This window comes from Zosterops lateralis (genome assembly GCF_965231275.1).
Source record: "Zosterops lateralis genome assembly, chromosome: Z".
NCBI lineage: Eukaryota > Metazoa > Chordata > Aves > Passeriformes > Zosteropidae > Zosterops > Zosterops lateralis.
In genome coordinates this window covers 46694687-46838865 of record NC_139800.1, presented here as the reverse complement: position 1 = coordinate 46838865, position 144179 = coordinate 46694687, and the positions used below count along the sequence as shown (strand labels likewise).

The window sequence follows — 144179 nt, the reverse complement described above, 5'->3', positions numbered from 1 at the left end:
CGGTGATCTTGGGATTGCCTGCCTTGCCGGGTGCGACTCCTCCTGGAGCCCACTGCCGCATAGAATGATTAGAATAAATTGCCATTCTGGTTTGCTAGAGCTTCAGCCTGAACGAGGGTCAGCTGTTAAAAGCTGTAGTCCCATGGTGTAAGAGCTTTGGCACCAAGAAGGGTGGAGAAGGAGACCTTACTCTTGGCACAGTCTTCATGTGAACACCCATGGTGCTCTGAGAGGGAGGAGCAGCAAGATGGAGTGAGCTCCTTCCTATACTAGCACTGAGCTTGTGGGGATCCCTGGGTATCAGCAGTCCACGCAGGAAAACTGCTCTGTTCAGGAAAGGCTGAGATCCCTTGCTGCAGCTGGCAACTTGCTTCTCCAAAAGGGCAACAAAGCAGTGGTCTGTGCAGTGTAGGGCTGGTTTTGAAGAGGCTGTTGCTGCCTGCTCTTTAAATGGAAATGGGAGTGCTACTAGTGTGAGACAAAGCACCTATATCAGGTCCAGTTGCTCCTGCCAAGACCTCTTGAGTGCAGGTCTCTACAGAGCTGATATGGAGACAAGAGTTCATTTTTTTGTCATGGGTTCTGAGTGGCCTGGAAGAACTGTAATTCTCAACATTTCCCCTATTCACAATCCTGTAGAATGCAAACATATTGATATTGTGTTTGACTTTCTAAAGAAATTGTTCAAATGACCCAACTATGCACTTCAATACACTCTTAAATCCACTTACTTAGTCACAGCATATAAGTACCTTTTGAATATCATTTTGTTTTCCATATTTGAACCAAGTCCATACAGAGTAATGAACACTAATCAGGTGATGTAAAATTGTTTTTGGTTCCACATGCTTAGTATCTCAGTCTTCTCCAAGGTGTTGATGGTCCTAAAGGATGGGATGCCATCCAGGGGGACCTGGTCATGATCCGCTAATGCAAGTGGGGGCTGTGATGGTTCGTTAACTGATCTCAGAGTGCAAAAAAACAACAGAGGGGATTTCAGTATTAATCAAAACAAATGCACTTTCATTGAGTGCCAATCAGCAAATGTGATAGAAGGATTTGAAAGGAAATGAAGGATAGAGAGAAAAGAGAATGAGAGGGTGGGTAATAGCTACTGACGGAGAGATGAAATCCTTGTGGCCTGGCCAGTAGATCCGTCCTCTTCTGTGGGGATACCTCAAAGTCTTTGGTTAACTCAGGGGTCTTTGTAGTCCTTTCCAAAACAACAGGCAGTTGGCCAGAAGGTGGGGAAATCGTTGCGATGTGTTCATTTTGAGAGAGTGAGAACAGGTACAGTCATCAGCAAGTGCAGTCAATTCACTGTGACTTGCCCATTGTTTCTGCTCAGGTTCCGATGCAAATGCGTGCTCGTTTTTTCATTTGAATACACCTATAGGCAACACTTGGCAGATGTCCTACCTCAGCCAGGCCAGAACTCCTGTGCTGGGTTTTAGAGTTCTTTAGGGGCTTCACTCTCTGTCCTTGACGATGGTCATGAGGCAGATGAGGGCTCTTCAAACCATCTCTTACAGACCTAGAGAAGCTCAAGAAGTGGGCATGTGACAATCCCATCAGGTTTAACAAAAACTGCATGGTGCTGCATTTGGGTCAGGGTACCAACACAGGCACCAGCACAGGCTGAGGCTGCACAGATGGAGAGCAGCCCAGTCAGAAGGACTTGGGGGTGCTGGTGGGTGAGAGGCTGGACATGACCCAGCCATGGGCACTCCCAGCCCAGAAAGCCAAACGTGTCCTGGGCTGCACCCAGAGCAGCGTGGGCAGCAGGGGAGGGAAGGGATTCTGCCCCTCTGGTCTGCTCTAGTGACACTCCACCTGGAACCCTGCACCCAGCTCTGGGGTGTCAGCATAGGAAGGATACGACCTGTTGGAGTGAGTCCAGAGGAGGGACACCAAGATGATCAGTGGAATGGAGCACTTCTCCTATGAGGAAAAGCTGAGAGAACTGGCATTGTTCAGTCTGGAAAAAAGAAGGCTACTTGTGGCCTTTCACTACCCAAAGAGAAACCTAATAAAAAAGATGGAGAGGGACTATTAACAAGGTCACATACTGACAGGACAAGGTGGAACGGTTTCAAACAGGAAGTGACCAAGTTTAGATTAGGTATTAGGAAGTAATTCTTTACTGTGAGGGTGGTGAGGAACATGTTGTCCAGGGAAGTTGTGGATACCCTACCCCTGGAGGTGTTCAAGGCCAGGTCAGTTGGGTCTCTGAGCAACCTGGTCTAATTTAAGATGTCCTAGCAGCGGTTTGTGACTAGATGATCTTCAAGGTCCCCTTTTGAACACCAAACCATTCTGTGATTCTATGAATCCAGGCTCTAATCTGGAACATACTCTGAAGCATGAGGCTGTCTCCTCACAGTCCTTCATCCACACCAATGAACTGCTTTAGAGAGCCACTGAACATCCCTGTCTGGGGAAGAATTCAAAATGCACTGCAATTGTTTATGAAGGGGAAGAAGGGATTAGTCCTTATTTATAAGAGAATGTTTGAATACTATTTTTTGTCTTTGTGTAACATGACCGAACGAGGTAGGAAACACTTCTGTGTCCAGCCCTGTCCATCCAATAACACAACAGAAGCATACACATGGATAAAACTGTCAGGGACAAAACACTGTATTTAGGAATGTAGAATTTCTGCAGAGTGTTGCATACAGAGGGGATTATCTGTGTCAGGTTCTTTCTCATGCAGTGGTGTTTACGCCATTGTAAATTGGTTTGTTGTGACTAGCAAACACCTACCTGGTAAGTGCTGAACTTAAAAGCTTCAACACGATTTGAGCCTCTTACTGTGCTTGGTGAGTTGGAGATTAATAGGGAAGCAGAATAGTTTGTCATTGTCAGAAGAAGGGGACAAGGATGAATTCTCTGTCCTCGCAGCCTACCTGTGTAATGCAAGGTGTTGGAGAATTGAGGGAATTGAGGGCAGTAATGTGGACACTGGGAATGGAGAAGTGGTCAAATGAGACTTTTGACTTCTGTCACACCTCTTAGGAATACAGATACTCATACCCAATTGCCTACAGTGTCCTACTGCCCATGGACAGCTCCTCCAGTGCAGTCCAGCTGTCTTCCTAGATGTACACTATAGCATGACAAAAAGCAATGGTAATTGAGAAAGTCAATTTCTGTCCTGGAAACAAGCTCTTCCATTTCTTGATAAAACCCTGTATTGTGGATTAACCCCACAACTGCTTGCTTGCTCACTCTTCTCCCGGGAGGATAGGAAAGAGAATCTGAAGGATAAAAGTGATAAAACTCATGGGTTGAGTTAAAGACAGTTTAATAGGAAAAGCAGAAGGTGCCTGATCAAGCAAAGCAAAGCAAAGCAAAGCAAAGCAAAGCAAAGCAAAGCAAAGCAAAGCAAAGCAAAGCAAAGCAAAACCAAGCAAGAAAAGAAATTATTTTCATTAGAAATTACTCAGCCATTTCCAGGTCTTTAGCAGGTCTTTAGCATTTTAACAGTTAATTGGGATGACAAGTGCTGTTACTCTGAAATTAACACTTTCTTCCTTTTTTTCCCCTTGATTTTTTTGCTGTATGTAGTGCCATAGGGTATGGAATATCCCTTTGGTCTCTGAGATCAGCTGTTCCAACTCCTTGTGCAATCCCAGCCTGCTTGCTTGTGGGGTGGTGTCACAAATTGAAAAGTCTTTGAAGGTTGTTGTCAATGGGTGGTTAAGATTGCTTAAAGAACCTCTGTCAAAAATATCAGCAAAAGAAATTTTTAAACAAATTTGTGAAAGCATTTGTAAAATTTGCTCTGTTAGCACATAGATAAAGCACACAAAGGAGAACTAGATTAGAATCAATCTGGAGTGACACACAACAGAGACTGGGGATGCAAAAGGGTGAGGATGGAGAATATAAGGGTGCAGAGGGGGAAGGGAGACACTCCCACTCATTCCCACAAGGTTCACAATGGACCCCTTGCCAAATATACCCTTGGAATTGCTCAGTGATTTACGTCTAAAGGATTTGGCAGCACTTAATCATTGAGTGATGTAACTCTTACAGAATGATTCTGTAAGATTTGCCACAACATTAACTTAATTTTGCATCTAAGATGGCAACATTGATGTAACACTTGCTGTAAAGTGCTGAAGTCAGTTTTCACACATTCACACAGACACAGGCATGTATATGTTCAAATATTCATGTGTGTGTATGTACAAAGCACCTGTTTAAAGCTCCCTGGAGTTTGGTGAAACATTGGATACCTAAGCATCTCTCAGTGGGCAAAGGCTTCAGCCTCAAGGAGGGGGGACCAGCCCCAGGCCCCACTGTCAGTTTTTGATGAGGCTTCTTTGAGTTCTCAAACGTGTGGGTTGGTGAGCACTGAGAGGCACATCCTGCTCCAAGGGAGGTGCTGGCACAGCCACTGGGGCCATGGAACCTCAAAGAGCCTTGTGTAGGACCCTGTTCATAGGCTTGTGAGATGCTTGGCTTTAGTCTTAAATCAGTTTCCATCCTGGAATCAATCCAGGTCAGTAATTTTTCTTAAAAGTCTAGTAACTATAATATTATTTTACTCTAGCTGTGATTCAGTCAAAAATAAGTTTCCAAGGCTATTCATTAGAAAATAAGTTTTTTAGGCAACAGAAGGTCTGAGGAACAGACAGGGCTATTGATAGGCTCAAGGGGAGCTTTATGATCCACAGCCATTAACTCAGGACCAAGGCCTAACAAAAATTCCTGAGATCATAGAGCAGCCTGAGGAGATGGGGGGTGCCCCGATTCCCTCGCCCCTGCAGTGCCACCCAGGCTAGCTATGGACCACAGAGGGAAATCTGGGCTAGGATGAAGACAAAAGACAAAAAGGTGCTCTTAATCCTCACGGGAAACAGTCCTACAGCTTTAATACAGAACCTACACCCTATGGTCCAGGAAGAAAAAGAGGGTGCAACCCCCATGCGGGGAGTTTTAAGCCGCATGGAAGAGGGGAAGGGGCCTGTTGACCAATGGGGATGGACCCAGGGGGAGGGGAGAGATAGGGGGTATCAGGTGAAGGAGGTGCAAAGGTACATGGGAAGGTATGACCAAAAACACCCAGTGCAAAATTGGGTGTTTGCTAATGTTGTGGTTTGAAAGCAAAACGAATGAGAGGCTCCAAGTCAGAGACATAATTTAATAAGAAGAAAGGTAAAAAGGTAAAAATAAAATAAAATAAATGCAATAACACAAAGGATCACTGACAGAGTCAGAATACAACCTGAGCAGGATGGTGGAAGCAGTCCAGGTGAAGTGCTCTTCCTGAAGCAGTGATCCTGTAGAAAGGTGTGGTAGCTCTGGTCCTCTGGGAATCCAGTGGGTAAGTGCTCCTTGCACTGTCCCACATACCAGCTTATATCCAGGTGAGAATGCTTGGCTCCTCCCCCTGGGCAGAGCATCTCACAATGGGATGAGGAATGTGAAGTGGGTCCTTGATGGCCCATTAACAGAGATAACCCCTGGAGGGAGTTACCTGTGACTCATGGGCCAGGCGTTAATGGGCCATTAGCAGAAGACACCCCAAAGGTCATTAGCAGAAGACACTCCAAAGGCCATTAGCAGAAGAGGCAGGGGGCTTGGGAAAACACTAGCCCACCTGGTTTCAACAGTTCATGAAGATGGTGATAGAATAAATAATTTGTGTACATCCTACACTGCAACCCAGGACAGCTAACTAACTATTTAGTGCAATACAACAGGAGGGGAATGATCACAATACTTTGCAAGCACTGCTCAGCAATAACAAAAACATTCTTATCCGACTAACAGTCTTTTGATTACAAATCTAAAACATAGCACCACATGAGCTCCTATAAGGAAAATTAACTCCACAGCCAAAACTAGTACTCCCTACTTGCTTTCTTGCCCATCTCTGCTGGCGCTACAGATGGCTAGCACCACAACTCACCATGGTGAGAGCGTCTTTGACAAATGAAGGGGTCCATTGTCTGTGTTGCTTGGAAAGGATGTTTACTCTTGTGTTTTCTTAATAAGCACCAGTGGTAATTCCAACAGAGTTTGCATGGTCTGTATTCAATTGGAAAGTGCCCTTGATAATACTTTATTTTCCTGTGCTTTTAGTTGGCTTTTATGCTTTCAGGCAGGGATGTGAACATATATTCTGTCTTCTTTCTTGTACAGTGGCTTGTGGAACTTTTTATACTGCCATTTATGATGCTAGACATTAAAAAGAATTAGATTTAACTTGAAGATCAGTTATATTTGTGAGTTAGTGTTTGTACATCTGTGTGCAGAAGACCACTTCCTTGGCCCTCAGTGATCTCTGCAAACTGCTCAATTCCTTTGTCTTGTCAGCCCTGTCCAGAAGTAAATCTCCTGGGTGTAATTCTCCAAACTCACATTTTCTGGCTATCTTGGGACTGTTTGCATTATACCTAATTGATTCCCAACTTGTATGAACCCTCTACACATACACTTAGCTCTTCCAGCACTTTACAGAGCAACCTGTGAAGACGCTGGTTGATCCACTCATGCAGATGCCATCTATCTCCAATATTAAAATTAGATGACAGCAGTTCCCTGCCTATGCAGAGATGAAGCCGCAGATAAACTCAGGCAAAGTACATGCTCATGTAGAGACATTTTCTCTTAATGAATAGCTGTGGCTTTTACAAGTAAAAGAAACAACGCAGGTGGAACTTGTAGCCTCACTTGTAGACACAGAATATCTCAATTTGGAAGAGACCCATAAGAAATATTGAGTCCAACTTCCTCTTCCTTACAAGTCCTAAAACTAAACCATGTCATGACTAAGAGGATTGTCCAGATGCTCCTTGAACTCTGAACACTCTCCTGGGGAACACAGCTCCTGTGGTGGTCTGGTGCTTCTCGGGACCCCGTCTGCGTTGCCTGGCCAGCCCTAGCACCAGACCAGCAGTGAAAATATGGTTCTGTGTGCTGCGATACATCCCTGATCCTGTGAGTTCTCACCTTTGGCAGAAGCATAAGCAGTGGCAAAGAGTAAGGGAGGACTCTTGTGAGAAATTGAGCTGGTGTTTATTAAGCCTATGAGGGACTTGTACACACCCAGGAAGACAGCCCACGAAAAAGTGAGTTTTCTCCCTTGTACTGCATCTTAAGTATGGGGATGGGGAAATGGGAAGGGGACAGCTTGGAACCAATCCAGTGTGTGAGTGGAGTGGCTCAGAACATAAATGACAGTCAATAGAACAAATCAATAAATCCAGGGGAGGGAAGAACAGGCACCCTGCCAATCACTTGACGTCCTCACTAGAATTTTCCAGACTTCAGGTCAAGGCTGTAAAGTGATGGACAGGACCCATAATTGTGGTTTACACTGGACAATCACTTGGGAGTAACCAAGAAGGGTTTAACGTGGGGTATATGGGACAAACTATTGTAAAACAAGGAACAGATGGATGCAGAAACTGGTAAAGCACTAAAACACACCGCAACAGGCTCCCTAGCTTCTCGGTAAGGAACCATTTCTTAGCAGCAAGCTGTTTATATATTGCAGCCTTGGAAAGACAAAACAGACTCTCTTACTAAAGATGATGGATGGAACAGTGTCATCAATCCAAAAGAGCAAGTATCTCCCACTAGAAGTTACATGAACACATTATAAAAGCTGTTTCATACTGACTGACAAAAACCATTAATGGAATATCACCTGCTTTATCTGAGCCACATTCCTATAGCTTCAAAGGTTACTCTACCCACTTTGCCATTTGCTTAAAACAGAAATTGTACAAGGCAAGGTCAGGATCCTTGAACAAGCCACCAGCTGTGTAAAGTCCTAGTCCTAACTTCCCAGATCCAAGAAGTAAAGAAATCCTGAGCTTGCTGCTAACTTTGAAATACAGTAGAGAAAAAAAAATCACACAGGATTTTTCTTTCTAGCAATAAGATTATCTAGAAAAGTATCATAATTATTTGTATATATTTTCATGAAATACATGTGGCTATGAATGGATATTGTCCTGGTTTATCCTGTTTACTCATTTTCCACAATGAATTTATGCCAAGGGAAAAGAGAAAGATTTCTCGCTCTTCACATGCTAGCTTGGTGTTACAGAAAGAAAGTTTTAGAAATGTGTGTTGAGTTCATATGTCTGCATTTTGGCAGGGATGGGAGAGGCTTCAGGGGTGGCATCTGTGAGGAGGCTCAGGGCTGCTGTGTGCTAAACTCACTGCAGGGCAGAGCCAAGTCCCACAGCTGAGCCCCACAGCTAAACAATGACATCTTTGGAAAGGCAGTTAGGAAAGGCCAGAAAATGCTGCACAGGAGTTTTAAGAGCAAAGAGTTGGAAAAATATGTAAGAAACAGCTGTGTAAACACCAAAGGGAGAGAAGGAGGAAGGGCACTAAAGCAGATGAGTAGCTCCAGAGGACCACAGTGGATCAGGCTTCCACAGTGCAGCCCACTGAGAACCCCACACTGTGGGAGGTGGAGATATCGTGAAAGAGCCTCCAGCTGTGAAGAGCTCACATTTACAGCAGAATCTTGGTAGGAGCTGCAGCCCACGGGGAGGAGCCCAAGGAGGAAGAGGTTTTTTGGAGCCTGTGGGGAATCCACACAGGAGCAGTTTATGAAGACTGTATCTTGTGGGGAGGGACTCCATACTGAAGGAGAGGGAAGGTGTGAGTAGCAGAAAGGAGCAGAGAGGATCCATCGTGGACTGGTTGTAACTCCCCTCTGTGCCATTTTAATGGGAGGGAATTGAGAGTGAAGAAGAGAACTTGATCATGAGAAGAGGAGGTAGGATTGGGGAAGGTATTTTAGTTTTGTCTTTGTTTCTTACCATCATGGTCTATTTCTAATCAGCAATAAAATTTTCTCTGAGTTGAGTCTGTTTTGCCCGTGGTAGTAATTGGTGGGTGATCTCCTTACCCTTATTTTGACTCAGGAGCTTTTAAATCTAATTTTCTCCCCCTGTCCTGTTGAGGGAGGCAGCATGAGACACTAGCTGAATGGGAGTCTGGAAATCATCCAAGGCTAAGGTGCCACAAAAAGAAATAGAAATACTTGGTTAGATTTCCAGTATTGATCTGTTGTTTATCTGCTTGATAAAATCCTCTTCCAAACATTTTCAGTGAGCCAGTACTTTCTAATTATTATGAGCGCATGTTCATAAAACCCTCTATTGGTGCTTCCAGTAATATTTAGAAAAACCTGAAGGTTCCAGGAAGAGGCTTGGGAGATGCTTGTTTTGTGTCTACCAAACTGATACAAGTAGGACTTGGGACTTTCTGTCATTTACAGAATACAGATAGATCGCTGTTAATTTTCACTTTTGTAGCTGTAGGCAAAATAGCCTCAAATTTTAGGCAAGAGGAGACAATAGTAACAAGTTAAAATTACTCAATACCATATGTTTTGGTCAGTATTTTAAATGAAATTCAAGATGCAGGAAAGCTCTCATCTGTTTCCATATTTCACTTGGCATGAAATCACCACATAAACTTTAATAAATAAGCATTTCTGGAAAAAATAAACTGTTTTAAGGAGGTTACCAATCTCAGGGAAGAAACTCTACAAATAAGTTATCATTAGTGTTTCAACTCATATGATTTGTGAATTATTTGAATTCATAACAGATTTTAGACTTATCAAAGCTGTGAGCTATTTCTGAGAAAGGACAGGAGCAGTTCACAAGTGTTACCTGGGATTCCAATTTTGTGTCAGCCTTTCACCTGGCTTTTCATTATGGAAGAATTTTGGAAGTTGAATAGTCATAAAATTAAAAGTGTGGGCATATGGGTCTGATTTTCAGAGCAAGACCTTTCCTTTCTCCTTGGAGGCAGCACTGACTCCTCTTTGTCAAGCACAGATGTGGATTTCTGTGTTCTGTAGGCGTTGTCTTGGTGTTGATTGGTCTGTATGGTGTGATGGTAGTGCCTCTCTGCTGCTTTTTTTTCATCAAGTCAAGTATTCATCTCAGTTTTAGGAATCTCTTAACACGGCTGTGATACATGCCTGGGATGAAGAAACATCTCTCTGTAAAACCAGTAATGCCATCAGAGCAATGCAAAGAAGCTTTCTTGAAAGAAGAAAGTAGAAGAAGCTGTTTTTGGGAACTCTTGTGAGCAACTCTTTTGTAGGCTGGACTTCAGCTCTGGTTGTCAGCTTTTGAATGAGGTCTAGTGCCCTGTGACACTTAATGCACTGCCCTTAACCCCCAGATCCCAGAAATAGCCCATATTAAATTATTTTTCATTTCAATTCCTTTCCATACCAGAGGAACAATAGTGTCTCTCTGCTTTTATAGATAACAATGGAAAATAAGCCTATAAACCTCACAAGGAATACAGCCTGCATTTATAGAATATAAATGCAATAGGCTAGAGCCTTTGTAGGACTCCAGCTAATTTAGAGACAGTCACTGGTTACTATTACAGGTGATGTGGATGCTGTTTTGCCATTGCTTTTATCAAGAAACTCTCAGGCACTAATAGAAAATTTAAGTAAAGGTGAATCTCCTCCTGTCCTTGAAATGGAGCACAGATATAACTTATTGCTGTAGTAGCCGTACCTGCTGTTCAAATTAAGATCTTGTCAGCTTTCCCATTATAAAGCCAAATTAAAAAAAAAAAAAAAAAAGAAAGAAAGAAAGAAGCCAATTGTAAGTGTGAACACAGTAAACACTTGATTCATCTAATGTGGTTTCTGTCTCAAATCTCAGGTTGTACATCCCACAATGAGCTTCCTTTAATGCACGCATGTTCATGACCTGTTAACAGGCCTGCCAGGGGTTTTATGATGACTCCACCTGCAATCCTCATATCCCTGCTTGGTCCCTACTCTTGTTGCCTCAACTAACACTTCCCAAGTTTAAATGGATCTCAGCTGCAGCTGGAGACACAGAATTTCCCATGAGAGTGTGTGTGGTCACCATTTAACTGGAGAGACATTTGAGTCACAAAACAAAAGTATAGAGACAAGGCTGGCTTAGAGGAGATGTTCTTGCCTGCACAAAGCAAAACTGACAAGTTTTTATGCATTTACTGAGAAGTTTGCTTTCTCTCTATTTCTCCTTCACATACCTTCTATTCTTAGAAATTAAAACATTTTTATTTAAGATTTAAAAAAAGGCATTTGATTGCTTAGAATCTCCAGATTTACAGCCATTTAGGAGACACTATTTCTAAGCCAGCTTTGTGAAAGACCTTCGAAAAGAAGTACAAAAATTGTATAATCTTTCTACTGCTCTGAAAGTACAATATTTAATATTTTAACACAGTCAACAACTGTGGACAGTTAGGTATGCTGTAACAAATACCTCATTTTTTAGTGTGATTTCCTCTCTCTTTTGGCCAAGCATGGTTTGCCACAGATAACATTTCTGGCTCACTTCAATGTGTGTGTAGAATTTGTCATAAAACTGGTCAAAATATCTCGACTGGATTTTTAAAGAGAAAGATAAGTTACTATTTTTTTCCTCCTTTATATCTGAGTGTTATATTTTACCCTGATTTGTGTGGAAAAAATCTCTTGCATGGAAAACAGCTGTCTTTGTAATAGTTAAAATCATACTTCATTAGAATTGCTTAAGTTTTAGACTATGTGATATTCTATGGCATACAAATGTCTTTGGAGAGATAACATTATTATGTGTGCTAGTTCTCATTTCTGTTTGTGTTCATGCATGATGGAGGAAAGAAATATTATTGCTGTCTGTGGCTAGAATTCAAAACTAGTTGGGCTTGATTTTATTACAGTCTATAATTAAGATGGTCTTATTCTTCTTTGTTCAATTTGAATTAGTTTAGGCAGACACCACTACTGATTTAAAGACAGTAGACAGATACTTTTTGTCTAAATATTTTAAGGGCAAGTACATGTATACCAATTTTTTTCACAAAACGCTATCAGCTAGTTTACATGTGAAAATGGAAAGCTTTAAATACAAACAGATGATAAAAGTCTTAAGAGTGACTTGGCTGTGCTGACCAAGCCTTGCTCAAGCATGGAATATATAGTTAGCATGTACTTGTATGAGAGGTGCAGCACTAATTTATTCCTTATAGGATGTGATATTTCTCAGATGCAAATGTATATTTTAAAATGTTTTATCTCATGAAAATGTTTATTTTCACCAGGCACTCTGTAAGAACTTTTAAGAGCCAAATTGCAGAGATTATTCTCTGTTATTCTGTGTTATTTCTGTTATACTGGCATAGGGAGAAAATGGAAAAAGAAAACATTAAATTTGAAAGCTGGTGAAGGAGGTTTTCTGAGCAATTGCACCTGGCAGTCCACAGAAAGTATTGAGTCCTTCTACTACTTGTATGTTCTCTGCTTCCAGCCATCTCTCATCAGGCAACCATAGAAGCACTTAGGTTGGAAGGAGCCTCTTGAGGTTATCTGCTTCCTTCTTCTTTCCCTTTTTGAAATGCAAGTAGCATTTACTTTCTTTCAGTCTTCAGGGACTTCCCCAATCTCTGTGAACTTTCCAAAATAACTGAGCGGCCTTGCAGTGGCCCCAGTTCAGCTCCTCAGCACCTGTGTGTGCATCCTGTCAGGCCTCATGGGCTTGCAGATCCAGTTTAACTGCTCCCTAACCTGCTTCTCCTCACCGAGTATGAGTTTTCCTTGCTCAAGATTTTTGTCCTCAAGGGCCTGAAGCTCCTGGATGTTGGTTCTACAAGTAACGATTGAGGCAAGGAAGGCAGTGAATACCTCAGCTTTTTCTATGAACTTGGTCACCACAATCCCTCTCCAGTTAGTGAAGGAGACATTTTCCCATGTCTTACTTTTTTATGTTGGTATACTTGTAGAAGGTTTTCATGTTGTACCTCATTAGATTCAATTTTGGTGGGTTTTAACCTTCTTTACCGCGCCCCCCCCCACACACACACAACCTGAGACTGTCTCTGTGTTCCTCCTCACCTGCACCCACTTCCACCTCCTGTATATCTCCTTTTTATGTTTTAGTTCAGTCCCGTGACTGAACTTGTGCATGTAGGTTTCCTTACTTGTCCATGTAGGCTTTCTGACGCCTGGCTTTGCTTTTCTGCTTTACAGGATGGCTCTTTATAAAATTTTAGGATGGATCCTTGAATACACATCAGCTATTATGGATCCCTCTTCTCACCAGAATGGTATATTTAGAGATTTTTCCTGAAGAGATTAAAGTTTGCCTTCCTGAAGTCCATGTTGCTGGCCCTGCTTTTTACTTTGTTCCTTCCTCTTAGAATCCTGAAATCCATGATGTCATTGTTTCTCCAGCCAGGATTGCCTCCAACTTTTACAAATTCACAAGCAATTCTTCCTTGTTTATGAGAATCAGGTTCAGCAGAAACGAACACCTTTCTTTTCTGGTTCCTCAAATACCTGTATCAAGAAGTTATAATCAATATGCTCTTTGTTTTCTCCTAGGTATCCTGAATTTGGGCCTTCAACAAGCAGCAAGCCTTCCTTAATGGAAAGTCATCTTGGGGGCTGTCTTATGTTGCAATGCAAGATGTAAGCAAAAGTATGTATTCTATTACCATCTGTTAAAACCAGGTGGGGCAGTGTTTTTTATCTCTTTCACAACCCAGCCTCCCTCCTCGGGAGGGAGGATATCCAGGGGATATCTGCTGTTGATGGGCCATTGAGTCTCACTGCATGACTGATAAAATTACATCATCCCATTGTGAGATGCTCCACTCAGTGGGAGGAGCCAAGAATTCCTGCCTCGATAAAAATCTGAGATTTGGAACACCAGAGCAGCTGGTTTTCCACTGGATTCCTAGAGGAAGACTGGATCCTTATATACCACTAGTGGACCTTCTGAGGAAAACTACATCCTTCTACAAGATCATTGCTTCAACAGAACCACATCTGTCACTCCAGGAGGACTGGAGCCACCATTTAATTGGACTGCTACCGACACCCTGACAAACAGGGTGTACTGTGTCAGTGTGGGTTTTTTTTTTTTCATTACTGTGTTTTTATTTTAATTTTCCTAATAAAGAACTGTTATTCTTATTCCTGTATCTTTGCCTGAGAGCCCCTTAATTCCAAAATTATAATAATTTAGAGGGAGGAAGTTTACATTTTCCATTTCAAGGGAGGTTCTTGCCTGCCTTAGCAGACACCTGTCTTTTCAAACAAAGAGAGGAGTCTTCATCACCAGTAAGAGTTGCCTACCAGTTCCACTACCACTCACACCATTGGTCTAGAGGTCAAAAGAAGCTCTGACTCATCTGCAAGAAAAGATCATTTGGCATCACTTCATCATCAGCAAAGAACAGTGAAGAGATGCAAGCCTTTGAGTGGGGCAGGACCTTCCTCCTAAAGTGAGTCATCATCAGCTTCCAGCCTTCATCCTTATCAAGGTTTTCACTTTCGCTTCACAGGCACAGTCTCTTCCTGCTACAGCTGAAGGTTCAGACTCTTGAAGCTGCAGTGTCTTAGATATGATGTGGCTCATGTCTTTCTTGTCCTTTCTGATGTATGATATGCTGACCTTTTCTGACAGTGCTTTCAGGGAGCTAGAGTTGAGCAGTCAGATGCTCTTGTGTAGCTGAATGAAGTACTGTTGCTGCAAAGAAACACTGATGTCAGATCCCAGGCTGGTGGGAAGTGTTTATTTTCTATTGATAAAATGCAGAAGTTAGCATCTTCATGGTGCCATTTGGAAGGCTGGTTAACCAAAGTGCTGAGCTGCAGTTGGAACTATTATTATGTGAACAGAAATTGTATCTCCTCTTTTAGCTGTTACTAGGTTTATTTACTTCAGGCCCTTGGATTTCTCAAAGTTAGTGATACATTTTTCTATAAAGAAAAGTCCTTTATTTTTTTTTTTGCTCTTATGACAGGGATGTGACACAGTTGGGCACCTCTTCAGAAAGAAAGATTGCAAAACATGTCTGTGCTTTACCTTCTCGATTGATTCAGCAGGGCCAGATGAAGCCCAGAAGCAATGTCAAATTACTGGGGGTAGTACTTGCTCACCTGAAAACATATAAGAAGTAAATCCAAGGAAAGACAGTAGAATGCATGGAGGCTACATGGAATGCAAGGGGACACCTACATGGAAGGCATCAAGGATGTCTGTTTCTAACACACAAAAGACAAGCAGGCAGCAGCAGGTCAAGCAGCGAAAGTTCTAATTTAATTTCTGACTCTATCAACTTATATACACTTTGTACAGAAGGCCAAAGATTTGCTAAAAAGGTTACCACCTCATGAATATCATTGGTGAACATCATCATCAGTCACATTCCTCATCCTAGGGAAGAAATATGTAAACACATAGATAAATTCTAGAAATACATATAGTTTACATGAAGCTGCGTGAGAAACTTGCTGTAAAGGTTCAAAGACTCAAAAGCAAGAAAATTCAGGGTGACAGATGTCCAGTGAGGAATTGTCCAGCTCTGATGTGCTCTTTCAAATCAAGATGGGGCTCATTTAAGCTGAAGATTGCGACCATGGTGTCCCAAATGTTGCCTAATTTCTCTAAGCATTTTGAAATATCTGTCATCTCTGTTTAGGGTTTGGGTTTGTCTGGTAATTTATATTGGAAATGAGACCATGGTATTTCAACAAAGGGTTTCTTGCTAAAACCCACTACATCATTCAGTAAGTGCTTTCTTTTGTTCTGTAAATCACTTGCAAGAAAGCAGATTTTTTATGCTGGTTTTTTTTTGGTTTTTTTTTTTTTTTTTTTCCTCAGTGTATTAGCATCATTGCTTTCCTGTGTCATGATTGAATCCACAGACCCGTGGTAACAACTTTACTTTCCCCATGCAGCAGTGAATTGAAACTTTCATGAAAATGTGAATGCATTTCTGATGTGCACCAGTCACATCATTAAAATGTGTGTAGTTTAGGCAGATTCAGACCTGTTTTCACTAGTAAATGGACTGGAATCTCACTACTGAGGGGCAACAAGAAATTTAACAAGGCTTAGGAGGGAAAATAATTTTCTGTACTGCTGGAATAAGTGCTAGATAGATCACAGATGCAGTATAAGAATCCTTTTCATTTCTATGAATCTCAGATAAAATTCTAAGTGGAATTGGACTCCTAACATAGTGAAGAGAAATGTAAAACTCACAAGTTAAAAGCAAGTGTGCTCATGATCAGATTTACATTGAACACCCCAAAAGAAGGGGATTCAGTGTGAGTAGGACACATCATTCATGCTACTGCAGTACTCACAGCACTTAGTACAGCAATAGGCATTTCAACTACTTTGAGTTACAAATACATTTATTGCCAGTGTCAAATTATATTAATTAATTAACTTTTTTAATCTGAGTTCACCCAAAGGTTGGTTGATATATTTGGTCTCCTTTGAAGATGATTTCTTAGTTTGCAATTTCCTTTTCAAGAAGTAGAAAATACTTTTGGAAAATATAGAAATAGACATGTAAGCATAGGAATATATGTCATGAATTTTAAGTTCTATAGGTGAGGTGGGACCCCTAAATGTTTCAAAAACCACGTGGTAGATGTGGTCAACTCGTAAAACAAGTAGAATAACTCCTGCTTCTGTCACTGTGAGTGACCTTGAAAAGCTACTTCTGTGGTTTTTGCCTCCTTGAAATGTTGTGCCCAAGGAGCCTATGCCAGTCCTTGTTCAATTCTTTACCCTGCTATACTGGCTTTCTACCATGCTTAGGAAAAACCACATTCATAGCTTTTGGTATGGGTATAAGAGACAACTTCTGCAATGGAGCTGTTGAATATGATCATTCTCAAGCACTTATTGAATCCTTCCTACCTCCTGGAAATGCTGCTGGAAGAAAGTACGTTAGCAGCATGCTGATGGGTCAGAAAAATGCTCCTTGGAAATGAGCGTTCTGACCAACTGTTAAAGGCAAAGGCAAATGCACCTGTTTTTAATGTACATTGCACAGAGCTGCTCGTCTTTTTGCATCAAAAACTAATATTGATGCATCTTTTTGTATCAAAAACTAATATTTATGTTCCCAAATGATTGTGATGGAGACAGTTTTGAAAATGCAATGGAAGAAGTATTCAGAGCCTTTGCCAGCTTTGTCTCCAAGGTGCGGAGTCTCTATCCATATGAAACCAAGGTTTGTCTGACAATCTTCAGTACATCAGCACATTTAAGTCTGGAAGAACTGGCTTAGTGGCCCAACATAATGTGAGAACATCCCCCTTCTAGTTTAGCTGGGTTAGTTAAAAAGGTCTGATTGAGACCATGAACAGGTCCTTCACTGGTAAGAGTTCTGTTGAGCAAAGGTAGAAACAAGAGCATGCTCCTCTTTTGCCTTGGGAACTACTTTTACCTGGAGATTTACTGGAGTGCCTTTCCTGCCACCCACACAACTGTGCAGCAGCGACATCGGTGCCAGACCTATACTTTATCTGTCCTGACCCTGACACAGATCCAACAGTTTGGCTTCCTGATTTGGGCTCAAACCTGCCTCATCATTACAGAAGTGCTGGTTGATTAGTGGATTGTATTTGATCTTCAGCAATGTCTCTGGCCCTGATCCTGACTGGGACCTGCTGCTCTGCATCCTGGCTCCCTGTAGGTGAGGTACCTGCTCATGTCTGCCTTGCCTGAATCTCAGCTCACTTTTCCTTAGAAGAGTTGCCTTTTTGTTGCTTTGTAACACAAAGTTGCCAATTAACATCAAATATAAAGATAAAATAGAATGTTATGGGGGACATACTGCATGTAATAGGTTTAAAATATAAATTCATGCATAAAATTGTTGTATTGAAAAGTACAGACTATTAAAAAAACTACCAGGGACATCCCCAAAGTTCCTAGACTGATTTTGCAACTGTAAAAGTACCTCATTTGCAACAGAAACAGCAGGAGCTAGCGGAAGATGGCCCAGACATCTAGAAGGAATGTCTACTTTACATCTACTTAAGAGCCTGATGTCAATCTCGAAGGACACCTGCACCCTGAGAAAGAACTCAGGGAGACCCTCTGGACTCACCAGAAACAAAATTCAGAACCGCATGAATAATTCGGATTTTCATCTACACCCCAAAAAAAGGAGTCTGGGAAGCTTTTAGGACTTACAGGAAATTCTTTCAAACCAAGCCCAGGAATACAAGAAATACATGAATATTTGGACTTTCTCAATAATCATAGCCTCCGGACAAAAAAAACCTGTATAAAACTGTACATCACAAACCCAGCATTCGTGGGCATGGTCAGATTAGCACCATTGTTGCTGCTGGCCTGTCCACCTGACATCGATGTTGTTTTTTATTGTGGTTTTTGCAATCCAATCTTGGTAAATTGTTAAATAAATTCTTTTATTTTGAATTGGCTCTTAATCATTTATAATACTGCATTTAATAATTCGTGCTGAAATAAAATATAAACAAAAGTAATGGACAAGCACCACTCCTGAGAAAACTAGGTTTGCATTCCAGGATAGGTGTCTCCAGCAAAAGGATAATGGAAATCAACACTTGAAAAGAAGATCCCGGCCCTGGAGATGGGCCATTGACGGTGATTAATCAAGGATAAGCAAAACTAGATAAGACTCAACCACTCCACCCACCCGATGCAACCTTCCCAGAAGACTAATCAATTCAAAAAACCTATTCAGAAGGGAGACTGCCTCAAAAGAAAACTCAAGAATACATCATCCCAAAAAAGTGGACAAAGGATCTAGCCTTGGAGGAAATAAAGTGTATAAAAACTGGGATCTTGGTGGTGGGATTCGTGAACAGGGAAGGACAGAGGTCTGTCCCTACGTTCACCCAGTCTTGATCCTGGGGTCGGAGCTGTCTTTTTGTCGTGGCTTTCCAAATTTATTGTTACTCAAAAATAAACTTTGTTTTTTATTTTATTTTTCAAATATGTCTGTTTCATTTATAACATAGATCATATGTTTTCTTTTCTGCTGTGAATCAAGGGATGTTAAGTGTGACCTTGCTGAATATGGAGCACTTATGCAGTTCTCCCAGAGGCACCCCCTCTCACAGGTACCCCAAATCTCAGCATGGACTGTCCACTCACCCGATACCCCAGCTCAGAATTGAGTTTCCCTGCTCATCAGCTGGTATCAGCCTGTTAAAAATGGGTGGAGATAATATTTTTCTCCTTAAAATGCCTTTATTAATCAGCTCTTACAAGGGTGTCTCAAGGGACTTTGCAGCCAGGTTTGCCCTTGAGGAGGAGGGTCCTGGTCAGCTTTGCAGCCGGATGTTCCTGCAGAGCTGGAGAACTCTTTCCTCGCCGGGGGTCTCCAAGGAGTTCTGATTTCTGTTTGTTTGCCTTGGGGTCTTGCCTTTTTTTGGGTATTTTTAGGTTACAGTGAGTTACAAAAAATTGTCTATTAATTCTCTAGGGTATACACGGTTTAGTACTGTTTTTTGTGGGTCTAAATCTTACATGGATTTATTTTTATAGGGTTTTTTGGTGTCAAAAGGGGTCCCAGAGTACACTGGGATTCTTAATTTGCATGTACTATGGGGTTGCCCCGGGGAGGGGTTATTTCGCAATCGGCGCTGCAGCAGCCTCATGGTGGGAGCGGGTCGGGGTTTGGCAGCAGCGAGATGGCCGCACTACACGGGGAGCGGGTGCCTCGGGGGTCTCGCGGTTTCGATGGGGGTGTGTGTGTATGCTTCTGGCCGCTCTGCGGCGGGAGCGGTGTGGGAGTGGGATGGCTGCGCGGGCCGGGAGCAGCGGGCTGCCCCGTCGGCAGAGCCACGCCGGGGTGGTGGCAGTGGTGGGAAGGCGCGGGCACGGGACGTTCTGGCTGTGCTGCAGTGTGGGAGCAGTCTTTGGGAGCGCAGGGGTTCTCTGCACCGGGCTCGGGCTGGCTCGGCAGCTCATGCCTTGCGGCAGCGGTTTGCAGGCTCTGGGAGCCGGGCCACGCCGGCCCGAGGTGAGTGGATGCTCGGGGGGGAGGCAGCACACCGCTAACTTTTGTTTTTGGTTTCTTCAGCAGTGCGAGGGCTGGGAGCAGCGAGCCGCCCTGTCGGCAGAGCCATGCCGGGGCGGTGGCAGTGGCGGGAAGGCGCGGGAAGCCGGCATTTCACGGGGGTCGGGGCCGGGGCGGCCCGCTCCAGTGTCTGTGCAGGCTCTCTGACGGCGGGCAGCCCGCTCCGGGGTCGGGGGGGTGCAGGCTTTTCTGACGGCGGGCAGCCCACTGTAGTGTTGGTGGGGGGGCTGCGGGCGGCCTCCAGCGACCAAGCAGCCCCCCCCACTGCCCCCCCAGGGGGACCACGGAGGTGGCTCCTTACTGTTACATTACAATTCAAAATTATTAATATTTAAAATATTAATACACTTATTACATGACAATCAAGGGTTTCAACTCTTCAAATCTCCAACATATATTTAGGAACTTTCTAATTTTCACTCCTTTCAAGCCTGAAGATTGTCAGTGAACACCCCCCCCCCCACACACACACATACACAACACTCTCTCTCTGTCCCTCTCTCTGTGCACAGCAGATTTTGGGGAGGGTGCAAACTCTCAGCCCTTCCAGCAGCTGGCACCAAGCACAAGGGCTGTGTGTGAGCTGTGCTCCTACTCCAGCTGACAGTGCTGAGACTTGCACTCACACTGGTCACCTCAGGAGCTGTTTTTCAGGCACAAACTGTTCCTGCCCCAATGGTTGGAGGTTAAAGACCCCCTCGTTCCAGCTGCCGGCACTGATTCCCCCCTCACTCGCTCTGAAGCCACAGCCCCGGCCAGAGGCGCTCACGGCCCCATCGGGACTCCAGCAGCTGCTCCTCACATGCTGCTCCCCCAGCAGTTGGCACTGAGTCCTTACATGGCTGGGATAGGGAATGAGGTGAGGTGGATGAGAGCAGGCAGGACACGCTGTGGTGATCAGATGCAGGCTCCACCACTGAGCAGCCACAGCTCAGATGCAACAGGCCCCTTCTGTACCCTTCTCTGCCCACCCCACCTCTCTGTTTATCCCTGCTCTCTCTTCCCTGCACATTTCCTCCTTGGCTGGTGCAGTCCCACTGACCCACTCCAACATCCTGGATCCTCGGCTTTACATCTTTATTCTTTGCAAATTTCCAAGGTTTTCTACAGGCTGTTTATAGCTGACCAGCTGGTGTGGCTGACCAGGTTTGTTTGTATAGGGACCTCCCTTATAACTTCTCAGTCTGGTTTCTGTCCCTGTATGTTCTTATTTATAGCTCCTTTGATTAGATATCCTAAAGGAGCAGGGATTCTACTTCTGCATACCCTTAGTTAAATATTCAATATTTAGTTGAATGTCATGGGAAATACCCCAAGAAAATTTATTGAGATAAACCTACAGAGCATAGTGTTAACTACTAGGAGGAAAAAAAAAAGGGAAAAGTAAAAAAAATTGTAAAGTAATTGGACGTGAGCCATGGGACAAGTTTTTTCTACTGTGTTAAAAAACTTATATTTGTCATTTTGTATGGCAAAGCCAGATGTCTTCACTTCTACAAGTAATTTTATTTTAATTAGCTTTAAATTCACAGCTACCAAAACCTTGCTTTAATATAGACTTTTAGAAACTAAAATTGAGGTGAGAGGTCAGCTTTATAAAACCCTGAGTAATTCTGTAGTAATCAAAGCTTCATCTATTTATCCTCTACTGGCTTCATTTTTATAATAAATGGTTCTTTTTAGATTGTCAAGCTTTTTAAAAGAGGAAAAATTCCCAGGAATTTTTGCTTGTTTTGTAAAAGTTGATATTTTAAATATAAAAAATCATTTTTAGCTCTAGCTATTTGGATGCTAAAGCTCCCAGTGGAATAACTCATACAGAATTTTTTAAAAAGTGTGGTATTAAAGAATAAGCAGAAATCAGCCTTTTGTTTTGCCTATCCTCCAGATCAAAAAAACCCAAACGAACAAACAAAAAAAAATCCCACCACAAATAATAAACTCCCAAAACCAAATCAAATCAAATCAAACCAACAATCCATCAATGAAAACTAAAACCAAAACTCAAAAAACCCCAAACCAACAAAATAACTGACCAGAATATTCACATGATCTTAGCTGACCCATCTAGACAGCTGTATAATGATCTTTGATTTTTTTCAATCTGCATTCAGATGGAAGAAAATATCACTTTCCATGCACAATCCTTGAAGTGAAGAGTGTAATCTTAGTGATACACCCACTTCAAGCAGTTTGTCAGAAGGGAGTTAATGGGAGTGGGATCTATGCAGAGGATATGGTGTTGCAAGAAAGGGCAATTAAAATGGAATCAGTTGAAGTTTAGAAAAGGTTAGAAACAAAGGGAATTTCACCTATTCTATCACAAGTTTTTGTCTGTCAGAAACATTTGGTTAAGCAAATTTCTCTTCAGTCTTTGTGAATCAAATGAGTATCTCATGCTTCCCACTGCCATGTTAAGAGTAGAAGTGTACAGAAACACCTTACTTCTCAGTCTTCTCAGTCCTGTTTTGCTGGGAAGAGAGCCTTTGTGAAAGAAACAATGTGTTGACATAACCATTCATCCCAAAAAAATGTTCAGTAATTTTGTCTCAATACAAGCATTTGAAAAGTTTTCTATACCTTTAGGAGGGGGCACAAGAAAAGCTCTGAAACGAGCCATTGTTTCTGGTTACTCTGCTCTTCTGTCAAAGTAATTGGCAAGATTTGACCTGATGGTTGCATGCAGGAGAAGATCTGCATTATCCTAGTGCATGGGGAGAACCAGTTTTCAGTTGATCATTAAACAGCACTAACCTGGACACCTCTGCAAAACCAGTCCAGGGTCTTGAACACCAGGATTCAGCAGGAAAGAGAATATAGCAAAGTTTAGTGATATTCCTGAGAATTGTGTGCCTAGAAAATGTCATCAGCCTGAATGTATTTATATCTCTGTATCTCAGCAAAGTCCTAGGCAGGTGGGCCAAAGGGTGGGAATAGCTGGCTTAGAATAGCTCAATTGTCCTGGTGACTATGAAACTGCTTTACTTTAAATACTCTTAGATGTCTTACTGAGACTCATACTGACTGAGGCTCATAGGCTAAATGAATCCTCAGCAGTTTTCAGATGAAACAATATCTGGGAGGAGTGACTGAACACCAAATTGATGTGCAGCCATTCAGAGGAACCTTGACTTCCATAGCTACTGTCACAAATGTGGCTTGTGCAGGCCCTGTCCAAGCAACACAACACATCTAAGTAGTAAACTGGCAATTTTTATATCAAGGCATAGGGTCAAACCTCTTGCTGCCATTGCTTATTCTCATCAGCACTGAAAAGCTCAGAAGTAAACGGAGCTCAACTCAGCGAGTGCTAGGAGAGGACTCTACTCTTGCGACTGCAGCTCTTAGTTCAGGGCAGAAAATACCAATCTTCTCTTGATCAACTCTGTCAGGAGATGTGTGACCTTGCGTCATGTGGCACATAAGAGCTTTCCTTTGGCTACACAAAAAAGTTTTCTGAAGAAACAGAGGAGACAGACAAGGGGGATGTTTGCAGCAGCAAGTTATTTTGCAGCTGTGGAGAGGCACAGGTCTGAAACTGCAGTGAGCTTCCAGCACAAGACTACTTTCATGCATGCAGGTGATACACAGCCTGTACAAATGGCACTGTGGGTAGTAAAAGCAGAGACTTGGTCACAGGCCTCACAACATCGGGGTTAGATGATTTATCCATGTTTGCAATACCAGCTATAGTGGGTTAGCCTCAGTCTGACACAGCCACTCATTCATTCACTCTCCACGAAGTAGAATGTGAAAGGGTGTCAAAAGGGTAAACATGTGAAAACTTGAACACTTTAACAGATAAAACAAAGTTATCTGGGCTACCAATTAAAGCAAAACAAGGAATTCTTTCACTGCTTTTTAAAGGCCAGCAGGTGTTCAGTCTCCCCTAGGAGATCAGGGATGTTCTCTGTCCATTACATGCAACTGCTGTTCAAAAGGCCAACATTATAATCCTGGACAACCTCACTTTCCTTCTTCTTTCCCACAGTTTTTATTGCTCAGCATCGTGTATGGAATATTCCTTTAGCCAGTTAGGGTTCGCTGTGTTGGCTGGGTCACCTCAACTTCTTGTGCACTCCCACTCTGCTTTCTGTGGTATGGTATGACAGAGAAGTTCTGACTCTGTGCAACCATTGCTTAGAAATAACTAAAGCACCACTATGTTACCAATAATTTTTGATTACAAATCCAAAATATTTCACCATACTAACTGTAATGAGGAAAATTAACTTCATCCCACCCAAAACCAGTACACCAGTAGTGGCAGCCTAGAATTTGGCCTAGTTACTCAGAATCCAAGAACAGACATTATTATTCATAAAGTATGAACAGGCCTCCTTCCCTTTGACACATTTCCACACAAGCTTTAATGTGTGCCTTGCACACCTTGCAGCAAGGTCTACCTAGTTCAACAAGGGCAGTTTTCCCTGCGACACATAACTGCACTGTTCTTGCTTCCCTATTAATGGCTGGTGTGCTCTCATGACAGAGTATGGACTAAGTGACTAACTGGTCAACCTACTAATAGATAGCTTTATCTGAAAAACATTCAGAGTTGTACTCTGCCAGAAATAATCCACCCTGACAACCCACCATTTTTTGGATGGATGGCAGATCTAAAGGAGGATTCATTAAACAAGACTCTGCTTGTAGTAAGTGTTATTTGATTTTTTGTTCCCTTCTCTGCTGACATTATTTCTTGTTTTGAGAAATGGGGTCTACTGGGGGTTGAGGGGTCCATCTGTCCAAGAAGGGGAAGAGCACCTTAGGCCATAGGCTTGCCAGACTGGTGAAGAGGGCTTTATACTCAAGGTGCCAGGAGATGGGAACTTCCACCCATTCCACTCCAACCAGTTTGATGTCAGTGTCACAGAGCTTGGAGTGAGGTCAGGAGGAAAACACATGAAAATCCACACAGGAATTCCTGGCACTCCAGCCACTAAGTTGGCTTCATTGGGGACCAAATTTAGATGCCTTTGTGCAAACACACAGAACATGAGGAATGAACATGAGGAGTCAGGGATGCATGCCCACTTACAGGGCCATAATCTTACCGGCGTCACTGAGATGTGAGGGGATGCCTCCATGAATGGAGACTTGGAATGGAAGATACGGTCCTTCAGGGAGGACAGGAAGGGGACACAAGGGCATGAAGTGACAGGACTAGAAGTAATGGCTTCAAGCTAAAGGAGAGTAGTTTTAGGTTAGAGGTTAGGAAGAAATTTTTTACTGTGAGGGTGATGAACACTAAACAGGTTGCCCAGAGAAGCTGTAGATGCCCCATGCCTGGAGAGGCTCAGGGTCAGGTTGGGTGTGGCTCTGAGCAACCTGGTTAGTGGCCCATGGCAGGAGGGTTGAAAGTAGATGATTTTGAAGATCCCCTCCAACCCAAACCATTCTATGATGAACATATAATAAATTTTATTTGCCCTTTTTTTTTTTTTTTTTAAAAATTTTGTTGTTCCTTCTACCTGCTGCAGTTTTGAACCTGATCTAAATGCTTCTGGCAAATTAGATGAAGCAGACCTGGATGTGGGAGACAGGAAGTTTCCAGAGAATTACTGAAACAGGTAATATATTTCCATTTCAGTGATATCAAATAATTCAGCAATTCTTTTCCTACTTCTCCTGCTGTTACTTCCTTCCCCAGTAAGGGCCAGGATCTAATCCTGAGATTGGAATTAGCCTTGGATGTGACAATACAGAAGCCTGTCCACCATAACCCAAGTGTGTTACATCACATATGGCCTTAGTTGTAACTTAATCTTCAGTGTTCTTGGGCCAAATTCTTTCCAAGCTATGCTCCAGACTCCCTTTAAAGCCCTCAAAAGGGAACAAGAGAACTTCCTGTTTGGAATTTTTATGGTAAATCCTCTTTTATAAATTATTTCTTCTTATCTTCTTCTATGGTTACAGGAATGTACAGGTGAAAATATCACTGTAAATTCCTTTGAGGAGGGCTGGTAATGTGACAATCTGGGCATGCTGCCATCCTCCACCCATTCCTGACAAACTGACAGCAATGTCAGGCTTGTTTGATTTCAGCTGACAGCTGAGGGATGTTATTCACCTCTGTTGCTTTATGCACCATAAAGAATGAGCTCACACAATCCATCCAGAGCAAATAATCAATGTGCGATTTTATACTTAGGAAGAAGCACAAGGCTTAAAAATGAAAAGGGTAAAGTAAAAAAAACCCACAATCATAAAAATCCACAAGGGAAAACATAGTCTACTCACTGCAGGAGTTCAATTCTCCAAACTTCTGGTAATGATATTTTTTGAGCATAATTGCTTTTGTGAATAAGGCAATCACATGATGCAATAAGCAAAACAGTAAATCAGTTCAAGCAGTGATGTACCTTATAATTAAGCAATGCAAGTAATCAACCTAAAATGGGACCCACATGAAATTGTAGTGTCATCAAGCAATAACTCAATCACAGCTCTGTATCCAATGTGGTAATCATGTGGAAAAGGTTGTTTAATTATTAAGCCCCTCAATTTTTAAATTCATAGTAAGACCCAGGAAATGTTTAAATGCCCTGTCAGAAAACAGAACTACTTTCCAGTTAGAAGTTTCCCTTACTGTTGAACCTGTAGAAAATGCTTTTATCTTTCCTGAAGCCCCAGGAGAAATGGCTTTCTAAGAGTGTCACTGTCTTTGCTCTGAAAGCCTTTATTTTAAAAGGAGGAACACTGTGTTCCCATCCTTTTTATTCCTCTCCAAAAGCTCATCTAATCTCCTGACAAAGGGATCCTACCATGGTATTTTGCAATCTTTCCTAGGAAAAAAAAAAAAATCAAAACTTTACCTTTTGCTCTGTGGAATCCTTTTCCACAAACAGAGCTCTTTTAGACTCCTTTGTGATCAAAGTAACTCCTTGTAAAATTAAAATAAAAGCTTTTGTGAAGCAAAACTTCTTTTGTGATTGAAAACATTTCTTTTCTAGAAACTGGAAGCAGAAATGAGCAATAACTTTTTAAGTCATTAGGTTTTATCTGTAGCATTTTCTATTGAAGATTTTGATTTTCAGGTAGTTTTGAGAGAAATGTGTGAGGTTTAATTTTTTTAGTTCAACATTTCTTGAACTCTGTGAAAACTGAATCAAAAATAATTTGAGAAAAAAAGGCACAACTAAACTAAAGTAAGGAATTCCTTTTATAGAAACTGTCATGAAAGATAATATCATCATGTGAGTTTTATTTCAATTCTCTTTTCTGGAGCTGAAGTTTAACGCCATTCTCACAAGCTGCATTTATTTCCTTGGGAGTTGAGTTATCATTAGTGTTTCCTTGGTAGATGATGCTTCATTTATTTCAGTTTCTGCCTTCTGTGATATTTTGAGCTGTAGCCTCCATGAAGTCAGAACTCTCATCTCAGCTGCATCACAGGGAGTGTCCTTTATAGACAGCTAAATATATCACCATGACTTGAATTTTCTTCAGGGATTTGTGAATTGAATAGATGGGGGTCTCCATTCCCTCTGGACTGACATACAATTGAGAAAGCTTGACCTTTACCTGCTGAATACCCATTTCATTCTAGCCTGGCAATTATTCAGTCCCAGAACAGTAACGAGATTTCCCAAACTTGTTTGTCTGCTAATTGCATAGTTTTATCCTATGCTCGGAGTCAAAGAGGGAAGTGGTCACCAATTAAATATGACATTTCTCCTGTTTTTCTATCCCAAAGTGACCTGACATGTCCAACTAATCTTCTCCTTGGGCCTTTAGGAAGCCTACACAATATTATTCTGTACTTTTCCACTAATATATGCTGTAGGAGACAAATGTAATGAAACTCAGTGCAAGACCTTATGGGAGGGTGAGATACTATTTTTAAATTGTCTGTAAGTAGGTTAGAGCTTGGCACTTAGACTTTCACATCCAGTCACCAGCACCAAGATGAGTGTGCCCAGCTGCTCCAACTAAGATCAGTGATGTATGACACAGAGGACAATGGGTGCTTCCTCCTGAGTCTCCACTGCATCTCTTGGGTTTGTCATGGTAGGTTCTTCCATTAACTGGTTTTCATACACTTCAGGAATCCTCAGCTATTTACATTGACACTTACTTGAACCTTCATGAACAAGATAAGCCTATTGTCCTCATTTCCTGATTTTTAGATAATTTTAAAAGTGCAGTGTGTTTTCTTGTGGAGATAGGAGGAAAATAACCAGCATAGGATATGCTATAACTGTGCTGCCATCTTTCCTTAAGAAAGGTGTCAGTGACAGATGATGCATGGGCTGCGACCTTATGAGAGCAGTCATTTTCTGGGGTCAATTAAAAAAACCACCAGTTTGCCAGTGTTCAGCAGTTTGCCGATTGTTTCCTATGTCCCTGGTTACCAATACAATCTGTTCAGGTAAAACCTCCTCTGCTATTTCCTGGGTGCATGCACACATACACAGGTATACACTTTTTTAATAGTTCATCTTTCAAGCCAATTGTTCTCTTTCTGTTAAAAATCTTTTTAAAACGACCTCAAAAACCAGTACTTCACCATTGAAGCCAGAAATTTCTTCAGACCTTCAACCTTATTCATCTCCAAAAATACAGGATACTGCCAGGATCTGAGAGTCAGAGGACTCCCTTTATAAGACACTGGTAGCACAGAAAATAATTACTTCTATTCTTTTGACTAGGAAAATCTAAGCTTTTGTAAGGATGAAGCTATCTGAGAAGGAGCTACTTCTGATCTGAAAATCATTTCCACTATCATGTCACCATTCTTCACCTTAACAAATATTGACTCTATTAGCATCCTTTTCTGCAGTAGCTGGGAATAGAGATCAGCTCTTTAGGAACTCTTTAGTGCTCCTCCCTGGGTATCCACACACTTCTGACTGACAGGAGAGATATCTAGCCATATCAGTTGTACTAGCCAATGGATGAACATGGTTCAGTCTAGGCAAGATTTCCCTTGGGCTGCAAGTCAAAATCCAGTGTCTGGCTCTGGTCTGGCCTTACATGGGAAATTGACTTGTTCCTTGAAGTTTCTGTTCAAGGAAATAATCCATCCATGCATGATCAGTATTTTGGTGTCACCTCTGCGTAAACAAACTCTTAAGAGGATCATATGGGATCGACACCTTGTCTAGTGCTGGGACATTAAAAATCACATTTGAAAGTGAAAGGGCACTTCCGGAGAAGCCTGGCCATGTGCTTGAAAACATGGCTTTGATTATTCCTGCCTCCACCACTTAGTCACTTGGGATAGATCTTCCTCTGGATACACTACTGTTCTTCTCATGGGTCAATCTTCTTTCATGGCCTCCTGTACTAATGATGTCAACACTTCTACTTGACCTTGCTGATGAACTGCAGGTATCTGTATGTGAAGTATGAGGCAGTATTGTTAATATTGGACCTGCTGGTTTGTATTAGGAGGAAGAGTTCACTCTACACTAATTTCCAGACACTTGTGCTCAAATTCTGCTCCTGAAGAAAGGTGATGACTTCCTTGTTTTGCTTACCTTTTCTCTGCAGGTGTAGGACTGTTTTCATGAGTATGTCTTTATAAGGAGTGAAAGAAATACATGTCCAATAAATTTTCAATAAATGAATAGGGCACTTTGAAATCCATGCACACAACAGGCACCAGACTTTTAGTGCCTCCCAGAGTTCAATTTCTAGTTTTTATTTAATTTTCTAGCAATAGTGCAATCTCATATGGCATGGAGCAAAGGGAAAATCTCATATCCACAAGTGTATGTTCATTTAAAGTGAGCTTATAAAGTAATTTTGTGACAGAGGTAGCTCCAAGTGGAAAAAAAAAGGGGTGGAGAAGATTAATTCAGTTGAGTCTCTATCCATTTCAAATTGAAGGGGAAAGAAACCCAAACATGCACCAATTTAATATAATGTCAATTCCTTGAAAACTCTTCTGAGTAGATTCTTTATTTCCTAGTAGAGATTCTTACTACAATTAGTCTCTCATGAAGACTTAATAAAATTTAATTCTCCTCTAACAAGCCAACAGTTTCCATGAAATTAATCAAAACTAACAACATGAGATTTCTACTCCTGTGTTACTTGAGGTTGAAATTTGCTGATGGATTAGAAAGTCATGGAATGGATAGACAATACGAAATAAATGTGCAGGTGGGTTATATATGCCTTATTTCCACATTTAATAACTGACATTCTCCTATTCCTTTAGGGTCTAAATCTGGTTTTGGGCAGGTTGCTTAAATATGTGCTTAAACACAGAGCCCTAACCCAATTTTTGCGTGTTTTTCACTATGCTGCTGTGATACCTGAACAGGGAACTCTCTGAAGTGAGTGGTTTAGTCCAAAGTATAATTGTGGTAGAGATGGAGTGGGAGCAAAAGAAATGACATTTTTTAGAGGAAAGCCCAGTAGGGAATTTGCCACCATTCCCAGGAAGCTTGGAAACCTGAGAAATAACACGAATGGAATAGAAAAAACAAAGTTTTCTATGTGGTTGCTTAAGCTGACTTTGAACACACAAATGGGCGAAACTCGAAGCAATATCAACCAGACCTGCCCAACTCAGGTCCCCCAACCCAGGCACCCTGTGCCAGACAGTCTCAGAGAGTGGGCAAATGACCTCACTCTTACTGTTACTCGCACATCGTGGGGGAGTTTGGACAGAGGCATCCATGGTTATCTGCAAGAACAGTGACCTCCTTTGTGTGCATCATCTGGCTGATAAATTGTGTCATTTGAAGATTAAATATTACAAAAGGAGATTAGGTGAGAAATGGCATGCAGCTAATTAGCAAAAAAAATGTGAAATTAAGAGGCAGATGAGCATATATGAAACAATGTATTTCACAGAGATTTACATATGTTAATGATTAAGTATTCAAGTTACTGAATCCTGAAATGCTTTGGCTGTAAACACAGGACATTTAGATTTGCATTTCCCAGAGATTCTCTAAACACAGTGAATTTTCTCATTTTCTTTATTACTAATTTTTGGCAAAGACTGATTATACAGGAAGGCCTTGTGTAAGAGCTAAATTGACAGATCATGTATACAATCACATAATTTCTATTCAGGGAAACTCATTATATGAGATGTTCAGGCTTAGAAGAATTAATTTGGATTCAGCACACATGCACTAATAGAAGTGTCGAAGCCCAGTTATTTCACTCTATTAAGCTTAACTCTCTAGTGCTTTAGCTTAAATCCAGATTTGTGTTTTGGCCACACTTGTCTAATACTCATCATATTTAGTTGTAGGAACTTTATTAAGGCTACTATTAAGGCTACTCATTTCTACTAGCCTGTAGTCAGTCACCCATTTAGTGACAGTTTAATACGGTCACAGCTGATGTGTTCCACTGACATTTTACAGCACAATTAACTCTTCTCCTTTTTTTAAGGGTTTCACTTGCATGAACTGGACACGGGGAGGATATGAAAACTAAAAGAAGAAAATAATAAACTATTTTTTAAATCAGTTCTAGATATAAGAATTATTACAGGGTTGGATTAAATCCTTGGGGTCAGACTAGTTGTCATAGCCCCTGAAGACAGTGGGATAATAGTGCAGGTCCAAGAGATGTGTAATAAAAAATGCCAGTGGGGGAAGAATCAATAAAAGATGCAACATTTTTTCTCCATTGCATTGATTTGTGCACAAAAAGAGAGTACTTGCAGCCAGAGAGATGAAATGCAAAGCTACAGTGTGGTCAGAAAGCCGTGCCAGTTGCTGGAGAGAGGAAGTCTTAAAAAAATACCAGAAGGAGAAAAGTTTATGGGGACTATGACATATATGATCATCTAGCAATACAAGGATGAAGCAGAAAAGGGCATGGTAATGTAAGTCTGTGAAGCCCCATGGAGAGAAGCTGATGAAAGAAAAATGTGATGTATTAGGCTGGGGATGCCCTGTTAGATGGGTTTCCTCACTGCATTGTATTCCTTGTGTTTGGTTGTGCAGCACAAGGGTGTAGAATCTCGAACATTGCTACCTACATGCAACCTTGTTCCCACAACACTGTGGTGCTGTTGATCCGCTGACACTGAATGGATCAATAGAAGAAATGTCGTGCCAGTAAAGGCTGGGAACAAGCTGGCTGGATACTTTTATTTATATGACATTATGAGTTACTTCTTACAGTTCTGCTGAGGTTAAAAAAACAAACAACAAACACATTCTAAGGTGACATGTATGTCTATTTCTTGTGGATTACATAGATTTATTTTCAGATACTGCTATTCTGCTCACCTCATTCAGCAAATGCACTCTACCTAGAAAATTACTTCATCACATGTTTAGGTTTGTTATCAAAGTGAGGCAGTGGAGATCAAGTTCAAAACTAAAATAGGAAGTTATGAGGATTCCTGAGCTTTCAGATTGCATCTAACTACCATGGTGTCTTCAGACATATCTGAGTGTAAACAGCATAACATGGTAACAGCCTATTTTGACAGCATCTGCATCACACCTAAGAGAAATTGCCCTACAAGTATCTGAAGTATCTAAAGATAAACACTGTAATGTTTTGACATTGGCCAAAGCCAGGCATCCAAGAAAAAAACCTATTTACTCATTCTCCTTTGCTCAACTATAACAGAGGAGAATGAGTAAATAGGGGTTTTTTTTGTGGGTGCCTGGCGTTGGCCAAAGTCAAACCATGACAATTTTGGTAGAGAATGGAGGCAGTTGGTTCCAGGTGTACTGCACATCCCTCCAGGTGAAAGCAAACTGAAGCCTGCATTCTGCAGCCAGAGGAATGGAGAAAAATGCATTAGCAATGTCAATAGTGGCATACCATCTCGCTGCCTTGGACTCCAGCTCATACTGGAGTTCCAGCAGGTCCGGCACAACAGCGCTCAGCAGTGGAGTCACTTCATTCAATGCACAGCAGTCTACAGTTAGTCTCCATTCTCTGTCAGACTTGAGCACAGGCCAGAAGGGTGAGTGGGTTTTTCTGACCACCCATTGGCTCTCCAACTCACAGATCATCTTGTGGATGGGTATCATGGCATCTCAATTCATCCGATACTGCTGGTGGCGCACTGTCAAGGGGGCAATTGGTACCCCTTGCTCTTCCCCCTTCAGAAGTCCAGCTGCAGAAGGATTGTGAGATAGCCCAGGCAAGGTGATCAATTACCTATTGACCTCTATTTCCACAGTGGCTATTCCAAAAGCCCACCTAAATTCCTCTGGGTCTTAGCCATTCCAGAGAAAGTCTATGCCCAGAATACATGGGCTGGTCACAACTGGATGTTTCTGCCACTCCTTCCCATTCAAGCTCACCTTGGCTTCCAACGAGGTCAATTGCTGCAATCCCCCTGTCCAGAAATAGAAAAATGGTTCTGTCCCCACATGTCCTGAAGGGATCAAGGTGCATTGTGTGCCAGTGTCAACCACAGGTTTGTAGTTTCGTGGTTCTGGCATGCCAGGCCATCAGATCCACACCATCCAAAAGACCCGATTCTTCTGTGCCTCTCCCTGGCTAGAGGCAGAGCCCCTCTAGCCTTGGATATCATTCCCTTCTGGTTGAACTCTCTCTCTCTGTTTGGGTTTCCCACAAGATTACAGATTTTCAGCATCCTGTGATACTTCTGTGTGAGCACCTTTTCTCATGGGCTGCAAGTGGATCTCTGCATCCCCCCATGCACTTAATAAATTACAAGGAAACAGTTTGTTATATTATAGTCCTCACCACCGTTTGCAGAAGAATCCCAGCTCCGATGCCCAGAGCACCTCCCCCTCCCTCCTTTTCACCGCCCTTAGTGTCACCATGTTGTTCTCATTACTCTTCACCTTTCCCTTTTCTCTGATTCGGGAGATAATTGCTATTTGTAGGTTTATTTCTTCTCAAGTTCTATCAGTTGAAAAGTTCCTATAGAGTTTCACAGTGCTGAAAGGTTGATCCCATCCAGGCTCTGCATCGGGAAATTGCTCGTTGTGCCCCTCGCTGCAGGCATATTGTCCCTCCTGCAGCTGCACGGGTGGTGTCAGGCACAACATCGGCTCCATTTAGTGCCTCTCTTTGTGTGGGGCTTTGAAAAGGAGAAGCTGCTGCTGCCGCTTCTGCCCTTCTGTTTGCAGCATGCCTGGATAAAAGTGGCCATGTGGGCACAGTTCACTGTGGACTGGGCTGAGATGGCCCCTGATGCATGGGTGCTCCCAGTGCCGGCCCTGGTGGCACGGTCCTGGCTGCATGGCTGCTCATGGCTCAGGATGGCTCCAGTGGCATGGCCGCACCAGGATGGGGCCGTTGGCTGCCTCCCCACCACTCAGAAGAAGAACAAGAGCATGCGTGCAGTTTTTTTCCTTCTTAAATATGTCATCAGAGAGGCGTTACCAACTTCTCTAGCTGGGCTAGTAACATGTTCATTTTCAGAGCCTTCAGGGATTGGCTGTGCTAGACATAGCAGAAGCTTTGAGCAGTTGCTTGGTTGTTTTATTTTTTCCAGAAGCTGCCTCCATGGCTTCTCCCACCCTCCACTAAATACCAGTCTGTTTTAAACTAACACAAGCACACATTCCCTTCATGCTTAATGAAAAGTTTAAAATGTAAAATAATTAAATTTGTTGTTATGGCTCAGAGATTGACATTTTGAGGTGAGGACCCTTCTTCCAAGTCGAGGTCAGAACTTGAGACTACTCTTTTAACACAGAAAAAGAAATACAGGCCATAGCATCTGACACCAAGCTATAATCTCAGCCAAGTATGCTGTTTCCCTGTGATCATTTTCTTTTCCAAGACATAGAGTAATAAAAGAAGGCAAGGCACAGAATTACCTGGGAAAATGGAAATTCTGTTGTAAAGTGTGTTTGACATTTTGAATCTTGCTTGCAGTTTAAATTGCAACAAAAAGGAAAAGTGTGACCCCTTTTCCCCTCTCCATGCCAAAAGAATTCTGAAAAACCCCCAATTTACTCTGCTATGATTTTTTTATTTTTCATACAGACATATATTGCTTGAAGCAGAATCAAGACAAAGTCATTTGGTCATGGAAAGGGTGCAGCACTTTTGATACATCAAAGTAGAATGGTTCAACAGCATCAAATATAGAACAGTAAAAATATTTTTTACCTTCTTTGCTTCTAAACTCCTGTATAAGCTGACACATCACAGAATGCTCTGGTTTGGATGACTTATTCACTGGTGGAAAAATTCCTGCCAAAAGTACTTGAAATAATAATCTCATGACAAAACTTGATATGCTTTGGATAGAGGCATCTTTACTTAATCACTTCAGTGATAAAGATGGATTCTTGGCTTTATGGACAATTTCTGTCTGCCAAATAAGCCTTGTAATGTAGAGCTGTAAATCCTGGAGATAAGAGCTACAGGATATTTACCTGATCATGCCTATCCACAGGAATCAGAGTCCTGCTGACAAGGGACTCTCAATCAGTCTGGTAAGGCAAGAGCTTGTCCAGAGAACAGGAAACAAAGAAAGGAATGGAGATACAGTGACTAGGGGAGTAGAAAAGGTAGAATACAAACAAGAAGAAATGACAGCCTACCAAGGGGCTTATTCATAAAATAGGCTGGGGCATCTGTGTTCATTAAAAAGAAAAAAAAAATTAATTTGCATTCTTGTGTTCACAGGTCATTGAGACAGAATAACCAATACACGTTTGTTCCAGTTTTTCTAAGGGTGGGCAGCTAAAATTTGGTCTTGTGATAGCTGAAGCCAATGCTTAAATAGAATGTTAATCTTCAAGAAATCTTAAGAGACTAGAGCTTCAGAGCTATCATAAATGGCTGAAAAATCCTTTTATGGTTTTGGCTTAAGAGAAGCACACCTCTTAATTTTTTTTTTCTATTTAGTTTGAAAATAAAAACCTTACTCAAAGTCTGTTGTAATTTGAATGGAAGAACAAGAAACAAAGCAATACTTCTGAAGAGGCAAAAATTGCTTGAATTCTGAAATGTTTTGACAGTCAGGATTGACAACTGAAGAGAAAATGAAATATACAGTAGATTTGTGTTCAGTGAACTAAACCACTGAAGAGATTGCAACTGATATACACAAACTACCCTTACCAGGTACCTGACTCCTCAGTCTCAGTAGCAGTATTGATAAAACGCTAACCATTTTGCTCCTGTCGGTCTTGCCAGCAGTCCACTGAACAATGCAGCAGTTACAATAGTGAGAGCTGTTAAGATGGGGGTGGGGGAAAGGAAAGGGAAAAAGAAACAAAGCATGTTCATTTTGGGCAGCTGCTTAAGTGTTTTCTATAACCTTTACTCTTTGTTTGTGAGCTTTCTTATTAGTATCATTTTACATGGCATTGATTTCAGTTTAGTAGTCAAACACCATATGGAATTGAGTAATCAAACATTGCGCTTTAAGATGTTGAAATGAAACATTCTGACTAATCTAATTTTTTTCTTCTGAAAACAGACCTTTCCTTCTTTTTGGAGATCCAAATATACTTTTTTTTTCTATGGAAAATGTCACCAAACCCAATTATTGGCTTATTCCACTTCTTACATGGATATCAATATTAACACAGATTCCCAGCTGGTGGCCAAGGAAGGAATCTGAGTTCCATGCACAAAACTTCATGGAGGAGATCTTTGCTCAGTTTTCTGTGCTTTTCGTATGTACCAAATAAGGTCGCAAAGTGCATTCCTAGTGTTCTGGTTCTGCATGGAAGAACAAGCCTATTCTCACAATCAGGAGCAGGCATAAGTGCAAGCCAGACTAAGAACTGGCTTTGGTATTTGAGGAAGTTTTGGAGGTGTCGGCGTACGTGTGGCTGTTCTCCTCTGTCCACGGTGCTGGAATAGATCCCATTCACAAACACCAGTCTCTATCCCATACTCTGGCAAGAAAACACTGCTATTTCTGAGATTTGTTACTGTCCAGTAAATGTTATAAAATTGCATTACTGCCAGATTCATGCTCATAAATTATTATGAACCTAGTATATTGTTATACGCCATCAGAAAGAAGATGCATGTGTGTCGCCCTGAATTTTCCTCCTTTTGAGTCTTTGAATCTTTGCCACATGATTCTCACACAGCTTCATGTAAACCATATGTATTTTTAGAATTTATCAATGTGTTTGCATAGTTCTCCTCTGGGAGGAGAACATGATTGATAGTAATGGTGACCAATGAGGTTCATGAGGTGTTAACCTTTCTTAGCCAATCTTTGGATTTTGTACAAAGTGTATATAAGTTGATGGAGTCAGAAAATAAAGAAGCTTTCCATGTCTGACTTGCTGCTTCCTGCTTGTCCTCTGTGTGTTGTGAAATAGCACCCACATCTGGTGACCCCATCCATGTCTGAACGGCACACATGTGGCATTGCTCATATCAGTACCATGGCTGCAGGAGCTGTCATTTCTCTTGTAGCAGACATCACGTATGGCAACTAAATAACCTAACACATCCCCAGAAGTCCATCTTTCATGCTGGATTTCTCTGCAAATTGAGCAAAGGCTCTGCCTCCAACATAAAAGCTTTTTCAAGAAGCCTGAGACTATGAATAGACACATGTAGAATAGAATAGAACAGAACAAAACAGAATAGAATAGAATAGAATAGAATAGAATAGAATAGAATAGATCATCTCTTTCTACTGTGTCCTTTCTTATCTCTATGCCTGATCCTCATGGGGTGAGGAGTGTACCGCTGGGAACCTTCCTGACTGAACAGTGAGGGTATCACCTGGAAGGAGCAACCTAAATCAGGCTCACAAAGAAACTGGTTTTTCATCTGGAAGGTACATCCTGTGGGAGTTATCTGGAAGCTGGTGCTTGGGACAGGGTAGAGATGCTGAAGCTGGGACTAGGAGTATCTCAGTGAAGTTTGTGATTTGATGCTTTTCTAAAGAGGAGGGAACTGTGAGGTAGTTGGTGCTAAGAGCTATGTTTCACTGTTTCATGTGTCATGATTTTCTGCATCAGGTGTGTAATCTGGAAAAAGTGGACACAGTTTGGAAACAGAACCACGGGTACATGACCCTTGGAGAGTCAGCTGGCTCTGGAAACAGACCAGCAGTTCTAAACAGGTCAACAAGAAGCTCAAGGATCTCTCAGGGACTTCTAGATGTCCCTATTGTTTTGTCTAGCTTCTGAAGTGCCTGTGGATGGTATCACTCTTCTCTACACCAAAGGGAGGACATTTGCTATTGCAAAGCTTGTAAGGAGCCTATGAACAGGGACAATGACAATGCTCAGCAACCCCACTTGGCTGTGCTGACCCTCAGCTGCTGCAGGAGTTCTTTGATGTGGCATGGTCAAGGATTCCCAAAATAGGAAGAAGAAAGCTGATTTTAGGCAGTTGGGTGTTCTAACTGTTGGCTCACACTTTTCTGATCCTTCTGTTTGAGGGTATTTTAATTGCTCCTTCCCAGAGGCCAGGATACAAGAGGAAGATGTGCATATGGAGGTTTAGTAGTGTGGGGTGGGGCACTGTCCTTCTCTCTAAGAGCAATCATATGATGAAAAAGGAATGTGAGGTGTGATATGACACACTCAAACCCTGCTCAAAGTGGTATAGGCACTTGGGGAGGAAACATAGATCTGGAAATACTGTGTTAATAGCACAGAAACACAGCTCCAGCAGGCTCCTAGGTTCATTTCCTGAGCACAGTAATCTATGCTGACACATTCCTTTGTTATATATGAAAAAGCATCAAAAATACTGCATCATGCCTTTTGAAGGGCAATTTCTGAGAGTGAGTTAAAACAAGAGGGTTTTTCACTCCATGGTTGTATTATTTTTTTCTTTTCTGAAACTTGCTAGTAAAAGTGCAGCACAAGTGAGTTTCTTGGACTAACACTAGTGTCAGCTGCAAAAGTGGTTTTCTGGGAGCCTATAGAATAGAACTGAACAGTTCAGGAGAAGGGACCTAAAAAGACAATCTAGTCCAATTGTCTGATCACTTCAGGATGATAGAAAATGAAAACATGTTATAAAGGGCATTATCCGAATGCCTTTGAAACACTGACAGGCACGGGGCACGAGGCAGACTCAGGTGGTAGACACTGCCCTGAGTGCAGAAACATGCACTCCCGCATCTGCAGCTGGCATCTGAAAGCTTTGCGGACTGCGGAGCCCCCGATGGCCGGCATCGCTGCCCCGGGAGGGACTGACTTGCCTGTCACGCCTGCTGGCTCTGCACGCCTTTCCGCGCCGTGCCAGGTGCGGCCCCGGCGTCCTTCTTGACCTTCAAACGGCGTCGCCCTCAGGCCGTGCCAGCGTCTCCCCGGGCGGCACCGCTGCTCCCCATCCCGGGCTCCACTAGTGCCGGCAGCACTGCACCCTAGCCCCCTCCTTCCTTTCAGACCCATATAGGTTACTTTGGGGGTTGCTGTCCCACCTCTCCTGTCGGCGACAGAAGCGCTGATCAGCAGCAGAACTCGTCTCCTCCCCACCCAGCTTCAAGCCGGCTGTCGGCATCCCTAAAGGTGGGCGCCGGTGCTCTGGCACTGCTCTGCTTGGCCACGCAGCGCTCGCACCGTGCACAGCTCCTTCCTTCTCACCTTCAGACACCGTCCCGAATCCGAGCTGGACAACGGATCGCTGCACTCGCGTCCTTCAGCGGCAATCTCAGGCGGACGGCTTTCCTCTTTTCCCCCATCCCGCTCCCTCCCTTCCCCCCGCTCCCGCCCTCGCCCCCCCCCCCCCCCCCCCCCAGCTGGATAGCGAGAGCACAGAGACGAGCAGCCGGCGATTCTTCTCCGGCCACAGTTAATCCGAGGCGAAGCGAGAGGGAGGAAAAGAGTCTGCTCCCTCCCTGTCTTCTTCCTTGCCTCTCCAACTCGTTCCAGGACCTAGGGAATGAGAGGGGATCTCCGGAAAGGACTCAGAACAGAGGATGCAGAAGGCTCTCCCACACCCTCCCCCTTTTGCAGGAAGCCGTGGTTGCAGAGATTTCCCCTGGCACACACACTGACTCCCGAGGAGAGGCAAGGAAGCAATTGCAAAATGCAACGGCGGGCTGACAGCCACCCCTCCTTCCCCCCACGGCAAAGCACAAGGACACCTGGTTGCTGGAGACAGCCAGGCATGGGGTGGGGGACACGGATGCAGACACACGCACCCCTCCGCGGGATTCGGGGAGCGCTGGCGCCCTGTTCCGCGGCGAACACCGAGACCAAGGGGCGAGGGCGGCGCAGGGAAGGGGCGGGGGAGCCGGAGAGAGGGGGAGGGAGAGAGTCCAGCTCCCGCAACGAGGGGAGGAGGAAGGAGGGACCGTGTCGGTGGGATGGTCCGGAAATGCTGTGATAAAAAGAGGGGCGCGGGGGAAAAGTAAGGAGAAGCTCTGGACTCGTTCCTTCTCCCCCACTCTGCACCCGCAACTTCCCCGGCCGCCCTCGGGCACAGGGGCGCCGGCCGGAGCCCGCGGGAGAGGAGAGGAGCCGCAGCAGCCGGCACCTGCCGCAGACACCTGCCCCGGCCCGGCCCGGCTCTGCACAGCGCCTGCTGCCGAACGAGGTATCGGCGCCGGGGCGGGCGAGCCGTGCCGAGCCGGGAAGGGCAGAGAGGAGAGGCGGGGTGCGGGCACACAGAGACGGGGACAGCTTTCGTGCCCCTCTAGGCGCCGGCACGGCTGTGACCCGGTGCCGAAGCCGGGCGGGGAGTGGGATGCAGCAGCCGGAGCGGAGGGGCTGCTGTGCTGCGCTTGGGGCGGGCCGGTCTCAACCTTGAGCCGTCCCGGCTCGCCCTGAGGAGGTGTAGCCCTCGCTGGCATTGCCCTGGGGGCTTTCCGAGGGGTTCTGGTGGAGGGCTTTCCATCCCGCCACCCGGACTACATCCGCATCCTGATCGCCCGGCATCCCCCGCTTGCTCTCCTAGAGACTTGCAGGGCTCGTCACCTTCAAATGCCCCCTCGGCGGTCCCGGGCGGAGCTGCCACCTGGAGCAAACCCTCTGAAAACCGAGAGGGCGAGAAGCAGGCGGGGAAACGAGAAAGTTCAAAGGTTTAACCCTCTCCTGCCCGTCTGCAGGAGACAAGCCATGAAAGGGCACCGCATTGCTCCTCCGCACTTGCTCCCGGGCCCTTGCCCAGCCTGGGGGGAGCCGCCGTGTCCCCCTGACTCCTCGCACCCGCTGACCGCCCTTCAGGATGCAGCTCTGCTCCCCGGGTGCATTGTCGTGCAAAGCAGGGTCTGGAGGGATGGAGGGCTGGAAACTTGTCTGCACTCAGACCAAGGGAGAAGGGCTGTGGGGAGAGAGCTGAGGAAGACCAGGGTCAGCCTTTTTCTTCTCCTAGAGACACTGTTCCTCTTTTGATTGTCCCTCTTTGCAGGCCGCCTTCCAAGGATTCCTGGTCTCTGTGCATGTGAGGTGTGAAGGTGGGCAGGACCCCAAACAACAAATCATGGATTTTGTTATGAAACAAGCTCTAGGAGGTAAGTGTGATTGGCACACAAGGGGCCTTGAATCCCTTCTATCCCTAACCTTTGGACCCAGAAAGAGAGGGGATGGTCTGCTGTACTGGGGTCTGTACCTGGAATAGCTTATGATCCCAGAGTGGAGTGTTTGAAGAGTCTGAGCAGGAGAGGGCAGCAACAAGCAGACACCAAAGCCCCATGTCAGAGAAGAGACCTCCCACATAAGGTGTGCTGACCCTGGGCATGTCTAATTGGCACCCTACCAACTGGATGCATATTCTACTGTGCAGTGTGCAGGTCTTGATTTGCTTCATGCCATGCCACTGAGGCAGGCATTATAAAGGACAAAAACTGGTTTAGGCAGCGTAAGCACAAAGAAGGAGTGACATTTTGTCTATGTGAGTAAGCCTTCTTTCACCTTTGTCCCAAAGATTGGCCAGATCCTGAACAAAAAATGACCAGTGCAGAAAATTTTGTCCCAGATATTCTGAGAGTTATTTTTAGTAAGACCACTGCCCTAATAAGGATGGAAGTGATAATAAAGTATTCCTACACCCTTTACCTGGATTTGAGGCCAATCTTGTGTGTGTTTCTGTTTATTAGCTTATGTGTGTGAGGAATTGTTTTAACCTAATGTTGTGAAGTAGAAAAAGTAGGGATGTGTATAGGCAAAATTGAAACACTGAACAAATATTTGGGAATGAGGTCCTTTTTTCTGCCACAGTTACTTTCTAGGCTGGTTGACCTGGACATTTGGTCTAAGCAATGGTCTAAGCATCACTGAGGTGATGCTGGATGCTATTGGAAACTGAAATATTGGCCTCAGAGGAAGTAGATCATTCTCTCTTGTACTCTATCTCATGTGTGCTCTTTTCATTCTTTTTTCTTTCAAGAAACTCTAGAATCATGGGGCCGTGTAAATGTTTAATGTGTGGTGATATTGATGTTGTATACAACTTCAACATTTACTGCAGGATTCTATCCCGTGGCATGGAAAAAATGTTTTCATCTCTGAAAGTGGTGAGTGTTTTTCACAACAGGAGCAAAATTGTCAGGGTTAAGAATGAAGCAATCAACTCAAGTTTTAGTTGGGATATTTTGAATAGGGAGATCAAATGGGAGAAGAAAGGGACTAATTTGGTTGTACAAAATAGTGAGGTATGAAGACGTCTACATGACAAAGTAATGGTTTGTGTGGTAGCAGTGCTATGTTTCATTTCACTCTTCAGTGCCTGTTTTGAAGGAGAATTAGTGTTAAGATGTGCAGGCTTTGCACTGTTTGCTGTAGGGCAAGGTTGCTTGCACAGAAATGAACTAATATACCTGCAAACTGAAGATGCAGCCACTACAGCTGGAGATCCATGTAAAGGGAAATAACTGCTTGGAGACTGCAGTTGAAGGGGGGAGGAGGGCTGCAGCAAAGGAACAACATCTACGATGCCTGCTTTTTTCTGCAGCTTGGTGACTTAACATGGGTTGGAAGCAATGTCTGCCTGTGCTTAACAACATTCACCCTGGGCAGACCTTCATTCTAACATGATGTTGCATGCCAAGATCAGGATTTGTATGACAATAGGACTTTCTGAGAAGGTAAATTCAAAAAGCATCTTTTTGTGAAGTCTGAGCTCCTGATGTTTGTCAAAATGCTGCCCAGGGCACCAGCTTTTCTGCCAGATGACTTAATGTGTCTGGAACTTACCCACTTACTCAATAAAGGAGAAGTTGCTGCAGACTGGTAAAATCCAGGATATGCTAATTCATTAAGCAGAGTCCCATTTTTAAATTACAAATCGTTTCAACAAGATAAAGCAAGATCTCCCAGTGCAAATATAATTTGGAAAATAAAGGTGGTTTTGGACACTGGTTTCTCCCTGGAGTTAAAGCCTAAGATGATGCAAATCATCCAAGCTGGCCAGACTGGCACAGCAAACCAAAGACTAAAGGTTATAGTTTGCTTCCTTAGTTTTGGGGCCAGAACCCTTTCTATCTGCCAGTTCTGATATTCAAAGGGAGATTTTCTTAAGGGTTGGACTCAATGATCCTTCTGGGTCCTTTCCAGCTCAGAATAATCTGTGAATTGTCTCCACAAGGATGGTCAAACTGAGCAAAGCACCAAACCTCTAGGTCTGACTGATAAGCTTGCTTTGGGTAGGGTACATGGTCTGATTTGCTAGTGACCATTTTTATTATCCTCACTTTCTGGGAGGTCTTTAGCTGGATTTCATGGCTCTTTGATTTTAGTTCAATATCGCTTTTCCCGAAACACCTCTGAATTAACTTTTCTGTATGGTAGGATTTTTTGAATGGTGCAAAAGTTCTTATCCCATTGTCATAATCTCTTACGGCACTCCTGGAAGAAAGAAAAAAATACTGCAATTTTGTCATTACGGTCCACTCTAATTTACACAGAATCAGACCTGCTCTAGATTTTGCTTGCAGAGCACCTACAGCTAAGGTAGCTTAACCCTTAAACTGTCTCAGATGGTGAAAATTCACAAAGGCTGAGGGCCAGTTGGGTGTCCTTGACGGACCATAATGGGTATATCATTTTCAAAATGGGTGCGTCATTTTCTCTTCTCAGCGTACAGCCCCAAAATGGAGCTTAGTCCAGAGCTTATGATAGCTGAGAGTCTGGATTTGAAAACTTCAGTGGTTTCTTTTGACCTTTCCCTCCTGGGCAGGACTATGCAGATCTCTGAAGCATGTGAGGAGCTTGGAACCAGGTTTTGTCATAGGGAGTGGTCTAATAAGGTACTCATAGGAAGACATCATTCTCCTACTTCCTCATGCACCTTATTGAGAAAGATGAGGTCTCACTCTCTGCTAATTAGCAGTAACACGAACCTTAGCAGAATGCTTCTGTGGGAGTTTTGCCGTTGCCTTTGAAGCAAACTTTGAAGATACTAGCCTTGTCTCTAATGGCACAGAATGATCAGATTTCCTTTTCCTTGGAGTTTTGCCCATAGGGGAAGAAGGCAACAAGGTGTTTTGAAAGATAGATGAGCAAAGTTAACAACCAAGGAAAGGCAGTTATGTGGTGTCAAGTTGCTTTGTCTGGAAGTCTGCGTGGTGAGGATATTTAGGTTCTGTGAAATCAGTTTAACAGGTTATTTTATTGCTGCAATAGAATATATCCTTTCCCTGGCTTGTTGCTAAAGGGTGTGCAGAAGTCTGCTGTTTCTGTGCAGTGGAAGGTCATTCTCTGCTGTCCTTTGTGTCCCAGCACTGGGATTTTGCTTCTGTGTTGGCAGCAGAGTTTCTGCCTGGAGGTTGACTAGCTTGAAATGCATCTTTTTAAATCCCTGTCCTCTTCATGCCAAAATCCTTGACCCTTTCATTATCAGTAGGGATTGTGGGTCCAGGAGAAACAGTACAAAAGTACAAAATAGTAGGTTTTTTTGCCAATTTCCGTCTGTAGGGTTTTTGGTGGTGGCGTTTGGGATTTTTTTTTTTTTTTTTTTTTTTTTTTTTTTGTGCATCTCAGACCTTTCAACACTCTATAAAGAAGTCAGACTGTTGTCTGATAGTGACAGAAGCCATGGAGAAGTCATGATGCTTATTAGCTGTGTAAAACAGGAAGAAACTATCAAGAGGACACCTAAAGGCTTAAAGTTACTGCTTTTTCTCCCACAGGAGTAACAGCAAGGGAATATTTTGTATCTTTGACCCTGCAGTCACAGATGTTTACAGAGGTGTGTAGCCTGCGCGATTGGTCACTTTGCTGTTCCTGTGACAGTTTTTTTAAATGAAAACAATCAGAATAATTTCATGACTATATTTGACAATTAGTGTTCATTGCCAAGCCAGGTCAGAGCTGGGCTACTGTTATAATGACCAATGTGTATGATTTCCCAAGAGAGAGCAGGAACTAGAGGATCTGGAATTTGTCTTGAATGATTTTGTTTAGCTTTAAAGCTTTTCACTGTGCATTTCTTATTTCTTCTTAAGTTTGTGGGAAAGCACATTGTGCATGAACACCTGACTCCCATGTTGTACTATGCTTTATCACTTCCTATGTCACTGCTGGCTTGGACAATTAGGGAGACTGGTTTTAAAAAGAAGACAATAAACTTCATAAAACTCTTCTGGGTGTCATTCTTTTACTGGGTGATTTGAGGTCCAAGGTCTGGGGTATTTTCTTATGAAAAAGAAAAGAGGAAACATATGGAAAGTGAGGAGAATTTACTGGGATGTTGGATCATGATGTCTTTGAAGAGAGAGAGATTTCCTACTGCAGAAAGCAACATTCTGCAGACCAGAATATTCTGAAATTGTGTTATACAGAACACACGGTAGCTCTAAAAACGATGCTGCACAGAGCCTTTTTAATGTGCTACTTTTATTGCCATGAATGGGAGAAATGGCAATAACTGGATAGTAAAATGTTGGGATATTTGCCTTAAATATTGACTTTTTTTAACATCAGCCTGTGGATAAATTATGTAAATCCTTTCACATGTAACAGTGCATATGAATGGTTCTGTCTAAATTTCTTCTTCATGCTTCCAGGACCCCTTGAATTAATAGTGAAGTGCAACCCTACTAAGAGGAAGGGTACATCTGAGTTTCTGGATACATATTCACTATGATAGATAACACAGGCGTGATTTGCTAATTTATTGGCAGCAGTTTAGAATGGGGACTGTTGCTTCACATCTGCTTCTTCTGTCAAGAATCAGAAAGATTCTTAAAATACTGTAAGTATTGGTTTGGTTCAGAAGGATTCTTAAAATACTATAGGCACAAGATAAATGCAGCCAGATTGCCATCTGGAACATGCCAGCAGGGGGGCACTGCCCACTTCATGTCTCTTACCAGCAACTTTGATTCAGCTGGGTATATCACAAAACACAGTCCAGAGGGAGTCCCCTTGTTCTTGAAGGCAGACAGAGATCCAAACCCTCATGAAGATAATGGGATTTAAGTCACTGTGTGACTTAAGCTCTGAAAGAACAGCTCCTGTGCTAAGCTTACATTAGGGAAGATGTGAGGGTGTGTGAATGCCAGATAAGCCTGAATGAAAACCACACTAGTGTTTAACGTCTTAGCAGTGACCTCCTGCATATTCTGCTGCTGCATATACCTCACTTTAGTAGCTTATGAAGTGAGAATTAAGTCCTTAATTTTTCCTGCAGAATTTCGCAAGATTGAGTGCAGTCAAAGGCAGTACAGACCTGTTCAGGATGGAACGCACTGTGAAATAAACACAGGGGTTTCTGTTTTCTCCTTCTCCAACTCACTGTCTTATTCTCACATTTCTCAGTTCTCTGCTGAACCTCTGTGCTGCTCTGGGACCTCATGCATCTACTAGGCTGTGCTCCACTGCTTATGTTAATGTATGAAGTTCTGGAGCAGGACAGAAACTAATGCAAAACTGCAGGTCGTAATGCCAACAAATACTGCTGGTATTGACTTCTGGGGTCTCTTTTGTCTGTGATCCTTGAAACCATTAACATGTTAGGTCTGTAATTTTGCACTCAGGTGCATCCAAATCACAAAGACTGGATAATCTGGCAAGAGACATGAGATCTCAAGCCCACTGTAGCATGTGATAGGTGTTGGATGGGGACAAATTACTTCCATTCTCAGATAACTTCCACCTGTGTTGTATGTAATTCTGGGCCCCACAAATTAAACATGTTTTTAAGGGCATTGAATGTATTCAGAAGAGGGCAACAAAGCTAGTGAAAGGGCTAGAAGGAATATCTTCCGAGGAGTGGCTAAGGACCTGTTTTTTCTGTTTTGGAGAGAAGGATGCAGAGGGATCACCTCATTGCTCTCTATAGCTTTTTGAAGAGATGAAGTGGAGAAGAAGGTGCTTGGGATCCAGTGGCAGGAGGTGGGAATCTGGGGTAGGTGGCATATCTGTTGTACACATTTTTTACAAGGAATGGTATTTAAAGCATTGGTTTTTCCTAATGTGTACTGGTGGCAAAGATATTTTCTTCAAGAAATTTGATTAAGTTGCAAGATGTCTTCCAAGGAAGCAAATGGTTGCTGTTGACATGAAACAACTACAATGATAGTCAGCTGATTTATTCCATCCATGATCCAAACCAAGAGATGAAAAACTGATCAAGTCCTTTTTTTCCTGTGCCTTTCTTGAGAAAACTTCCTTTTATGTTTGCTTGACTCTGTTTGGCCTGTTGCTGTCAGAATCACACAAAGCTCTTGCTTGTGTCCACTGGGATCTTACTTATGTTTGTCTTACTTTCAAGCAGGCACTGTGAGTACTGTGCTTATTGAAATATCCTTGGTGGATCAACCTTCAGCTGGTTGTAGAGGTAGGCCACAAATAAGATTTGTGCTTCAGGCCATCTGCTTGCCAAAAGCCTGCTTGGAGTGAAGCGACATGGATAAGCAGGAAGTTTTCTCTCCCAGAGAGGAAGAAATAATAAAATTTCACATATATTAAGTATAGGATTGATTCATGGCGGAGAGAAAGATTCTTCTCCTTGAATTTCTCTGTCCCCTTTGAAGGAAATTCTGCATGCTTTTGATTTAATATCTGTTGCTGTATACCTGAATCTTTCTGATTTTTTTTTTAATCTTTCATAATTGAAGCAAAGTGGTGGTTTCTTGCCAGCTGCATGGTTTAGGCACAAATAGGATTTGTCAGTGCTGAAATTTTAGCCTGCTTTGTATGGGAAATGCTATCTGCAGCAGCAGATTTGGAGCTGGGCAGGAACCTAATGGATGATGCATTGCAGTTATTGAGATCTTCCTGGTGAAATGGAATGCTCTAAATATAAGCTACTGGCTTCCCTTTTTGTTAGTTGTTAAGGAGAGGGAAGTGCAGGATGCAGTTCAACTGCTAGCCATGGAGACTTGTTCATGTGCTGGCAAAAGCACAGACATTAAAGAAGACTGATGTATACCAAAGCTGGTGTCCATGGAAAGGAGGGCTTTCTTCTCTGACTAGTAGAAGGGTAGGGTTTGAATTCATGAAGCTCTGAAATCAAATCTTTGAAGGCTACCTGGGTTTAGAAGTCTTGCTGAGTTATGTAAAGACTACATGTTTGTCAGAACTGCAGTAAGTATGGGGCTCAAAAGCTCTAAGTAACCTCTGCAAATGTCCTCAACTAAAGGAAGACAGGCATCCTGCCCTTACAGAAATGGGAATGTCTTATTTATCCTGGGGCACAGCCCAAAGGCAGCAGCACAAAAATCTGGCCTAGCAACAAGATGGCATCATGGGAAATTTCATGTGGCAGTTGCATGAAATTGAGAAGTCCTTCAACAGTGTTTGAAGTCTGTCAAATTGTTGAGGAGGCCTGGAAGAGGAATGGCAATAAGCAGAGAAGGCTGGCAGAAAGAAAGGGACAGATCTCTGTTTTGTTGCCATTGGCTTGTTTCATGTCAGAGGGCTACATGCAAAAGGCAGGTTCTTCTGTTTGAAGGCCAAGGTCCCTTCTCTGAACTTCATGTGATAGTGTTCAGACAAGAGAGGCACTAGACACTGATGCTGAGACTCAGAGACAAATACAGGTTCTAGTGTTACCTGGAGTGAGAATTCATAGGTTTTAAGGCTGTTGGAGAGAGGATATGGTTCATCAAGTGTTAACTGGGATGTTAGTCCCTCAGAACTGCAGCATTTCTATGCCCACTTCCAACAACTGTAAAGACCCTCAGCAGCATGCTGAAGGCTGTTCCAAATTCTCTGTCTCACCTCTTTCAGTCGTGGGGCAGAAAGTCCTCAGGTTTAGATGCTCTTGGGTGCTCTTCTTTGAGGTGAGGCTGCACCTCTGCACTGCCTTTGTATATTCATTCCATGTGCTGAAATCAAGTGCTTGATCAAGGCAACACACAGCCTTAAACATTTTCTAACTTACTGCTTTGAGCATTTTGCTGGTTGCCATCATACTTTCTCACATACAGTCTGATTGTGAGAGCTTTGATAAAGTCAGTTATGTTTAGTTCAGGTTAGTTTTTGAGTCTGGATGTAGAACATTGCTGAGAAGGCTGAAAGTTTCAACCTATTGCTGAGCAGATGCTCATGTGGTTTGCTAAGGAGTAACAGCTCAGTTACAGACATGACAAAGGCTGCTAGTGGTCTATCAGTGGTACAAATCACAGTGCGTATTAGAAACAAAATACTTCAAACAAATTGTGTCTCTCTGCTATGGACAAGTTGATGACCACCCTGTGCAATTTGAGGATTGTTTTTTTCTTTTCACCTCTGTCCTGTATTTTTAAATGAGCTGCTTTTGAGTTGGGTGGATGCTGGCACTGCAGAAGTGCATTAATACAAACAACAAATTTAATCTGCTGACTTTGTGCATCTTTTTGCAATTTGAATTTGTCATTACTTACAAGAATGAATCTGCTTAGTAAATACTTATATTTTTGCATCATGATTTGAGTCTCGTGGCTTATTTGCAGTGATACTGACCTTGAAGGAATGTCAAACCTGCAACAACATCAACATAAATTTGGGATTCAAATGGCTATGAATTACCTTCTGTGAAAAATAAAGGAAGAAACAACAACAAAAAAAATCCAGTGAGGAATGGTGGAGCTGTTTTGACAATTTCAGTCTCCTGAGAGAATTACAGCAATGAAGGGGAAGGCAGACAACAATTAAAGGAAAAAGGGTGGAAAGAAATGTGTGTCAATGCCTACGTTGACAAATAGTTGAGCTGCCATGTCTCTGTGTCCCTGGATCTGTCTAATTTTTTTTGGTTTTTTGACTACCTCAGGCAAATTTGGTCCAGCAGAAAAGAAGTTTGAACCTTCTGTTGAAGGTTACTGAGTGTAAGATGGTTGTCTCAATTGCTGGCCTTGTCTATGGGAGAACCCTGGGTATACTTGGGAAAGTCACTTGATCTCTGTGTTAAATGGTGTCTTTCCCAGTCTCCTCGCATAGAAAGCATTACAGGACACCCTTATCCCAAGAAAACCACAGACTCAACTAGGCACATGGGCCTCTGAGCACTGCCCTTTCCTCGATGGGAAGCCAACACCATTCTTCTGTCCTTCTATCATTCCTTCTGCTTGTCAGTGCTGGACAGAGCTGAACTTCCAGACTTAACAGGATTGAAAATTTGTCCCTGACTTGACATTGGCAATGAAACTTTCCTGCTCTTTCTACTTCACTGCCATGGTGTTACTGTGTGTAGTGTGAAACCTTCTGCACGCCCCCAGAAGGGGCAGGAACTGTGTGGGACTGCCTGGCCTCTGTTCCAGTGCCTGTCCTAAGTGTGTCTGTCTCTTGAATTCTTTGAAAATGCATATATTAATCAAAACCTTAATTTGCAAGAGGACTTTGAGAAGGTTTTACTAAGGCTGTGTTGGTTTTTGTTTTTAATGAAAAGCTTTTAAACACTTAAGTTTGTTTTTTTTCTTAGCAATCAAGAAGATGTATTGCAAACAAGAAAGATTACGTGAGACTAAGACATCATGTCCAAACCAATGTATTTTTAATCTCTGGCAGTTGTTTACTGTGTGCTGAAACTAAGTTAATGTGTGTTACTCTTCCTTGAATCTGAGTGAAATGTTTTGTTCTTTTTGAATTAGATTTCTCTTTGCAGTTTCCTTCAGATTTATTTTTTCTCTAAATTAAAAAAAAAATAATAATAATAAAAAAAAATAATCCCAAACAGAATACAGGTAAGCAAAATAATTGAGGAGAAAGAGAAAGTACTCAGAGATTTTGCCAATATATGTATACAGTTCCTCCTCTACACAATTCTAGCTGGGAATAAAATTGCTTGGAAGAATATTTGGAAAAAAAATCTTGACTTCATTAGAAACAGATGAGCATTTAAAAAATTTTATTTGTGGGTCTTTTTTGTTTGTTTGTTTGAATTCTGTATACTTAAAACAAATTTTTTGACAATTGCAACTTTGTCCTCTGTATTTTCCCTTAAATATCAGAAGTTTCTCTTCCATGTCATCAGGGCTGAAAAATTACAAGATTAAAAGGTGCATGAAAGGAAATTTATAATTACATGGAGAGATGTATTAAAATGCTGAGGAAAAAGGTTAAGCAGGGACACCACTACTCTCTATAAATACATGGGAGAGGTGAACACTGCAGTGAAGGAAGAGCGACTTAAAGTGAGGGACAATATTGGTAAAATGTGAATAAATTGACCAAGAGCATCCTTGAGTCGGTAATTATTACTGCTTGACTTGTGGGAGAGGAGAAGTGCTCTCTCTGGGGAATCCTGCTGCTGCAGCAAGCAGGAAGAAATGGAAACTGAGTCTTGGGTGCATTTGAAATAATTGTACGTGCTCAGAGAGGTAGTGCCAGTGAGGCAGGAAGTAATTATTGGTCCTGAGTACGTCAATAGAGAGTTCATGGCTTTGAGTCTTCACTTGTATGATTGCCCGTAATAACAGAATTTCAGAATTTCCCTAAAAAGTGGTTTAGTTTTTACACTAAATTTTGATTTTTTTTCAATATGTGTTAATATCTGATGGTGTCCAGAACCATCAAACCTAGCTTAGTGGGAAGCAGCATTGTGTTCCTCTGGATGAGTTAGTTACAGAGCTGTGGTAAATTTTTTATTTTCCAAAAACATTTTAGCCGCTTTGTATTTGTTTGACAGAAGAGGTTTGGCAGTTATATTATGTCCGTGTTCATGGATGGTTTGATCCAAATCAGCTTTTGGATTCAGATTGAAAGTGATTTTATTTCAAAACACTTGGTGGATTAATAAAGTAATTTCTATAATAGACTATACTGGATAGCTTTTCAGCTGTGGTGTTTCAGCCCAGGTAGAGGTATTTGAGTTTCATGTAACAAGCATAGCTTGAGATTCCCTCCATGATGACTTCTACCTGCAATTTACATGGAAACAGCTATTTTCAATGCATTTAGTAGTTTTTGGTTTTATGCTTCAGTTGAGATAAAAGTAATTTAAGAACTAGGTGTTTCTCTGGGACCTCTTCCTAGTTTTGAACAGTTGTCTGAAAATAAGACGTTCCATCTTCTTTAGTACCAATATTTACTATTTTCCTGGTTGTTAGACTCAGATACACTCCACAGTTTATGAGCCTGGTGTCTGCCATCTCAGTATTCTGGATTCAGGCTCACATTACAGTATGACTTAGATCTCTTATCTAGGCAGCGATTTCAGAGGATGCCTTGTGCTGGCCCAGCACTTGGCGAAAACCTCATGTTTTATATACAGATTTTATATAATCTCTTTGGCTCAAAAGTCTCTTGTAGCTGTGTGAGGCTGCTTCACCATGGCTGGTAACTTTTCAACCAAATCTCCTTGAAACTGCCTGACTAATTCCGGAGTGCCTATCCAAACAGTATGTACAGCAAGGGTACACAGGTGAATAGTAGAACACCAGATCACTGCCATTGCAAGATGTTGGGTTCTGGGAGAGGATGAATGTGCCATCCCTTTCTTCTGGTTGTGCATCTTATTTATTGCCAATGAACACCGTGCCAAGCAGAGATCCCACTGCAGTTCACATCTCTTTGAAGACCATGTTGAGGAGTTTTAACACCTTTTTTGGTCTTGTGGCCTGAGATCCCCTGTTGCAGACACGATGACTTGCCTTATGGTTGAGGTGCTAGATTGGGAGTTCTGGTTTTGTTTTGAATGTCATCTGGTAGAACTTTTCAGGTGGTACCTGTTCTGCCTGCTACTCAGCAGATCTCCTCCAAAACAGTTGCAAGTGCTCCTGCTATGCTGGGAGATGCAGTAACAGTTGTTTAAAATAGGTGGGTGAAATGCATCCTCTTGACCACTACCACAAACAGGAGTCTTCTGTTTCCACACAGAAAAGTGAAGTCAAAGTGCAAAGTTTTGACTTTGCTTCACACAGTGAATCATTTCCCTGGGTTAAATGTGGAGTGTGTAATTTTCAATGCTGTTTTTACTCCAGTTGACTGTTGTGAACTGGCTGCCCTTAGTTAACAACACCCATTAATTTTTTCTCTCTGTTACAGGCATCCTGTCTTATTGTTGGTTCTTATGTAGTTATTTGCCTGTTTTTTTTTTTTTTTTTTTTTTTTTTTTTTTTTTTTTTTTTAATTTTTTTTATTTTTTTTTATTTTTTTTTTATTTTTTATTTTTTTATTTTATTTTATTTTATTTTGAGATCATTTTAGTGTACATTTTGCTTTGTACAAGGTCCTTCTATACTAGGTCTTTTTTATGTGCTCCAAAAATTAGTTCTAACTAAAAGACAGTAGTACTAGTCTAGCCCAACAGGAATGACCTCTGGATGACCAGGAAAACTCTGTGCTTGATTTTGCACAACAAGGTCCTGGGCACTCACAGGCAGTTCTTTGATACAGCATAATGTAACGTAGAAATTTCGGCTGTCTTTTTTGACAGAGGTCTGTCAATCTACAGCAGCTGAAGACTAGCATTTTTTATTAATTTCTTGCAGATGCAAATAAAATAATCTAAGGAGTTTTCTTCCTCTTCTTAAAAACTCACAAAAATCCCCTCAAAATCTCATAGCCTAGAATATTCCTTGTTTTCACACAGTCTGATGTCAGGTCTATCACCTTCATGTGCATGGAAGAGGTATCACATATTATTAGGGATGGTCAGGCTAACCTGGGGATGGTATTACTTACATAAGATCTCAAACATACCTCAAGTGTAGCATGGATGCTGTGGAGTGAAGCAATTATCTATTTTGCTGTCTTCAGAACACAGCGACCTAGATTCTCTCTTCTTTTTTTTTCTGTTTTTCTTTTTTTTTTCCCTCCGTTTTTCCTCACAGGGTGGCCCACTTAGTTGATTAAACTGCAACTCAATTATAACTGGTTATGTTACAGTTGGGAATAAAGCAGATGCAAAGAGAATAGAGTTAATAAGGTAATTTATTTTTTTACCTTACTGGTTAGCTGGATATTGCGATTAGGATTAAGTGACAAACATTTGGTTTAGTAGATTTTGGGTGACAGATACTTCACAGTACCTTTGCCTGGCAGTATGGAATGCAAAAGTGATTCAATAAAAAGGTGTGCATTTCATGGCAAGAAAAGAAAAGGTAGTAGTCTAGTTTATGAGAGATTTGAAATAAGCTTTAAATCCAAAAGAAGTCCACAGTCAGCAAAAGCAAGGGCAGCATAGTTCGTATTTTGTTTGAAGTGGATACATAAACCACATTGACACTTGCGCATTTTTTATAACTCCTATGCAGTGCAAATTCTCTGATAAATCATTAGAGGCATGAGGAGAGTAAATAAGTCATCAGGTAGGAGGAGGTGACCAAAACTCCCATCCTGCAATCTTTGGTAACAAAATTACCCTTTAGGTTAATGACAGCCATATAGCACGTGGTCCATGCTAACACTATCATTAATGAAAACTGACAGTGGCTTAGTGTTGTATAAATTTCCTCATCTATTCTCTCCCTTCACTTAAGGCCCAGGGAACAAACCAAAAGCAAATCTGTTCAGTGCAGAACAACCCCTGGAAAGTAAAATTCCTCTTCTCATGAAGTTTAAAGAGTAAAAGTATCCAATAAGAACTCATAAGCCCTGAAGACATGTAGAGTCCATGACATTTCTAGGAAGATATCTCTAGGGAGATATCTTCAGCAAGGGTGAAGTTGTGGTTGGAACTCAGCATCAGGTTTATGCAGGAACTCCAAGTTCCAGAAAGAGTACCTTCTGTCTCTTTGGTCTGGATGCTGAGCATGGCTTGTTGCTGTGTTATGGCATTACTGTTGTCACCTGCACATTCAAGCATGATGACTTAACCAGGTGAAGAAAAGCAATGGGAATTCTGCTCTTACATCTGTCTCTGACAGTGGGGAAAGCTGATTCTGTAAATACATTTCTTGATGGGAGGCCAGGGGAAGTTAACCCATTCCTCTTCTGAAAATCCCATTACCCAATTTCAGCTGCAGTGTTTTGCTGCTCACTTACTACTTCTGTTTTGGAAAGCTGTCTCAGAGCTGGAAACTCTGTTCTCTGCAGTGTGAGGTGGCTGCTCCCCTTACCTGCTTGGATTCCCATTTGGCTTCAGCAAAACAAGAAATAAATATCCATCTACGCCAAAATCTGCCTTTCATATCTTGGATCATAAGAACTTTTTCAGGGATCAGAGAAGAGCTGATGGACAAGAGCCTTTGGAAATCCTCCTTCTTGAGTTTGTGTTGAACTTCCCTGTCAGGAAGGAATGGGCTGGTAAGGAAGCAGCATGCAGATATTCTGGGAGACAGCATACAAGGCTGATGACTGAGTTTATTGGTTAAGACGAAGGCCAGATCTGCTCCAAGTACAGCTCACTTAGAGCAAAAGAGAAGGATCACACTGCTTCATCTTCAAATATTTTATAAGAATGAAGTGCTATTCATCTTTGTAGGAAATTTTTTGTCTGTTGAGAAAGATTAATCAGAGATACCACAGAATGTAATAGTCATGTAATTTGAAGACCTTGAAAGTTCTAGAAGGTGTTGACTTAAAGATGACTGACATCATGGAGAAGGCCACACTTAATTTCAAATAGTCTGAGTCCCAACTGAAATTTGAAAGTATCTGAGACACACACATGATTTCAAATTCTTTTCTGTACCTCTTCTTACTTGTGTTTTTATAGTGTTTTAATGTTTAATTTTCTTTCCTCTCAATAGCTGACAGGCACAGATATGGGCCTTGGCTTGTCTTTCAGTCTCCTTTTCCCCCCCATGCTAAGAACTCTCATGTCAGAATGTTATCTCTCTGATTTACTTTTGTGCTAAGATAGCACTACAACCTCTTAACGGGAGAGCTTAGGAACTGTCTCTTGAGATGTATTCACCAGGATCAGACTATTCTCATCTAAAAATTGATGCCTAACAGGAGGATCTAATTGGCATCACTTGTTCAGCCACTTAAGGACTGCTGCAGTGTCCTGAGAAGGCACAGAGGGGGATTTGTTTGTTTAATCATGCCCAGGATCAAGAATGCTTATATTCCATATAAGAAAGATTGGCAGGCCTTAGACCTGATAGTGCTTTCTTTCCTGTTTTCCTCACCACACAAACTCCAAACTAGCTTCTCTCTGAAGGCGCTGGGTGATTCATGCCCATGTTATCACCCTGCACAGAGCCATAAATCAGCCTTGTCTACCTCCATGGCAGTGTTGGGCATCCCTTTCTCATGCAGTGAGACACCTAAGGAGCAGACACCCTTTAATGGTGCAGCTGGTGGGTGGTGACAGCATGAATCTACTGACATTTTACTAATGCTATTTGTTATAGCTAGAGCTTCTGTCTGTGTTTTATAGAAATTCTGGGGATTATTCTTCCAAGTGATCTATCAAGACCATCACAATGATGGAAAAAGGGAAGTGAAACAATAATTCTTGTTTGAGGGCTCAGCTCTCCAATAAACCTGTTACCCTTTTTTGGACAGCTGCAACTTTTTTTCTGCAGCCATGTGTTTGCTTCTGGTGCCTGCTCACTATTTAGAGCCAGGTGTTTTCTGAGCCCAGCAGTGGGGACAAAGACAGAGAAATTATAGCCATGAATTTGCGCAGCTCAGCAGTCTGCATTGGGGCTAATATCCACGTGGTTCTGCTGAAAAAGCTGTTGCAATTATGTAGGGGTTAATGTGCCGTGATTGTATCACTGACAGTCTCAGAGCAGTTAAATTCAGTTCAGGGCTCAAGTGGAGAGACCTAAGGTTCCCTATGTTCTGTCAAATGCTCCCTGTTCATGTTTGCTAACCTTTTAATTAGAGAACCAAATAGAGAAAGTCATAAGAGGTAACTGTCTTGAAATGCAAAATGCTCAGTAGAGCTTTATTTTAACAAGGTTCCTATTCCCAGTCTCTTTAACTACAAAGCCCTTATAAGGCAGTCAGCTCATGAATTAGTCTTCATTGAGATGGGTGTTAAAACTGGCAGTAATTGCCCTCTAAAAAATAAGGAATTAGTTGTGTTGGGCCGAACAGGATTTGTTGTTCTTTTTTTCTTCTCATTTAAATCTGGTTCCATGCCCTCAAAAACAGAACAATTAGTGCAGCTGGGATAGTGAGAGGGGAGAAGAGTACTGTCACAGTTTGTCTGCTCCTTGGAGAAGATAGCCTGACATTGCAGCCTTGTTGCTTAAGGATAGAGAGCAAAATGCATGTAATCAGCTGCTCAGAAACCTGGCTGGCTTTAGCCGACTCTGGTCACAAGCACGTGCCAGTATGGCAAATGAGACAGATTGTCTATCTACAGATTTTTCTCTTACTTTCTGGCCCATAGGATAGTTTTTCACAGGTGATATGGGAAGGATCCTGTCTGTTTTCCAGAATATTCTAGGCCACTGAAGGATATTGGGGAGCACAAGGTGTGAGCCAAGAGCTTTTGGCTCTCTGCCCACCATCACCTCAGCCCACTATCAGAAGCAAAGCTACCTCTTTAGCTCTCATTCATGACATGTTGTTGACCTCTGGTCTTGGATGGCAGCCAATTGTTAGACATTTTTTCAACTCTGCCAGTGTATTGTCAACAGGTTTCTATGTTGTGAGAAGCTCAATCTGGTTTATACCAGAGGGCAGAATGTGTGCATGAACCCAACATTACTTTCTTTTGAGACTGTGCCTATAGCAACAAATGTGTGATAGGAAACCAGCTGGACTGGCAGTGGTGCTGTCATTGCTTTTTGGGGCAAGGCCTTTAGTATTCCAGTTCAGTGTCATGGCACAAGTAGGCTGGATTTCAGCTGTCATGAAAGAATGGTTCCACTGCTATGTAATCTGTGCCTGTAAGCATAAGCACAGATACATGGTAGTACTACAAACCAGTTTGCTACAAAATATCAAAGGATGCAGAGACTTGGACTCATTTTGGTGAAAGGATGTATTTGTAATGAAAAGCTATTTGTTATCTCAACTTCAGTTTTATTAACTTGTCTGTATAACATTCCAGCTGAAGATCTTCACCAAGTTTGTTACAGAACTCAAATGGATAGACCAGATGTTGGAAAGTGACACGTATCGTTTTAACTAGAAATTAGTGTTTCATTCAAGAAATGTGTTTTCTCTAAGCAGGTCTCTGGGGAGCATTTACACCTTCTGCCTGTAAGTAAGCATCCTCCTCTGGCCCAAAGGTGATGATGAAGTGATTAAAAGGACCTGTAATAGTTCATTGCTAGAGAAGGATGGAATACAACATTGGCATATATTGTGGCCACTAATAAAAAGACAAGGGTAAAGGCAGTAAGGTAATTTAAACATTTCCAGCAGAACACAATGTCTCAGAGGAATGGGAGGATTTTCTGCCTGGTATACTCACACTATGTCAGGATGAGGAAGAGCTGCATTTAGTAGCACTTCTCTTTAAACTCCAATATAAGCTATTTCCTGGCACACTGCATTGATTTTCCTTTCATCATGATCTTGTAATAATTGTAGGGGCAGGGAAAAATGTAATCTCGTGTATTCCAGCCTTAGCTGTGACAGTAATTTAGATATCTGTCCTCGTCTTTTCAGCAAAACTGCCAGTGAGTTCCTTGCAGGAAGTGTTCCTGTACTTGTCCACTTGAATATTCCTCCTTTAGTAGGCACTCTTGGTTTTGCACTTTGTCTATTTCATTCCATTATTTGAGAAGACTTATAGTGCTAATTTTGCTCTGTGTGGCAGCCCTTTTTTGCCTGCCCTCATCCAGATACAGAACTGTAGAAAGGCCACTGTGTTTGAAAGCTGCTCCGTTTTTTTTCCTGGTAATGCAAAGTATTCTGTCTTCTAACAAGCCTTGCATCTGTTGCTTTGTTACATTACCTTACATCACTTTACAGTGACAAATGTTCATGTTGTCATTCAAACGATTAATTAAAATGGACGATAGGCCTTACAGAATATTCTAGCAGAATCACATTCTTCCAACCTGACAGCAAATCAATTGTACATCAGCTTCCATACTTGACAAAACAATACAAGTGTTTTCCAGAAGTCTTTTTGTGGTAGCTTCTACTAACAGCTATTGCTCTATCTGGGAAATTCTGAGCTTCCCTTAAAAAAACAGTATTTACTGACCTTTTAAGGAATCTGTGAGGGGCAGTGGTTTTCCTTAAGGTGGTAGGAGAGAACATCAGCAATATTTCTTTGCCATACCTGCTGGATGCCCATGTTAGCTGAGATTGCTCCTATCAAGATTGTCTTCCTGGCAGAAGGTCATTACTGCTGACCCGGATTTCCTTGGTGTGGAGTATTTCCAAAAAGAAGAAGAAGGTCTGTAGTTGCTTTCAAATCTGCTAAACAGCAGTCAACATTATTGGTTCATTGCAATAGTTTATTCTTTTTATTCCTTTGCTTGCTCCTGTGGAAGTTTGGTAGGGCAGTGGGATTAGGAGAGGTACTGTAGAAATAAGGAAGGTTTTGGGTGGTGTGAGGGCATATCCTGACAACAGAATATGGTGCCTTACAGGTCTTGTGTTATAGTCCACCTCAGAGCTCTCGGTATCCTTGAACTGAGACATGCCCCTAATCTTCTAGAATTTAGATAGGAATACTGGCAAAGCATCTATGAGTTTTGTGATCAGTGTTACTACTCTCTAACCAATAAACCAAGTTGTTATTGGTATTACGTCTTCTAAAGTATTGCACTCTTTATAAGTGCAAGAAACAGATTATTGCTTATTAGCAGTGTGCTATCACCTCTCTCCATGTGCTCTTCAGTTTGCTTTGTGGTTTGATGGATATTGGTTGTTTTTGGAACAAACTAAAACCTTCTGTGAGTATAGGAGTCCTCTCGAAGGGGCACTCTGTTCATATCAGAGCAGGAAGCATCTGAGCTTTAATTCAGTATGCAAGAAGCAGTTTGCGTGGTGGTATGTATTTTAAGCATGTTGCTTTGTACTCTGATTGAAAGGAAGACATAACTAGCATGAGCCATTTTTGTGTGCTGTGGCTCCCTTGTCAGAATCAAAAAGGGACTGGTCTTAAAATGGGGTCAATATAGTGAAGATGAAAGGTGAGGTTATGGGGGAAAATAGCTGAGAGTTCCATGTTCACAGGAAGAGAAGTAGGATTTACAGGAGCTGAAAAAATTACAGTGGCATGTGCTGGGAGTAGGTCCCTTGAGTAATTGCCTGAAGCTGTTGTGAATAAGATCTGCTGTCCTCCTTTCTGACTGTCCATGACAGTTGCACTTCTCTTGAATGGGCGTAACTGGCATAAACTTACAAATGACACATGAATTTTGAATATACCTACCTTTTGACCTACCAGTCAAAAGTTTCCAGCCTGAAAAGGCAGAAAGTGCTTCTTAAATCTGTCTTCATTCTGTAAGGAAAAAATCTAAACCCATCGTGGTCTTCAGATGTGCTAATTTAGGACCACGTTTGAGATTTCTTCTAGCAGCACTGACATTTAATAAATTTTTTCATGCCATTAAGAGGAAATGTAATTTCCTAGTGATAGTAGCCAGTGTAGTAGCCCCTTGTGTGTAGGTTGCCTGCATGGTGGTGGGAAGAGTTCTTTCTGCCCTGGAAAACAATGTACTGAGTTCACAGAACAAGATAACCTCGTCTGTTCTTTTTAAATTTTGTAAGTGGAAAATCCTTGGTGATGTTTGTGAAAGGAAGAAACAGAATGGAGGTGACTCAAGGATTAATCAGATTATCCCATTTACAGTTGAGGCATGACACTCAACAAAAAAGTTTAGCTCAAGAGCATTCAAATGTTTCTCTGTTAGTGGTTTAGTCTCTTTTTCATTATGTTTGAAACTGGGACTTCGCTTTAGTATCTAAGCAAAAACTGCTTAAAAAAAGTACATAGAAGTGCTTAAAAACATATTTCCCATCTCTCCCCATCTCTTGATCTCTCTTTAAGTCACTATCTGTTCACTTTGCCACAGACTTAAAAAGGGTGAAAAAAATCTTCAGCTTTAAACAGTTGCATTGGTCCTTGCTTAACAGTATAAGGTTTCACCCAATGTTAAAACATGACTTTGTCTACAGGAAAATTTGGATGTTTAGCATGAGAAGATGTAGATCAATGGGATTGCTCTGATCCCAGCTCATTATTTGTGGCTTGAATCTTGAAAAGGTAAAAATAATGGTCAATAAAGTAAAAAGTTTGAGCTAAAATTAAGCATATGTGTTGCTTCTTTATAGGTGGAGGCTCTGTCGTTTTCTGTACATTGTGAGGAAACTAAAACTTGTTGAGCCTTTATACTTGCTCCCTCTTTGTTGTCTTTGCCTAGACTGTGATCTCTGGATGACAGAAAACTGAAATTGTGTGCAGAGTGATCGACAGCTGGCCAGAACGCCAGTGGGAGCCGTGACGTGTAAGGAGATCCAGCCTACCTTCATCAGTTGCTAACTCTCTTTATAAGACAGTCCGTAGGCCTTGTTTTTTGCAGCCACTGGCATTTATTCTTGGCAGCAGAAAACTTTGTTCCCCCCTCATTTTAAGCATTTGGTGTTTAGCCCATTTGAAGAGTGTGAAGTCACATTTTTCCAGCCATGCTTCTAGGTCGTGTCCCATCTTTCTTTTGCATCAGTTGTCTGTCTCCAGTATTGCTTCAGATGCAGCTGTGATTCTGGGTTCTTTTGCATAGCACATTTTAAATTGCGATAAGCAGCTGTTAGCTGGAATTGAGGCTTAGGGTTCATTAGCTCAGAGAGACACATTTTCATTTGCTTTTTGGGGGAGCTTATGATACTCTGTAATTACAATGTCTGAAGGCTGTCCATCCTCCTGGGGCTGAGTGGCCACTGTTTTTCTGCTCATTTGATAAGTAGCAGCAAAATTAACCATTTGTTTAGAAAGCAGCTAGATTTCTTACACTGTTGTCAGCCATAAAGGTAGAACCCTCCTAATCCCTTCTGCATGCACTGGAACACCTTTTTGGTATTAACAATGGATCCTGCTTCTTTAGAATGTTAGACAGTAAGGTATTTTTCAAAGAGTAGAAAGGTATTTACTGTTTCTTATAGAAGAATGTATTAATGCTCAAAGGTAAAGACCAATCACCGAAGTGTGAACTTAGTGAATTTGCCATCCTGACTAGAGTAACTCTCTTTATTAATAAAATTGTGACAGGGTAAGGTTTGAGAATTGCTGATGATATATGACTGTGAAAGTATATTCAAAGTAATATACTAACTCAAAGCAATACACTAACAACCCCCTTGAGATAATTCAGCAGGCACAGAGTACTTTTATTACCTGATAGGTGCTCCTGTGGGGGGGACAAGACAGGTCCGGCCTATTGACAGATCCTAGAAGTTATAATGGAGTCTTCTCCTCAAAATTTCTGTATTTTTAACTAATTTTTATTTCCTACTACTTCTTTATGTTTAGGTGGAGCTTGAGTGACTTTAGCCATACATCGTGCTCAGTGAGTGAGGGTTATACCTTGAGGATGGGTACCTGAGATAACCTTTCATTATCATTGAAACTCATGGAAATGCTATTTCTAGCATCTGTTTTCTTACCCTATGTTGCGATGTTTGCTCTTTCACTGTTCCTTGATGTCCTGAAGAAGATAGCTTTGATCTGACTGGGGGCAAGGAGGGCTTGAATCATCAGTGTTGGGACTCCTTCATCAAGTTCTTAGAATCATAGAACCTTTTGGATTTGAAGGGAACTTCAAAGATCATGTCTCTGCCTTCTACTAGATCAGGTTGCTTCAAACCTGACTTTGAAAATTTCAAACGATGGAACACCCACAACTTCTCTTGGCAACCTGTTGTTATTACAAGATTACCAAAATGAAGTGTATGCATATGATGACTTTTATCTATCTTTATACTCATGTATATACTGTATGAGAGGTCTTAGCTGTACAGCACTGACCAAACCGATCCCGGGAGTGTGGCTAGGCAGTCAGGGAAAAGGGTCTCTGCGCAGGTGATCCACATCATGGAGTCTGGGGTTAACCAGGTGTCCTCAGGAGGGAGATGTTATATGGAGAAGCTCCCAAAGAGAAACTTGTCTTGGGCATTTTGGTATGGTTCATTTTGGTTTGGTTTTAATGTAGACACGCAGGTGAGCATAGGATATAGCTCCCAGCTATGAATTTGAGAAAAAGCCCAACTCTTATGTGGAAACTTGGAGTACTGAAGAAGAAAATACATGTGTCAGCAGGCAGCATCCACAATCTAGTTGGAAAGGATTAAAAATAATAAAGTGGACGGTATTAAAAAAGATCCCAGTATTTTTATTGATAACAAATCATCAGGAAGGCTATCCCAGGAAGAATATGTACTTGATCAAACAATTGTCATGCTCATTACAGCCTGAACCAGTCTAAAGCTTTATGCAACAAGGACACATATCTGAAAACAGTTTTTTTTTTCTGAGGATAAACTAAAATTTTGACTTTCACTGTGCATGTAGGTTACCCGTCCTGCACTTCTCCTGACATGTACCAAAATAGATTGCAGGTCTCTAATCACCAGGGCATATTCTCCATCGATATGAATTCACAGAGATGCAGGCTAGTTCACAAAACGCAAGAACTCAGCTTTTACGTACATCTCTCAAAACAGCAGCTTCTGTGTCCCCCTTTCATGCACTTACTTATTGGTGATGTGAGCTGACTAATATATGTGGGAGAAGATTGCTGCAGTATACACATATCTGAAAATGATGAAAGGTTGCAAATGGTTTGAATCTGCACTGTACTCTAGGTTAGAAATGTAAAGACAGAATAAATTACACAGGAATAGAATTTCTGCCTTGCAGTGAGTGGGAGCAATTTTTGGTATTTGGCATAGCAAGCCTATAGGAAAGCATTTGTTATAAATAGATCCAGGATGAACACAGAGGGGATCCTGATCACATCCTCACACAGAGGAAGTGAAAAAGTGCTGAGCAAGAAAGATACCACCTTGTGGCACTCAATGCTGCTCAGTATGCAGTGGGATTGGACTGGCTTGTTGAAAAAAGCACAGTTTCAATCATGTAGGTTGAAATTCTTCATTTCATGTCCAGTTAGAATAAGCACTGGGCAGACAAATCTTAATACAGATCCCTAGGATCCCTGAAATTCGCTCAAGATTTAATTCCTATTGTACTTCCTCGTGCTGTAAGTTTAATCTTTCCTTTTGAACAGTGGACACACCAGAAAACCTATGTGCAATGTGCTTCACTACAGTCAGTTCAAAGCCGTATTGGAAGGCAGGACTATGTCAGATCAAATGTAAGGACTGTCTATCCCAGTGTTGCTTCTAACAGTGGATGTGTTGGAAAAGCAGCAATTGCATGAGAGTAATGGAGATCTACCCCTACGCTGCTCAGCCTGCTTGGCTGTGGCTGTATCTGTGTCTTTCAAATCCATGCATGCTATTTCTGTGCATACCTGATAGTCATAAGGGTTCTATATTTGGATGCAAGGGAGTGGTTATGTAAAAAAATAATTAGATATGATATTTGAAGAAGGACAAAAATTTGACATTGATCAGTTTTCTAAAACTGGATGTCCACCCCAAACCTGCCATTTGTATTGAGCTGTATTTGTTATTCAAAACAATGTTCCACCACTTTATAAGATGTCCAAAGTAAGAGGAGGGTTTAAAAGGCTGTGAAAGTCATTGTGTGCAGCACACTGTGCCTTCTGCTTCTGTAGCTCCCAATAAGATGCTTTGAATGGGAAGCTTGGCTGATGTGTGATTTAGGGTGAATAAAGAATTTTGACATATATTCTCTCTTGTGATAATGATGGGTGAGAGCTATTAGCATAAAATTGCTATAAATCATGCTCATTGTAAAGATAAAGGTCTTGATTGCAGTCAGCACTGAAATCTCTAGCTCATTTCCTGTAAATCACTCACTTCAAAGGTAGAATTAAAAGATCTTGTGCTAGGCAGGCTTTACTGGGGAATTTGCAACTCATTGGCTGTCCATTTGTGTAATTAAGATACATAATATTTAGAAAATCTTACCAAAAAGCTGTTGCCTACTGTCATTTAGATGCTAGCTTTGGCTGTCCTTTTCTGCAAAGAAGTGGGCAGATTTCTGCCTACGTCCTGTACCAGTGAGGTTAATGTGTAGGTTTTTTAAAGTTCTGAAAAGGCTGAGCAGAGAAACACAGACCTTTATGATCCTATGTGTGGTGTGGGCAGCTCACACTGTTTGTTTCACCAGAGTCTCACATCATCTGCTCACTGTAGAGCCTTTTTACTGTTCTGGGATCCAATACTTCAGAAATGTGTGTAGGAGGGCAGGTCTACACTGTATCAAGCCAATGGTCTGATGTGTTTCAGCATCCTACCTCCTGTACTGGCCAAAGGAATGCTTTTTATGAAAATAGAAGTACAAGGCAAAATAATAACTTCCCCTAATATTTTCCCATCCCTCTCATTCTCTACTTTTAGTCCAGTGGCTTTCTGAGTATTGGTAGGTTTTTCTGTATTTAATGATTCTCAGTGGAATTTTCTGTTGTGAGGTTGCCCAGTCTGTCCATGAACCTTTGGAATCTTCTAGTGTCTACAGCACTACATGCAGGTGTTCCACCAGTCTGCTGCATGTTGCCTGAAGATCCATTACTGCCTGAGGGCTTTGTAGGTTGCTCCTCATCCCTTCACTTGATCTTTCAGCTGATTTTCTGGAATTTAAATTGGAATGGGGAAATACAGTGAGATCTGTTGTAATCCCACACGGAAAGGAATTCTTCTGAGGTGTGTGTTTCCCAGGGCATATTTCAAGTGCTCAAGAAGTTGTTATTGAAGATAGTTACATAATAACAAGTGGAAATCACATTCTCATTGGCAAAAATCCACAGTTTCTCCTGGCACACTAAGAGGAGTTGTGAACGCTGTAGGGTACACTACTGTGCCGTTGAAGCAGACTCACAAAGACTCTTGAAAAGCTCTTGCAGGAAATGGGACCCTTGAAAGCTCTGGTCCTGAGCGGTAATTGAATCTGATCAATCAAGAGTACAGCCTCTGTACAGTTTTCTTGCTATACAATACTTGCTTGGCCTTCATAAATTAATTGAATTTATTTGTATTCTTACCTTTCTATTTCTGAAAAGCTCTCTCTAAATATTCACTAGATCAGTTCAGAAGCCATGGAAAATACTCACTCACCTAAATAAAATTATTTTTCTGATGTAAGAAAGAGGAAGCAGGATGAGTTCTGAAAGCTCTATCACTTGCCAGTCATCTGCCTAAGATCTGCTGGCAAAGTGAAGAATGAACAACAGCAGCCCAGGTATTAAAGAAGATGGAGTGATACTGCTAAATTTGCAGCAAAAAACAATGTATTTGGAATAATTAGATTATGGCTCACTTGTTTGTTCTTTCCCCAATTTACTCGGGTATAATGACTTGATTTTATGCAAGTTGATGAGTGTGGCTTGAGAAAGGAACCCAGGTCACTGCCTCACATATTTGTTTAGAAAGAAGGTTTTTAAAGAAAGGCAACAAAGAAAACAGATTATCTTTCTCTATCTTTTTTGCTTTCAGATGAAAGCTCCCTCTTGGTAGTTTCAAAATATTATTGCTATTGTTATTATTATTGTTGTCTTTACTTAGTTTTTAAGCTAATCTGAAAAAAATAGCATTATTTAAAAAAATTGAGAAAAATTCTCTAATGCTGACAACAGATTGGTAAATCACATGGTTGAGGCTGAAGTGGGGAAGTCTTTATAAAAGAGCAGAAATTGGGCAGTTGCATCTTTCCTCTTCATTGTTTTTGTGAAAGCCACCTGTTTGAAACAAATTTAACTTAAAAAATCTAAAGGTAGATGCCTAGAAATATCTGAAGCTCAGCTCTTAGAAAAATGAGATGGTGTAAAACAACTGCCCACCTTTTTCAGCATAATTTTTTCCATAACTCCCTCTTTCATTTGGTAAAACCAGACACATGACTATGTACAAATATCATGTTGGTGGCCATGAGACCTAAGACCTAAGAACTTCTGAGAGACTTTTTCCAGTTGGTTAAATCATGACTTAAGCCATTAAACTTTTGTGGGCTGGGAATTCAGACTTCCTCTATTATTGAACTTGGTATGACAAGTTTAGCACAAGATAGCTGTAGAATTGTCAGAATAAAGATTGGCCTCGGAATATGTCGAATCTTGGCTCTTTTTTTGCCCGAGATAGCGGTAAGAATTCCTCTGACATTAAATTTAAAGTTCTGTCTACAGGCATAATGCACAAGTGCTTTTGTTGCTGTGCTTAATTTTTTATTTTTATTTTGTTGTTGTTTTTGTTTTGGGGAGTGTGGTGTTTGTTTCTTTGTTTTGATTTATTTTTTCTTTTCCAAGGACTCTTGTATTTGGTGCAGGTTATAGAACTGGTTTGCCTTTCTTGCCTTCCTCTGGCCAAAGGAATTTTGCCTTGCAACCATTTAACCTTATACCTGTGGCCAAGGTATATTAGAATGGGTTTAACATTCTGGTAGTCATCCTTCTAGCTTGCCTGTTTCAAATTGCTGGAGGGTCTCAGGTAAACTGCATTGGCTTTGCCTTTCAATTTAGTATTCTCCTCCAAAAAAAATCCCATTAGTGACACATTCTCCAGGCCACAATGTCCTGTGTCACAGTGAAAAATTAATTTCTGTGGGCAAAAAATACACATATGGCTTCTGATTCTTTTAAAGCAGAGAAGTTCCAGCTTTTTTCTTAATATTTTGCCTGTGGATATGAGTTCTAGCAGATGAAATTACTGGCAACATTATTTTACCAATTGCCCTTGTTTGAATAGTTTCGGGGGAGAATGGTGAATTTCTTTTTCTTAACAGTGTGGTAACCACATTTGATAGGATGCCTTGATTGGATAACAAGAGTCAGTGTACAGCTCAATTACCAGAGTGAAAGGAAAAGAAAACACCATTTAGATTTGATGTTCAGGGGGAGTGAGTGGGATCATGAAGAAATAAGATTTGAGGAAACATAAGTATCCAGCTTTTAATCGCTTCCTTGTATACCAGTTATTCTGATCTACAGCTTTTCATGTGTCATCCTGAAGAAAATTTTGGACTTACAGATTAAAATCCCTTTTTGATATTCAGGCACTCAGCTTGCTCATAATTCATTGTGGTGAGAGAAAAATAAACTACAGGAAATATTGCTGTTGTGCTTTTTATTTTTTCATGGTAGCTGATCTAAGTCCTCAAGCGCACCTGAAACTGGGAAAACAACTTAAAGAATGGATGCCTTGGAAGCTTTTGTTGTTATTGTAGGCACACAGCAAACTGTTATTTGTGATTCAACCAACAGCCCAGAATTTCCTTAGCACTCATGAAAAAGCTTTATGAATCTTTCTTCGTCCTTCAGTTGCTCTTGCCTTTTGAGCTGTGAGCACACTTGTCATCTGGGCCATGTGCTGTGTTCCTTTTGTGAGGTGAAGTGTCACAGCAGTAACAACAGAGTCCCTTGCTGCACTGAGTGGACATGGAGACGTTTGGTTGCATTTTAGAGCTCAGTTTTTGCTCCATACCATCACAACGTCTTGTATCCAGGCAGATTCCTGAATGAGCTGTCTATAATACATAGAGACAGGTCTGTCTGACAAAATTTGTCATGATTGCCAGAGAATGTGAAGTAATGAAGCCTTTGAGTAGATTCTTTCCATCCCAGAAAAGCAGGCTGGTCTGATTTGGACCAAAACCTTACTTGACTAATAGTGCCTGCTGGTTTGGATCTTTCCTATTCTTTTATCTCAGAAGCACAGAATATCAGGAACTGAAAGAGACCTCTTGAGATCTTCAACTTCTGTGCTTAATCTGGGATCAGATTGAACCACCCACGACTGTACATATACAGGCTTGAAACATCTCCTTATTTACTACTGAAGGAAGATAACTGTTCTCCATGCACATGGTGGCAAAGTTTATACTGACACAGGGAGAGGGAGGGGAAAAGTGGACCAAATTCAGATACCTGGTAGAGAAGAGTCTGTATTCCTTCTTGGGGGTGGGCTGGGGTAGAATTTCTTCCTCTGAAGAAATAACAGTTCTAAAAAAATATCCGTCAGATAAAATTATGCAGAAACAGCTTTCTAGTAAGAGAATGGAGTGTTTGGTTTTTTCAGGATTTTTCCAGCCCTATTTCCTTCCCATGGTTGTTTTTTCCTGATAAAATTCTACTGAGTTACTGCTTTAATGAGGAGCAAAGATTTCTCATTTTACATTGTGATAAATTATTACAGTATTAATTAGAACTTGCATATCCAATTTTATTTTTTCAGAGGTTTTTTTAAAAAAATTAAACACTGTTTTAAAAAGTGTTAATTACTTCATTAGTAGTAATCAACTTGTTCTTTGAAAACTGCCAAATTTCTTTTTTTTGCCAGTTGTTTTTTTGTCATTGATTTTTTTCCCCTTCAGATACATTTATTTTTAACACTGTGCAGTTTGGATGGTGCATTTTCACCTGGTCTGTTCAAGTTACACTGAATTTCCTCCCCTGGCCCCTTTGTTTCTGGTAAAATGGGTTATGGTACAAAAAGGAGCATGAATCTATAATGAGATCATTGTTAAAATGAGGAATGACTTCCAAATATCTCATTAAGAGCCCTGTGAGTGGGAATTCTCTCACTCTGTAGAGCTAGCCTGAGTTCTGCTATACAATGTATCTGGTATTGCATGTTTTTGCTATCTTTAAACATGTTTAAGAAGTGTTTTAGGGCTTTGAGGGAGGGGTGGAGGTGGTGTTTGGGGTTTTTTCCTGATAAACAGCTATTCTTCTGGGATGGTTGCAGTGTTCTGTGGTTTCATTTGGCATGTCATCCCCAAGACTTTTGAGTGTCCAGTATACAGGTCCATTTCCAGGGTTAATCAGTGAAGTTTGGTAAGTCATCATGATGTGAAATGAAGGATCCAGCTTGGCTCCTACCACAGTTGTTTCTGTGGCAGTGAGTGAAGTCACCACCAGGTGTGTGGCTAGCTGATTATGAGGGGAGTGGAAATATTTCCTGGCTCCATTGCTGGGTAAATTTCACATTGTCTTACTCATAGACAGGAAGGTAACAGCTAGCATAATTCCTTGATGTTCTTGGGAAGTATTTTCTGGTGGAAGCAAAACTGTTCAAAACATGAACTCTGTGTACCATAGTAATAGTGCTCAGTGGTGTCATGGTAAGTTTAGAAGGTATTTGTTATGTAAAAAGCAGAAGCTAAGGAAAGCTTGATGAACTGAAATGAGCACCTACAAGGACAGAGATGATGACCTTTACTATCCCAAGAGGCATTGATCAGAAGACTAGTCTGCATTTCTTTAGCCACCAATGCTGATCATACAGATAGGCAGTATAGTAAAGAACAAAGAAAATGAGGAGTGGGAACAAATAGGATATGAAAAGTAACTGGGATACTGTTAGAAAGCTAGTGGTCATGGCCTGCTCCATTTTATCTCTGCACAACTGGAAAACAGGGCTGAAATTTTTCTATCCCTCTGTCAGTGGGAGAGCAGAAAGAGTGATGTGCTGTAGTTTATACCACAGGGTGGTGTCATATTAATAATCTTTCAAGGAAGCAAGCTAAAAGTCAGAGAAGATCCAAACCTAGCCAAACAGATCAAAACACCAAACCAAAAAATGCAGAAGGTAATGTAGTTGATACTTTTTTCTGAGGAGATAAAAACGTCCTATCCAGCCCTGCCAAGAGAGGTCTTTTAGAGAAAGACAATGCTCCAACTATTCCAGATATTTTTACTGGATATAAACTGGGTTTTGACTGATTCTCAGGATTCCCCTGGAAAGTAATGCTTTTCTAGTAAGTAATCATTTAAAGATATAGAAAAAAGACTTTAGATGAATAAACCATCTGGTTTATGATTATCATGCTAAGAACACTGATTGAAATATTATTATTTTTGCAGGGATTTGCTGTATTTTGGTAACTAGGACCCTTGTCTCAGGGGTGTTCTTTGAACATCTGGATATACAGAAATCTTATTAATAGATTGCAAAGTTTTCTTTACTGGTCTTACTACACTCTTTATCATTGAAAGAGGAAAAAGGGAAAATCTGCTAATTTGAATTAAGTCAGATTTTTCCATAGTGGGAAAGACTGAAATCAAAGTAGGAGGATAATGAGAAAAGCACTTCAAGGGCTCACAGCCCAACAAGGGAATTAACTGATCTTACTCAAATCTTCAAGCTTGGTCATTAGGTTCAATGAATCACAGCCTTCATGCCACAGAGAAATTTAAGGAGTATGCCAGACTATAATTTCTGTTTTCCAAACTAAAGGAAAACTAGGTTTCATCCAAAACTTGGGTTCTCAGCCTTCGTGATCAAGGAAATAAAGAATAATTTTTACCCATCATAAAACTTGCAGTGTTCATCTTCTCTGTGGTTGGTTTATTTTATCACAAAACCTTAGGGACTGGCAAAATAAGCTCCCAAGACAAAACTGGATTTGTCATTGTGCCTAATGTTGTGTTCCTCTCTTCCTGATCACTTTCAGAGGCACAGAATACAGCTTTGGAGGATGAATTTTTCCACTGCTACAAAATAGGTTTTATTCCAAAATCCTCCAAAGACCTGGGCTGGACCTGTCTACTGGTGGAAAAGAGAACATCTGACTATGTACTTGTTTGCTGGTGAAGCTCAACACAAGCCATTAGAAAGATGCCCGCTTGAGCACACTGTTGTGCTCGAGTGTAGGAGCTGCTAGGGAAGAGAAATGCCTCGTTTGAGAGGGTCGTGTGACCTCTGTTGCATGGAGGTAGATAAAAAGTCACATATGTTGCCCAGATAATAAGCTAGAGAGAAGACCAGCAGCCACTTGCCTGTTAAAATAGTGTTGAAGTCTCTTCTTGTCTGTGCTAATGAACAAATGAATTTCTGCAAAACTATTAGCCTGCCTTCTGCTTGTATGCATGTGTTTCTTTATATAGAGAGAGCAGCAATTTACTTTATAAATCCTTATCTTTTGTGCTGGGAAAACTTGCAGAAAGTGCTGGTTGCAACTTCCAGTGACATCACTGGTTTCTGCAATGGGTCATAAGAGCATAAAATCAGATACAGTACATGTCATACCTGGGTCACTTTATCCTGTTTTAAACAGGTTTTTTTGGGTAGAAGTGTTTATTTATGCATTCATTTATGCTCACAGTGGTATGGGCACTGCTCTGCTCACCCCCTTCTCCAGTCTAGAGTCCAGTTGACCTCTGCCAATGCTGAGGGCTGAAATGAGTAATACCTTCCCCCCCTTTCTACCCCTTTGGAAAACACAGGGAATCTTCTTTCTGATTTTGAAAGGTGGTTTGCTGAGTGAGAATTGAGCCAGTATGGATCTGCTTGTTAGGTAACTCAGCGAACACTTACGATTTTGCTGCAAAACTCTAGTGCAATGCTCAACTCTTACCATCTTTTTGATCAGGACGTTCTAAAGGCAGGCATTTTCTGAAAAGCCTTTTTTCTCTGGATCAAGCCTCCCATCTACTATTGATAAATAGCAGCTTTTTCTCCATACTGGCCCTGCATCTATCTAGGATTTCAAAGCTAGGATGTAAATCCCAAATGCTTAGAAGACTAAGTGGTGCAAAAATGGGTAAGGACATTGTGCTGACTGATGCCTTAAACCTTTTACAGGCTCAAGTGATCTACTCAGCTTACTTGGTGTATGAGGTGTATGAGACATTGCCACAGGCCCAGCTGGAAGAATGGATGCTGAAACTTGGGCCTCAGACATTATCGCCTTTGTTTTAACCTTCACATTTTCTCCCTGCTTGTTGTGGGCAGAATGGGAGTTTCAGACAAAGTTGGTTAGAGAAGCCCTCCCATTGAGTCACAAGGTGCAGAGGAGACTGCCTTCCTTTTCAAACTCCTTCTCAGGGAGGAGTCTACCTGTGGCTGGATCCATTCTTAGCCCTGGACTTTGTCAATGGTTTATGTTAAAAGGATTTTATAGGTGTAATTGAATCTTTATAAAACCTTGCCTTGCATGTTTAAGGATGGCAAACCATATATATTTATATAAATATAAGTGATTTATTATGATTCTGATTAAACAAAAGGATCCTAATCAAAATTATTTACTATACAGCATAGGTAGCTATAACTACTAGTATTAGAATAGAGCACTATTTTTAAACAATATTGAAGAATTATATTAAAGCAATTATATCAAAGCAGCTATATTAAAGTTAACAATTTTTTTTGTGCACACTCCTAGAATGGGTATGTTAAAAAACTCTGCTGTTAGAAAGTGGGGCTGGGAGGGTTGCATGTCAGTCAGATGTCTCCAGGCAAGCTGTGTCAGCTCAGCATCTTTAGGTAAGTCATCAGTAGTATCACTTGTTTGTTCCTTTATCAGGTCCTTCACCCTGTCTGCCACATTTCACTTCACTATCAGGATGTTTAACTTTGGGATTGATGAGTCATAATGGCTTCAGCATTATTCAACACTAAAGGCAGCATGACTCCCCTTCTCCATTCACCAATGCTGAAGGCTCTTCTGACATGTAGCAAAGTCTTCGTAGTGTTCTGTTATGCTCTTGGAAGGTGCAAAATAAAGGGGACATGAGAGCAGCAGAAGGAAAATATGTGGACATGAATGGCTTGAGATAAAAAGCTCTTCTGCTTAGGCAGGACTCTCTCCACTCGGTGCACCCTGCTTGCTGGTGACCAAATTTGAGAAGCCAGAGTGTTGCTTTGGCCACATCTTTTGTCAGCAGACGTTCTGTACTGTGAGACCTGAGATGCACCTTTGCATGGGTTATACCTGGCTGCAAAGCAGTCTTTGCAGAAGACTGAATGCCATAAGGATGAGAGGTATGGTTCTTCCACATCCATTGCAAGGTTTCTGGATGGCTCCTCATATAGAGCCCAAATCCTTATATTGACTGTATATGTATTGGAAATGGTTTGCTTACCTCTACAGTAGCTGGGCCTGCTTTGCAGCAGAAAGAAGACACATGTGAGGGCTGGAAGGTAGGAAATCTGCCTGCTACTGCCTTCCTAGAACTTTTGAAGTTTAATCCTGTCTTAGACTCCCACCTAAGCAATGGAAGAAATAGCATCAATATGATGGAAGACCTGAAGCGAGTTGTAAGAGTTTCCATCTTCATCATCACTATGAACCAATGTGAGATCAATTTCTTGTTCAGACATTCTTCCTTGTAAACCACAGAGGAAAATTTACTATTTCTACTCAGTAAAGTTCCAGGGGGTGAGACTTTGGTAATGTGCAGAATCACTTTTTTTTTGGACCATGAAATGATGAGAGCTTTTGGAAACCCACAGAGACACAGAACATATATTAATGAAATAAACCTTCAGCAGATTTCAGACAGAGACACATATAAGAGTTGTCTGGGTTTTTTAGGGTTAGTTCTTCAGTGTCTGGTATGATATTTGGTTTTGAGCTCATGCCAAATATGTCTATGCTACAGAAGAAAAAAGAAACCCAGAAAGCAATCCCAAGCCATGCTGCTATTTGCTAAGGATTTCATCTTTTTATTTAAACAGAATGAAGTCAAGTAAATAAATTTTCTTTATCCTTCCAGGATATAGAATCATATCCTTCCTGACCATTCTGCTAATATTTAAACATAAAATTGAAGTTAGGTAGATTTTATGTTATTGGACCAGAAGTACTTAATGCAAAGATGAAAGAAAAAGGCTGCAAAGAAGCCAGGATCCTAGAGAGCATATGCGAAGTTCTCTTGCAAGGTTGAGCCATTTTGTCAGTTCCCAAAAAAGTGTTGCCTCTGAGGCATTAAGTAGTTAAGTAGTTAGCTGAATCTATGAGCCACATGATGCAGTTAGTTGTGTGCTGCTGTTTTTTGTTTCAGGGATGACAGAATGTCTATGTCACCATCAAACCAGGTCTGTCAGAAATAGGAGGGAAAGCTGAAAAGAAGGACTCTTTCCTAGATCTTCTCTTTGAAGTCTTTAATTTATCTACAAAGCATAAAGTGAAAAAAAGGACAGAGGCAGAGCTGGGGAGCGCATTGGATGATGGCAGTTTCTTGAGCATGACAGACAACTGTCTAGGATAAAAACAAATAATATCACTAAATTACGGAGCGGGAAACAAGGCTGGGACATGACAGTAGCAACACAGTCTTGCAACAGAAGGCTGAAGACCTTTGGAAATAAATCAAGATGAAGAATCAACCAGTCTGTTGTAATTTCAAAACAGAACTTCACAGTGCTTTTCCAAAGGGAGTCAAAGATATGTGTGTGCCAATGAGAATGATAGAAAGTGGGCAGATATAAATACCTGAATGCATTATTCAGGATCTTGGTTTGATTCTATATTTTGGTCAGGGATATTAGGAGTGTGGATGCTGGAGAATACATGACATCTGGATGAAGAAGAGACTTTTCCCTCCTGTTATTTTGGGTGAGCAAACACTCTCTGCAAGCTTTTATGATTTTTGCGCTTTCACTTGGAAAATAATTTTAAAAGGAGAGGTTGTGGTATTCCTATGTTTAGAGATTTCCAAAACATGAGTTTGGAACCATGAGACAGCCTGATTTAACTTTGTAGTTAGCCTTGCTTGGAGAAGGCTTTTGTTACTGGTCCCCAGAGATCCTTTATAGCTTGAAGTGTTCTGTGATTCAGCCATTGTAAGAGTCATAGGAGGGTATTCTGGACTTTTTACTGTGTGTTTTGCTCTAGATGCCATACTTGGAAGGTCCTGTTTTTCTCTAAGAATATCTTCCTCCAAAGAAAAAAAAAAAAAAAAAGGTTGTGAAACTGTCAAAGTGCAGTAGGGGAACATCCAAAGGCATCTTGCCTCACATCGCCACTGAACAGGTAATGCAGGCAGAGAAAAAGAATACAAATCTGGATTTATATTTTCAGAAACATCAGTTTCTCAAAGGACAGCAGAAAGTCAAGGGACTAAAGAGGTTTATCAGTATCAAACATCTTGATGGTCTGATCTAGCAGAGCTGGATGCTTGAACATAGAAACTGGAGGTATCAATCATTAACTGAGCTTTTCAAAATCCTCAGTGTAATTAAAAAGTTCTGGACATGAAGTAGTTTAGAATTGTTGCACTTACCCTTTGGACATTTAGACCTGAGTTTGGCAGCTCCACTGATATTTCCAGTAGGTCTTAGCATTCAGGTGACTCTATCAGTAAGCAAACTCTGCAAATTATTAAAAAGAAATGCAATCAGAGGCATCTTCTCTTAAGATATAATTGAATGTTCTTTTTTCAGGAATAATTAATCTGGGAATGTTTGTGTGTCTGAACATGCCTGTTTTAGAATCACTTGGAGTCCAGGGTACCTTAATTCCCTTTTAAAGATTTCTGTCTCTCTTTATGAGAAGGAAGGTTTTGGTGAAATATGCCACATTGCAAGTTGCATTTTTTAGGACTGTTGACCATACTAACAAACAATTCTTACCAGTGGTTAAAGGAAGAACTGTTCATGGCTGCTATCAGAATTAGAGGCTGAAAACATGATGGTAATAGATTTTGCCACTGTGGGTCCTTTTTTTGTGTGTTTTGTTTTCTTTTAATAAAAACATTTCTTCTTAGCAATGGAAGTGAGATAATATGTGTGCATTTTAGAGTGATGCCTAGGCAAACAACTATCTACATACTAGTAGAATTGTAAAAACAATTCAAAGCAGTTCAGCAAATATTTTATTTTGGAAAAGATAAAATACTTCTCTTAGTGTCAGATTCACATTTCTTTCCTGGTCACCATTCACCCTTATGATCCCCAATTGCTTTTCAGCTAGTGTTTTCAATAAGTGAATTAACCAGGAAAGGTTTTGCAGCTCTTCTACGATGCTGCAAGTGCAAAGACACATAATTTTGGAGAGGTGCATAGTGAAGTCCCTAACAGAAGGTTTAGATTCTGTGTTCCATATTGACATGTACATCTTGAGGTCTTTGAAGTGAAGTGATTGCCTAGCCTGTGAAAGAAGAGGAATTTGGACTCTACCTCCCAATGGCTTCTTAGAGATTTAGGGGAAGCAGCAAAATAATCACTTTCTAGTGATGGGATAGAATTGACTATGTCCTCTATAATGACAACTTAAACAGGCCTATCATTCTTTCCAAGGGTAGAGCTGTGTTTAAGGGCCTGCTGGTACTTTGTGATGGAAACAACTGTATTCTGTATTCAAATTTAAGCTGTGAAAACACAAGCCTCATTTAAAATGAAACTGTATTTCCAGCATGGTCAGACTAGGACAGCATATAAGCATTCTGCATCCCCTCTTATCTTCTTATTCACCTCTGTGCAACATTAGAATGAAAATGTGTTCTTGACCCATATGACAATATGTATTAGCTGATTGCTATACTTCGGGCCAGCAGTAAGATGGGAAGGTCTGTGCAAATGTGTAAGAAGAGGTCTTTTCTCTTTGCTTGTCCTTATCCTACATAAGAGTTCACATTTGACTCAGACCAGACATTTTTCAAAGTACCTGAAGAAGTACTCAAGAAAGGCTAGAAATATTGATGGAAGCAAGGGGCTCTGTCAAAAATACTGTGCTTCACATATCATGAGCTAGTGGTAGATCAGGCTGCACCAGGCCACTGCAATTCATTGACTGATGCCTTGAATGCAGCCTGAAACCCAGAAATGGGATTGCATTTAAAGTTATTTCGACAGTTAATTTAGAGTTATAAATGTTGACAAATTCATTGCATGAATTTTTGAGCTTAATATGTAAACTGCTGTACCAATATATTGTATTTTAGCAATATCAGATTAATATGCAGAGTCGATTTCTCTGATGGCTGCATACAAATCTTATGTTACCTACACTGTAAATAAAGCTCTTGTCAAGTCTCAGACCTTGTTCATGTTTTATATTACAGACAAGAAAAATGACAGAGGGAGAAAAAGCAAGCTGACATTGCAGGGAGATCAGCAGAAAGCCTGACAGAGCTTGTCAGCTAGATGTAATGTTTTAGAACTGATGATTAGTTAAAAAAAATAACACAACTTGGGCAAATCAGGGAAAATACCTTCATTTCACAGTTTGGGTGAGAAGGAAGGTTGTGATTTTTCCTGAATTTGTTAAGAACTACTACATTTTGAGATGTGTCACTAATGACAAATAGAGTCAGTATGTCAAACCCAAAAGATATTCTAGGCTTTATGTGTTTTGGCAGCAGCAAATGCAGTGGAACATAAGAATAGTGCTGATCTGCTTGGGATAGGAAGACTCTGCAGAGAGTTCTGGGCAGTGCTGATGTCATTTGCATGAGGATCCTGCTCTTGGGTCACAGCAACCCCAGGCAGTGACACAGGCTGGGGGCTTGAAAAGTGACCCAGCTGAAAAAGGATGTGGGGGTGCTGATTGACAGCAGCTGAACATGAGCCATCAAATTCCCAAGGGGCCAAGAAGGCCAATGGCACCTGGCCTGTATTAGCACTAGAGTGGCCAGCAGGAGCAGGGCAGTGATTGTCCCCCTATACTTGGCACTGGGGTGGCCACACCTTGAGTTCTGTGTCCAGTTCTGGGCTCCTCACTATAAGAAGGACATTGAGGTGCTGGAGCATGTCCAGAGAAGAGCGATGGAGCTGGTGAAGGGCCTGGAGCACAAGTCTGATCAGGAGTGGCTGATGGAGCTGGGGTTGTTTGTTTAGCCTGGAGAAAAGGAGGCTCAGAAGTGACCTTATCTCTCTACAACTGCCTGAAAGGAGGTTTTGGCCAAATGGTAGTTGGACTCTTCTCCCAGGTAACAAGGGACAGGACAAGAGGAAATGGCCTCAGGTTGTTTTCATGAAGGTTTAACTTGGATATGAGGAAAACTTTTGCCAGCAGAGGGGTTCTCAAGCATTGCATCAGACCAGTGAAATGGTGAAGTCAGCATCCCTGGAGGTATTTTGAAAGACAAGTGGATGTGGCATTTAGGGACATGGTTGATGGTGAATTTCACAGTTAGGTTAGTAAGGTTAGTAGTTGGAGTTGATGATCTTAAAGGTCTTTTGCAACCTAAATGATTCTATGATTTTAAGAAAAAAATGATGAATGGATTGGAGAGGATTCAGAGAAGGATAACAAAGAGGGTCAAAGGACAAAGGACCCATTAAATGAAGACAGCTGAGTGGGCTGGGTTTGTTCATCCTTGAAAGAAGGTTTAGGGAAAACTTTAACACCATGTTCTAGTCTTTAAAGTGTAACGTCAGAGAAGATGATGACTCCCTTTCTACAATGAATCACATGGAAAAGATGAAGAAGTGTACAAGGTACTCCTGGTGAAACTCCAGTTGGCCATGGGAGGAAGATTTTTCACAATGAGAAAAATTAGCAATTGCAGTAATTTCCCCAGGACAGTGGTGGATACTGCAGCATTGGTGACTTGGAAGAGTCATCTGGAAGAGTCTGCTGGCCCATCTTGTCTAGTCTGTTCTTTTGTCAAGAAAGTTTTGGACCAAATAATATTTGACGTTACTTTCAACCCAGTGTTCTATGTTCTTTGAAAAGCAAAAGGCAGAAGAGTACAGGGCATGTATGCTGTGGTAACCTAGAAACTACTTAAACTCTTTTTCTGTGTTATGTACTAGTTTGAGGGTTATCTTGTCCTCTCATGAGTAATTAGTGGTCAGGGGGAACCGTGAAGGGATAATTGCTCCCAAGGCAGGAGGCACTGAGGTCTCCAAAAGATTAGAGGAAAAGTTCAGTACTGGCAGCTTTAGTCTAACCCAAAAATTGTGTCAGAAGTTAGCACTTTTATTTCCTTCAGAATCCTTTTCAGCTGATAAGACATTGCATGGACTAGGCTTCCTGTTACTAGGAAATCTGTGGTTTTATTAGTGCTCACAGATGCAGCATGTTCCACCATGTGGTGAAGTCAGTAAGTGTCTCTCAATTGTTTTTCTTACAGCTTTTGCTTTAGCATGAGTCAGACTTCCTCCAGCCTGAATACTCATTTTGGCCTGAATAGATTAGCAAGCCCCAGTGCTTCTTCTAAAGATTGTCCCAGTGCATCACAAGAATCTTGGTCCTTCTGATGTCTGTTTCCCCAGTTTCCTTAAACAAAGGCCCTCCTTGAGAGACTGTCTCTGCAAACCCTAGCATTGTACTGAGAGATTTAAATGGGTTTTTTTGTGATAGTTCCGTTTTGGAGCACACTGTGTGTTTTCTCCTTGGTTAGGGATAAGAACAATCTTGTGTTTGTGAAAAATCTTGTCTTGATAGTCCTTAATGATCTAGGTGGAGCTGGAAAAGATATACCGCCAGGAATGGCCTGTGGTGCTATTGACACTGAGACTGGATGCTCCATTATTGAGCAGTCTTATGGAATAATTTGACATCCTTTTGTAGCTGTTAGTGATATTTGTGATACCTGGGTCAGCAGGAAGTTGCTATATCTAGCAACAGTAGCTGCTTTTGAGAAAAATCACTTAATACTAACCTAGAGTCTCTTATTATTGTAGCCTAGACTATACAATGGGTAACTTAGAGTCTATTATTAGGCAACTGTATTTTGTATAGTCCTAATACTCTTGTACTAGGCAGCGTGGTCTCAAATAAAAATTGCTAGATGAATATGAAAAAATACCAGTATAATTACCTAATTATATATTTATATAATTATGCTGATATTATGATTGCATTCAAAGACACAGTCAGGCTTTGTATCAAAGTGCCTTACACTCTTTTAACCCCGTCTTTTCCTAGCCTGGAATCAATTAACGGTGGACTGGAAGCACCTTTATATAAATGTGTATTTTACAGCAAGATTCTTCATACTGCTGAATATATGGAAGGGTCAGAAAAGTGTCATTCATGTGCTTCATTGAAACTGGAGGCGTCACAGACCAAATCAAATTTGCCAGTTTGATTTCATAGTCACCCTGGATCACAGTCCCCTGATCGTAATTGAAGACTTTAGGAAGATGATTTCTCGTAGCAAAAAGAAGGGACAGGAATTAATGCCTGAACATAGTAATCCTGGCAATATGTATGTGGTCTGTACACAGCAAAGAGGGTTGCTTTTTGAAAAGAGCTTAATTGCTATGGGATTCTGGAGACTTTTGAAAAATGGTCTAGTTTTATGTTCAGCCTCACGTACTGTGAAGCAAATAGTGCAAGATGTGCTTCCAAGGATGTTGGCACCCTCAGTACAGCAATTTCTTCTGTCAGAGGTTCCCATCCATAGAATCATAGAATGTTTGAGTTTGGAAGGGACCTTAAAGATCCTCTAGTTCCACCCTCTTGCATGTGCAGGGATACCATTCACTAAGTCAGGTTGTTTAGGACCCTATTCAACCTGAACTGGAACGTGACCAGAAGTGGGGCATCCACCTCTTCTCACTGGTAACCTGTGCCAGTCCCTCCCCCTCACAATAAAGAATTTCTTCCTCACATCTAATATAAAGCTGTCCTAGGTCAGTTTAAAATTTTCAGTTTAATTGGCCCTTATCTGCCCATATAAACTGTCCTTCTCCCTACTTTTTTATAAGCCCCCTAAAGGTACTAAAAGTCCGTAATGAGGTCTCCTTGACCTCAGCCTCTTCTCCAGGCTGAACAACCTCAGTAGAGGTCCAGGTGGTTGAAATCTTCCATCAGAATGAGAGCTTTAAAGTATGATGCTTCCTGTATCTGAAGCAAGAAGGCATTGTTGGGATACTCCCCCGATCAGGTGGGCTATAGTGGATCCCAGTCTTCAGGTAAGCCCTGGAAAGATTTGCACGAGGCTATTTAGGATTACAATGTCAGGATGGAGTAAGAGGAATGAATTGTGAATTCATCCATTTTTTGTGACTGAAGGCAAAATATCAACCAGTCTGTATAATTTGATGAATAACAGCAGAAATTATTAGCCTGGGAGGAGACTCCTTACCTGTTTCTAGGCAAAACCAAACCAAAACAAAAAACAAACAAAAAACTCCCCAAACAAACAACATACCCACAAAGATTATTTTGGGCACCAGACTTTTTCATGGCAAGTTTTTCTTCATCCATGTATCTCAGCTACACTGTGGAGCAGCATTTTGCACAACAGTATGATCACAAGCAAACATCACACACATGCATGAAGTTTGAACCTGGAATGTAAGGAAATGCCAAAATAAAATACAGAATAGAAAAATCCTAAATATATATATTTCCCTTCTTCCCTCTTCAGGGAACAGTCCACTAAATGTAAATGCCAGCTTGAGGAGAGTTTGTATTAGATAAATAGCTCCACAAAATTTGCAATCTGAATTGGAAGTACTTGTGTCAGTGTTTGACAAAGCATAAGCAGTGGGGTGCCCTGTGATTCTGTCACTGAGCAGATGGGGAGATGAAGGATTCTTGTATGTTGTATTCCATATAGACAGCACACTGTACATCACAGATGAACCCTCATAGCTGAAGTTTGACAACTGCCGATGAAAAATACTTACGAGGTAAAATGCAGCCTATTGAAATTGTAGGCTTACATTATGTTTGTTTTTTTTAAATAAAATTGTTTTCAAGCTTCTTGATTCATGGCACTAAAGAACATACATACATATTCTTGCAAAAGAATGAAGTTGTAAGGAGATATAAGCAACCCGTCTTTTTTTCTGTTCAATTACAAATTTCTTTTTATGCATAAATAAAATTATGATGGGCTTGGTATGATCTCCTTATCCTGCTACAAATTATGATGGCATTATTAACTTCATTTTAATATCTGTTTTGACCTTCAGTTTTACATTGAAGTGTTAGTCTGCATACCGAATTCCAAAAACCTGAGGCACTCTTGGGTATCTTGTTGATCTAGTTATTTCAAAGCTTCTGGCTTGATAGAAGCACATTCCACATGTAACAGAGAAAGTGCTAACTCTCAAGGCAAAACAACATTATGGCACAAATGGCTCTATTTGGTTTTGGGGATGCTATCTTCCAGACGCTTTTCCTGAGTGACTAGGTTGCTTGAGCTCTTAAATTGCTAGCAGAAATAAATATCCAAATGTTTAACTTGAATGTCTGTGGCCAAAGAGCTCATGACCTTGAAGAGCGTGCTTATTTTTTTAAACTCATAAGCCAATATGTAACATGCTCCACATGCTAAAGGATAGTATTCTCTTCAGTCTAGCTCTATTTTTCTCCTTCACTAACAGTTATTTGACTATTACATGGTTTAGACCTCATTTATCTACTTATTCAGCCACAAATGCACTTTGTATCTGTGAAGTAGGAATATTTCCCCATCTGGGAAAGAAATGGAAGCAAGCATTTTACTTGCTGAAGGATCTGTGTGGTAGAACAGACTTGGTGTGTCAAAGTGTTCTGATGGTAACAGCCCTTTTGAAACTTCCAAACACCAAAATATTTATCCATGTCACGTAGCAACATTGTAAAATACTGAGACAAATGAGTGAACCCATAGACTGCTTTCACTTTAGGAAATAAATGGCAACAAAAAAAGCATGTCTTGCTGGGACACTGGGAAACGTAATGTGCCTCAGCTTCCATAAATTGTAATAGAATTTTAATCTCTTCCTCTTTCTCTTCTCTCCTCCTCCCCTCTCCCTCCTGTCTCCCTTTCCCTCTTCCTCTTCTCTCTCTTTTTTTTTTTTTTTTTTTTTTTTTTTTTTTTTTTTTTTTTGTCTTAGGAACTCTTAACACACAGGCCTTCATTCCCCTTTATTCTCCTATTTGCAGCTCAGCACTGAAACCTAATAACCTATGGATAAAATTCTCAATTTTATGTTAATTCTAATGTAGGCTTAACATCATGCATGGCTGGAACCACAGTTCAGAAGGATCAGAGCACATATCATTTGTACTCCACATGTTATTGCTGCTGATGGCTGCTTGTGGCTGCTCATGGTGAGCATGGCAGTTTATTGGATTTGCAACATCCTGTGGCAAGGAGTTTCACAGCCCTGTTATTTGCTTTAAGAACAGCCACATTCTTCTGCTTCTTCAGAGTTCTCAGACTGAAACTGTTTGAAACTTGCTTTCTCCTTAGGTCCTTTAAATAAAAGACCTATTCTTTTGTTTAAAGAGACAGTGAGAAGTCATTCCTTCTCCCAGTCATTCCCAATTCTGAGGAGCTTGAGCAAGGTGTCTGTTTCCCTGACTGGAAAGTTTCATTTATTAATAGTTTCATGTAGCCAAGCTGTCACACTCCTATCATTCTTGGTGACCTACTTTTTTGGCATCTCACTTACCTTGACAAGGTGTACAGACCTTTTTTGCATAGTGCAAAAGGAGTCAAAATTATATATTTATGTGAATGTGCACCTATTCATGACAGATGCTACCTGCATACACACCCCACAAAATCCACCGTTCTCTTAGATTGCTCCTTCAGACTATCGCTGTTAGTGGATTAATAAACTTTATTCCATTGCTGTAAGATCTTTCCAAAGAGCCCCTTTAATTAGGATACATTTTTAAATTTTATGTAAATTATGTTCACTTCCTGTAACTGAGGATATATTGCTTTTAAATATTTTTTTTATTCACTTTCCCTCAAGCATAGAGTGAATGGCAAGGCTTTTCACAGAAAAAAATGGGTGGCTTTTCAGTGTTGCAGCCCATCTGTCTGCAGAGATGAGGGTGAATCCAATTGCAGTTGTGATTGCAGACGGATTGAAAATAACAGTCCCTCCGCCTGATTCTTCTAGAGAGCATTTATTAAATATGTCAATGCTGAAATCATCCTTTTGATATCCCTCCTTATGCCTGCAGTTCTTGGTTGTAAGTGAGGAACCTAAATATGTTAATTGGCTGCTGACTGACCAGTATTTGTTTCTCCATACAAAGCTTTTAATTATGCTTTTCCCTCCTTTCCTCTGCATATGTCTGTGTATATGATTACAGCATTACATGTCAGCTAGTACAGCAGGCTGCAAGTTGGATTATGTTTCAAACAGTAAACACGCTATAGCCGTGAAAGGATTCTGGTTGTACTGTCATGTCAGCCTTGCTCCACTGACCTTTGATTCCAGAGAAAGTACTAAGGGTAAAAAAAAAATGGTGCTGAATAAGTCTCTTTGTAGCAAAAGATGCATTGTGTTTGTCTGCACTGGGTTTCGCTGTGGAAGATGGTTTACTGCATTGCTGACAGTGGAGTTCACACCAGTCTCTCCCAGTTGAAGCATAAGGGCCTGGGATCCCTGTGTTTCACCTTTTCTTGTTTGGTAATGAAAGCTTTATATTTGGTCCTTGTGCTCCCTTGGTTCTCCAGGTTCATAGACATGGAGAATAGCAAGGTAGTGTAATAGCTGTAGACTGTTCAGGGATGAGGGTTTTTTATGAGATGGTAATTCCACATTCTGTCATAGTATGTAGATATTAAAAATCCAGAGCTTTTTTTCTCTTTGCCTGGAGTAGGGAAGGGCATCACTAGTATTGTACAATCAGCACTCTGGTTCTGGGAGCTGATGACTCTGTAGATAATCACAGATGTGTTGAAATACTCCGGTATTTCCCCGCTCTCTCTTGGAAGTCTTGGGTGGCCAGGGGGCTCCCAGCTGCCTGGGAATGCCTGTGTTGAGTAGCACTGTGAACAAGAGCATGGAAAGGAATGTGTCAGAGGACCTACCTTGAATACATCTCATCTGGATTAATTCAAGTACATCAGTTACTATTGTGAGCATATAAAGGCAGATACAGGAGAAGCTCTGCAGCCACCAGAAATGCTGTCCTGACATTTAATGATAGTATTCTCTCCTCTTACCAGCTGCTAATACCGTGATGCTTGGAATCACAGCAAGGAGAGGCCAGTGTAACCACTGCTTCTGTATGTGTGTCATTCCTGACTCTAGAGGACAGGTGATAGAAACATCAAACAGGACCAGTCTTGGAGGTGTAGAATTCTCTATTCAGGGTAAACTATTGCCAAAGTCTCATGATATCTTCCAGTTAGTCCATTCTTAAGTCTGAATTACACTATTTCTGATTCAATTTTGGCAGCAATTACCTATTACGTCATATTTACATTCAATATAGTCCATACAGGATATATTGTGAAAAAAATGGAAAAAGATAATTTGATAGTCATCTTTCCTCTAGGTTACTGACCCTGCTATGATGCTTCCTTGACACAATTAAGCTACTTGACAAACCACTGAATACTGCACATATATGAAACAGATGGTTTGGTAGTAATTCAGATGTGAATTTGTGAATATGTGAATAATGTGTCTGAATATCTATTTCCCATAAGAAAAAAACCTACAACTTTTTAACATGGTATAGGAAGCAGTCATTTTATACCCCAAATGAGTATGGTTGTCCTTTCTTCATGGCTCTGAGGAATTCTGCTCCCCCTACCTTAAAATGCTTAGAGAAGAGCAGGATATAATCACTCTTAATTGTGCTGGATTCGATGTTTGGGTATTTAGAACCATATATGATACTTCCTGCCTTACCTATACCACAGTGTAGTATCAAGTTTTTGGGCGTGGCTGTCTCCTCAGAGGCTCTTTCAAACCCTGAGTTTTCTGTTGCTCAAATAAGGCAACAGATGTGGCTGTGGCTTGTAAGGAGAGCCTTGTGGAGGGCTGCTTTTTACACTCCTGCTGTACCTTCCATTCAGGAAACAAGAAGGAAAGAGCATGTCTGGATAACAGGCTTAGTAGACTTACAATAATACATGACATTTCCCAAAAGGAAAAGAAGTGCTTGCCTGAGCTGTAGCTGTCTGAGCAGCCCTGACCATCATTTGCAGTACTTCCTTTGGAGCAAAGGAGAAGGTGATATTCATACAAGTAATGAATGCAGGGTGAATGCAGCTGTGTTGCTTACATAGTAAGCTTTCTTAATGTAAATCTAGATGAATTCAAGGAGTGAGAGCAATAGTCTTACACAACTCTTCCCTTGTCCTTTTCACTAGATAGGCATGCATAAAAATATTTTTTTTAGTGCTGTGTTGTTACCTTTTCATTTCTGTAATATTTCTCCGAGTTGAGGTTAATATGGAATTCTGAGCTTTTGAAATCTTGTTTTTGTTATCTTTTATTGCTAACTGAGGATGCAAAATATCAAATTAGGCAGCAGTTTAAAGTCTTTCATAGAAAAGTTTTCAAAAACCATTTTCTTCTGGTTCAAAAGTGTTTCATGCCCTTCAATTTTCTTTTAACTTTCCTAAAGTAAAAAGTAAAAAGTACAGAAATTACATCAATTATTTTTCTTGTTCAATTATCTCCTGATCCCTTGAGCTTTTCTCAGTAATTCTATAGACTGAGGTAATGCCATGCTATACTGAAAAGTGCATGGATCAATAGGAGGCATGGCCTATATATTAAAAGGGTGAAAGAAAGAGCTGCTGTTGGAAGACTGAAAATAGAACTAGCACATCTTGTTCAATCAAGACTGCAAGGTGACTTACAAGAGGTCTTTGCTCCCTAAGTGTTCGTCAGCACTGTGGGGCTTTTGCCTCTTGAAGCAAATTACTATAAAATTCTGGAGGAAAATTTACCTACCTTCCTTTAGGAACATTTTTAGTGAGATCTGCATATTCAAAATGGGTTGTGCAAGTTCCCACGCTGGTGGAGACTGAACAAGACACTAGGATATGAAAGAGGCACCAGGAGCAAAGCTGGAGTACAGACTTCAGTAATATTAGGTAGCTGGAGGGGCCTTAGACTTGTCAACAAATTATAAAGCATACCTGGGGAACTGTCTCACTCTTTCTGTCCATATAAAAGGAAAAAACAGCCTTTGTTTTGAGAGTGGGACCCGTAGGGGTCTTCAGGACCCAGAATCACAAATGTTGGAGTGGAAGAGAAGGCTTACCTACAAGGCAGGAACATGTGCAACAGAAATGATATATGCCTCAGTTTGGGAATAGATGTTTATTTCTCTTTCCAGATATTTTAAGGAAATGGACTTTCTTAGTACTGAGAGATATTTTTTTCTGGATGTCAGATTAGATTTACTACTCACAGTCTTTGAGGCAGTTTTTTGTTGAGGTGTTCAAAGGCCTGAGTTGCAAACTGCATAATGAGATCCTTGAAAAGCATTTGCAGGCAGTGAAAAAAGTGTGAAGTCACCTTCATAAATGGGAAGATAATGATACGGAGTTCAGAGTTGTGTTAATCAACACTAAAGGCTAAACCAGTGTGCTGTACATGAAAAGAGACAACAGCCACTGGGCAAATATGGGAGCTGTGTTTCCTGAGTCCAGAGGCATAGGGATTCACATTCTGACACTCTTTAGCTACATGCTCGTGAAGGCAACTTATTTATGGAACTTTATGCAGAGTAAAGGTTTCATACTGAATCTGCATTTTGCCAGGACAAAGATTTTCAGGTTTGGGGGTCAGAGACAGCCACCACAGAATAACCAAACAATGACAGCTTTGAAATAACCTCACACTTCTTATGTAATTATCATACTTTAGCAGTGAACAGACCTTTCCTGTAACTTATTTCTTTAATTTTAATCTTCTAGTTTAAAAAATATTTTCAACTTTGCATTTGCATCTCTAGTCTGTTAGAATATGAAACAACATAATACATTAACGATTGCCTTGCCACTGATTTTTCTTATTACTTTGTTTCAAGTAAATCCATAAGTCTTAGACTAAAGGTGACTTCAGTTATTTTCTTCTGATATCAGTTTTGACATCTCAGATCTCTTGAAAGCTTTGAACTTACAAGGGACCAAGTACTCTAGCAGTGCTTCTTCTCTTATTTTTGGGTACTTCTATTCATTTTTGCAGCTTTCTGAGAATAGTCCACTAAATGGCATTGACAAAGAATCCCCAATGATGTAATGTGATGTCAAATCTGTTAATAAGCCTGTGGTGGTTACGACACAAGTGATTTGAGAAGTCACATCTCTGAAGGGATTATTTTTAATTTATTTTTTTTTTAATTAAGGGAAGGTAATGGCTTTTTGATAGTTTTTGTTCTTAAAGTCCTGGAGGCACACTTAGACATTTGGACTCTCATTTTTTCTTCCAGATAGGTTGGTCTGTTTCATCAGTGCTGCATCCTAGATGGAACTCCTGCATAGAACTGAAATAACCCAAGCTGCAGAGAGAGGAGAGAGAGCTACTCTGGCTAGCAGATACAATGCTTGTGTGTGTGTGAGTGTGTCTGTTATGTTTCTGTCTGTGGGTGTATGACGAAACTGCTGAGAGTAATCCAAATTTAAAGAGTTCTTCCTGGGCACAATGTGTCTGCAATCACTGGTATTACTTCACTATGGAAGCTCCACATCTTCTTATGAAAAACGTGTCTCCTCCACTCACAGCCTGCCTACTGGCCCTCAGGCTTGAGAAAACATGACGGATCACTGACAGAAATTATGTTAGCATTTCTTCAAAGAAGACTTGATTCTATTCAATAAGATGGGACTTGCAAGCTCCTAACTTGAGTAAAAGTGCGTTCCAAAGAATGTTTTTCTCTCTTATAGTATAATCCCACTGAAATCACTGTAGCTACTAAGAAGCACAGCACCAGTGTTTTGCTATGCTGCTGTTACCAAGCATCCACATTTCTTGAAGTATATAAAGAAAATAAATGAAGGTGAAGTAATTGTTTCTAAGGAGTTTTTACTTTTCCTGTAATGTAAGTGTTTTTACCAGCTAAGCTCTGATAGAGCTGTTTAAACTTCTCTTGCTGCTATGTAGAAGTTCCCAGTGACATCTCATCATAAGAACTCAACTGCACCGAAAAGCTCATAAAGATTCTTGAAGATTTGACTGAGTCTCTTTAGAACTTTCCTGTGTGAGGATGTTGTATTGCACTGACGGTTTAGCTTATGGCTCTTCCCAGTGCCCTTATGCAGTGTTATTTTTTCCTGCCCATACATTAGTCTATTTCAAGGAGACATGCCTTCTTAGAAAATCTGCAGGGGACCAGGGGAACAGTTTGCAATCTCCCAAGTCCCTGAGGAAGCAGCTGAGGCAGCCATAATATCTTGCGGACGTGTCTGGTCTTCTGGTTTATTTTGTGTTAGTATGGTTTTTGTGTTTTAGTTTTTGGGTTTTTTTTTTTAATTAAAAAAAATGTTTTCTTGCCTCTTAGTACTTCTTAACAAATTCATCTGATTTTGATGCTAACATATTATTTTAAGGTATCTGCTAAGAAATCACAGAATAATTTGTTGAAAGGGACCTTTAAAAGGTCATCTAGTCTGCATCCTCCTCCTCCCGCCCTAGGTATAACATGAGTAATCTGGAACTTGGAAGTCCATATTGGAGCAGCATTTAATGCCACTCCATGTCAGCAGAGACAGGGGACTTGCTTCCCACCAGAGAGAGAAATCATGTTCTTCTGACTTCCTTGGTCTCACAGGTGTTAGGTTTGGGCTGGCTGCCAATTGAGAAACATTCTATGTATATGTACTAAATATGTCACCAAATTTACTGTTGTATGATGTTGCTCCAGTCTCTGTTAGCCTTTCTTCAAAGCAGCAGGAAAATTCCAGTCAGCAGGATAATCTTACAGACTGATGCTTCTGGGCTTTCTGAGTAGACTCATCATCCTTGTCAGTCAAAAACTACGGAGACCATCATTTTTCAAGGCAACAGAGAAGGTCTGGAACCTGTCACCATGATGAATTTAGGAAGTATGTTAGAGCAGCAGAGATTTACACAGTTAGCAATTTTATTTATTTATTTATTTATTTTATTTAGCTGTTCTTTCTGTGCTGAAATGAATATGAAATGAATAATTTCTGTGAAACAGGAAAGCAGGACTGGAACAATCATAAATCATAGGCAAATAAATATTGTGGCAAGCAGATCTGCTTTAAAGTTGTTTTTTTTTTTTTTTTTTTTTTTTTTTTTTTTTTTTTTTTTTTGTTTGTTTGTTTGTTTGTTTGTTTTGTTTTGTTTTTGTTTTTGTTTTTGTTTTTGTGCTGGAACTACAAGCTGCATGTGACTAATTCCAGAATGCTGCAGTGCAGGAGGTCTCCTGTGAACAAGATGCCTATGTTCATTTCTCTGTTAGTAGATATCAGGACAGCAAGTCCAGAGGAGAATTCTTCTCCTAAAGAAGAATTGGCCACTTGGCCTGAAGAATCTCATCCCAAGATCTGTGACTAGCTGGAACAGATACCCATGGACTAGAAAGGGAACCTGTTCAGAGATTATTCACAGCTACACCCTAGCTGGGTCATAGCAGTCAGGAGGACAAGACAAGCATTTGTCAGGGCTTATTGATCAAAACCAGAACAGAAGCCACTGCATTTATGTGATACAGAAAGCTGTTCCTGCCTTATGGTTGCATAGAGTGTTCCCCTGAAAACGGGACTGCTCCCTTCCAGGTGTAGATCTGGCTCAAAACTGCCTGAATCCAGAGGCTTTACAATGCAAACAATGAAGATCAACAAAATTCCTAGGAAGGAGAAATGGGAGTACCTCCCAAAGGTGCATGAAGCAGCTCTAGAACAGAGGCAGTAGCAGAAACTTACATTATCTTAATTGCTGTAAATCTTCTTAATCTTAAGATGTCTCTTACTCTCTTAGCAAGTAATAAAAGGCATGACCTTGCCTTTTAGGGAAAAGATTTGCGTAGTAGTTCAAAAGAACAGCGCATGGATTGCTATTTTCATGTGGCGCATCTGGAAATGTATTTACACAATGTGCCTGAAAGCAAGGCAGAGTGCCTTTAACTAGGATTACACACACTTTGCAGCATAAGTAGAAGACTGTGGCCCTCCAGGTATCTTGGAGTATTAACGATCCCTCCAAAAGCAGAGTCAGATTTGCACTCTTCAGCTGGCAGCTCACTCTGGTACCCCAGAATCACTCCTCATTACATCTGCATGATTTTCATTTCTCTTCCTGTGCAAGCTGCCTGTATCCAGCGGGGGCACAGTGGTTGAATATTCTGTTAGTGCTGGGTTCTGAAGACTGGTGATTGCTTTTGTTCCCAGCTTTTTGCTTTTTCCTCTTGCTGCCTTGTAGCAGGATTTAACTGGTAGGAAGTAGGTAAAGGGAGTCTCAGGAACCTGCCTGCTATGGGTGTTGGTCTCAGAAAGAAAGATGCCTCATCCGGGCCCCTCTTTGCATGGTTGTGGATCTTGAAGACTCACAACCTAGTGGTCTTCTGCAGTGGACACAGGCATCAGTGTGGAATGGGGAAGGGAGAGTGCTCTTTCACAGTACCTGTTCATTAAAATACCTGTGTGAAGTATGTGTGAGCAAAAGCCTAAGTTCTATTTGTGGAGGGATCTGAGCCAGCAACATGACAAGCTGCATTTGTCTGATGGTGTGCCCCCAGCCCAAGGCACATTCTTGGGTCAGGCACATTAGCACTGACCTTTGCATGTGCATCATGAGGTGTTTCCTTGTATGTAATTACATACAAGTTTGTAATTACAGGTGTGCCACTTAAACACATATCCACACTGAAGTAAAACTTTGTATAACAAAACTGAAATATAAATTATGTTTTAAAATTCTATTCTTTGATCCAGTTGTCTGTTTTCGTCTTCAACAGGGCTTGCTTATGTGGACTCACTACATTTCCAGAAAATCTGTTTCCAATCAATGCAATTATTAATTTTATGAGTGACTGAAGCAATAGCTTATCCTAATGGCCTGTGTGTCTTCAAAGGCAGTGGCAGAAATGCTTCACCATGGTTTCAGTTGCAGAATGATGCAGTCAGATGAAAATGAAACCCATGCAGAACATGAAATGGGTTTAGGTATGGAACTGAAACTAGGTTTTTTCCTTCTGCAAAGCCTTACCCTGCCCAGGCCGGAGGTAGCTGATAACCTTCTCACGGCTTCTGTCTTCGCACATTTGTGTTGTATGTTTGTGTCAATCACCTCATCATGTTCCATCATCTTGTAGTTCTCAGCATGAAATGGTGTCATCTTAGGATATTTATAGCTATTTGGCATACACTCGTGTATCAGAAAATAATTGTTCATGCTGCCTCGTAGGCTTCATGAAAGGTCTGAGAGCAGAAAGAGAATGAATGAGTCCACCAGAAAATATTAGGAGAATATCTTTCAATTAGGAAGTGTGCTTTTTTTTTTAAGCAGCGGAGTTTTGCAAGCTAATGAATGAGCTGAAATGAGTATCTCACTCCTCAGAGACATTGACTAAACTAAATTGAAAGTGCGTGGCACAGTATGAGATAAGAAGACCACTAACTCTGATGCATACAAATCAGATACAACTGACAGGCCATCAAGAGTGTTTGACATCTTTCAGAAACTGTTTATAAAATGCAGTACCTGCTTAAACCTGGAAAAAACACCTACAGGATCATTTTCAATTACAGATATATATTAGCCCAGTGGTGGTTTCTAGTTTTTCATGAAATGGAAATTATGGTTGGCAGTTAAAAAACCTCAAAAACAAGTGACAAGCAAAGTGCTAAATCCTGCTCTTGGGTTACAACAACCCCAGGCAGTGCTACAGACTGGGCAGAGTCTCTGGAAAGCTGGCCAGCAGAGAAGGGCCTGGGACTGCTGATTGACAGCAGCTGAACACGAGCCTGGAGTGTGCCCAGGGGGCCAAGAAGGCCAATGGCACCTGGCCTGTATCAGCACTAGAGCGGCCAGCAGGACCAGGGCAGTGATTGTCCCCCTATACTTGGCACTGGTGAGGCCACACCTTGAGTTCCATGTCCAGTTCTAGGCCCCTCACTACAAGAAGGACATTGAGGTGCTGGAGCATGTCCAGAGAAGGGCAACAGAGCTGGTGGAGGGTCTGAAGTCCTATGAGACTGAGGACCTGAGGAAGCGAGGAGTGTTTAGGCTGAAGAAGAGGACACTCAGGGATGACCTTACCACTCTCTACGAGTGCCTGAAAGGAGATTTTAGCCAGGTGAGTATTGGTCTCTTCTCCCAGGTAACAAGGGACAGGACAAGAGGAAATGGCCTCAAGTTGTACCAGTGGAGGTTTAGCTTGGATATGAGGAAAACATTCGCCAGCAGAGGGGTTCTTGAACATTGGAACAGACTGTAACAATGAAGTGGTAGAGTCAGCATCTCTGGAGGTATTTAAAATACGTGCAGACATGGCAGTTAGTGACATGGTTGGTGGTGGACTTTGCAGTGTTTGGTAGTAGTTGGAGTTGATGACCTTAAAGGTCTTCTCCAGCCTACATGATCCTATGATTCCATGAAAAATAACAGAGCTCCAAAGGTCCAAGATACTGGACTGCAGGTCCAATAAATTGAATGTCACCCAAAATGATGTCTCCACATAAGTTTCATAGAGAACTGTATTGTTTTAGTTAAAGTTGTATTAAAAGGACATGACACCAGTGCAAAGAAATAAATAATATACTAAGTGAAGAATTCACTAATGAACATGAATTGCTAGTTGTAAGTTAGAAGGAGACAATAGGAAAGGGATTTTTCCACTTATTGCACGAATGTGCAGATATCAGGAGATGGATGTTTGTTTGTATGCAGGTACTGTACTGTCCTATGTAGCTAGAGAGGAACTGTCATTGTGCAGAGATGGAGACTTTGCAGAGATAAAAGCATGGAGGCTAAGATTTTAGCTAAAAAATTGTTTTAATGAGGCTGATAGGGTCTTGCTATAAAAACATACTTTCCATTATCCACTGAAGAAGACTATTCAGCAGCTTGTAAGTTAAGAAAAACATTTTTCCGTTAAAGTGGCTATCTATCTCATTCACTCTTTGGCTTCAATATCCACCTGCAGACTGAAACATAAGTCTTGCACATGTTACAACCTATTACTACCTCAAGTAATGTGGAAAAAATAATTTCTAGAAAATTCAAAGTGCCTCCATTTGGCTTGGTACCAAGCTGGAAGAAGGCCCTTCAACATTAGCTCTTAAAGTCTACCTTGGTGTCTGCGAGAGAAATGACACATTACCATAGTGGTGATGTTTCAAAATAGTTGGTGCTCTAAATACCTCCAAATATCCTTAAATATCTCATGTACCTTTAGAGAGAATTTGCTCAGCTTATTCTCTGAAGAGAAACAGTTTTGTTTGGCAATAGTTTGTCTGGGTTGGGTAGAGAGGGAGGGAGAAAGACTGAAATAAAATACCAGAGACAGAGAAAGTTGAGTCTGGGGAAGGGGAATGGTTGAAGCAAAGGTCCCCAGCAGCAGACCATTTTTCAGTAGCATTAATTTATGAACAAAGTGAACTGAAGCTTTGAGTGCTCCTTTTCTGCTCCTTCCTCTTACCCATTTGTGTTCTGCCACTATATAACTTGCACAGGACCCATGACCCATGGCTTATCGCTTGATATGTCTAAATGAACCTCATGGAATCCTTCCTGTATCTTTCCCATTATATCACAGAAGAGTTAATGCTGAAGAAGATAGGCTTCTCACTGGCCTGGAAATTAACATCAACTCACAGATTGTCCCAGGAAGAACAAATGCGTACAAATGCATCCTGTCTCAGTTGTGTATGATTTGTGATGAGTGGATCAGGAAAAACAGGCAGAGAGAGATATTTATGTCTACTCTGAACTTTGAATTTCATTGAAAACTTCTTAGTTTAATAAAATTTTAATAATCCTTCTCAGAGATGCTCACATTACCAAAAAGACCAGAAAATAGCGTTCTCCAAGATACTATGATTTCTCAAATGAGCTCCTTAACTGAATTTGGCATCAGTTCTTTGTTTACAAAGGGAATCACTAATCCATTTCAGTAGGTATATTAGCTTTAGTTAATTGGTAATTTGTGATGGTTCCTTTAGAACTATTCTGTACTGATATATAAACTTGGGGTTTTTTTTGTCCATGGGAGTACGCTTTCAAATGTTATACAATACCTTCCCGAAGGGCTGTTCCACTTTTATTGAAACTGTAGCAGGAGGAAGTCAGATATTTTAGTTGTTTTTTCAGACATAGGCTTTATATCATAGTCTTGATGATCTTCACTGATATCAATAGAACGTACTTAGTTCTGGTTCTGAAGTGGTTCAGCAAAAATGAGTGACCCATTCCTGCTCCAGAACAGTACTCTGTGATTAGCTCCTTATCTTTGGATGATGTTATAAAGAGATATGCTGTGATTTAGAGACTACGAGGAATCTGTTGTCCTGTCTGTTCAATCTAAATATGGCTCAGCCACAATACTACTTCTGAAAAAAACACGCAAAAAAACAAAACCCTGTAAAATTCCCTCAGTGCATGCTTGTTTCAGGTAAACCTCTTGCTGTTTTCTCTGAAGCCTGTGGTTGAGAAGGAAAACCATTCTCTGATACAAGCATACACACCTGCACGCATTTTTAAAGACAAGTTTGGGTATAAATTGTCTACAATATGAAATGAGATTTGTGCAAAAGAAAAGTTTTTGGTTTCACGTGATTATCTTACCTGAAACAATGGTATGTGCAAATTTCTATCATTCTTTAATTAGTAAGGCCTAAGATGTTCCTGTTGCTCTATAAGTCATCCTTAGTATTCCTAATCCTGTAACTTTCCCAGCACACAAATTTAGGACACAACTTTTAGACAGATATTTAGGACCTTTTTTCATCAAGAAGCAAATTCAACAGCGCTCTTGCAAAATGGTTTTCAAGTTTACATTTTCTGCGTGAAAGATGGATTGATGTCATTCAGCTATTGAGGGGTTAGCTCATGGTTGGTGGTGCTTCTGTAACAGAGGTCTGGCAGTTAAGAATTTAATTTTCTTCAGATGCAGGATATGTTTGGGCATGTGCTTGTCACCATTTTCCTTGCAGAATTAACTTCAGTCACTTTCAGATGTAATTCAAAACACTCGTGAGGTCTCACAAAGTCACACAATATCTGAGGTTGTTGCTCATCTACAACGGTTGTCTAGTCCAACCTCATCCTCACACAGAGTTACCTTCAGCAAGTTGCTCAAGGCTGTGGCTTATGAATTTTTTAATATCTCCACAGAGACTCCACAGTGACTTTCTGCAACTAATTTTTTTTTCTAATATTTAAATTGTATTCCCTGTACTTGAGTTTTGTAGGCCTTATCTCTTCTTCTGTCACTGTGTACCTGTTGTGCTCCCTTGTATTCGTTCTGTTTTCATTGGGTGTTTACACATACTACTGGAATCCCTTTAACCTTCTCTTCTCCAGGGTAAGCCTTCCCTGCTCTCTCAGGCTCTTCTTATATCAAAGAAACTTGAGTATCCTAAATATCTTCCTTGGCTGTCTCACTCCAGTAGCTCCATCTCTCTTTTGTATCTTGAAGGCCAGAACTGGGCACATCACTGCAAATTTCAAATTGCAAAATCCTTCAACCTCTTGACGACAGAGCTTCTAATACAGCCCAGAAGACTGTACACCTTCTCTGCTGCAAGGACACATTGTGAGCTCATGGTCAGCTTGTTTTCCATCACAACCTCAAAGTCTTTACTGTAAAACTGCTTTCTAGACTGATGGCCTGCTTTTCTGCTATTTTACTGGGGAATGTCTTCCCCATGTACCTGAATAACCATATTACTCTTCTTCAGATGGATAATGACAATTTAACCCAGGAAAACTCACACAAATGCATTTGTCATGTTTGAACCCCAGCCAGCAACTAAGCACGATGCAGCTGCTCCCTCACCCCCCCACCAGCTAGGAAACTTGTGGGTTTGAGATAAAGGTGGTTTAACAAGGAAGCAAAAGCCATATATGCGAGCAATGCAAAACAAGGAATTAATTCACTGGTCCCCATGGGCAGGCAGATGTTTTGCATTTCCGAGGACAGCGGGGTTCCCTCACGCCTCACAGTGGCTTGGGAAGACTAATGGCATCACTCAAACATTTTCTCCTTCCTTCTCCTTGCATTTAACTTTAAATACTGTTTGGAATATCCCTTTGGTCAGTTTGGGTCACCTGTCCTGGCCATGTCACTTCCCGATTTTTCATTTGCCCTCAGCTTCCTCGCCAGTGTGGCAGTACAAAAAGCAGAAAAGGCCTTGTCTCTGTGTAAGTCCTGCTCAGCAGTAACAAAAACGTATCTATCATCACTGTATTCAGCATAAATCCAAAATGCAAACCATAAGTAGTTCTCTGTGAGGTAAAGTAACTCTAGCTTGGCCAAAACCAGCACATGATATCTGTGTGCACCCATAGTATTTGGCTTAATACCTGCTTGTTTAGCTATTTAGGCTATATGGATTAAGGAACTTAATATTAGTTCGAAATAACTGGCATGCCACTTGTTTTCACACCACTTCTGGGATGGTTTTTCATATGGAAGTTTTTATCCTTTGAGGGCAGGGCTGTTTGAGCCAGAAAGGTGGCAGTTGACACATGCTGTCCTGGAGCTTTAGCCATTTCTGTTTCCTTTCTGTAGCCTTGTCTAAAGATGTTAGAAATAATTGACTGAAACTCCTTACTGATTAGTGAATAGTGTGGCAGTCTGTGACTTCTCTTTGCATCAAGGTATATGTCATGATTGGGGAGTGAGAAAAAAAAAGACAAAGACAACTACCCCCAAGTTTATTATGTGAACAGATTTAGTAAGTGTGTCCTTCCTCTGTTTCCTTGGATGCTTCAAAACTGTGCTTAAGGACAAAACAACTGCTCTTTCCTTCTGCTTGTGCCCATAACTGAGGCACCTCAGTTGCATGTAGATGAATTCTCTGGGATCATTGCTGCTGAACTGCTAAAACCAGAAGCTGTTATCCAGGGAATGTTAACAGCAAAGTCTACAGTTTAGGATGTAGAACAAAGGATATGGAAAAAAAAGCTTTTCTAAAAGTCACACAAGAGTCCTTAGTTAAAACGTAGTGTAAAATTTTGGTTCTCATAATACCTTTCCTTCCAATTAGTTAACAGTGATACCATGGTGTAGCATTTTGAACACTAAGAAAGTGACCGACCTTGAAATCTGAAGTGAATTAAGAGAATCTGTGAGGATCCTGAAACTACGTTCTTGTTCTTCTAAGTGTCCTGTATGCTGAATGCCTGCAGAACAAAATGCCTTATGTATTTAAAAGCTTTTCTTGTCTAAGAAATAAGAGAAAGTTATGCAATTTCACTTCTTATGTGATGAGCTAAGCTGACATTATTGCTTAATGATAGCCTAGAAGTAGTGCTTAGAGGGAAAAAAAAATCTCTTTCTGCTGCTGAATTCTGTTTCCTAAGTAACTGGAGTATTATGCTGTCTGGGTAGCTCTAACTGGAGAGAAGCTAAAAAGAGATAAATTCGATAGATTATTGAATCCAAATTAGTTTGATCATCAATGGAGAAATCTTTTGAAGGGGACCCAGAAATTAAAGGTGTTAGTGAGATTTGTGATCACTGATGTTTTCTTGATAAGGCTGCTTAGGTTCCTGCAGTAGGGATATGTGACTCAACTACACTGTATTTCCTTTTTGCTTGCTATGAAATTTTAGCTTACTTGCAATTTTAGTTAGCCTTCCTTGCACTACAGGAAAGAAATCACCAGATGGTTGGGGTAAATTTTCCATCAATATGCAAGAGTTTCTGTACTACTCTGATCCTGCAATGAAGGATGCAAAATGGTAGTAGAGGAAGGCCGACAGTAGACAGGGATCATGAATATTCCAGATGGGGTTTTTCTGGGGTCCCTAGGTGTCTTTTTCTTTTAAGCCACGGATTTCCCAGCAATGGAAATGTCAAGAGGTTTGCGGTTAGGCAACTGAATAGAGACAGTCACGCTTACTGTTGTTATTTCCCACCTGGCAAAAAAACCAACCCCAGTGTATTACAACCAGCTCTTGCAAGGCATAAAATCACCAGTTTCCCCATGCTTCTCTGTAGGAGATGTGAAGAAGGCCTTTCTCTGTCACATTTTGGGGGATTGGAGGGTTGTTTTTGATTCAGGGTTGCTTTCAGCTTAGGGTTCTGAGGAAATACGTAACCTGGAAAAGAAATATGGAGAGAAAAGGGGTCTCCTTACTTCTTTACAAATTCCTTTGTGGTCATTACAAGCGATAGTTGATCTGATGAGTGCCATCACTATGGCAGTTCAGGAGGAATCATTCTGACAGGTTGCGTATGTTTCTTCCCTTAAGGATCAAGGTTTCACAATCACTATCCCAAGAACTGATGTGGAAAGTAAGAGCAATCACAGTCCTCCAGCAGTGTTGATGCAGTGAATAGTAATTTATAGGGGCAATTTATAAGGGGTTGTGAGAATGTCTTTCCTTCACTTAGCCTTTGATAAAGCCAACAAACAATTACTTGGTAAATCTTTGATAGTGTCTCCTTCTAGCCCAAGCCTTTTTAAAGGCCAGAAATCTTTGTTTTATGCAAAACAAGAGATGTTGAATATGTATACTTATAACTATGTGTAAGAACAAGGCTGTCTCAGATTGGTTCAGTTAAATCTCAGCCAGCAATGAGCCACTCTGGAGGTGTCCTGACTCAGCATCTAAGGACCTACAGCATTTTTCCAGGATGAAGGAACCTCTTTTAGTAAAAGATGCAGAGTGTTTTCCTGCTCTAGGCAAGGTCTAACACTGCTTCCAAAGGGTATGTCTTCTCTTCACCCATGTAACAAGGCTTGATCCTGCTGCTGCCTCCAGTGCTCTGATGATGCTGTATCACAGTACATGCTCTTCCCCTTCCCTCAGCAACTGTTTTTCTCCCTGGCTGGATGATTGACAGTCATTTGCTAATAAAAATGTCTCGGAAACACAGGAAATGGATTTATGCAGCACTTTGGGGAAAAAGGGGCCTGCAGGAAACCTCCTCATTTGCGTGGTTGTGCAAGGGCTTTTCACAACAACAAAAAACTGCCTCAGGAGCACATAGGGACTGAAAATTTGGGAACAATGTGTATTCACCAGTGGAACAAGACAAAGCCATCATCTCACCTAGGTACTAAGCATTACAGGTAATGATGTCCAAGAACTGATAAGAGACATGCAGTGATGCTGCTTCTTTGTGATCCACAGTACGAGCCTAGAATTCATCAACTTCAACTGTTTGCTAATGCTGTGTGGTCCTACGTGTCATGGAATGTGTAATTTCTGACAACAGTTAACACTGTGATTACTCATCCCTGCAAAATTTCAAATTCCTTTCCCAACCCTGGTGTCATTTTCTTCTGGATGTATTACCTGCCTATTACATTAAAGACCCTTCAAAATCTATCTTCAGTCACTTGGCTGAGTTGATAAAGTGAAAACATGATGTGGATGGCAGCTTGTCCGTTTCAGGACTGCAAACAAGCTGTGCTGCCATCATGCAAATCTACAAATAGAATCTCTTCCTTTTGCTGCCGAGCTTCTGCCAGTGCCAGGTAACTTACTTGATCAGGGTAAGAGCTTTACCCATCTCCTGCCTGAGGGGAGAGTGTGCTGCCTCCTCAGTGAAAGGAGAAGCCTTTCCAGATGCAGAGGGAATGACAATGGCCCTGAGCATGGGGAAGAAAAGAACTGGGGGTACTCACCACATTCTTATGGAGCTGATTTTCTCCTGTGCTTTTCTCTAGGCGCTACCAAAGACATGGGAAAGATGCTGGGTGGGGATGAGGAGAAAGACCCAGATGCCGCTAAGAAAGAAGAGGAACGACAGGAAGCCCTTCGGCAACAAGAGGAAGAGAGGAAAGCCAAATATGCCAAGATGGAGGCTGAAAGAGAAGTCATGAGACAAGGGATTCGAGACAAGGTAGGTGACTGGCTTTCAACACACACTGGTCAACTTGTAATGCCCAGTGAAGAACACCTATTTTCAGTTGATTTGTGACTAGTTCCCTAGGCACCTGGATAGAACCAGGTAACTACTTTGCCACACAGAACTTTCTAATTTTGTGCACTCTTCCTCAAGCCCTGTTCCTGTTCAAACACACCTCCCACGGAGCAAAGCCTTGCAAAGTTGAAATAGACAGTGAAGGTGAAGGGAGGAATCCGTCTACTTTTCTCATCATCTATTAAGCACTCACATTATATTAAGTCTTAGAGGCTTCCTTGTCCCTTTGGGGATGCTTTCCAAGCTTTCATTTGTGGTTTGTCATAATTCAGTGAGTTTCTGAGAGATATGTTGCAACTATCTTTTGTATTGGTTCCAAAGCTTTATTGTGTTGACCAGTGATATGGGGCAAATCTACTCTACTGTTAATGTTTAAGCTTCTACCACTCACGTGGGATTCATCAGAAAGAAAGGAATGTGAGCAATGATTGGACAAGGAGTTTCTGATGAAGGCCTGTCAGTTTATTTATATCATGTGCCAAAGAAAATACCTGTGGATAAAATCAGAAAGTCTTGCTCAGTATAAGAGGTGTTCTCCTGTGCAGTTCCTACCCCTGTGCTCTAACAACATGCCTTGAAACAGACATAAACAATACCATATCTGCATTGGTCCAAACTTCTGACCCAGTTCTTCTGATTCATGATGGAAACGTGAATAAGGGTAAATATCTCTAGTGGCACAGTGCAGCTTGCAAAGAGTTACTGAGAATTGTTCTCCAAGTAAAGAAACTTGGGATTATGCTTCTAAGAGAAAAAAAAAAAAAAAGGCAGGGAATTCTCTACCTTTGACACTGCCAGAGAAAGATATCCATATGGTCATTTAAAAGAGGGTACTAGCTGACAGAAATGCAGAACCTCTATGTGATCAAAAGTTGTTTTATAATCATAGAACCACAGAATTGTCAAATTTGGCTTGAAAGAACCTTAAAGATTATCTAGTTCCAATTCCTCTACCATGGCAGGAACATTTTTCACTAGATTAGGCTGCTCAGAACCCCATCCAACCTGGCCTTTAACACTTACAGGGACGGAGCAGCCACAGTTTTTCTGGGCAACCTATTCCAGGGCTTCACCACATCTGAGGAAAGAGTTTGTTCCTAATAGCTAATCTAAACCAAATCCTCTCCCATCATATGCCTGTATAAAACATTCCTCTCTCTCCTTTTTATAAGCCCCCTTAAGGGAAGTTTGCAATGAAGTCTGGAGCCTTCTCTTCTCCAGGCTGAACAACCCCAGCAATAATGTAATTAATGAATATATATCTAGACAATCTAGTATATTAACATAAGCATATCAATGTGTGCATAATATGCTTAATGTATGTTTAGAGACAGAACTGTTTCTAAGCAATGACAAAGATTGTGAGGAAGAAAAAGAATAGTAAATTTCTGAGTTGCAGGCAAATGAGCTAATGGCTGGTTTTAACTGGTGACTGTCTCTTCTGGACCGCTGAATTGTTCCCAGATGTATATATAGGGGTTGCCTTTTTCTTGCTGTTGGGAAAACTGCTGTAAAAGCATAAAAAAGTCTGAGATGTCCTTTGTTATAATTCCAAAGTGATCTCATTCATGAGTAGGATGCATACAGCCTGAGCTACAGCCAAACAGGATTTCTCTATAATACTGGCAACTGTCTGGACTTTGCTGAGCTGGCTGAGCACTGAGTGGCAAAGTGTCTTAGAAATGCACTGAATCCTTGAGCAATTTGGCAAGGAGTTGGGTCTGCTGAAAAGGAGAATAAGAATACTTGGAGAAACATTATTTGACCTCAGTCAAGGCTCTGGACTGGTGTGGTAAAGTACCTTTGAGATTAGCATCAGGAAGTCCTCCTTTGGGCAGGGCATCTGGATTGTGAGCTCATTTTCCTGTGGTTTTCTTTTTCCTGGGAGCAGGAGTCCCAGATAGTAGGCATTTGAAAGATGAATGTGTTTTTTGCAGAATCAGAGAAGATAGATAAAGTTGTAGAAAGGAGCTGTATGAAGCATGGTTTCTTCTGATTATTTATCAGGGTGGGGGACAGTTACATTTTTTCTTTATATGAAGTGTGAATGCAGAAGGGTCATTATGTAATTAAATCTTTGGTGGCAGAAAAATGTTAACAACTTCTTCCATCAGTGAGCCTCAATGGCACAGCAAGGAATGCTCAGAAGTGCTTGTGCCTTTGCAGGCAATAGAGGAATGGCAAAATCTGGGTTTGAGGCTTGTTCCTGCAGGCAGCGTATCACACAGCAGGAGAATGTGCAGTCCTTGCTCTGTTTGAGTCCCTGCTGTCTCTGAGTATGTGCCACTAATTCTTCCCATATTTCTTATTGGGCCATTTAATGCTCTCAAGTGATTAGGCAGTACTATTCTCTTCAGTATTTAGAATTGCCCAAAGAATCATAGAAGAGTTTGAGTTGGAAGGCACATTAAAGATCATCAAATTCCAGCCCACCCTCTTCCAGTCAGGGGCCTCTGCCACTAGACCAGGTTGCTCAAAGCCCCATCTAACCTGATGTCAAACACTGCCAGGGAGGGGGCATCTACAACTTCTCTGGAAAACCTGTGTCAGTGCCTCACCACCCTCACAGCACAGAATTTCTACTTGTTCTGTAATATAAACCTGCTTTCTTTCCATTTAAAGCCATTCCTCTGTGTCCTACCATTCCAAGGCCTTGTATATGTCCCTTTTCAGCCTTCTTGTAGCCCCCTTTCAGCACAGGAAGGACGCTCTATGTGTCCCTGAAGCCTTTTTTCCAGGCTGAGGAACAACACTAGCCGTCCCAGCCTGTCTTCATAGGAGAGGTTCTTTAGCCCTTGTTTCTCCTCTTTGTGACTCTCCTCTAGACTCACTTCAGCTGGTCCATGTCCTTCTCGTATTGGAGGCCACAGAGTTGGACACAGCACTCTGTGTCCCAGGAAAATCATGAAAACTGTTCAGTTCATTGTGGATATTTAAGACATGTAATTTCCTGGTTTTCCATGTCTCAAGGTAGATGATACTGGAATTTGCTTTTTTTAGGAATGTAGGGACATTTGGATTGCCAGCAACAGGAACAGCCCTAAGTTAATGTCTTTAGTTTTTCCAGTGAGAAAGCGTTCTCCTAAGGAGCCAGGGTTTTTTTTTCTTTTTTTTTCTTTTTCTTTTTTTTTTTTTTTTAATTCATTTTTATTAAATCTGATTGCTGAACTTACTTTTAGTACTAAATCACTCAGACAAAAAGGCAATCAGGATTTACAGCTGCAGTCCTAGATTTCTATGTCAGATAATCAAGATGCAACATCATATAATTATTTAATTTTAATGTTTCATTAGCATATTTCCTTATGTAACTGGTACATAGCTCCTAAAATCCTGTTTTAGGGTAAGAAAAATAGCAGAATATGAACTAGGTCTGTTCTTCAGCAATATCAGAGCTTTGAAACTAAACTCCCAGTTCAGGAGTGCAAACTTAAATTTGATAAAACTTTGTTGATATAAAATAGATTCACACTGTTAGCTAAACTCCTCGATGTTTTGCTGCATTTCATTCTTGTATAACTTCAGGTGCAGATATTGCCAAGGGCCTTAAAAATTCCTGTACAAAGGATTGAAATTTCACTGCCTTAAAATGTAATTTTGATAGTGCAGTTTTGCCTTGTGAGCAAGACATATACAGTACATCTGTCATTGGAGACTATTGGCAACTGAAAAAAGTGTAGAAGTTGTATTATTTGCATGCCAAAATATGAAAGATGTCAAAGAAAATATTTTCCTCAGCAATGAATCACATTCCATAATTCCAAAGATAAAAATCTTACTATGAACATGAAGATTCTGTGTGATCTCTTCCCTTTTAAATCACTGATATTAAACCAATGATGTAAATTTTTGTCCAGCCCTTGTGATCTAATGAAGATGAATCTACTGTTCAGTATAGGGGCCTTAAAAAAGATTTTCAGAGATATGTATTGTCAGATGGAGAGGTATCATTAACTGGATTCTTCTGCTTCTACAGTGGATTTTTATAATTAAGGATAAAAAGCAAAATAAAAAATATCCTTCTTAGTTTAGTTCAGTGCAGATTCTGTTTGTGGTATAGACAGAGGTGTTTACAACTGGGTCACAGGTCCTCTGGCTATGAGAAGGCTAAATACTTGGCTATGACACTCCCAATGTGATACTTTGCAAGGCAGGGATTATATTGTCCCTTCCATGAGGTGAAATGGATGAGTGGGATGAGTGGGAACATCTTAACAGCACCAACAGTAAAAACTGGGAACAATTGCACTCTTTGCAGCCTTAAGTCACAGGCTGTCCTGGAAGAAGAACATTGCAAGGACAACATCTTGTGGTGTTCTGCCCATATTTGATACACTGGTTATTGAAGGCAGGCTGTAGGAAGTCCAGGCAGATTTGGAAGAAAGAAGCACATTTGCATTGTGATTCAAGAGCATTGTAACCCTGCATATCATTTTCATATTGGTGTTCAGAGGCTTCCAAGAAGATACCGTGATTTGACCTGGACTAGATTTCTGACCTTCTGCCAGAACTTTTACCCCCAACCAGTTTTATGCAAAGATGTTCTGACTGGCCTGTGTTGCCTCTGAGTCACATTCTGGAGTTTCTGTTTTTTTCCATAGCTTTGAGTATGGAGTTTTACCATCAAACTTGTTTCCAAACTGCAGCCCTTTGCAATTTTACTAAATCACACACTTCTCTAGCACTTTCTGCCTTTGGAAATACCAGACAAAATTTCTTCAAAACCATCCCCATGTCTGTAAGGCAGTGACTGCATTTTGTGAAAGACTGAACCAACTGGCCTACTCCAGTAAGAGGAAATACAATCACAAATTGAAAAAGTTGTTATAGTTATCTGGGTATGCCCAAGTTTAACAGTCTCTCTTGCAAAATGAGAGAGAAGTGATGCCTTCCCAGACGTGCTTTTCAGCACAGAACAGAGATTGATGTTCCTGCCAAGAACCTCCAATTCTGTTATTAAACTGAGTCATCTTCAGAGGGATTTTAGAGAATCAGTTCCTACCTAAACTGAGAAGTTTCATCTTTATATTTCCTTAGATGATCCAGGATATGCACCATGTCTTGGTCTTAGTGAATCCAACCAGGTAGATCTATAGAATTCTGTAGGTGGTCTGAATGAAAATGTGTTCCAGACCTTGTCTGTTGGCATTAAACTAGCAAAACTTCCTTTATGGGAAAACTGCATGCATTCCTTCCTGTGCTGTAACTGTAGGCCATTTTTTAAAATTCATAGTGGGAAGGCATCTTTAGGAAACCATTGAAGGTCAGAAGAAAATTGGAATTGTTTTCATCTGCTTCCATAATAGTTCGAGGTTCAATTATCCAGCTGAACCCAGCAGGTGCTGACTACCCCACTAGTACATTTGGGGCTCATTAGTCTGCTTCTTTGTGCAGCTCTGCCTTGCTCTAACTCGATTTCTGTGTTTTGCGCTAGTCCAAATCTGCACCAGTAGATGTCACTTTGGATACTTGCTAACGAAATCCCACTGGGTGATGCTTCTGAAGTTACTGAAATGTCTCTTGAAATGCAGCCTATTTTACTGTTACTCACTAGGGCATCCTGTACAGTGATTCAGCTGAAACCCTCACTTAAACAACTTTTGTCTTGTTGGCTGACAAAACCTGTGCATATTGCTGACATGGTACTGAGAAGTTCAGTCACTCAGGACTGGGTGCAAAATAAACCCAAACATATGACATACAGTTATAAGTGCTGTGATTTAACTAGGAAGGGTATCTGAAAGGTGTCTCAAACCTTCCTGGGTGTGATTTGTTGAAAATCCAAGAATTTGGCTAATGCATTTGGAAAGACACAAAATGTGTACCTCAATAAGTAGTCATTTGCAAGTTCTTTTGTGGCAACTCTGCATTCACTTCTGAACTACCATTTAGCTCTGTTTCTGGTTTTTTGATGCCTCTTTGTGATTGTAAATATGGCTGAATCTTACTCACATCAGCCACTGATCCTCAGCGATACTTCCCAGAGGAAAGGCTTTTTCCCAAGAGATCTCCAAAATCTAATTCTTAAATGATTATTAGTTTGTTTAATTATTTATATTCTATATATAAAAATTAAATTGATTAAATAATGTATTATACAATACAGACTGTATTAAATAGTAATTATTAATTAATTAATTAATTAATATTCATTTTTAATTAGCATTATTGTGTGTGATTTACCAATGGAGAAATTTGGCAGAAGTCTGCCCAAAATTTTGCAGAGGAGCTTATTTGCTGTTCTGCTGCTTTGAGGAATAAAACATCGTTTCCTTGATGGAAAAAAAAACTTAGGATGGTATAAAATTTGACTAAGTGGCTTGAGGAGCTCTGAGTTTTTTTGAACACAGCCACTTCAAATCTTTCATTCATCTTATCTTTAAAAGTAGACAACTCTGTCCTTTGGATCCTTCTGGATCATACTTGTGTCAGACTCAAAATGCAGTCAATTACAAGAGAGTAATTTGATCAGTACCATTGCCTCTAATAAGTACAGCTGCAGCATTTTTTCATGTAACTTTTCTTTTCCTAGCTTACAAATCAGATGCAAGGGAAGGGTCTTGTATATTTGTTGATTTTTTTTAATGATGAGCTAGTTCAAGGACCGCGGAAGTCATCAAACAAGATTAAAAGGTCTGTTCCATTTTTGCTGCAGCCAAAGAGCCCCCATTAGTGCTTCAAATCAGGCAATAGCCACATTATATCTCTTCTTTTGGCAGTTTGTTATCTGAGTCCTGAATGATCAGATAACTGACCAGGAATTAATGAGACCAGTGGAGTTATGCCTGCTTGAGAATGCAGCCTGGCACCTTCATGGCTCAGCTAACGGATGCATCATTCTTTTCTGATGAAAGTCATCAGAGCCAGGGTCAGCTTTTGAAATGTTGGTGCTTCCTTAGAGCAAGATGTGACTTTGTCCTGGCATCAGCATGAAGTTCCACATCTGTTCTGGCAGTGTTCTCTAATGCAAGTTGCATCAGTTTGAGATTTGAGACTGTCAGAAGGGATTAGTCAGCCCATGCCTGAAAGAAAAAGGGCTAATCCCAGGCAAGGTCTGAGTTCATGCGTGGGACAGGGTGATAAAGTTTGAACCATGCTTTCCTTGTCATAGTTGTGTAGGCTTGCCTGCTGTGTGTCTTCATTCTCTGTAGATGCTTGTTGCTTATGGTCAATCTGGGAAAGGAAAGGACAGTTTGCATACCCCATTCATAGTAACTGGAAATTCTTATGGCCTTCCTGAGAGTCTCAAGAGTTCTCTGCCTCACTGGCCAGTTTTGAGGCAGTCATGAATGGAGCCAACTTAATCTTACCAGACTCCAGTGCAAAGTGCCCTCTCTGGGACTCCAGGCCAAGTTAATCCTCTTGCTGATGCAGAAGGAAGGCTGTGACCTTACTCTGACTGTGTGAGAATTTCAAGAAGACATACTGACTGCTGCTGGGAGGGGAGCAGGGAATTTTGGGGAAACATATGCTTTTTCATAATTTCCATTGTCTGTGGTTTTCTAGGATTCTCTCCTTTCCCTTTTGCTACAGCCTTGAATCTTGTCTCTATGTCTGCTCCTCTTGGGAAGTGGAGAATCAGGTTATTCATTTGAGAGGAAGGCTTCATGGAGGAATTTCTTTTCCTTGGTTAGGATGGAAGGAGGAAGAAGGCAGCCTTTCAGCTCTGGGCCACCATATTCAATTTTCCCATAATTTCCTGAAACAGTTGAGGTGGTCTTCACAAGAGTATCAGCCTAAACCAAGTACTATGGAGTGTGTACAGTGCTTTTATGCTCTTGGTTCCAAGCCAGACCTCCCAGCAGCCCCTTAGGAATTTAGGGTTATAATAGGGCTGCACTTACTTTTGATACTGGTATCATATAGGATCTCACTAATAATTTTATAGCTGCTGGATTATTTCTGTCATGCTCTGTTACAAAAAGGTAAATTCTGTCTTCTTGTTTAACAGGCTGACTGTAATTTAGAGAAAAGATCTCTTTAGCCAGAGATAGAAATAGTCCAAGGCCTGATATGAGAAAAGCAGCTGATAAGTTGCCCCTTCGATAATACAAAAAGCACAGTGAGGTTTTTTTAGTGTTTTTTTAATCAGGACTTGCGTGCCTGATTGAAAGTTTATTCCAGCTGCTGCCAATTTGCTTTGGGGATAGAGGTATCCCAGTGTATTAAAAATCCCTCAACTGTTCTCTCATATTCTGAGGTTTCTGATGAATCCTTAGATGTTGACTAGTGGATGGTACTGAAAGCATTTCTTTCTTCTATTTAAGAAGTGACTAAGTTTTAGGCAGAACCTACCAATTTAAACTATAAACCTGGCTTGCAAAGCAAAAGTGGAAAAAACAGTGTTGCAGAGAAGCAGAGAATCAGCTTCAACACATCTGTGTGCTTGATACAGCTGCATATTTGGCTAGAAAATTCTCACTTCCTACCTTCTGGTGTTGTAATCAGAGTTTTCCATACACTGTAATTTGCAGGGATGATTAGGTTTGTTTAGAAGGGAAGGATCTAGTAAGCTGCCTTCAATGAAGTAAGGACAGCACCTCCAATTTCTGCAAACAATCTCTGTTTAAATGACAAGGAAGATGTTTTTGCTCCTGTCCACTTCGAGTTATTTTCCAATAACATGGGAGTTTAGCTCAAGCTGGGAATTCAGGTTTATGGCTTAAATTTAGCTGATTTTTAATCCAGAAGCGAGGCTGCAAGTTTTAGGAGACCAGGTCTTCTGAGACAGTCAGTATCCATATCTCATTGCTAATACTACAGCTCCTCTCTGCAGTGTTTTTTTTTCTGGTCAGCTCTGATATGAGAGATGAATGGAAAGTTATAAAGAACAAAGATATTTTGTTATAAAGAGAAAGATATTTTTGAGGCATACTTGAATCTCAGCAAAACCTTTGACATGACACAAAGCCTTCTGGAAATATGAGTGAACAGTTCCCTGAAATCACACAGAGCCCTGTCAGTCTGATGCTGTTTAACAAAAGCATTTTAGTTAACTCCTGAAAGTTTGATGGTGCTTCATAAATTAGGAAGTACATCACCACTTCCTCCTATCCATGTGCCATCTGGTCGTCCAGCCTTTTCAAATCTGTCCTTTCTATTACAGAGAATCAGTTTTCATCCTAATTTTCAATTAAAAAAGGCAATAACCTGTATGTGGCTCTGAAGGAGTCTTTCAGTCTTGATGTGTGCTTTTGCTCTTCATTTGCTTTTCTCCTTTCCCTTAAGAAGATGCATTCCAGAGGAGGACTAGAGGACCACAGATTGAGCTGAGAGCTGCAAAGGGACATTATGTTAAGCTCTTGCTAGAGCAGTGTGATTGGAACAGTGAGAATGCTGTACATCTCTCTACAGAGGTTTGAAAAGTGATCATACCATCCCAAAACAATGGTTTTAAATATGGGGTTAGTGTAAAAATATATGTTATATCTTTTACAGGTTGTTGCAAAGGAAAGCAATGTGCTGTTGTCAAATTTCAGTGCACAGTGAAAATATTCTTTTCTCTTCCAAGATGTTTGCCAGGGAAGGGTGATCTACAAACAGAAACAAATGGAAAAGCACTGATCCATCTTTGGATGAATGTTCACTCTTCTGTCATTCAGACTGGGTGTCTGGCAAGAGGTTTAAGTCTGTGGTGGCATATGCTTTAGGTGTAGATTTGGAGGTGGAGAGAGGTAGGGGGTGCTTCAGTGCTTCCCTTTGAGGCTAGTGGGAGAATGTGAAATAAGAAGCTGGCAAGCTATGCCCAGAGATAAGGACATCCCTGTTCCTGCAGGGCATCTGACACTGTGAGGGAAGGAACAGGAATCTGACTGGTTCAGGACTACTCTGAAGGCTCTTTCCCCTGACAGGTGTGTGCAGTCCCTTGTTTAAGCTTCAATTTTCTCAGAGATTGAGCACTTGACCTTGTTTGACAGGCTCAGTGAGTGTCAAGGAGAAAGGCCTGTCGCACGACTCATAATCTGCCTCTCATCCTGACATGTTACACTGGAGCCTGTGTAAAAGGCATTTTATATCCTCTGGGCCCTTCCAGAAACTGGAGGCACAAGTCTGATCATCAATATTTTTTTACAAGAATCTGTGAGTGAATTTGTTTGGCAGAAGCCATCACGGTGATAGGGCAAAAGAAATCACAGATTATGAGAAAACTCAACAGCCCAACATTTGTATTGATTTTTCTCTTCTGCCTTCTGGCCGTTCACTTGTGTGGTTCAAATAAAATGGTCAGTTCATGTTTCCAGCTCTGCTTGTGATCTCTTCTTGGCTCACTAATGCAAAATCAGATTTCAAAACAAACAAGATTGTGTTCCTTTCCTTCTACTTGCTGTTCTTGTGCTTCCAGCAGGCATCTTCTCTCTGAAAAATACAGCTATTTCTCAAGGGCAAACCTAGGACTTCTTAATACTGAGAGCACTTTCAGGGGCATCAGGAAAGGGACAGAAGGCTGGCCTTAGATTCTGCACTCCCACACTGTGTAACTGGGAACTGACCTGTCTAAACTCTTTGTCTCTTTTGTTCAGATTAATGATCCATACATGAATGCATGTGTGTTAGAGGTGCCACGTAAGGTAACGAGCAAATACCCGACAGAAACACAAGTTTGAACTCACTAAAATAAATTAAATCTGATTAAAACAATTATGAAACCATACTTTTGATAAAACTTCCTCAGTGAAAGGTTTTAAGCTCAGTGACATTATGTTTTTTAAGATGTCTCTTCACCTGGGGAGTTTTGAGATTACTAGTTTACCAGTCCTGGTGCTTTGGGTACCCTTTGTGTTTTTCCTGTATTATTGAGGCAGACAAAACCAATATTTGAAGTCCTGGTAGAAGATGATAGCATGGAGCTCCTCCTTGTCTAATTCTACTACATGTATCTTGGCAAGTGTCTTAACCACAGAGCAGTGTAAATAAGAGCACTGGCGTAATCACAATAGCTCTATGAAAGACTGTCTTTGATTTGTCATCTGCTTTTAGTAAGGATGTCCAGAAAAGAAAAATGTATACCTGAAGTTTAGTGAAGTTATTTGTTTGGCTGTCATGGCCTGTTTATCTCTAGTAGTGGAAAGTAGTTCAGAAATAAATTTGAATTTTTGGTTCAAAATCTAAATGTAAAAATTCTTCAATTCCACCCAAATCTGATGTGATATAGAGCTGAGGAATCAGCTATTGATTTACAGAGGTTGGAGGTAGTTGAGACCACTGCAGGTGCTGTCCTGATAGCACCAAACCGCATGAAATCTATTCTCTTACCTCACCCATACACCCTGCAAGCTTTTAGCAAAAAATCTAACTCTACTCTTTTTTAGGAGAGTTTCTTGACATTTGCTCAGTGATGACTCAGAAACAATGTGGTAAGCTCTGTACTGTTGTGCACATATAATTTAGCACAGGGTTCTGCCAAAGAAATCCAAAGTAAAAACTTCAAAGCTTAACTCTAGATAACTACAGCTTTGGAGGAGTTTAGTAAAAGCCCCATAGGACAAAACTGTGACACTTTCTACTGCGGTTATCTTACAACAACATTGCACAGTGGCTGTTTGCTGAGTCTTCTGTAATCAGAGCATCATGATTGTGCAGCAAGGAAGTTGCTTAAAAGATACTAAAAATGTCACAGCTCCTCTAATTAAAATCAAACCTGAAAGCTCTGAAGTGTTGCCTAAGTGGAATAAAGGTTATTAAAGCACCTGGGTCTCTCTAGGAGATGCCAGGTCTCCCTGGCTTTAATGTTCTCAAGGGCACAGTGAACAACATCACAATATGAATGAAAAATCAAACTGGAAACTGCGCAACACGGTGCCTGTGAAATAGACTAATTTATAAGTTGGTGCAGAACTAACAAAAGGATATGTTGGACTGTTTTATCATGATTTTGGTAACAGAACACAAAACAGTTATCACGAGACTAATTGAAAGGGTAATTTATGCACTTTCTAGCAATTATGCTATTTAATGCAGCTCAGCTCCTTTAAAAACCTCCAGTCTTGCATGCAATATAATCCTAGTCACAGTGGCTAAAACTTCTGATGGTTTCTGGTTTACAAAAGTAGAAATTTAAAGGCAAGAACCTCATTTGTAGTTATGGGTAGTGCTTGTGAAAATTCAGGAATTGCAGCAGCTTTATAACCTGAGAAGGGCAGTAAATTCTACCCTAGTAAGCAGCCTCAGGCTTCCCAAAACAAAATGGTGGCTATGACAGGGTGAAAGGTGAAGTAACATTTACGTCACATTCACCTCCAGTGTAGCTTGGAGAAGAGGATCCCTGGAAATGTTAAACAAATGTGTTAATGTGTTTAGAGGTGAACGCAGTGGTGCTAGGTAAATGGTTGGACTGTTGATCTTGAGGGTCTTTTTCTTAATGACTCCATGATTCTGTGATCTCAGACTGGCTTCTGTTTCCATCTCTTGTCTGAGGTAAAGCTGTAAGATGCTTGATGTGGTCTCCTCAGTCCTTCAGAGGAAGGGCAGCATATGCTTTGTGTCAGTGTTCCTGCTGTCTTGTGGACAGTGCTAGAGAGCTGGCAAAAGTGACAGGAAAAGCACATGTAGAGATGGGGTGTGGTGTACATGACAGGGCTTTTGCTAGAGATTACTCATTTCTTCCATCCTAGTTGAACCACTGGTCTATGATGCTGCAGGTCCTTCTCTGGCTCGTTTATTTGGCTGGATGCCTTGAGCTGAGGGGCAGAACATTTTAGGAAGATGATACTGCAGCCAAGATAAAAATACCATGATGAAGAAGTGTTATTAATCATTCTACTTTAGAGTCTTATCCTAATAATAACAGCAGAACTTAAATCTGTCCTGCTTCCTATCCCTCATGCTACACCATTCATTTGAGAAGGCATCTGTCCCACTGTGGAGACCATCACAGAGCATAGCAAGAAGAGGTACAAGCTTCTTTTGCGTCTGTGACCCTTATCACATTTGGATTCCACACCACCCCCAGGGCAGGAAAAACAAAATAAAGAATGCCAATTAATTCGAAGTCGCAGTAGGTTGCTGATTATAAGCTTAAACAGGATAATAAATGCATGGATGTTTTTCCACTTAGAAAAAACAAGCCCAAAATGCCATCTACAATTCAAAGTAACTGCCAATTTTATTTATATTTTTATTTAGAAAGTGCAGAAAAATGACATATAGTATTTAACTTGTTTAAAGGCAAATTTATAAATCAATACATGAACATTTGTATTGGTATGCTAATCCAAATATTTTTTGTCTTTTCCACTGGAATGCTGTTTTTTCCTGTCTGTTGAATCTATAAGAACTGCTTGGGCTCTGATTTTTTGTTCTGAACCAGCATATTCTTTGTGAAAAAGTGCGGAGTTGTTTTGCCATGTACATTGCACGCTGTACAAAGGAGGAAGCTTTGCAATGCTTTCTGTGTGGAGAGTTAAACATGTTTTGTTGGTGTATGTGTCCATGGGATGGCTTTTTCTAGTTTATATGACACGAGGTATCAGTCTTTCTGCTCCATGGTTGCTTTTCCCACAGCCTGTAGGTGATTTTACTTTTTTGAAAAAATAAATGTCAACTGATAATACGTATAATATCATAACCTGATATTATATGTAATAACTTCCTACATGGTTGGAGATGTTATCTATATATTAAAAAATGGTGCCAGTATTTTCTCTGTCCTTCAACTCTTTATTGTTGAATTTTGCTTTACTTGGGTCAATAGCTCATGCATGAAACTTCATTGTATGTGCAATGGTGATAGATCTCTGCCACTTGTTTCAGAAGCTAGAACTGGGCTGCTGCCAGTCAAAGGGAAATTCTATCTTAAAGCCTCACCTTGACAGAAAAGTAGAAATCTCTCTCAAAACTTGAGGATGGATTAGTTTCAGATTCAACTGATTATGGACTGAATATGCTTGCAAGGCTAAGTTTAAATATTCAGGTGGGTGGCTCTAGAAAGTTCAGAACAATAATGGGCTAAATGAACTAGAACATCGTATTTAACTAGGAAAACAATTAATAATTTGAAACTATGAGGAAATTTTTTCATGTGCATGCCCACATTATACAAAATCCTGGCAGTCTTGAAGGGGAAAAAATCGGTATTAAAAATAGAAAATACACTGAAATGAAGAAAATGTGAAAGAATAATACCATCGAGATTATTATTATTATTATTATTATTATTATTATTAAAATATACCAGAATTTGTAATGGAAGTATAAGAGCAGAAGCAGAACTCTAGAACTGGCAGAATTATGACAATAAGATTTTATTTTTTAAAAAAACCCCACAGTCTCTAAAAAGAAAGTTCAGATAATATTAATTGGCTATTAAATAAGTTTTGCACAACTTTTAATAATGCTTGAAGTTTTTTCCAGCTACAGAAGACAGAAACAATGCATGTGAGATGAAAATTTAAAAAAAAAATTATTCACAGCTAAAGATGATACAAAATAACAGCACTGAAATGAAAAGAGGAAACTTGGATGACTAAGACTGTAGATACTAGATATCGGGCCAGTGGGGTGGGTACATCAGGAACAGAAATAAAAATACATAGAGCCAGTAAGCCTGAATTTGATGTTATGAGATTGGAAGAATTGATTCTTGTGTGAGGTTAGAAGTTTGGTTCCCACTCTAATAGGACATTCTTAGGCTTGCTGTATTATCTCTTCTGAATTGTTAGCCTGAAATACTTACTAAAGGAATAAAGATTTTGCCAACAGAATCCTTGTCAAATAGGTAGCTTTTAAGTCTTGTAGATGATTAGTCCTTGGCCCTATACCTAATGAATGTTTTTATTAAGGAGACAGACAGCTGTGTGTAGAAAGAACAGAAAATCTGCTCTTCTGCAGGACAAATTAAGAGCTATTACATCCCATGAAAAATTCATCTGAATCATCATGTGACATAACAATGGCTGTGGATTTCATTTCAGTCATAAAGCCTGTGGTTCAGTGATGAAGATAAAGGCAGATCCAATTCCTTCAAGAGTTGCAGCTTTACTGAGAACCATAATTGAATCTCATTAAAGTTATATATTATTTTTAAAAGAAAGAAAAAGGAGAAAAAGGCATTTAATAATAAAAATGTTTCCTACAGTTGGAAATTGCTTTCCATTCTCTCAGAAAAATAAAGGAACGAATGAAATACTTAATTGTGTTTTGGATGATGTTAGGATAGGAGACCAGCTCTGCTTACTAATGACTTCTCTTCACTTAGCTGCCCCTAAGCCATTGATGCTTTCAACCAGAATTGAATCACCAACCTTTCTGAAATATGGATGGGTGTCAGATTGCTTTCCCCCTTTCCTGATATGAGTACTTGCAGCCTCATTGGACTAAATTCTTTTCATCTCCCAGAGGAACAGGGTGGCACAGGATGAATTTTAGACGAATTTAAACTGACTGCCTAAAGCGTGTCTCCACTCTGGTCAAAGGAGCATTAGAGACCCAAAGAAAAATCACTGTTCAGCAAAAAGAATGTGTGCAGTGGGTGGCTCTAAAAGTCCCATCAACCCCTTGCCAGAGAAGAAGATGTTGCTGAAAACACTGATGTTAAAGACCCTTGAAGAAAATACATCAGATTGAAAGAGATTTGATCTAGCAAGAGAAGAACCGAATGCTTGTGGCATAATGATGCATCCCTGTCTCAGGAAATAGTTTTCTGTAACACTGAAGTAGTTCTCCAAATAAGGACTTGTTGACAGCAAGTAAGAAGATCAGTGTAAGTGGAATGTCTTGATTTTACTAAAACATATCAATTCAGCCTCTAAGGAGGAAAAAAAAAATCAAACATGGAACGTTGTTTTTCAAAACAGCAGAAGTTTGAGGATTTTTTTAAAGCCAAAGGTAAAGCAAAAGTACCATTGACTTCTGTGGTGTTAGGGAATGCAAAAAAAAAAAAAAAAAGTTCATAAAGAGCTCAGGAGAGATGAGAAAAGGCAAATAACATGGAGGCAAAATGAGTTAAGTGATATCATCAGGATGATGCAGCAATTTAGTGGCAAAGCTGGAAAAACTCCATGTTCCTTGAACACCTTGCCTGCTTAACTGTATGACTTTACAGCGTGAGTCAGTAATCCCACTGATTTCCACCACTGTAAGAGGAGAAAGAATCTGATTGAGAGACTATTCATGTGGTTTGGAGAAAGACAAAGCTCTCATGTACATTAGATCTAATGTACAGACTAGGCAAAAGTGACTTGCCTGCACTGCCTTGTGCAAGTGCTCTGAAGAGATTAGCAGAGTAATATTTGTAAAAATTATTCAACTGAACAGGGATGAGAAGAAGAAATAGGAGAGTCCCAAGACTCTTCCCTGCTCAGAGAAATCACTGAGAAACTTTAATTAATGTTAATTGGAATGAATTGATCCTTTTTTGAACATTAAGTTAGCTTGAGACCACAGTTGTAAATGCAGTCTTATGTTAAGGAATATATTAAGAAATGAAAGTTTATATGAAGATCAGAGGATACAAAGTAAAAAATAAAATATGGCCCCAGTGTGTTTATATTTATAAAATGTAAATTGGTAAAGGATATGGATTGGGTAACCTTAGAAAAGAGTAAGCATAGCAATTAAAAATAAGTACATCTGGAAAATTAGAAAGTAATTTCTGACCTGTGTCTGTGTCCACAGATCAGTATTAAGTTCAGTAAAGTCTTACTATGACAACACTTAATTATAAAGAACAGTGTGGTAAATTTATAGAATGGATTTTATGATTATTTGGTATGCATTTAGTGAAATGTCAAAAGCTTTGTTTTTTCTTTCTAATTATTCACTTCCAAAACATAGCAAAGAGCTGATGTGTTTCTGAGCTTTTTTTTACCAATCATAAATTCCCAGTATTTGTGACATGCACACACTGGAAAACTATTTCAGTTTTGCCTAGAAAAGAAACAGAGAGGACAAATGAAGAATTGGAAATAACTGGTTTCACTAAATATTTAAGAGCCACTTGATCTTTTAAAAACCTTTAAAAATTTAAAATACACAGAATAGGAAGATTGTTCACCAAAATGTTTCTCTCAGCATATGTCCCAACTCTGCACTAAAGCTTTGAGTGAAAGAAACCAGTTAGAAGGCATGTCCTCCAGGACAGAACTCAGATTTCCATGTGGCTGTAGAGTTAGCCCTATGCATTTACCTTTGAATAAATATAATGAACTAATAACAGACCATCCAATTGTGCTACATTACCAAATCTTTTTAGTGCTCTGTCAGATTAAAGAGTGCTCACATCCACCCACAACATTAACTCTCTTTCCTGCTCTCTGAAATTTAATGCAGTAGCTCAGTCTCTAGCTGTTGTTGAAAGAGAACCTGAGAGGTGATGCTGCAAAATGAAAGCTCAGAAGCATGTATGACAATTGCACCCATCTCAGACAATTCTCAGAGATGCCCAGTAAGAGCGGGATTTGGCAAGTTACCCTAGCAGTCCATCAGAGGAGGAGGAGGGATGTAAGACTTTGCAGATCTTATTAAATCCTTGTCACGGTTTCATGTGTGTTGCAGTGGTTCCATGTGCAGGTTGCATCTGTTTTCAAGAATCATATATGAAGTCTTTAGATAGAATTGAAAATGAGAAATATAACAGGATTTAAAAACCCACATTACATCCATTCATAGAGAAGAGATAAATATGACAACCCAAATGCAAGTTTGGTTTCATGATGTCTCTGAACTGCCAATGGTTGAAAGTAGTTGAGTAGTTGCTGCCAGAGGCAGAATCATTTAATGTTACACTGATTTTTGCAATCCTCCTCAGAGCAGTAACTTCTGGCTATCTAACTGGACCCTTGTTATAACATAGTATTTGCAGTTTCCCTGTGCCACTGCATTTCTGCTGCACATTTTCAGCTGTAGTGGTGGGGTTTTTTTTTGGGTTTTGTTTTTTTTTTTTTTTTTCTTTCTTTCTCTTTCTCTTCTTTTCTTTCTAAGTGCAGACAATGATTTATCTCTACTGCATATAAAAAAGCAAGTAAGTCTGGGCTGTTAACACTGGTGACTGTGTCTCTCCTCCCCTCCACTTTTGGTGGGTACAGAAATCACTCTACAACACATCCATATTTTCTACTTCAAATTTCCTCCTTATTCATCCTGAATCTAAGGAATATATCTGAGTGTTATGTCATACTGTAAGAGAGAAAGGAAAGAACCTGAATGGGGTCCATTGTTCAAACCACAGCACAACTGCCCTGCTAAAAGCCCAGCAGAAGACCGCACTGATTTTAATCTTCTGCAGTGAAGGAAACAATTACTAGGGGAGTACCAGGACTGGAAAGAACTTGGAATGCTGAGACAGAGCTATAAAATTTTAATGTAATGGCTGGAGGAAAAAACCACTGTAGTCTTTTGGACAGTACAAACCAGAAAAATACTAAGGGGATAATATTTTTACACAGCATTATGCTCTTTCTGCACTTGACTCTGACAACCATGGACCTTCATATGCTCTGCTGAAGATTCCTTTGTCTTTCAGTCTTATCTCCCCTCTGCTGCAAGAAACATACATGATGTTCAGTTTTCACAGGTTGTCCCAACACACAGCTGCTGGCATAATTTCTTCAGATTGTCATAAAGGGGCACCTGATGAAACCTCATTCTTGGAGAAATATCTTAATTCTCATCAGAAACAGAAAATTTTCTCCAAAACTCTGACTAGCCAATGAGATTTAAATCTGTAGCCATACAAAACTTAAGACCCACTCCTTTGAAGGAGATAGTCTATAAGGGCCTCAGATTGTTGGAGACTAGTGGTGGCAGGCCAGAGCCCAAAGAGAAGAGCTGCTGGAAGATGACTCTTACTGCTCTGGGGCTCAGGATGTGCAGAGAAAAATATTCCAGGCTCATTCCTTGACCTTCTCCTGGAAGGAATTATCCATCTTAGCAGCACCACTGAAAAAGGTCCACAGATTACAGGGGGAAAAAAGGATAGTTAGTGAGGTGGGACATCAAGCTTTTACCTTGCTAGAACTCATCTGTTCCTCCTGTACATTCCTCTGCTGAAATTATCATTTTGGGCAGGTAGTGAATATTATCATCCTGACTGGAAACCCATTAACACTGTGGAAGGTTTTTGTATTAGTCATCAGAGCTAGTTACTATTGATCTTTGGTCCGATGAAAGTGATAGGCACTACATTTAAAAAGAGCTAAGTGTCTGATATGCAACAAAAAGGTCTTGTAAGGAAATGAGAATTGCAGGAAGTCTATCTCACTGCTATTGCCAGCTTTCATTAGCTGAACCCAAATTTATGCTTGTTCCCATTTTTGTTGAAGGAATGGATTATGCCTAAGAGGAGATGGGGTGGTGTGAGAGAGAGAGAGAGGGAGGGAGAAAGTGGAAGAAGAATCTCAATTCTTTCTAGTTTTAGTGAATCAGTCAGAATGAAAATGGATTATTAAGTATCTGTTTTTTAAAAAATTAAAGGACTTTACAATGGGCACCTACAGAGATCAGAGTGACAAAAAGAGATGAATTCAGGTGAGGAAAAAGGTTTGTAAATATTTGGGATCATTATAGGGACAACCAGGTTCACCAATTAGTTTGCCTTACCAACCTTTAGCAATCAAACTGCTTATTGTCTGAACTGGCTGTCACTTCTTCCTTGGTTCTCAGCAGGGAGAAATGCATACCTAAGAGCATGATGTCCCAGGTGCACACCTTGGGACATGCATGGAAGTTACTGCTGCCCACAGTGAATGCCTCTCCCCACCAACTAGAAGGGCTTAGAACAGATGCGTAACTTGTAACTATCTAACTATTGAGCAAGTGCTCACTCGTCGTCTTCTATTGCCAGGTTCATTGCAAAGCCCTCCTGTAGAGGAGTGCCCAAAATGGGAGAACATCATGCTAAATAGGCAGCTTAGTTCTCTGGAGCCTGGTGATGGCTGTGTCTGTCAAAGAGCAGGCCCTGAACTCTTGTCACAGAGGCCACCCCTGTAAGGCCCCAGCTGTCAGCATCTGGACATATGAACCCAGTGCTGTGTAGCTTTCCAGACTTCGTCTCTTCTGCTATAGAAATGCCCTGCATTTCTAAGGTAAGGTTCAGAGGGTAATTATTCTAGTGCCTGGAGTTTTGCTTTTTGTTTTAAATATACCTTTCAGATGATATCAAAGCAGGAAAAGCCACAGGGCAAAGTGGAAAAATATTGTTAATGTCTCCTAATTAAATTCATTGAAGCAAATCATCTTTCTGCTTCCTGTGTTCTCCACTGTCTGTGATTTTTTTGTCTCTCCTCCAGTGTGAGTTGGCACCTCCTTCTCCTGGGAGCCACACACTTGCTCTGATAAAGGCTGATGAAGTTAGTGCCCCAGAAAAGTCATTTTCCAAACACAAGGCTGAATAACCAGACAAATAATATTTTCACACAGCATTGCTGAAAAATAACACAGAGTCCTTGGGCTTGCAGGGCTGCTCTGGGAAGCAGGTGAGAGATGGAACATTGATGGGCAGTCTAGAGAGTGAGCAGGTGCTTTTTATGATCATGCTTTGTCATTGAGTTGTGCTTGTTTTCAGACAATCAGAGGCTGTGTCTCTCTAAGACTTAAACTTTTTCCTCCTGTTATGTAAGTGGGAGGAGCTAGTTTCTGTGAGAATGAAGTCAAACAAGAGCAGGAACTGGGGCTGAGGAACCTGCCACATTGGGAAAGTGACAGGCAAGCTGTTACCAGTAAGGATGCCAAGAATGCATGAATATATAAATAAAAGGGAGATTTTTATCAGCAAAGAGATGCACACCATGTTTCCCACTCTTCTTGAAAGTACTCCAGAATTAGAAGCTTGTGCCCAACTTAAAAATCTGCACACTAGTTTTTTGCCAATGTGCAAACTTCCTACCCTCCCACACTCTACAAATCTCTTTGACAAAATTCCTGCAGATGACGGGTTTCCACCCTTGAAGCACATAAGGTCAAGAACAATAAGTACCTGAAGTCACACAAATGTTAGCATTTCCTAAGCAAGATCTGAAAGGTAATCAGAGGGTATATACCTGCTTGACCTGTTGTGAGGGTGCCAGGACATGTCCATCAGTGGGCATGAAACAACATCTCTTTTCATCCCAGCAGCCCAGTCAGCTCAGATACAGAGAAGTGTTTCTACTTTTTCTATTTGTTCTGCCCAGGCTCTAGTCCGAGCTGGGTTTATGGGTGGCTTCTCTGTTCTGCACACACAGAGCCCTTTTTTTCAGGTGCTTCTCAAAGGCTACGGTGTTCCTTCTCTCAGTATCAGAGTTCCTAGGTTTGTCACTGGGTTTGTGCCAGCTACTTCTTCATGTACTTGCATGGTAGTAATTTTTAAAGACCTCTACTATTAGTAGAAAGCATGCTTCCACTAATACAGGACTTCTCTTGAGGCAGCAAACACTGAGATTTGAAGGAGCTTTTCTCCCAGCTTTTCAACAAAAACTTACATGAAAAGATTCCAATTTTTAGCAGCAATTTGGATAACTAGGGCCATTTCCAAAAAGGCTGAAGCTTTGGCCAAAAACCACAACCACCTGATCCAAAAAAGCTCATGTCATCCTAAAGAAAGGAGTCAAGTGTATTCTTACTTGATCTTTTTAATTACTTCTTTTTTACATTTGAAGAATAATTATTCATTAATAGCCTGAAGAAATTTAATTTTCTTAAGTAATAGGATTCCTATTCCTCATGGCTTTGCTAGGCATGTACAGATATTTTATGATGGGAAGGTATTAAATAGTGGTTGGGATACAGAAAAGCCTAATCAGTTGAGCATGTTCGTGATGTCCATGTTCACATTTATGTGCAGGCTCAGTTATTGATGTGTTCCCTTCCAATGCTTCTTGCCCCTTGAGGTCATCCAAGATATGAGATCTCTCTGCCCTCTTCTCCTGCTTCCCACACCCCACATCCAGCTACTGGAAGTTTCATTAATGACACCAAAATGCTCAGACAATATGAAAATAAAATAGGGAGCCAGCTTCCCTTTGCCTAGCTTGAGGAGGATAAGACGAGCATGGCTGGTTATCAATTACTGCATAAGTAAGTTCTTTGAACTGCTGCTTTATGACATGTACACAACAAAATTCCAACATGCTGCATGCATCCCATTCACTACTGTGACAGAAAATCCCCACCTGATTACATCAAGAAAGATAAACAAAATGGGTTTGTTCCTCTCTTCTTGACACACTGTCTGGAAGATGAATGCTTGCATGCATTAAGAGGTTTACACTTCAGCTGTTCTATACTCTTCTGTTGGAATTGCTGTGAGGTCCTGTATACATGGGGGGCAAGAAAAATTGGAGACCAAGACCTTGAGAACTTTTGAAATTTATTAGAATTATTTAAGAGTCTTTGAAAAGGCTCTTTTTTGGTACTTTAGTGAATGGATACTGGTAGGAGATGAAACACCTTTATCTTGTTATGATAGAACGAAGATGTGCCTTGGAGAAATGTACAGCAGAGACAGCAAGCTCCTCTACATAAGGTTTCTGCTAAGGTTTCTTCTGCTGTACAGCTCTTAGCTTGATATGGGCTGTGAGCTCCATGGGCTCTGCCCCTGCTCACACATCCCTGACAATACAAAACATTTGTTCTATGACCATGGTCAGCCAAGAGAAAGGATGAGCAAAGCGCAACAGCTGATTTCACATAGAGGAAATAAGAAACATGCACCTCATCTCTAGAATGGGTTTTGAGCTATCAGCCCAAGCCAGTTGTTTGCTGTTGCAATGGTCTTAGATTTTTTTATATCATGGCTGTTTACAGTTGAAAACAGTTCTTCAGTTTTGTCATAGCAACCCAACCTTACAACACTATATAGACTGAGTGGGTCTCTCACTTCAACACCATTATTGCTGTTTGGTAGGATTGTTAAAATGGACGTGATATCTTCTCTTATCAGCTTTCACTACAAACATGTCCTCTTTAGTCTCTTGGGAAGCAAGAAAACTACCTTGAATTAAGTAAGGAAGAAGCTGGTGTGCTAGTTCTAAAAGGGCTAAAGAAAAAGAAGTGACTTGCCCTTTAATTTTTCATGTCCTTCTGAAAAGCCGCAGCATATGAATTAACACTCATCATTTCCTGCTCACTCTTTTGGATGTCAAAAGTTTTCTTCCTATTTTTAAATCATTTTGATGTCAGAGTTCTCACTTCTGTTGCCAGTTAATGGGTTTGAGAAATACTCTTTTTTGCTTCACAGGGATGAGTGTGTCAAAGGTTTGAAACTAATTGATTAACTACCTTTGATTTTACTGAGTCTTGGCTCAGAGTTTGTGACAATGCCTTGGTCTCAACAAATCTACTGGCAGGGTGGCTGTGCTAATTAGTTCCTAGCTGCAATGGCTGCAATGTGAAATTTATTCCACACAGAAGAATCCCCAAGGAATTTATGACAACAATTAAATAGTGTCAAAGCAAGGACTAAAGATAATCATCCAACTAATCTTTCCTGATCTCTTACTGTTGCCGAATTACATTATCTTGTGCTGTCCACAAAGTCAGCAATTACAACTTTGGTGTAGTTTACTTAAAAAAAATTCTTACTGAAAAGTTTGGTGCAGCTTATTGTCCTGTCAAATTCATCCTATCAACCCAGAGGAGCTACTGAGGACAGTATAACATCTGAAAATAGCACAGAAACCACTTCTTATATAGTGTAGCATCATTGTAAGCAATGACTGTGTTTCAGAGCAGACTCAGTGTAGCCCCTTTAGAAGGGTAAATCCTACTTTAATTCTCTGTTCACCAAGAAGAAATGAATTGTCTCCCAAATGGTCACACAGAAAGCTGAGAAAAATTGCAGTTGCATACCTAAATTTTTTGTCTAAGGGCCTCTTTTTCTCCCAGGTTAGTTCCTGAAATTCTCAGAAGTAGAGATATGAATGCTACTTTTATATATATATATATATATATATATGTATATATATATATATATTTGTGTGTGTGTGTTTAATAATCTATGTTTATGATCTGTGGAATTTTTTTAGATAGAAAATGATCTTTTTCATTTCCCTCAAACCTACTGTATAATAGACAACTACAATTAAATGCAACTGTCCCTCACAATGCTGAACTTAATTAGGGAACACAAATTTACCTGGAGCTTTCAGTCAGATATGAGGGTGCCACTTCCAGAATCCTTTCTAAGTTCCTGCTCCTCTGCTGTGATGAGCTCTGTTAACCTATTACTTTGCTGATAACACCATCCTACATGTTAATGAGCTTTTTTTTAGTGTACTACAAAACGCGAAGGAGCACCGAAAGTTTCATAATAGCTGTAGCTGATATGTGCACAGAGAACTGTTCTAGCAATATGCTAGAGACAAAACTGACAGTAAGAAACTGTTTTTTAAAAAATCTGCCTTTCATGGCTTCCCAGGGATTTGTAGAGATGAGATGCAGAGAGCTCACACAGTTTACCTACTGAAAGCTGAACTTAAAATGAATCAGCCATTTAAGGTTAAATCTCTGAATTTTCAGCTGGCTTCAAGCTCCAATCTGTGAAGGTGCTCGTGATCAATAAGGCAATGAAATACTGAACCTCACCAAGAACAAACCTAGCAAGGCAGGATAATAATAAATTTTTAAGCCTCATGAGCTAACAATGAGTTTCCTATTACCCTGGAGAGTACAAACTATGTTTCTTTTGGCAGTTATCTGGATCTTCCTCGTGCTTTGCACTCCCAGAAAAAATATTACTCCTCATCCTGTGGTGAACCACTCCTTATCCTCTGGAGCTCTTGTGTTATGTTCTTGTAAAAACACACTGACTGGACTAGACCTTTCAAAATAATATTTAGTAAGCAAAAATGAAAACACACCCAAAAGGCCCAAAACAAACAAGAACTAAAACAAAAAAGAGCTGTCACATGTGGTAAACACAGGGTATGGAAAAGAAATAGTTTTGTCTAATCTGAATTGCTTCAGTATCCTGGGAAAATAATTTTACCAGCCTTGTACTAAAACAAAGGCTTTCATTTGGCAAAGGAAATAAATGCAGGAGGCAGGAAGAAGGATGACCAGGTTATACTTCATGTTCTGATCTTACATAGTGCACACATAAAGAAGGATATGTCCTATGGATTTAGTATTTATGCTAGCAAATATGTAGCTATAACATTAATTCTTCTAAACTCATACAAGCAACTGCATTTATCTATTTCCAGGACCCTACCATTGGCTTCTGGGAATTTTTCTTGTGGAAAACTAAATGTAGATTTTGGAAACACAAGAAATCATAACCTGTTTTGGCTAGTAGCACACCTGCTCTCCATCACTGAAAAATGCCTCTGTTCTCATGGGAACCTTCTGCAGCTTGACCCCATCTTGGTGATGGAGCAAATCTAAACTTTCACTGTAACCTATGAGCAATTAAACTGCAGTTGTTACTGTGGATATGTAAATTTTCTTTCTTCTTATCCTGCATAACTGCTTTGAAGAATAGAATTGACCCAGATTTTTTTAACTGATGCTGCAAGTTGGATTCTGGGGGAGAGATTTTTCCACAAGAACCAACAGGTTTAGGATTACAGTATGTACTGTACTTATTTTGGGCCCTGTGGCCATGAGTCAGTGCACTCATTTCAGTCCAACCTCTAGGTACATGAAATCAGTATTTTAGAGCCTCTAATCCTATACACTTCTTCATGAGTCAGATAGTCTCTGCTTACTCTGGAGATTTCTTCTCTGATTACAAGATGGAAGAACTTTGCTAGTCAGCAGTAATTTAATTATCTCCATTCCTGAAGCTTTCAAGACCTCATTCCCTTACACTGAAGCTGACCATATTGCAGAAAGGCATTGTTTTAATATGGATGCTGCACACACAAAAGGAAGAAAATAAACATACTTGCAAACACAGAGAAAATGAAAACGTGTTTTTTGCTGAGTATTCTGAAAATTTCATGGAATATGTTACCTGTGTCTGTTGTTTCTCAAAGCCTTGGTTTCCAAAGAGTAGTAAATTTATTCACAAATTGTAGTTCATACTGCCTGTATGTAGTAATGGAAAAAAAAAGGCATTTGACTGGGAAAACAGCATAGTCCAGTGACTTGAGCAGTTAGCAGAATGGCCAGTTTGCTTCAGCAGAGTCAGCACGCGCAGTAGATTAAGTCAAAATATGTTTCCCATCTACCTCTGTGCAAACATCCAGAATGGGCACGAAACAAGAGGAGTTAGAGATGTGCACATGCCTGCAGGGCCAGGATCTTATTGGCACCACAGGGGTATGGTGGATGGCTTCTGTAACTGGGTATCAGGAGAGCAGACTTTAGGCTCTTCAGGGATCTGCTTGGTAGAATACCATGGGATAAAGTCCTGGAGTGAATGGAAGTCTAAAAAAGCTGTTCAATATACACAGATCTCCATCTCCAAAGTCAGGAGCAGTGAACCCCGACAAAGATGCCCAGCAAGATCATGCAGCAGATCCTCTAAGCTGGAGAGTCACAGATTTGATGGCTGAATCCCTTGATGGTTAAGGAATTGGCTGGATGGACAAAAAGACCTGTGATGTAACATCCCATCCTTAAGGAATAGGGAACATGCAAAATTCAAAAATGCTTGTTATTGAAAGTAACAGCAAAAGTCAGAGGGTCCACAAAAATTCATGAAGTTTTATTAGTAAATTACACACTTGGCATTGAAATTAGTATGTGTTAGTCCCTGACCTACCATATAAACACATGGCAGTGGGTTTTGGGTTGAGGGTTAAGGTGAAAGGGAAAAGAGAAGGGAAGAGATGAATTAGAGAGAAAGTGAGAGAAGGAAGGAAGGAAGGAAGGAAGGAAGGAAGGAAGGAAGGAAGGAAGGAAGGAAGGAAGGAAGGAAGGAAGGAAGGAAGGAAGGAAGGAAGGAAGGAAGGAAGGAAGGAAGGAAGGAAGGAAGGAAGGAAGGAAGGAAGGAAGGAAGGAAGGAAGGAAGGAAGGAAGGAAGGAAGGAAGGAAGGAGAGGGAGGGAAGGAATCACCATAGACAGTTTCCAGTGTCAGGGGTCTTGGATAGTCTTGTTTCGCCCTTGCAGTCCATGTCCACTTCTTTACCTCATACCTGTGCTTGTGTTGTGCTGTGTTGGGCTTATCTACAGAAGCCATAACAAGGATTTTTGTCCTGGGAAAGTTTTGCACTTCGCTCTACATGGCCCCTATCTCCAGCCATGTCTTGTTCTTTCTCATGGTGTGTTACCACCAACAACTCTTGGCTGTTATTGCCAACATGGTTGGCTCTACAGCTATTGGGCTATCAGTGTTTTAAACATATAAATTTATCCTCCTTTTCTTCTAGGATTCTACATGTAGTTAAAGGATCAATGTCCAAGCAGACACCAAAGATGACTGGTTTCATCAGGGTTTGGTATTAAACTACACTGTTCAGCATCTTTGTCAGTGACACGTACAGTGGGATCAAGGGACTTGCTGAGACTTGCTGGAACCCTCAGCAAGTTTTCCACAGACACCAAGCTGTGTGGGGCAGTCAATGTACTGCAAAGAAGGGATGCCATCCAGAGGGACCTGGACAGGCTGGAGAGGTGGGGCTCTGCAAACCCCATGATGGTCAAAAAGGCCAAATGCAAGGTGCTGTACCTGGGTCAGGGCAATCCCAAGCACAGATACAGAATGGTGAGTGGATGGATTGAGAGCAGCACTGAGGAGAAGGACTTGAGGGTGGATGAGAATTTTGACATAGCTTGGCAATATGCATTGCAGTCTAGAAAATCACCCTATCCTGGGCTGCATTAAAGGCAGCTTGGCCAGCAGATTTAGTGAAGTGATTCTATCCTTCTATTGTGCTTTCATGAGATCTATCTGAAACAAGGTGTCCAGCTCTGGGATCCTCAACATAAGAAGGACATGAACCTGTTTGAGCAAGTCCTGGACTTGAGTCCGGTTTGAGTCCAAATCCTGGAGGAGGGTCACAAAGATGATTAGAAGGCTAGTGTACCTTGCCTCTCTCCCATGTCTGAATGGGACTCTAAGCAAACTAGCCTAGTGGAAGGTGTCCCTGCCTGTAGGGGTTTTGGGGTGATTTGGAAATATTTTTAAGGTCCTCTCCAATCCAAGCCATTCTATAATCCTGTGATCCCTTTCTTTTAACTAGGTTTGTGTGGGCTGGTCTCCCCTGAAACCAATGGAATGATTACCCTTGATCTGTGTTGTAGAAAATTCAGAGATGGCTTCTGCAACCACGGAGATGATGCAGTTCTTTTTTTCACTTAAACAACAGCAGTGGACAGATATGATACTGTTTTCAAACAAAGTAAACAAACAAGGCTTGTTGAGTGCAGATCTGATCTCGCCCAGAGAGCAGCGCTTTATCTTGCGCTCCAACTGTTGTAGAGCAGCAGAAAAGCAAATTTTAGATCTTTTGTTTAGGGTAGCACTACTCTTGGATGCTTGGGGCACTAGGTGTTCCCTTAGGATTGTTTTGGATTTCCACAGCTAATTGGAATGGAAACCAGGGATGTGGTTCTCAGGCAGCAATATTGCTGTGGGGAGAAGGAAAGACTATGATTCATCCAGTGTCCCCAGAAGATGCTGATGCGAGGCAGTTGAAGATCAGGTGTGCCCTTTGAAATCTGCATCTGGATCTGATGTGTGTTTGTGGTGCAAGAGAAAACCTGTAGGCCTCTGTGTTTGCTGTGGGAGCCCTCTGGGAGAAGCTGGGGGATAAGACTGAAGAGCATACTGGAAGATCTGATACAAGACAGGTCATGCAAGAAGAATTGCTGTGATTTTGACAGAGCTGAAAGCTTGAGCTAGCACAGAGTAGCAAGGCATGTGTAGCCACTAGGAACTTATGGGGAGATGGAACCTCGGATGAGGTAAAGGACATGAGCCAGGTTTACAAATAACTGCTGCTGGAAAACTGCCTGAAAAACTCTGACAGCCCCGAAGGAAATTGTTTTGGAACATCTTTTCTGGGAGAAATGAGACCCCGCCTTTGCATCTCAAGTGTCCTCTACCTGTAGTTTAATTGCCCTTTTTTTTTCTCTCTGCCACCTCTCTCCTGAGCTGTGCTTCTGTTTGGCTCACATACAATTGAACAATGTACTGCAATTGCCAGACTTTGCCTTGTTCTTTTTCATTATTAATCAGATGTCTTCCACTAACACATTGACAGGGTCAGCAGAGCTGTGCAGCAGCATGCAGAGACAAAAAAACACCCACCCCTACACTCACTCCACACAGAGCCCCCAGGCACACCCCCCCCACACACCCCCTTGCTGGCCTGTCATGGACTGAGGCACCCAGCATTCTCTCTCATGACTTTCATTCCATGCCACAGTTTGAAATTTGCATGATTGCCCTGATGTGTCAGGTTGTGATTCTTTGTTCATTACTCCTCAGAAAGCACAGAGATTATCTAGGGTCAGCATGTCTGAGTTGCCTGAAACAGTCTGTGTAATTCTAACACTGCATGGCAGACCTTGCACTTAAATGGGTTACTTGGGAGACAAAGAGAGTGTCCTCCTTTGGAATGTGTTAAGAGCCTCCCTCACACGTTTTCTAGGGACTAATCTTCTCTATCAATTTTGGGAAAAATGAACTGATTAGAAAGACAAGTAGGCTGACAAAAACAAACCAGCAAGAAGAGCCAAATTTAACACAAAATGAAGTCAGCAGATTTGAGCCTAAAGAAAAGCCAGAGCACATTTTTGGGCAGATCTACATCAAAGTAGGCTCTGTGCTTTAAACAGTGGTGAGAACAGTGTACTTGGAGCTCTGGGTTTCGACACCCTCACCTCCTGTATTTGACCGCCTGTTCACTTACAGAGAGACCAAAGAAATCATGTAGAAAGATTTCCAAGTTTGTACAAATCAAATAAAAGAGGAGTCTTTTTTCTGTACCCTAGACTCTCACATTTGTGGAACTAAAGGTCAGTGCTGAACTCTACCTATTGCTCTTGATTTGTTTTAGTCCTACATATATTCCTGGCAGAAAATTCCATGCATTAATGATGGAAAGATCTAAATTGGGCTGATGTTATCTTTGGTAATGGAAGAGGAAAATAAGAACTTTGCACAATTGGCAAATAATGTTCTAAAGGAGAGATGAAAGATATTTTTTGCAGTAGCTGCATATTTTCCGGATTTTTTTTTAAGGCATTTCGTGGCAAATCACCTTAGACATGAGGACAAATATTTTAATTGCAAAGGGTAGTTAAGTTTGAGAACAGGTGAGAGGTTTTCGGTAGATGAAGTCCCTAAGAAAAAGACTAATTCAGGTCAAGTTATCTCTTGAGATAAATTGGTGTGCATGTTGCCCTTCCAGTGTCTTTTCTAACCAGATGCTTTCAAGTCTGGGTGATTTATTTTTTTTTTTTTTAATTTTTTTTGGTTGTTCAGAATATGAATTAAATTTAACAGACAGAGCTCTTAGTATAGACTTGCATAGCTTTTATAGGAAGCAAGATAAGGAATAAACATTAAAATCTCTCACTAGCTTTTCAAACCTTAGCTAGTAAATAGTAAATAAAATAGTAATTCCAAGGATGGCTGTATCTGCTGCAGCTGTTTAGACATAGTTTCAGTACTATCTGCAGCTATACAAAACCACTGCAAAGTAAAATTCCCTGAAGAGAGATATAACCACTACAGTTCACATGCCACCCTCTTCCCAGAACATAAAGCTTGGTGATATATGACATGCAGTATTATTTCATATGCAGTAATATTTGGACTGAGGTCCAGTTTCAAGCTCTCAGGACACTATGGGAGGAAGAGTTGTTTCCTGACTTCTCTGGTCCCACTACATAGTCTTCGAGTTGTCTTTGTATCCCCCACAAACCTCCTTTTTTAGTTCTTTAGCTTTTTCAGATAAATCACTTGTTTCTGAGTTGGCAGTTCCAAATCTGATCCAAGGAAATCCACTCGCTTGACATTGATTGCAGCTGTCTTCCTGCAGAGTCTTCCTGACCCAAAGATATGCTGTTACTTCTACAAGTGTGTTAGCTATGATATTATTCTATTCATTCCATGGCCTAGATATTTGCTAGATAAACATGTTCATTTTTAGTAGAAACTGTTGGCTTGTCTTAAGAAATTTAACTATATTTATGGTAGGTTCACATTTTAGGCTGCAGATCCCATTGGCTCAACTCCCTGACTCTCTTAGTGTCATTAGATCAAATTTCCAGAATGTTTCTAGTTCATGCACCTACTTTGCCTTGTAAAAAGCTGGAGGAATATGGAGGAAAAGAGATCAGGAGGAAGTTGATGTTAGTATGTCAGTATGGTCTTTTCCTGGCATGCAGTCACTAAGTGTGGGTTACGCCAAGGGCCCGGGTATTTTTTCCCTGCTCTTCCCATTGGATGACTGAGGACTCCAGGCTGACAGTATTTCTCTAACATGACCCAGTGATGGCAATCCCCATGTGGCTGCAGAATAGTAACTCCAGGAGTGGCGAGAGGATGCACATACTAAAAATGTTTTAGTATCTTCCTGGGTTAGGCCCATAATTCTGCATATAGTGGAAGATATGAATACATGACTAAAGGCCAAGCAGGTAATGATACAACTTCTGATATTAAATTTTGTGAGGTTGAACCTTGAAAAAAATGTAACTATTCTCATGCTTCGAGTTTTTTTTGAACTAATGAAATATTTCCTATCCTCAGAGCACCAGGAAGATTATTTTTAGTCATAGTTTTAAAAACTATTTGTTGACTTCACCCAAATGATTTAATATGAAGACACTGTTTTAAAATTTTGCTTATATTAAGACTTTCCTTTCTATGATTTTATTTCCTCTGAAACAATTTCAAACATAAAGTATGCTATTTTATTAACATTTGAATCTTTACAGTTTACATTTTTTGTTATTGCAAAGCATTCCAAAATACCACCAAATTAAAATGATAATACTGAATTCTCATAACTGGTTGGTTTTATTTCACTCTTTCCTGTGAGCTGGATGTTTGTTCAGCAAGTTCCTGAGCTAGATGATCAACACATCTTGAGCTGATACTTGTTTTGAGATGGAGGATTTGAAAGCACACAGGGTACCTGTGTGTTAGTATTTATGTTGTCTCCACTACTATTCTCCTCTAGCTGGCGAAGGAAGGCACAATCTACATATAAATTACATTGGGAATCACCTAGAGACATCTACCTGTGGCCTGAGAGTGAAAATGGGGTTAATACAGCTGTACAAACTGACTACAATCTAGCAGTGCATGTCATTCCATCTGTGTGGTAGCTGATCCTGTGTACAATCTCCTTTGTGGTGTACAGCCCTGTAACTGCAAGTTGGTAAAACCCTTTCTTTGTCTCACATGTGAATGGAGATACCATTTGTCTTTAATATCTCTACCATGAAATCGGGTGTGACCAGCACCTTGTAGGTATAAAAATTTTAAGACAAATGTCCTTAATGAACATTTCGGCATGAGAGAATTGGTTTAGAGAACTAGAGGGTTTCAAAGCCACTGCTTTCAACTTTGCAGGCTGTCATCTTAAATATAAATGATGATGGAGAAAGGAATCAAAAAAAATGCCTTTGCTCAGAAGTGTTTAGGACGAAAAGTCACACACAACAGCCCTCTGAAATGAGAAAGTCATGAAAGTGGCAATGTGCTTTTGGTTTTACTGGTTAACAGTTTTTACTAATCTTAGAAGTAGAAAAAATGAAAAGGAAAAATAATGAAAATAGCATCTAATTCATGTCTATTCAGCAGTAAGGTTTTATTGGTACTTGAAAATACTGAGTACATTGTACCAGCTTAATTCTTTGATGTTTTTGAAATCATATTTAGTTTTCTTTTTAATGTTCTTTTCAAGCGTATTCATGCAAAATACATTGTAAGTAATTGTTCAGGTTCTTGTGAGATGAGTGATAGCTGAGGAGCTGAGAGTGAGCAACCATGAAGGTGGCTTTTCAGAAGGTTAAAAGGCTAGGCAGGAGAATATTGTTGCCAGACAGGGAGCTGTTAGCCTGGGGACCACAAGCATCCTGAAAATGTACAGCTGTCCTCTTTGAAGCACAGCTGGGCATGGAAAAATGAGGACACTTTCTGAGTTTTTGCATCGCGATCACAATACCAAGAAAGTTTAACCTCCATTTATCATCACAAAAAGTGGAAGCAGTCTGGGAAATTTGAATTGATCTGAATAAACAGAGCAGGTCTCTGAACAACCTGATGTAGCTGAAAATGTTCCTACTCACTGCTTGGACTGGATGGCCTTGAAATGCACCTTCCAGCCCGACCCACTCTATGTTTCCATAATATAAAGGGAGCTTGCAGGTATACTTCTTGCTCTAGATTTGCATGTGACAGTTTGAGTTGATTTTTTTTTTTGTAATTGTGTATCACCTAATCTCTGAAGTGCAAACACTTATGGAAAGAGCAGCTTATGGGTATGTTTTATGTCCTGTATTAAATCTAGCTTCTTGAATGTAATATCATAAAATAACATTCTGGTTACTCATATAATGTCTTAGTGGCATGCTATTAATTCTTAGTGGAAGTACCAAATTTCAAGTACCCATTCTACTCACAGTGCTCAAAGTGTTTTTCTTCAAATAGTATGAGTCAGCTGATTTTCTCATGAAGATTTATTTTCACAGAAGTCTTTCTGTCTCACTTATACAAAGAGAACATGGATGAATGGTGTACAATATGTCCCACTTGAGAATATCTGAAACTGTTGTCTTTACTGCAGTCCTGTCTGTCCTGACCTGTTTGCTTTCTTTTGTTGATAACTAACTTTTCCCTGAAGTTTTGCCACATCTATAAGCTATAAAATGCTGCAGATGGACTTTCAAAATCATCGTGGTTGATGGACCTGAGCATCAGGCTTGTTAACAGAAAAGAGGAGGCTCAACATCAGCAGAATACCACCCTAAAACTTCACTAACACAAAACTTATACTCTCTTTAGAGATCCATGGCTGCATAGTCCCAGTTTCTCCTCTGTACTTGCTTCTGGGTGATCTCAGCATCTTGTCTTGTGAAGAATATCCATCCACTGGGCTATACTTAGTGGAGGGTTGTTAGTATGGATATTTTTAGCGTCTGTGTAAAATTGCAAAATGAGAATGTTATGTTCTTGCTACAGAGTATGAGGAACCACATGCAATGGCTTGCTTCATCAGCCATCCTGTTCAGCAGATGTGTTATTTTTCGTATTATGATTCAGACAATGTGTTATCTCTCCCCTGCAGTATGGGATAAAGAAGAAGGAAGAAAAGGAAGCGGAGGCCCAGGCTGCACTGGAAGCTAATGCTGAAGGGAGTCTGACACGCCCGAAGAAGGCGATCCCTCCTGGCTGTGGGGATGAGGAAGAGGAAGAAGAAGAGAGCATCCTAGACACAGTCATCAAATACTTACCGGGGCCCCTGCAGGACATGTTCAAGAAGTAATAGCTGCAGACTGTTAGATGGGCATAAACAGTACTGCAAAGGATTTCTCTTTTGCCCAATGGGGATTTACAATCTTGCCATTCATCCCGCAGTCCTCCCCACCTCTGCCCTCTACTGCTCACTAGTCTCTTCGCTTCCCATTTCCTTCCGACTGCCTCTTTCCCTTTCCTGCACCCCAAGGCTCATCCATTCCTTAATTTTGTACATAGTCACATCCAGTAGATGCCTCTGAATGGATGTAAAGATTAAAAAGCTGCAGACTACACAACTTTTATTATAAGCCATAGTACTGTGTATGTTAAATAAGGCAACTGCACATCAAGCATAAAAAAGGAACAATCTCATTTCCATCCAATGCAAGAAGGAGCGTTCACTAAGTATGAACAGTGGCCTCTTTTATTTTTTAAAATTATCTTATTTTTATTATTGATAATAATTAGACATTATTATAATGTTTTTATTGATTGGATCACATTAGCCATTTTTTGTTGAGCTCATCTGCTCTTGGAAGGGATATCTCAGTTCTCCCATGGAAGGAGAGCTTTTCTGTTTTAATTCCATCCGTGCCATAAATAAAAGAGCATTTGGAAAGTAAATCATGCATGACTTACACAGCTGACATCACTCAGAATTGTGGAAGAAGTGAATCATCTGCCCTCAGATGCTGTAAAAGTTAAATGCCTCAGAATCTAAGCAAGAGTCATGTTACTTTGAGGAATTAGCCATACATTTACCTTGAATGAGCAAATTGGTCAGGCACTTGCCATATACAGAGAGCTGAAACCATAGAAAAGTGCACAGTGCACTGGTAGAGGACCTCCCCAACCCCTCTGAAGCCAATGACAAGTGTATTTGCTGCTCTGTTTAACCAATCTTCCTCTTTCTGCCATATTCAACCATCGTGTTTCCAGCAGTGCTTGCGGGTTGGACATTTGGGTTCCAGCATATTGTCATGGCTGTGTCCTGCTCACCCTTTCCTGCAGTGTGTGGGAGTGTGTGGTGGCCTGTGGCAGATCTATAAATATCCATGATGCTTAATGTGCTAAGCTACTGCATTGCCTTGGGGAGGTCACTTATTTTCTGCCCCACTGAGATCCTGCACCTGCGAAATGTAGGTTTCAGGCTCTACCTACTATAAAGGCATAAAGTGAGGATGCTTCTCTAGTGCTGTGCTGGAGCTAATTAATATTAGAGAATTGTGTGGTATCCCTTGATAACTGGCAGGGTGGGAGAAGAGTATTTTCTCAGCATTATCTTTGTGGCCTTTTGCAGACAGGTACAGATGTCTCCTCAATTAAACACTTTAGATATCATGTAATTGCATAAGAAAATCCAAATTCTATGGGAGACGTTGACTTGCTAATACTTACATAGATTCAATACATAGATAGACCTATTTTGAATGCAGGTCCTCATGATCAGATATCTGGCTTGTCATCTGAAGAGCTAATCCTGAAATTTTGCATCTGGATAGGTCTCTCTAGTTGATGCTGTGAGAGTGTCATGCCATCTCAGTCTCACAATCTTGTCAGGAGAATCAGGGTTTGTCTGGCAGAACCAGCATTACTTGTCCCTGTCCTGGAAACAACAAAGATTTCCTAAGTACGTGGATGAGATTTGAAAGCAAATACACTCCTGCTTGCGACAAAAAGGAGGATAATATCAGATAGTTCATTATGCACCTAAATTAAGCTTTTTACTTTAATGGATCTTCTTTGCAGTGGTTCAGTAATTGAGTTTAGGCAAACATCTCAGTATTTTCCTGAATAAGATATTTTAGAAGACATTTATCATCTTTCCAGGTAAGCAGAAGAAATCTGTACTATAATTAAGGAATTGAGCATGAGAGCTCTGTATCTTCTAGTAGCATCTATTGTAATAGAAAAAGATTATTTTGAAAGAAAATAAATATAGTATGCCCCCTTCACACAACTCTTATTCAGGTGTTATAGTCCTCTCTTCTTAGATAATTTCAAACATAACTTTCTACTGAATCCAAGATGGAGTCTGAAGAGGTCTGGCTGATATATGTCAGAACAAGTTGATAAAGATGCAGCCAGGCTGGATCTATGAACAAGACTTGTTTCAGGTACAAGCTGCCAAGGGCTATCCAGAGGAAAGAAAACATAGATTTTCCTCATTTGTATAATGTCAGTGGGACTTTTTCCCCCCTAACTTTCATTTAAAGCAAGATGACTGCTTCCCTCCTCGGGCTTTTAATGACCCAGAACACTCTATGAATCAGTGCTTGAGTACAGCATGGTAGTGTTCAGCAATTTACCATTTTCTAGGAAGAGTGTCCTACTCACCCCATGCAAATTCAGGAACTAGTAATTTGAGGCTGTTTAAGTAAATCTCACAGAATTGAAAACTCTCTTTCTGTCACAAGGGCAGCAGCTCATTTTGATGCTCTGCCACAGAGTATCCAACATCCCTGAAAGCATAAAGGCAGAGCCTGGCTCTTCGCTTCAGCCACTCCTGGTTGCTAGATGTAACCTAGATCACTGACATACAGACATCAATACTTTTGAAATGCCTTGATTAATCTCTGCGACACACATCCTCTAATACTTAAGTAGAACCAACAGAAATGTGCCTGTGCAGAGATGAACCCATTCATATATTTTCCTGACCTTGTGCTGGCGAGCTCTGCAAACAAACAAATGAGAAGATAAGCTCATTCCACTTTACTTTGGCTTTTCTCTTCCATTTGCTTCCTGACCTTTCCCTAACCCCCATTAGTGATTCCCCTCCTCATCCAACCAACTACTGTTCCTGATGTAAGATGAGAATTTTCTGCCTAGCATTCTCCTTGTATAATGTTAGTGCTGATTGTTTTCACAGTCTCTCTGGCAGCTTAATGTGCATGTTTGTGCACATATCTGTGGAAGGTGAGGAAATCAGACAAGACAGGGAGAAGAGAAAGAAAGGAAGACTGTTTGTTACTGTTTTAGATAATTGTGCCTCAGCAGCTGTGGCATTGAATGAACAGTCTAAGTCAGGATCTTGTGTAGACCCTACTCAAATTTCTTAAGCAGGTAGTGCTATCCCTGGTCTCAGAACACTAAAAATACTGTCCTTGAGAGCTGAGCTGTGTGAACATCTGGATTGAACCCCTGAAGAGGGTCATAGAATCACTGTGTTGAGTCTGGGTGCCTCATTCCAGGCTCACAAAGCAGGAGGGAAAGGTAAGGTGGTTTATTAGTGTTTTCTGAGTCTTTTTCATTGTGGGAGCTTCCCAGCTCAGCTATTTCATCACTTCTGTATCTCAACTGGCCACACTCGCAGCAGCCCTTTCTCCACTGACAGCAGAGAGTTCATCCAGGTGTGAGCTGGTGGTTCCCATTTCCCTTTTCTTGCCATAAGAAACATGACAGAAGATCTACCACAGGTAATGGATAGGTTTTGTTTGGTTTTGCCTCGCATAACTTTTGCATGAGAGTGGACCTCTCCTCAAGTCATTCCACAGTCCCCAAGTGCCTAAGCCATGCTGAACAGACTCGAGAACAAGGCACTCTCCTTTCTCTTCTGCCCATCCATTTCCCTTCCCACTCAGAACTGATAACAAGGGACACAGACACCTTTGATTCATGTGTGAAAGTCAGAAGCATTGTCTCACACTTTTCCCCTTGGTACTCAAGCAGGTGACGAAGCACTTAAACAAGACACCAAAGAGAAGCATGGTTCATTGTTTGGATTCTGAATATCTTTTTGTTTTTCATGACATTGTTTTATTTGCATCACTGGTCTGTTCAATCTCAGGTAAATGAGGTATTTTAGTTTTATAGCTACTTTTATTTACACAGAAAGGTTGTTGGCTAGACACTGCAAGTCATTTTCCCTCACAGTTCCAAGACTTTACAGGTTAGTAAAAAAATAGTCTAAGGGCCTTCACATTTGGAGGGTAAATGATTTAGTTTGCCATTGACCTTGTGAACTCACATTTATATGTAGAGAAAGCCATATAAAATCAGACTGCAATATTAATTATCAGTGCTACTCTTGTGTTTAAAATTGATAAAACAAAATATAAGATCATGTGCTTAATCACTTTGGAGTTCCTCTGTCTATATTTCTAGTATCATACATTGGCTTAGATCCCTCCCAGCCTCTCTTCTTCCTCAAGAAAGACCATACCAGTGCCGCTGAAGACATCTTTTCGCCAAGCTTTTTGTGCTAGAACAAGCATTGTTAGAAATAAGCTGTTGTGATCTAAATGTAATGTCTTCTGTATCTGAAAGTTGTCTGTATTTGTTCTGAATATATGTTATTAAGATAACTGTTCCTTCATGCACTGAGTTAGTAAAATATTTCAGTACTGTCATCAAAAAAATTGCCTGTTTTCTCTTTTTCTCTTTCACACACACAGAGCAAAATTGAACTTAGTCATGCATTTTCTAGTAGAAATGCTCCCCAGCTTTCTTTCAGATGCATGTAGTACTTGAGGATGATTTAAAGTAGAGACATTGTGAATGTGATTTTAATTTGTTATTTTCCTGGTATTTTTTCCTGCATGAAGTGAGTAAATGGTATGATGTTCTTTTAAAATGGAATCACAGCCAATAAAAAACCCCAGTGATTTCATAAATTGTTTGCAATGCTTTCCTGTGAAATTCCTACCAGGCTACATTTGGAAATCGAAGCATGGTTGCTCATATACAAATAGAATGGTAACAGAATTGAGGAGCAACATGGATGTTATTTGAATAAATATCCTCATTTTTTCATTTGTCAGAAACACTGATGATGTTTGATGTGCACAGGTGATTATCAAATTTTAAGTAAGTTTTGCTACTAGGAATTAGATTTCCTTGGGAAGAGCAGAACAATGCTCCTTTGAAAGAAACATGGACATTTAGCTATGGTTTAGTGAGAATATGTCTGGATCTTAAGACAAAAAATGTAACACACTGATCAGCAATCACACAAACTGTATCTCAGGATCCAGAATTCATGATATATACAAAACTCATTAAATGGCAAGTTCCACACAGCTAGGCCTCATTTTACTTGCCCAGGCACAAATCATTAGTTGTTATATTCAGCATGGAAGTGTTGCATCACGTTAGAAAAAGATATTACCATACATCTCATAGGAAAACCTGATACCCTTTTACCTACCCTTCCTTAGGACCACTGCTTGATGATTCATTTTTTTTTGTGGGTGTTTTACAAACAGAAGCAGCCATGGGACCTCTCTTGGAGAATCAACCCATATTATTTACATGCCAGAACACCCACTCAGAATTTCAGCCTAACACTGCTAAAACTAACACATGCTAATCCTGCTGCAGACTGTGAGTTCAAGGGCAGGCTCTCCACGTACCTCAGCTTCCAGGTGAGGTCTCTGAGGAAGATAACAGGGCAAGAAAATACTTCTCACTTGTTTCCCCAAGAAACGCACAGCTTAAGGGAACAAGAAATGTCATACCAGACAAAAGCTGGGGACAAGATCCAGATACTGAAGAAGGAAAGCAGGTGATTTTGATAGGCTTAATTTCATTTTGCAATGGAGGTAAATGATTCTTTTTAAACAGCTTCTGCTTTCTTACTAAAAAAAAAAAAAATTCAGCAGGCACATCGTGAGGGCCTCTGGAGTGAAAAGCTACTCTAGTTATGAAAATGCATTAGTGATTTATTTCTCAGACAGTGATCTTGGAATGAAATTATTAGCCCTACTTCAAGCTCTCTCTCTTCACTGAAAGTAGTGGTGGCATGGACTATATACTTGGGGTGAATATTTAATCTCCAAATGAAAATCTGGGTCCAAAGATACTCATCATGGTCCTGATTAAGTCCATTTTAATGTCTTAATTTTATTTTCTTCCAGAGGTTGCTATGGATGATCTAAGGTCCATAAAGCTTTCTCTGAAAAAGTGATTTGAATGAAGGCTACTGAACAATGCTGGCACAATGCTGTTCTATATATTGGCATCCCATAAACCTCGCCAGTTAAAAAATCCTGACTGAGATTTTTATTTCTTCTGTAACTGACCCTCCCCTTTTCAGTAAAAAACCAAAAAACCACCGCCACCACCAGAAAACCCCACCAAACCCTCCACATCAAGAATATAACTGCATTGGGGTATTACTTGTTGAAGATAACTCTGCTACAGCCTGTCACCTGTGATTTTACAGACAGTCTGAGATACGTAGTAAAAGTATATCTGAAAAAGACAAATGGCTGGAATATGTGATGTCAAACACCCATGCTTTCCTGAGCATTTGGTATTTTGAGAAGCTGAATTCTGCTAGTGCTGTGAGATGGAAACAATTTTTTCATTTGAGATTTGCCTTTGTCAGAAAATCTATTTTTGTATGAGAGGGTCAGATTTAACATTGTATTTGGAAACCTTGAGCTACAGCAGCTGAGTGTATTTTGAATTAGAAAAGGACTTATTTAAAACCTATGTGGTGAACATTTCAGCTGGGCTATGAGGTTTAGACTATCACAAACAACAACTGTCTGACTGAAAGTATGGTCCATTCCTATTAAATTTTTAATAAAAAATATTTTTAAATTTGCACAAAATAGAATATATCTTTCCAATTTGTCAGCTGCTGGTGAAAAAAGTCAAACCCAAGAAAAGCCAGTCTGTACAAAAAAGGAGAATGTGTACTGAAATGTACTTAAGGTATTAATACTTCATATTCTGTTTCAATTTTCACTTTACTTTTGCTGAAAATAGCCAAACTATGTGTACAATCACTTCAAATTCGTTTATGTGTGTCATCAACCTGAAGCTGGCGCATGGCTGATATGGCACTATCAGTTTCATAGCTGGATAAACTGTGAATTTTCTGCATATACAAATCAAATATCTAGCAGCTTGCTCTTAAATTATAGAAATTGAGACACATTTTCAGGTTTCTATATCTTACCAAGACCTGAGCAGATGCTGATCAGATATTCACCCCTCAGCCACAAAGAAACCTCTTTTTTGTGAAGCCAGAGCATGGAAAATCATACAAAGAAAAGACTTTTAAGATCCTCAAGCCCAGCCATCAATGTAGCTCCACCACTATGTTTACCAGTAAACCATGTCCTCAAAGGACATATTCAGGTGTTTTTAGAACACTTCCAGGAATGGTGACCGCACCCACTAGTTCCCTGTTCCTTCCAACATTCTACAATTCTTTCTGGAAAAAGCAAACAAACAAGAAACAAACAAACAACAAACCAAAAAAAAAAAAAAAAAAAAAAAAAAAAAAAAAAAGCCAAAACCAATCAAACTAAATAACCCCCTAATATCTGATCTAGATCTTCCTTGAGGCAACTAGAAACTATTTCCTCTGACACTGTCACTTGCTACCTGGGGAAGAGAGCCACCTACCTGGCTACAGCCTCCCTTTAGGCAGCTGTAGAGAGTGATAAGGTCACCCTTGAGCCTTCTTTTCTCCAGGCTGAACAACCTCAGCCACTCCTCACAGGACTCGTGCTCCAGACCCTTCACCAGCTCCATTGTCCTTCTCTGGACATGCTCATCCAGCTCTCAGTGAGGAGGACCAGCCCCAAAACTGAACCCTGAGGAGGCCCACTTGCAAGTGGTCCTCAGCTGGATGTAACTCCATCCATCACCACTCTCTGGGCCTGGCCATCCTCACAGTTTTTTACAAAATAAACAGCGTACCATGGAAACATGGTTTCACCAGAAGAATGCTGTGGGAATCTCTGACTAAATCTGAACATTTTAAAGTGAATGCACTTAGAAATAAATAGATTAATAGAGATTGATTCTCTGAAAAAATAGCTTGCTACTGAAATTCATCTGGGACACTTGGGGACAAAACCCGTTATTATCTCTTTCAAAGTAATATTTGAAGAAATTCCAACACATGTATTGCCAACTGACAATCAAGTTACAGATTGAAAGCCCTTCTTATTTATATGATTAAATAAAGAATTTGGTTTCACAGTGCTGAATGGAAATGACATGCAAGGTATTTGAAAATTTTTCACATTTTGGTGTAGTATAGTGTTAGGAAACTCTTAATGATCTCATATTTTTACCTAAAACGAAAAATAAAAAATCCTTTTTTTGTGGTATTGCAGTCTTTTTTAGTGTGGACATGAGCCAGACTAGCTTAATAGGCTATGACAAAGAGAGGAAAAATAAAATGCCCACAACACATTTAAAATAATGGGCAAGCAGATGGTAATTGCTTGTGGGTTTGGGTGTGGTTTTTTTTTTTTGTTTTTTTTTTTTTTTTTTTTTTTTTTTAATCAATTCAACAGAGCTCCCTGCTACATTTGGAGGAGGAAAATGAAAGTAGAATATTTTAGTGGAAATTTCCTAGGTAGACTATAAGTTCTCTTATTCACTGTGGTTATGAAGGATAGCTCAGCATGAACACTAAAGTCATGCACAAAAATGGGTTGTGGATATCCACCCTTGTGCAAAGAAAAAGAGAGAACACTGCCCATT

The 144179-nt window shown here is 40.7% G+C and overlaps 1 protein-coding gene across 1 annotated transcript; it reads left to right on the top strand.

The window, feature by feature from the left end:
• Window positions 1-41102: 41102 nt before the first annotated feature.
• On the top strand, window positions 41103-140293 carry CPLX1 (complexin 1). The gene is made up of 3 exons (XM_083884089.1): window positions 41103-41200; window positions 101192-101367; window positions 135556-140293. The coding sequence occupies exons 1-3, from the start codon at window positions 41170-41172 to the stop codon at window positions 135751-135753; spliced, it is 405 nt and encodes a 134-aa protein (XP_083740215.1). The 5' UTR covers window positions 41103-41169; the 3' UTR covers window positions 135754-140293.
• The last annotated feature ends 3886 nt before the right edge of the window (window positions 140294-144179 follow it).

What these genes read in the sequence shown, in the direction of transcription:
- CPLX1 (XM_083884089.1), top strand. Translation starts at nt 41,170, where the DNA reads ATGGATTTTGTTATGAAACAAGCTCTAGGAG. An exon ending in TATGAAACAAGCTCTAGGAG is followed by an intron (nt 41,201 to 101,191) that starts GTAAGTGTGATT and finishes GCTTTTCTCTAG; the next exon opens with GCGCTACCAAAGACATGGGA. An exon ending in GACAAGGGATTCGAGACAAG is followed by an intron (nt 101,368 to 135,555) that starts GTAGGTGACTGG and finishes TCTCCCCTGCAG; the next exon opens with TATGGGATAAAGAAGAAGGA.